Raw genomic sequence first — 115569 nt, forward strand, 5'->3', positions numbered from 1 at the left:
TTTATTATTTATAATTAATTATTAATAATTAGATAATTATTATTAATTAATTTATTACTTATAAATAATTATTAGTAATTATTAATAACTATTTTTAATTATTAATAATTATTAATAATTATTATTCTTAAGAAATAGATAATCGATATTATTATTAATTTATTATTTATAATTAATTATTAATAATTAGATAATTATTATTAATTAATTTATTACTTATAAATAATTATTAGTAATTATTAATAACTATTTTTAATTATTAATAATTATTAATAATTATTATTCTTAAGAAATAGATAATCGATATTATTATTAATTTATTATTTATAATTAATTATTAATAATTAGATAATTATTATTAATTAATTTATTACTTATAAATAATTATTAGTAATTATTAATAACTATTATTAATTATTAATAATTATTATTATTTATAATTATTTATTAATAATTTATTTATTATTTATTTTTAAGTAATATTTTGATATTAATTAATTAGATAATATAATTTTAATTTTAAATTATAATTTTTATTTCTCTTGTTCCAATTTAACCATCCAAACGCTATTTATCTTATTTATAGGAACAACTCAATTTTCATTCAAACGTAAAATTGGTTTAGTTTCTGGTTATATCTGAACTTGTGCCTATTTCTGGAACAAGTACTTTTTACTTATAACCGAACCAAACGCAGAGAGATTAACGTACCAGGGGTGCTTCTCTGTGATGCGGCGGAGCTCTTTCATGCACGGTGCCTCGCGGGGGTACACACTTGTGTTCAATATGTACTGCAAAATTAAATTTATTTATTTTTAAGTTGTACGAAAACAACAATATATAATTAAACAAACTCTTTGTTGAACTTGAAATTTCAAACAATAGTCGACACCAATTTAAATCTCCATTTAATCGGCAAATTCCTCTTCTCATAAACAGCAAATATTTTCCATTCTTTTCAAAAAAATATATATATATTTCGCACCATTTTTTTAATTTCCAAATTTAAATAAAAAACAGGTAGATTACTTCCTATTAACACAACGTATGAATTACCATTAATTTTTCTTTTTAAAAATATATGAAATTTAATGAAATATTCCATGAGTGTTAAAAATATGAAATAATTGTTGAATCCTGCGACATAACTTTACTAAAAAAAAAAAATCAAAACAAAAAAGAAAAGAGATGATGATGAATGTCACCGACCTTAAAGAGAGCGTGGCTTTTGAGGTGGGTTTTGTACTCGGTCGGCGACTCTTCTTCCCTCGTCGTCTCCGTCGCCGCGGCGGCGGCGGCGGCGGCGTCGTCCTTGTTCGCCATTTCCCTCTTCTTCTTCTTCTTCGCCCTTTTTTTTGATCTCTCCTCCTCCTCCTCCTTCCTCCTCCTCCTCTCTCTCTCTAATTTTCTTTTTTTTATATAATACAGGATAAATTTCAAATGGTTTTACACTTTCTCACTTTAATACCCTATGGTTTAAAAGCGTATCAAGTTAGTATCTTTTGATTTTATTTTTATCTTTTTTTGTTAATATTTCGTTAAATTATATACAAAAAAAACTTCAGATATCATATCTAGATTTATCAAATATTTATTTTAGTACCCTTTAATTTTAACTTTGTCACTAATTCAACAAAAAAATAAATAAAATTAATAATAAAAAAATAAAAAATTTATAGAATACTAAATTAATATACTCTACGCCATAGGGCGCTAAAATGAAAAATTATAAAAACATATAGTGGTACTTGAAGTCTTTTTAATAAGGGATAATTGCTTATATATCCCTCATGCGTTTGAATATATCCGATTTACCTTTATTTTTTTTTCTTTTTAAAATACCCCTCATATGTTCCACTGTTATTCCAAAATACCTCGCAGTTATCCCTTGTTAAACTAACTCGGGTTAAATATAGATTAAATATATACTAGAATTAAAACCTAATTAAAATACCTATTTTGCCCCTACCTTATTAAACTATTCCTTTAAGTTATCATCTCTTTTTCGCCTAACTTTGTCCCCGCCGGCCGCCGGCCGCCGCGAGCCCCAGCAGCTCACCACTACCGCCAACCTCGGCGCCGGCTCCTCTGCCCCCAAGAAGCCTCGCCTCATTCGCACAAAAAAAAGGCCCGCGAGTCGCAGCTCTCGTCGTTCTCCTCCTCCTCCTCCACCGCCTTCGACGGCGCCGGGAGCAAGAGTGCCGCAGCGATTCATGCATATCTGATGACTAATTCATTATAGCTAATTTCTCTGTCCCAAATCCCAAATTAATTAATGTACATCACCTTTCTCCTCCTCCTTCCCTCTTGTCGCCGCCCACCACTACTACCTCCCTCTCTCCCCCAACTACCCCTTGCCTCCGGGATGGCCCCGAGGGTGCTTCGACTCTGACATCCTCGTCACATTCGACATCGCTGTGGTTGGTGGGTTGACATTGTCTCTCTCACCGCCAGTAGCATCATCGTGCCTTCCACCCCGACACCATCGCCGTGGACGCCTTCTCCATTGCTGAGAAACCCGTTCTTCGTCTCTGCCTCAGTCGGGGACAGCGGCCCCAATCACCAATGTTGCCTCATGGGTCGCCACCCTCGGGGTTTGGCGTGGCGACGGTGGTCGAGATGGGTGCTGCCGGTGCCGGAGGAAGGGGACTAGGAGGGGTGCTGTAGGAGGGTTAATTGACAATTAACCAGGGAGAGTTAATTGGGAGAGTTAATTAGGGCGGAAGAGTTAATTATTTAAGATTAATTGGAATAAATTAATCTTCACATCTGCACAGATCTAAGTTTATTAATATTTTTAAATACATAACTCTTATATATTATTAATATATATTTATTATAATTTTAAATATATTTAATCTATATATAAAACTTATAATAATAATATATATAGTATATTAATTATTATATATTTATTATATAGCCGAATTTTTGATCCCGAATTTTTAATTGGTGAACATATAATACCCGTATAAATCACGTATTCGAATAACTGGCGAATCCGTTTTTTAGCCGTATTTTTCAACGAATTTAAAAATTAAAAGACGAATTTTTTCTGAATTATATCTGTACCGAATTTTTGCCGAATCCGAATTAACTAATTATGCCTCCAACCACTAAGGTTGGTTTAGCTGCAATCGATCTCATCCGTTCATCTGCTCGCTCCCGACGTGCTTAATTAATTAATTGATATTTGATGGGCAAATAAGAAAAATATTTACTATATGAAGGATATATAAGATAAGTTAGGTACGGTACAACGATATATTGGAATAGGCAAAATAATTTTTCAGAGATAACGGCAGCTAATTGACGGAACTTAACTCCAGAGGTATATTAGAAAGACTTGGAACATAAGAAAGATATTTTCAATATTAGCCTTCTAAGAGGGATAAATAAGAAAATCGAAACTTTTCAGAAATATATAGATAATTGTCCCTTTTTATAATATATAAATTATTATTATTAGCGTTCATACAAAGCGCATTAACATCGTGTGCTGGAGGTCGAGCGGTTACCAAGAGAACCGCTTTTCCGAGGCCTGCTTTGTCAGATAGTGGGGCTCCAAATTAGAAAAGATACAATTCAAATTTTTTTTACAGTTCAAAAGTTCCAAAAGTTTTTAACTTTTTTATGTTAAAAGGTTATTATTGGAGAGTTCCAGAATGGCACTTTGGTTGCCGAATGCTTACAAGAAGAAAATCAAAAATTACAATTCCAATATGTTATTTATATTTTATATAATTAAAACTGTAAAATTTATTAGAATTATAGATTATTTTAATTTAATTATTTGTAATTTGTTTGAGTTAGATGATTCGATGGCTCTTTGAATATAAAATTTAAGCTAATTGCTTATTTTTATAAATTTATAATTACTTAAATGGTGTAAAATATACTAAGGCATTCAAATTTTAAAATTAAAAATTCATTAATTTGTTCAGATCAAATAAGTGAAATGATCAAACGGTAAAATTAAATTTGTAAAGATTAGATAGTGGGATACAAAAGAGTGATAATTGAGATAAGTTCTTGACATATTAAGTAAGCAACGGCTTAAATTTTATACTAAAATAATTATTAAGTGGTTTAAACTAAATAAACTAAAAAATTGGATAAAATTTTTTTTTGAGAGAAAGATAACACGTTATCCACTTTATTCATTCAGATGGAAAATTTAGCTACATGGGTGAGATAGTACCGGCCTCGGAGGATGGCGAAAAAAAAAAAAAAAGGAAAAAAAAAACTACGGGTTACCCTTAACATTGTTCAACACTGGCTATCAGTACTGGTTACAGTTAAGTCGCTCCGCTGGGCTGAACTTCTCCCACAGGATTAATCTTGTAACTTCCGAGATTACGCGTTTGCTAAAATGTAGACCCAGCAATGGCTTGAACAGTTTTTCCAATCAGAGACCGACCGTCTCTAGAGCAAAAGACAATAGATTTGGTGGTTGGTATCTGAGACCTAAGTTCGAATCCTAGTTGATTCGCATTTCCAGCTAAGTTTACTTTCAAATAAAATAAACGAAGTGAGTAGCGCGCGTGCTATCTATCTCTAAAAAAAAAAAAAAAATGTTTTTTTTCAATCAGAGAGCGTACGCGTTTGTTGAAATGTTGCTGCTGATCACAAGGCTTATTATTTATTAATTCTCAGAAAATTAACTAACAAGAATAATTCTTTTGGGAATGCATTTTCGTTTATTATTCTAGTCAATCTTCTTAAATATCAGCATTAATTATTTTGAATTGAAACTGTAAACGGGCGATAACGTTTCAAATCAGAGCTTGCATTTACTCTTTCGACAAATTTTATCGCCACGTTAAACACCGGGGCCAAAGTAGAAATATGGTTTGATTTTTAGTAAATCTACACGGTATGTATGGTGAATTGGCGAGGATATCAATTCAATCCAATGGATTATTTCTAAGAATTTTTTTTGGTTTAAGCGCAGCTTATGAAATTTTCTGACTCTCGAGTACGTACACGATGAAAGACCTTATCTTTCTTTTGCTGACAAAGAAGAAAATTCGCACATTAAATAATATATTATCTTACAGATTTAAAGTCCAAATTTACAAAATTTTTACAAAGAAGAGTGCTAAATCTGGGGCGGAGGGATCACGTGCGAAGCGGGTGATGATGGATCAGGAGCCGTCGAAACCCCAGCGGTCGAATTGTGGTGTCTCGCGCCCAACCCTGCCCCTGCCCCTGCCCCTGCCCCAACGCCATCGTCGGCGGCGACGCGGCGGCACACGGGGCAGATCGGTCGTTTCGCGAGCCACGAGTCGACGCAGCGCGCGTGGAAGCTGTGGCGACACGCGGGGAGGAGCCGGCACGTGTCGCCCATCCGGAAGCTCTCCAGGCACACGGCGCAGTCCCCGGCGCCGTCCGATCTCCCCTTGACGTCGTCGTCGTCGTCGTCCTCCTCCGCCCCTCCTCCCGAGTCGACGTAGTAGTAGTAGTAGTAGCAGGGGAGCTTCTCTAAGTCGGCAGGGGACAAGCCCCTGGCGCCGACTACACTTACGCCGCCGACGCCGCCCATCGTCTCGAACCCTACTCCCGCCCTGCGAAACGGACGACCCACGAGGCACACGTGGACGGCCACCAGCGCCGCGATCCCCACCAGGAGGAGCGCCACGGAGAGCACGATCGCCATCACCATTATTCCCGGTATCCTCGCATTCGCGATTCCTCCCTCGAATTTTTTTCTTTTTAATCTTTTTTCCTTTTCTCTTTCATGGGAAAAATCGCATCTTCTCGAGGCCCCGATTAGGTGGAAACCCCTAACCCTATTACTTGGAGAGGGGGAGCGTGGAGTGAGTGAGCGTAGTTTGGGGGTGGAGAAGAAGCGGAGCGCGAAAGGGATGTGGGACAGTGGGAGCGAACCATTTTGTATCTCAAACATTTGCTTCTGTGCAATTTTTTTTTTTTTTTTTTTTTTTACAGTAGGAAGGTAAAAGGGCGAGATCCAACCGTTCATCTCCAAATGACATTTTTGTTAGGATTGAGTATATAGATAAAAAACATATTTTTATCCACTGGAAACGTCTCCAGCATATCGTTGGTATCTAAAATTTTATACTTAATAATATTTAATTATTTCATAATTTTAACTGTCAGATGCCTTTCAGATGCCTTCCACGCAAGTGAGTAACCGGCGAATTTGCTTTCCATCAGACGAAGCACGTAACAGTGATCGGGAATTGACTTTTTTGGACCACTGGCGGGGCCCACTCCATGGACTTTTAACTGCTTATATAGAATCTATAGTGATTTTGTTTTATTTATTTATTTATTTATTTTGTGTGTGGTTTTTCTACTCAGTTCATGTGGTTTATACTTTTTTACAAAATAAAAGAAGTCAACAGTAACGATCGGATAATTTCATTATTCGGCCCCTTCATGTAGTTAAAATTCTCCCTTGCATTTGGTTTCCTTTTTAAGAGCTCGTCCACAATAACAATATCTATATCTATATCTATACCTATACATTATTTCCCATAAAGTCTTGTCACGTGGCGATCCTTCCTTTATCCTTACCTTCTCTTCTCTTCTCTAATCAGAACCCGCATTCTTCATCTCCCCACCAAGGAATTACTAACGCATCATTAATTTTAATAATTATGATCTTAAACCCACACTCTTCATCTCCCCACCAAGAAGTTACTAACGCATCATTAATTTTAATAATTACGATGATTCACACAATTAGCACTACTAAAACCCCATCATCATCATCTCCTTATTCTCCGAAACCAAATACCACACTCCAACAATGTCCTATGTTACAAACCAACTCTTCTTTCTATTATTCTTATTATTATTCTCGAACGCGAGTACGAACCCGTCAACGCCATTCGGGTCGAGCCATGATTGTTCGGGCGCGTTGTTTGGGTTCAGCGAATGCTTAGAGTTTGTGGAGAGCGGGGCGAACGGGGCCGTATCGGGGTTGCTGCTCCGGGCTCGATCACATGCTTAGCCGGAGCGTTACGTGCCTCTGCGAGGCTATACGAGAAGGGGCGAGGCTAGACGTATCCATAAACGTCACCAAAGCTCTCGCTTTACCCTCACTTTGTGGGCTCTCCTACACGCTAATAGTCTCATGTTACAAAAGTAAGAGGTGTATTTTTTTTATGGTCCAATTTCATATATACAAATTACTTTTATAAGAAAAAAATAAGTAAAATAAGATTTCTTCGTACTATTTTTTTTCATTTTTTTTTGCACATAAGAATGGTTCATATTTTATAATTTTTTTAATTTTTTTTATCTTTTTGTTTTTAAATTGTATGTGTACTGAAATTAGGGTTTCGTGGATTGTAGTGCAACATCGCAGGGGAAAGCGAAGATAGATTTTGAGTCAATGAGAGGAAAGAAGTGGTAGGTTTGGAGAGATATGTAGGGAATCAACGTGGCTGTAACGAAAAAGGAGCTCGACGTTGATAATGGCGGCAAAGGTAATGTGGAGATGGGAATTCGTCTTCCCGATGTGGTAGTGCGATCAAGATGCGTATGGAGTAATAATTCTATTGCTGCTTCTTTCATTACTATTTTTTATAATTTATTTACTGAAATTATAAATTTTGTTACATTTGTACGTATATTTCTTTCATCTCTTTTATTTCTGTATATATTAATATATATTATTTTTATTTATTGATGTCTTATGGCAATTCAAAAAATTTAAAATTTTTACTTTGTGAATCTTCTGTCTTCTATAGCATCAGCCCGCCGCAATGCGCGGGTAACTTCACTAGTAAAGTATCAAACTGGAAGGATTTCCTCTCATGATTTAGGCCAGTCTTTTCCGGTCGCTAAAGTCGGTGATAAGATACAGAAAAGAGAAAGAGATTTTGAGTTCGAGTTCCAAATAAAGAGCAGCGGTACGAGTACGTCCAATGAAATACAAATGGGGTACCGGCTCGGCCCGAAATAGTTCTAAGCTTTCCCGAACCGCGTATTGGATTTCATATTCGAACACTCTCCTCGGGCCAGGCCGAGTAAACTTGAGCCGGACCGTCAACAAGAGTAGGCCCCAAAAAAGATCAGGTCTCTACTACACATGACTGACTATATATGAACTTGAGTTAATTTCATACAGCTCCCTATAAATACAGTAAATTACAAATATATCTCTACAAAGTTCAATTTTCATATATTATCTCTACGAAAGTACTAATATTTTCAATTATATTCCTTTACTGTTTATTTTGTAAGTGAAATGACTTTTTTGCCATCACAAATATGTCCCTCCAAAATTTTTAACTATTAATTGAAGAGAAATAAAAAGGTCAATTCATCTTATTAACTAACTAGGGTTAAGTATTTTACTTATGGTTAACTAAATTTTTTTAACGGATCTTAACGACAGGGACATAATTGAAAATATCAAATTTTTGCATGGACAACATATAAAAATTAAATTTATAGGAATATATTTGTAATTCACTATATTATAGGGTATGAAATTAGCCCTATGAACTTGGACACAACCCAGGAAACAGGGATGGAGCTATTAATAGACCAAGGGAGGCCATGATTTTTGAAAAATTAAATAAGAAGCATTTTAAGACTTTTTTAAAAAGTCTAATTATATAAGTATTCTATCCTTGTATTTTAACTAAATTGTTTATGTATTAGTAGGCTCATAATCATTCTTTCTTTCCCATAAAGCGTGATGATACTTATAAGATAAAGGTGTACGGATATCCCCGTAACTATAGACTAGTTCGAAAAAGATTATTAATTTTTTAATTGGCATGTCTTTAACTTCCAAATTTTTTTTAATTGATTTTTTATGGTTAGTTAAGTAACAAGTCTTTGTTTTTTTTTTTTTTTTAAAAAAAGGTAGCACGCTACCCGTATCGTTTATTTCATTTAGAAATAAACTTAGCTAAAAATGTGAAACAATTAGGATTCGAATTTGGGTCTCAGGTACCAACCACCAAGCCCTTCACCACTTACTCTAAGGACAGTCGGTATAACAAGTCTTTGTTAAACTATAAATTTGATGAAATCATCAAACAACTTAATTGGTAAAATATCTAATCTATTTCTATCGTTAAACAAAATATTTTCCTACATATATTGCATAAATAATTGTTAACAGTTAACAACATTCAAAGATATGTAGTTTGAGTTTTTTTTTTTTTTTTCCCCCTTTTACTAGAACTAGTGATCTTAAATACGACATAATATTTTTTACTATTTTTTCAGCCCCTTCGAATAGAAAACTCTAGCTTCATCACTGCTATGCAATGGAAATTTAATCATTTGGGCTTGAATCTAAATGGCTTTTTTTCAAAATTCGGATTTGATGGTGTCACGGTGGGAATAGTCTCGAAAAAAAAAAAAAAAAGTAGTTCCCATTTTCAAGTTTACAGGATTTGTGTCAGGGCTTGGCCCTAATTCATCAGGTAAAATAAATAAATAAGTAAAATGATACTCCTTATGTATATAGATGTAGAAAATACTGCAGCGACATATTGTTAAAAAAAGAAAATACTATATATAATTGATACAATCGTTGAGTGTGACGTGTTCATTAATTTAGAAGGATTGGAATGGGTGTAAGCAACTTGTATACGCATTTGATGGGTTGATAGTGGCCTTTAGACATCACAATAAGTATAAATTGCAATGTGTGGTGAGTGATTCATCCACAAATGACCACTCATGTCATGTCATTTTCACCATGTTTTTCTCATATTTGAGCCACTATTTTTGTCCAGGCCTATTTTCGCCATGTTTTCTTTGTCTATTTGGGCCACTATATTTGTCGAGTATAGAGCGTTCCTTTTCTTTAATCAAGTAACTGATTATGATAATATGATAACAAAGGAAAGGAGGACATATATGTTTCTCTTTTTTTAAAAAAAAAATAAAAAATCAAACAAAGAAATTAGTACCTAAGGCGGTTTCGAAATACTACAATGAAGGGAGCAGAGTGCGTACAAACAAGTTCTTGGCATTAGCCAGCATTTGAATTTTATTTTGTCAGTGTGCGTTCCAGATGAAAGCGTGACTTAAAATTAGATCAACAAACAGAGCATGCATGGTGCAACAGCTAATTGGGGCACTTACATTGATAGCAACCTTGTATACGCGTCCACTACATTTGCAAATCTAATGAGATCAGTGTAAAGGTCTAGAAAAGATAAAAAAGAGATTCTGGTGGATGTAAAATGATCCAGCTAGAAGCCCCTTTAAGGCTTCAACAACAGTTCAACAACTGTGTATTGGATCGTACCATTTAGCACTCTCGTGGTTGCTTGGGCCAAAATGCATGGGCTTGATTTGTTATTTTCATGGCACAGTTGTGTTGTACCAAACATAAAAAGGTACGATCACTCGTACGCAGAAACGTACAGAAGCTACTAATTAACGCCGCGAACTATTTACACTAAACGGATATAACTGAAATTTGAAAATTTTGAAGTTTATTATCTAATCTGGTAGGCTCCTATCTACTACATAAACCTCACTTGAAGTCGGAGGCGCAAGTCTCAAATTTAAGTAGAGCCCTTCAGAGGCATGTGCAGAAAACAATAATGCTATAAATCTCATCTAACTTGAAGACTATGTTATATAGAATTAATCGCGAACCGCACGATCGGATCGAATGTTTGTGGGTACAATAAAACAGAATATTAATCCTTATTAAACTCTCAGAAGAAATAGAAGCCGCTGCTTTTATAGCAGGAAGAGTTCAATTTAGAGTTGTGGGTGGAGATGGATCTACTTTGGGGGAGCCAACGGGTGATGGGAAAGTTGGAAGCAAACGCACAAGAGACAAGTCACGTCTTATTTTTCGCGAAAACGTTTTGAGTCACAATCTCCCCCACTCCACTCACCCCCTCTAAACCCACTCATCCATGCATGCACATTTTATCCCCCATGTATGGCCAATCCCCCCGCCCCATCCAATCCCTATGCTCCCCAGTAGCTAAAAGCACATCCCTCAAAGCCCAAAATAAGTAAATAAATAAATAAATAAATAAATAAATAAAACACCAGCATACGTGGCAAACTTTGTGTGAACAAGTCACAAGTGCTTGTTTCATAGACAACAAAAAAAAAGAAAGAAGATAATATGATAATATAAAACAGTGGCATCGGAAAAAAAAAAAAAAAAAGAGGAGAATTTGAATATTTGTTTCTGAATTAATCATCTACGTTGGTAGCTGAATGTTTGTTTCTTCTCTCCCGTTGTTAACTGCTCGTTTGTCGTGTTTATTCAGATCGATATCTTGAATATCGAGCAGGCCGTTAATTGTGAGAATTAAGGGAGCACTGTGTTTGATATTATCGTATCCAAATTGAAGTTTTAATTTGATGAAACAACAACAACAACAACAACAACAACAGTTGCAGGATAAGCGATAGATGGTCCAATAATTATCGGCCCAAACTGAAGGTAGTTAAAGAGGACAGATAGAAGAAGCAACAAATGAAGCACCATCATCATCATTTTCATGAACAGGAGAAGCAGGGATAGGGCTGAACGGGGAGCCGACGTCGTTGTCACTAATAAAAGGAGGGAATCCATCTATACGCTGTCGAGTGGGGCCGGTGCACGACAAAAGGCGTCTCCATATCCAATCGGACGGAGCAGGCGCCTTTGAATATCTTATGCACTCATGATGTTTAATGTCCTGAGTGCGCTTCGGACTCCATCTATTGGATTAGAACTTACGGTCTAGCTATTTACTGTTTGCTTCAAGGGAAATTCTAAACTAAAGATCAAGCTCAAGAAAATGAGTAGATTGAAGTATGTATTAATCTCTAATTAATGCCTTCGTCAAGTTTCACGTAATATTTTAATCTTGTAAATTGGATATTCGACATCCAAAATTTTAAATAGTGTATTTTTGTTATCTGTTAGAAATGAAAATGTTCAAGTTTCGGATTTCGATCGAGAAGTTTGAAGACAAACTTTTGATTAAAAGTTCATAGATACCATGTACAGCCAAAGCGTGAAGACATGCAGCAAGAACTTGGAAGAAAACAGAGTCGTTGGTCCAAATCCTAATTGCTGTTGTTGTTGTTGTTGTTGTTATTTTTATTTTTTAATTTTTTTGAAGTTTGCTGTAGATATTAGATATTAGTATTTCTTCATTCTCGCCCAGCATAGCCAATTCTAAGAAAAATCGGAAACCAGGCACAACCAGAAATTATTCTGTAACCAATTGGACCTCCCTTTATAATTAAGCTTAGCCAAAACCCCATAAATCCACTTTATGATCGACCTCCAAAAAATATATACGCTGAAGAATTACTCCATTAATTGATCAATTGCATGCAGAAAGAACATTTGAATTAGCAGAGATGAACGTTAATTAGTATGCCACGATTAGATTAGTGAAAGATCTAGAGAGAGCGAAAAAAAAAAAAAGAAAAAAAAAAAAAGAAAAGCGAAAAAGACCTGAAAAAAGAAATAATATGACTCAAAATAAATCTTTCAAAAGCAGAAAAGAAAAGAAGGATAGCGCACTTGCACAGCGATCTCAATCAATCAATCAATCATAAGAACTAGTGAAGTGTAATATCTCTAAACACACGCATGGGACAAAATCGTAACGCAAACAAGCAGTAAAAACACAATTCCACAAAGAGAATAACTAATCAGCAACGGAAACAAGCATTACTTCTCACAGTGCGATGACAGATAACACCAACAACACCAGACAGCATAGAGAGAGTTCCTTTACTCTAAAAACTCTTATTCCCACCATTCCTATATATATATATATATATATATTATAAATACCCAACTACATGGACAATTAAGTACACACGTAGCCATACTATTACTCATAAACACTTGGAAATTGACGAGTGACAGGTGACAGGATCAGTAGGGAAGAGGGAGAGGGAGTGGAAGAAGACGAAGAAGAAGAAGAAGAAAAGCGCAGCAAACCGAAGACGAAGAGGGGACGATTAATACGTTTAGATTTTGCATTTAGTTCCAATTTGCCTTATATAATTCGCGATTATTACCAAACCCACCAATCGAGCTGGGCCTCGTCCTCCTCCGCCGCCTGGTGGTGGTGGTTGTGGTCCTGTTGACCGTCGTGGTGGTGCTCCGCGGGGAACACGGTGTCGGCGTAGTAGCTGCAGCCCTCGTCGCTGACCCCATCGTCCTCTTCGGACTGGACCCCGCCGTCGACGGGGGCGATGCACGGGTAATCCTCTGGAAAGTAGGAATCGCCGCTGCTGTCGACGACCAGGCCGTGGTGGGCCCCCTCGCCATCCACCACCGCACTCCCACCAGTCCCAGAGCTCAGCCGGTCCTCGGCCTTGGGCGGCGCGTCCAGAGCCGCGACTGTCGCCGTGGAGGTTTGTTCAGTTAAATTCGATCCGGGCGCCTTCTCCTCCGGCTTCAGGCCCAGGGCGGCCGCCGCCTCCGCCTCCTTCGCCTGGAGCTTCTCGGTCAACGAGATCACCTGTTTGTTCTACAAGTCAATTTACTGGGCACAGTTAACTACCTATTATCTCACCGGGGAGGTGATGGGAACTAGCACCAATTTTTTTTTTGAAGGGGGGTCGCTCTCTCCTCCCAGAAAGAGGAGTGCAGTGGGAACAAATGCTAAATGTATTCTGACCTCTTCGTCCTTTTTTTTTTTATTTCTTCATTCACATAAAGAAATCAGGCCTAGTTTAGTCATTTTAAAAGGCGGCCGATGGAGACGCCAGGAGCGCCAGGAGCGGTCCCCGCAACAGAACCAATCAACTGTTGGAAAGTGGGATTTACTTTTTATGTGTTAACAGAATATTTATTTGAGATCAAGAGGAGGAATGAGTCATGGCAGCGGTGACATTAAGCAAGGTGGGTTGGTTTTTTTTTTTTTTTTTTTTTTTTTTTTTTTTTTTTTTTTTTTTTAGTTTTTTTTGTTTTGGGGAGGTTAGGTTACCGCCCAGAGAAGAGTAGCGAAAGTAAAAACAGAAGAAGCACGAGTAATAATACCTGGGCGCGGAGGTGGTGGTTGTCCTTGAGAAGGGAGTCGTGGTCAGCGAGAAGGGAGTCGTAGGAGGACTTGAGGCGGTCGAAGTCGCGCTCGAGCTGCTTCGTCTTCCAGCGGGCGCGGCGGTTCTGGAACCACACCGCAACCTGCCGCGGCTGTAGCCCCAGCTTCCGCGCCAGCTCGCTCTTCCGCTCCGGCTCCAGCTTGTTCTCCTCCTCAAAGCTCACCTCCAACAGGTGCACCTTAATTTCATTCATTCACAGCAATAACACTACCCTTTTATTGACACATTCGACAACAGTTTACTAATAATACGGCGGAACACGCGCGCGCGCGCGCGCACACACACACCCAAAAGCTGTAAACAGTGTTGAGCTTTCTCATCATCCCTATGAAAACTCGCGAAGACCTAATAGTCGATGGGTCACGAATTCCGAAGAGGATCTTATATGTTATATCTCATTAAAAAGCCCTCTCCACTTTTACTAGGACGATTATGATTCTCTCATCGATCACCTGTACCGCTCCTCTCACAGAGTCAACGCCCTTAGGTGATGATTAATTAATGACTAGTTTCGTGCTTCCGCCGCAGCCCTCAATAATATCTCTTGTACGAATTAATTAAAACTCCAATCATTACATCAAAAAGAAAAAAAGAAGAAAAATCGAAGAAAAAGGGTTTGGAGATGGGGAGGGGAGCTCTGTACCTGCTCGGGAGTGAGGCGGCGCTTCTTCTCCGGAAGCTGCTCGTCGTAGTACACTTCTTCCAGAAGGTCGTCCGGGGAGGTGAAGAAGGGCCGCTTGCTCCGCCCCCCTTCCTCTATTCCCAGCACCGATCTCGCCCCTTCATCACTCCCCCAGATAAAACACGCCCATCAATTTCATAGACATTAAAATCAAAGCCCTAGGTATGCACATGCGTGTATATATATATATATATATATATATTATATATATATACCATCCCGATGACACGATATATATATCTCATGTCGTCGAGAACACGAGGATTAAAAGATTGGTAGGTAGTTAAAACTAACCACCATATCTCAAAAGATGGCAATCTAGATAGGACACTAGTATAACGTACACAATCAAAGAGGATAAACTGGTAAATAGGTGAGTTAAAAACACCAGGTAAGAGTAGTAAAATTGGCCTGTAGTACCAAGTACGTTCCCGGTTTTTGAGTTATCATGCTTCTTGAAACACGAGAAATATCATATACACAGATTAAGAGAGAGAGAGAGAGAGAGAGAGAGAGAGAGAGAGAGANCCCTAGAGAGAGAAACCTCCCTCTCCAATCTCACCTTGTCGTACTGTAAACGTATCTATGTATATACACAACTTGCTTCGTGTGGATCGATCGAGGGTTGGGGCTTTTAGAAGAAGACGTGGACCTTGTGGCGGAAGAAGCTGGTGCTCCACAGGAGTCTCGTCGAGGTCTTCATCGGGAACAGAGAAAACCCCATCAACCCTAGCAGAACGGGGTTTGGGAAGATCTCAGCCCTCCAATCCCTCACCTCCGCCGCAGCCGAGGTGGTTTCCGGCGATCGCTCAGTCGCCGGCGCCGGAGATATTCGCCGGAGTCGGGACCTCCCGCGACCACGAGGAGGAGCTCGCTGTAAGAATCTCTCTCTCTCTCTCTCGGGGAGCGCTCTCACTTTCTCTCTCTACTTGGGTGGAGGTATTTTTATTTTTATTCTATTATTTTGATCGCGGAGGACTCTGAAGCTAAAGTTACAAGAAGCGGCGAGGATGGGCTTTTATAGGGGGGGAATGATAGGTGAAGTGACGAAATTGCCCTCTGTGTGGGCACGGGGTGGTTGGTTCTGGAACAGTGTAGGTGGGTTGCTCGTTAAAACCGGGGCCATACCGAGTTGTCTGGTAATTGCCCCGGATAGGGAATCCGGATTATCCAACGGATGGGAATCCACCCGATAAGAGAGATAGTGCTCCGTTTGCCACAAAATTACCGAGATTGCCCCTGCTTATCACTCAAATCTCACAATGCCCACGATGCCCTGCTGAGGAGATGCACTACATACAGTAAAAAAATATATTTTATTTATCTTTATATATGATAATAATATATCCTCCATTCAATTTATATATTTTTATTTTAAATATTTTTGACCTAATAACATTACGAAATCAAACAGCCGATTAACCAGGAGAACTAGATAACGAATCTAGAAAATATAATAAATTTAGTCGAATTAAATAAGAATAGAACAATCGTAGTGAAACTATATTTCAACAAACAGCAACATCTATTCGGTTAACATCGCTGCCGATCGTTCCTGACGCAAGTGATAAAAAGGTTCGTGGTTGATATTCGAGCTCCTAAATTTGAATTCTAAATTTATTGCTACAAAAGGAAAAAACTACTCGGCTATCATCAGTGTCTTTTACTGTATGCTAGCTGTCAACATTAATAGTACTGTAGCTTCACTAGTACATCTTAAAAAGATAGAAATATATACTTGTTTGTACGAAACTTTTTTTGGACAGCTTAGTGATGCAATAAAAAATAGATGATAAAAATTGGAGCTCTGTTCTAAGGGACCACACTTGTAGGTAGCAACTTTCTCCCATCTTAGCAAAGTTATCTATTTATTTGATCTTGGAGCGAAGTTATTAAGTGGTAAGATGCACAAAAAGTATTTAATTTCCAGTAATAAATAAAAGTGAAGGATATATGGGGACATGTATAGAATGTATGCGTATCAAAATTAAACCGAGTCTGGGCAATGCATTAACACGAGCATAAATATATATACCCAGCATATCTATAGCGTGGGAGAAAATGTCAAGAGCGTGCACTTCGGTAATTAATCGAAATTAATTCGTGGAACCACATATTTGCATTTCGTGTAACAGCTAATTTGGCCTATTGTCTTTTTCGCTGCAGTGATGTCACAAAAAATACCATGGGGCTGAATATTTTAGATGAAGGAGATGGATAGATGTGTTTTTATATTAGTGTTTAATCTTTGGAAGATTTATTTATATTCATAAGCTGATTTCGCAAGGATTTCTCAAAGGTCAATGCAACCATACACTGCAGAATTAAAAAGAACGTTTTTTCAGTATTTCTGAGTTTGTAAAAATAAACAGTTGTTTCACAGTGTATCAGCTTGTTTTATTTAATATTTTAGTCCTATTTAGGTCCACATCATCGATCCCTCTAATAATATTATACCGTCGAATATAAAATATCAAAATATTATTATCTAATAGCTTAATTTGTTAGAGATAGTAGTTGTTGTACAAAACATTAATTTGGCTTCAATACGAACCATACGAAATAATTATTCTTTCTTCAACAAATTTAAGTTGCCAAAGAATTATATTTTTATGCTTTTGTACTCAACAAGAGAGAGATTCGTTTCCTTTTATCGCATTTTATTCTCTTTCGCGTGTGTTCTATATATGGATCATATGGAAATGCTATAATCTCTTCTAAAGGTTGCACCGTTGACTTAATTGTTAGTTTTTGCTGCTGTTAGATTCAATGACTTGTACAGCATAAGTGCATGCATTTATTTGATTTTTTGATACTTCTCTTTCTCCCAGTGTCGTTGGGTACTTGGAAAAAAAAATGCATACATTAGTAATTAATTAGATAGCAATATTAATTAATTAAATGGGTCTTTTTGTCTTCTTTTTTTTTTTTTTCCTTTTTTCAATATCTGATATTTAGACTTTAGTTGGGTGGGTCCATTGAGCTGGTATTTATATTTGAATACATTTACAACTTCACTGTTGTGTGATTTAGGACACTATCTTTGAATATAAAATATTTGAATGTGCATAACATTAATATTAAATTATGATTAGCATGCGCGAAGTTGAGAGGATGTGCAAGGGACTAACTTCTAATTTCCAAACAAGATTTCTGAGGATCTAAAGCTGGATGCTTCTGCTTCCGCTTAACAAGATTTCTGATGATGAAAGCTTATGTTGAAATTTTGCAATTACTTCTGAGAAAGAAACACTTTCGACGTAAAAATGAAAACACATTTACTTGTAGCAAATTAAATATTGTTGAAGGGAGAGGAAAAGAAATATAAGAATAATTTTACCATTTAATCCCAATCAATCTGTCATTAATCTTTCACTGTAACTTAAGCGAGTCGGTAATACCGTAAGAAGACGCAATTAGCACGCGTGGCGACTGTTTGATTGTGACTTGACAAGTTAAAAATAAAAATACCAAATGTTTTTTATTTACTTTAAGAAGTGAAAGACATGCTGGAACACTAATAGTGGGTGGACACTAATGCTTCTACATTACATAACTTAGTTATGAGCTGATGATCATATTGGAGTGATGTAGAAAGATAAGTAAAATACTAACCATAGTTGCACGTAGATTATTATAATCAACAAGAATATTTAATATTCGTGGAATCTTTGTGATGTTATGAATGTGGACAAATATTTATGTATGTGGGGCTAATTTTTCGTAATTTTGGGATAGTTTTCAACTACCCCAAAAATATAAAACTCCTTTTCATTTGAAAAAAAAAAAGGGATGCAGGACTAAAAGATTCTTGAGGTTTCACTAATAAGCAAAATGATAGTATTTTTCTAGCTTGATATATATAAGACAAATAATCGATCATCTGTGAATTATTATTAACCCAATGTGAAGTTTAGTCGAATTGTTTAATTATCCGTTTTCTGATCTAATGCTTCTTTGGCTCTATTTCACTTCAGTTTTTGGTTACAATTGTTCTTGGTATTGCACATGTTTAATAAATGGCTTATTTTAATGCTTTTTAATTAGATAAATTATAATAAAGTGAAAAACCCTTATAGCTCAAGCAAAAAGCATTTAGAGTCATAAAATTTGGTGAAATTATAATAATTTAGCAAAATTTTTAGTTCAATTAACTAAAATAACCGTTCAAACTAAGCAGAAGAAATAAAATTTGACAAAGTAGCCAATGAAAAAGAGGGGGAAAAAAATATTAGATATCTATTTCAAAATAGTGTAGAGTTGAGGGTGTCTTCTTACATTTTACCATTTTCGTTGTGTGTATAACTCACAACTTATCTGAGTTTATGTTATCCGATCAACTTATCAGAACATGTGGATGATGTTGGGCTCAGTGTCTATGTCTAAGTAAATTTTGGTACGAAAATATCGGAAATTTTAATTTTTTTCTCTTCTGGCTAAAATGCGCCCCCTCGCTTCAGGTCAACTTAGCACATCGCTCTCTTTTATTTATACCCACGTGACGGTAATATTGGTTGAGATCTAACTTTATATATATATATATATATATATATATATNAATTCTAACGGAGCCGATCGTCGATTCGAAAGTCCGAACATCGAAAACAACTTGGAAGCACGGATGGCTCCATGCTTCCAGAAGCATACCAGCCGACTCTATATATATATATATATATATATATATATAGAGTCTGGCTACTATACTATCAATAGCATTAAGCGTTTGGCATTACCAAATTTTCTACCATTAGGCCTACCCTTTTGATTATTTCTACCCGTTAAATCATAGTATTCAACAAACCAATATATATTTAGAACTAGGCTATTATACTATTAATAACACCAAGTAATTGGTGCAATTAAGTTTTCGGCCCTTAGATGAAAAAAGGTGCGGTGAGGATGGTAGTGGTCTCATAGGGTTGAGTGGGTGGTTGGTTGAATAGTATGATTTAACGGGTGAAAATAATCAATGGAATAAATCTAAGAGCTGAAAACTTATGAGTATAAAGGAACCAATACTCATAAAAGTATAGTAGCCGGACTCATATATAGTAGGACTACTATACTCTATATATATATATATAGCAGGGCTACTGTGCTATTAGGAGCACAGCAGCCCTTGTGCTCCTAACTTTCTAACCACCCATCAAATTTGATGGGTGGTTAGAAAGTTAGGAGTACACGGGCTACTGTGCTCCTAATAGTATAGTAGCCCTACTCTCTCTCTCTCTCTCTCCTCTCTCTCTCTCTCTTTCTATATATATATATATATATAGAGTGAGGCTACTATGCTATCGGAAGCACGAAGCCTTCCGTGCTTCCAGCTCGTTTTTGATGTTGCGACTTTCGAATCATCGATCGACTCCGTTAAACTTGATCTAGAGTATTTAGAGTACCTAGAAAATAAATTTTATTATTTTTCGATATCATTTGCCTAGTGATCGAATGGGCTCAAAATCAACAAATTTCAATGGCCCTAGTGAGCCGTTTGCAAGTTTAACGGTGTAGAAATATCCAAATCACGTAAAATTTTGATAGAAAATTCTTTATACTATATAAAACAAGATCAATATCTTTGATTTAAAATTTTAATGTCATATTATTACATTTTGTAAGATTTTTATTTTCAGCCGTTGATTTTGAGCCCCTTCGTTCACTAGGCACATGATATCGTAAAATCATAAAATTTATTTTCTAAATACTTCAAATACTCTAGATCAAATTTAACGGAGCCGATCGACGATTCGAAAATCGCAACATCAAAAACGAGCTGAAAGTACGGAAGGCTCCGTGCTTTCGATAGCATAGTAGCCTCACTCTATATATATATATATATATATATATATAATTGAGCTCCTATGCTTTTAAAAGTACCAAATCATCGGTACTTGTAAATTTTCGGCCCTTGGATTAAGGGATGTGCGGTTATGATGATGTGGGTCCCCTAGGGTTGAGTGGGTAGTTGGTTGAATAGTATAATTTAACGGTTGAAAATGATCAAAGACGTAAATCTAACGATAAAAAACTTACAAGTACCAAGTGCTTGGTGCTTTTACAAGCACTCTATATATATATATATATATATATATATATATATAGAGAGAGAGAGAGAGAGAGAGAGAGAGAGAGAGAGAGAGAGAGAGAGTGTTCCGTATTTTTGAAAGTACGTAGGCCTTCATACTTGTAAGTTATTTTCGATAATAGGACATCCGATTCGACGATCGGCTCTGTTAGGCATAATCTATACTATTGGAATTATTTAGACATCAAATTTTATAATTTTTTGACATCATTTATCAAGCGATCACAGAGTCTCCAAAATGGCTATTTTAACGGCCAATGTGGCGCGTTTTTTATGTTCAACGGTGTAGAAATATCTAAATTATATAAAAATTTAATAAAAAATTTTACTTAACATTAAGAGTAAGAATAATACTTCCGATTTGAAATCTGAGTTTTTTATCACAGTTTTTTATGAGATTTTTATTTTTAGCCATTTATTTTGAGGTTATTCGTTCACTAGGTAAACGAAATCAAAAAATTATAAAATTTGGTTTATAGATAGTTCCAATAGCGTAGATCATGTCTAACGAAATCGATCGCTGAATCGGATGTCCCATCATTAAAAACAACCTACAAGCACGGAGGTCTCCGTACTTTCGAAAATATATACAGGAGTCTAGCACAATGGCTCTGCTATATATATATATAATAAGACTACTGCGCTATTAGGAGCACAACAGTCTTTGTGCTCCTAAGTNATAGAGAGAGAGAGAGAGAGAGAGAGAGAGAGAGAGAGAGAGAGAGAGAGTGTTCCGTATTTTCGAAAGTACGTATGCCTTCATACTTATAAGTTATTTTCGATAATAGGACATCCGATTCGACGATCGACTCCATTAGACATAATCTATGCTATTGAAATTATTTAGACATCAAATCTCATAATTTTTCGACATCATTTATCAAGCAATCACAGAGTCTCCAAAATGGCTATTTTAACGGCCGATGTGGCGCATTTTTTGTTCAACTGTGTAGAAATATCTAAATTATATAAAAATTTAATAAAAAATTTTACTTAACATCAAGAGTAAGAATAATACTTCCGATTTGAAATTTGAGTCCTTTATCACAGTTTTTTATGAGATTTTTATTTTTAGCCATTTATTTTGAGGTTATTCGTTCACTAGGTAAACGAAATCAAAAAATTATGAAATTTGGTTTATAGATAGTTCCAATAGCGTAATCATGTCTAACGAAATCGATCGCTGAATCGGATGTCCCATCATTAAAAACAACCTACAAGCACGGAGGTCTCCGTACTTTCGAAAATATATACAGGAGTCTAGCACAATGGCTCTGCTATATATATATATATAATAAGACTACTGTGCTATTAGGAGCACAACAGTCTTTGTGCTTCTAAGTTCATAACCATCCATCAATTTTAATGAGTAGTTGGAATTAATATCTCATTTCTCCATTTTTCTCTCAATTTCTTTTCTTTTTAAATTTCTTCTTAATTTTTCTTTTATTTCTCATCTTGACCATCCATTAAAATTGATAGATTTTTAAATCTCACGTTTTAAGGAACTATAAGATTTTACGGAAATTTTTAGTTTCTATTATGTTAAATTTTCATGATAAAATAAATTTAAGATTTTATAATTTCAACATCTCATTTTCACACATCTTAAACAAAATATTAGTAAACCATGCTGGCCTGCCACATATATAGTCCTTTCTCAAATAATAACCAAACCTTTTTTTCATTAAAATAATTAATTAATTAATTAATTAATTAATTAATTAATTATAATAATTAAGCATCACAAGTCCTAACCATCAATTGAGCGTTTGTACGCCACAATCTATGGGTCGATAAGTAATGAATAATTTCGATCTGATGAGTAGATGCTAAAAGACAAATAGAAAGATGCCTTTCATTATTATTATTATTATTATTATTATTATTATTATTTCCTTTTCTTATCTCCAATTTCACACAGTTGAAATATTTTTATTATTTTATAAAAATAGTATTCATATTTATAAGGAAGTATTTCAATGTATTTTGAAGAATATTTTAAACTAAACAAAACATTTTAAATATTATAATATTTTGTAAAATTAAAAGTAGGTTAAACTTTTGCAAGTCCATAATTCCTCATCAGAAAATAATAATAATAATAATAACAACAACAATACATGATCTCCGGTGCTACAAATTTTATATAATTTAATTCCACGCAGTAGCGACAAAAACAGAGGAAAGATGCAAATTCTACAACGATTTATCTTATTTTCTTTCAAAGAAATATATATATTGCAAGCATGAAAAGTTCGACTACGAATTGAAATTTTAGCTTATCTCTGCAACAGGTAATTTTGTTTATAACTTAAAAATTAGTATAATGGCTATATATATGTTTCTTTAACATTAACCTTATATACTGTTTTATCTCTCTCAAAAAAAAAAAAAAAACCTTATATACTGTAAATGTATTAGCATACATTATATATATAAAAGTCGTTAGTATTATTTTTTCAGTTTTTTCTATTCTTTCATATGCACGTGATATGAATCCAAAAATGACACATATATTTATCAACACATTAATAATATATAAAAATAATATTACAAAAATAATACATATATTTATCAACATATTAATAATATATGAAAATAATATTACGTGAGCACTCAAATCATTTGCTCTTGAATATTGCAATGCATTCGATGGGCCTCAATTAAATGTGATATGACTGATACTAAAAAGGGGGTCCATGTAGGAATAATTATAATTAATAAATATAATAAGAAAATTGCTATAAAATATGATATAATGCTCTATTCACATAGATGATATCACGGATTAAAAAAAAAAATCAAGGATTTTAGCACGAAAAAATTCTAACGATGGTGCCAATGTGGCAATGTTTTCAAACAATTTGGATGGGCTCAAATTACCCTGAATTTGGTAATATGTCGAGTTACATAATATGTAAAATTTCAACATGAATTCTTTTTTTTCTTTTTTAATAAAGATGGGTTCAAATTACAGTGAGCAAACTTTAATAAGGATAAAAAGTGCAACCTAGATCATGTTATCTTACCATTTTATGTGAAAAAAGGAATATAAAAAGGCAACTAGTTACGTGCATTAAACTCTAGTAAAGCTATTTATACTCCTCCTTTATCGCTAGAAATTTGCTTTAATGAAAGAGAGAGGGAAAGAGAGAATTGAAAGGGAAAAAAAGGCTTAGGAATCTCCCAACAGCGATTGTCAAAAGAAGAGTCCCTTGAATAAGAAGTAGAATGGTGTAAGCAATGTTTGTGATCATGGGATTATTCTGATCATATGTAGCCGAATAGAATCTCAAAATATAGTTACCACAGCGATTATGTCGCGTATTACGCAAAAAAGAAGATCGCATAAATGCATACTAATCTCAGCTAAGTCTTGTTAAGAATAAGTCCCCGCTACCCCGAATTTCCACGCATAAAGGAGCCCCCCGAGGTACCAAATGCCGCCTCTTCCGCGGCTTCTCCGTGTGTAGCTGTAGTTTGTGCCCTAGCACTCAATGGGTCTCGACATATAAAAGCTTATCGTCTTTTGGCTAAGATTCTAGAGCAGACCTACACGAAAAGTAAAGAACCAAATCTTTGCTATAATCAGAATCTACATGTATAGCTGAAATAAATTTGCGGAGCTAAATATCACAAGATCTGATTTGAAACTTCAGTTTTAGGTGTAAAAATAATTTTGCTTAATTTACTCGAATGGACTAATAAGTAGGTGTCGCTGTAGATTCCAACGAATTAAATTTGAATTTGAATTCGAGTACGTGCTGTTGTTAGCATATTTGATCTGTCGATATTTATTCGCACTCATTTACAATTATCCCAAAACAACGGCCAATAATATTGGTAAAGTTTCTTTTAATATTGACATAAATTCATTGTATTAAATTATTTCAGATTCAATAAATCTCATCTATTTCATATAAAAATGGCTAATACATTATCACTTTCTCAAGAGAATATGTTTCTATGACTTTTCCAAGCATAGTGCATGCACATGGTTATCTATGCCTTTGGACTTAATGGGGCCCCTCATAAAACCTATATTTTATTAGTTAAAAATTAACATTGGTAATTCCTATACAGGAGTAGGAATAGTTTGGTGATATCACATCAAATATAATTAAAAAATAGAAAGGCAAGACGGATGGTTAGCATAAGAGATTTGATAGTTGATATCAGAAGTTTCAAGGTTAAAAGTCTAACTGATTCATATTTTCAATAAAAGTTGTACCTAAAAAATAAAGTTCGATAATTTCGCATCTTCAACTAAATTTATTTTTAAGAAAATAAACGAAATAGATGATATATTATGTTTTGTTTTTAGAAAAAATAAAAAAAGAAAGCAACATAGTAAAAACTAGAAACTATTTTGCAAGCTTTTATAATTATTTCTTTGATTATTTAGACTTGGATCTAGCAACATGATTATAATAGCCCATCTCTTTTTCAGTGCTGTTTCCAGTGGTCTGACCAATATTATTGGAAAGGGGTTATTAAAATAAGAAACAAATAGATGAGAGCAATAAATTAGTGGAGTATCCCATGTTACTATATATTGGAAAAAAAGAGTTCATGGGTCTCCTCTCCCACCAACAAAGTGCAAATTAAGAGGAAAATGTTATACAAAATCTTATCCCGTAATTGTGCATCTCTCCATCTCTACACATAGAATCTAGGAAACTAAACTCTCTCTCTCTCTCTCTCTCTAAATTTGTAACTCTAATATAATATTATGTTAATTACCTTGCATTGAGGTGTGGCCCAACCACATAATTACAGGGAGAGAGAAAAGAAGAGATGTGTATATATACATATTTGACTTGCCTCTCTTCAAAAATGTCAAAAGCTTTAGCTTCTTATGCACACTTTTGTGCCATGGGGGATGATGATTATACAGTGTTTGTTATGTGTGTGTGTTGGGGTTTCATGAGAAAAAAAAAAAAAAAGAAAGAGAGAAAGAAAAGCCCACCAATGAGGAAGTGTCCAAAGTCAATTGTATTCAGTTGTTACACTATGTATATATATAAATATATATGCTCTCCCATTTCCTCATTTCCACATCCTACAGTTGCATCCACCTAAAAGATGGGGCTTTTTTTTTTTTTTAATAACTTTTATGTATGTCTGGGTTTTCTTTTTAATTAAAATACTATACTCTCACGGTTTAAATTTTTAAAAATAAACAGTTGTTTATTTACATAATATGAAAACTGAAATCATTATATTTCTTCGAGTTTACTGGCGTATGAAATAAAGAAAAGAAGTAACCTATGATTTATCAATCACCAAAAATGTACAAAGATGTGTATTATAAACTTCAAAACTAATGGCTTTTATTTGGTTCTTTTGGATACCTGCATCAGACCCTAATAAATCTATTGGCGCTAGACCAACTTAATTATTTCTCAACAAGTGGTTTTGTTTCTATGTCACTTGTGACCAACACAAATGAAATATGGTCTAATTAAAGAAAGGAAAAAGTAATTTGCCTTTAACTTTATTCTATCATCCATTTTCTCCTAGTAAAGTAAATGCGTCATCTTTACCATATTGCAAAGAAAATGTGAAAATGCTTCTTTGAGCTAAATCACCTTAATTCCCACGTATTCTAAAGGCCATAGTTATCACTTTACTATTTCCAAATGATGAAAAGTTCATTTTAAGATGGAAAATACTACGCCATACATTTTTAAGGTAATAACTCTTCAATGAATATATCAATAATGAAAATGGCAATAGAATACAAAGGCATATATATATCCTTTTCCTTGTGGTAAAAATGTACGGAGAACTCCTGAAATAATTAATAGCTAATAGCGAATATAGTCAATAAATTTCACAAAAGTTCTAATTTCACAAACTAGACTATTTTAGTTTTTTTTTTTTTTAAAAAAAAGCGCCAAATTAAAGAGTACGAATCAAAAATTAAATGATTAATTAAATTAAGGAAGCCATTCTAAAACGGCCTACAGTACAATTGGTCACCATACAATTTTACCTTTTGTTACCCCCTTCCTTTTGTTTTTTCTTCAAACTTTTTTATTTCTTAGCTACGAAGCTATAGTGGCTTCTTTTAAATGCAACAACCATTAACTGGAGCACCCTTTTTATTTCTTTTTCTCTTCTAACTTTTGAAAACAAAACAAAAGGCAGTAGTAGTGAGTGGTCGAGGGAATGGGGTTTTTAGTGAGCTTAAAAAAGCGTAGATACGGGTTATGGGAATAGGAAGAGCCAAAGTAAGCATAAGACGAGTAGGGTGCTTTTTAGATATGCAGTAGTGAGGCGATTAAAGTGACAGAGCATGAGGTAGTGCTCCTCCCTCTTTTCTTTCTTTCTTTCTTTCTTTTCTTTTTTTTTTTTTTTTTTTTCTCTCTTTTCTCCACTGCAACAGTACCTCCTCAAAGCTACTTCCATATGTTATGTTTTGCTATTTGTATATTAGAGAGATAGAAGCTTATGTTGAGGCTCTTTACACATCACCTCCATCTGAGTCGTATTGTGCTTGAACTCATCAAACTTTAGTTATTTTAATGTACTTATTTGATTTATGAATAATGCCTTTTAGTTTATCAATCAGTTATCGCATAAGCTCGCATGAGTTAAAATATGCAACATGTAAATCCAATCTTTGTCCTTTAGATACTGTAGTGACTACCGAGTTACTCTTAGTTATTTTCTTAGGACATGCCGTTTTCTTTGCTCAATCCGAACATCCTTTACCCCTGTCCATTCGGATGCTGATTGCAGGGAGAGATAAGATTTTACTCACTTAAGAATGTGACGTGTTTACTGGAGCTGATCCACTCCAGAGACTTAAGCCTACAAGTTTGGGCTCATTAGTCCATAAGTATTTGTCTACGTACCCTCAAAATTCCATGTATTTGTGGATTAACTATGAGAAACTAGGGTGCAGTCATATGATAAGAATTAAGACTAAGCAATTAAACAAATGTAGTAAGTCCGAGAGGTGCTAATCACATGATATAAAAATAGAACATTCATTAGAACAAGGCTGATGAAATTGCAACGTCCACTAACAAGAACATGGGGACGAGGAACGCGGCAGTTTTTCCCGAGCCGGTGCGCGCCATGGCGACGACGTCGGCGCCGGTGAGGATGAGCGGCGGTTTAAGGAGACTAGCGGCACGACGAGTTCAAACCTGGACCGCATGGACCGGGATTGCTCTGGTTTTAACATACATCAAAGTAGATTCGGACCGACCAATACAGCCCATTCGGCCCATGATTCCTGCTATTTTTGCCCAACGCACAACATCAGCCCAAATTATATTTCATCACATTCCTCACCGCACGCAGCGCATAACCTTGAGTTCTAAATACACCTCCCTGCAAATGCCTGCGGGGATAATGAGTGAAAATATTAGACAATTTTAATTCGACTTGATAACAGGCATCGACTGAAGTAGTCGATCCGGTTCGGGCCGTGTAACTCCAAACACATGATTTCTTGTGAGAATTTTGTCCTAAAAAATAATTCCCTTGATAATAAGAAACCGCAAAGTGTTACATTATGAAGTCTCATTGGACAAACTACTTAGCCGTTATGTCGAGGCTCATGGGCATAAAATTCCAGTCCATCAATTATCTATCACTAGCTAGGGCCAAGATTGCCATTGTCCAAGCCATCAAAGCTCTTCGATTTAGTTATACTTATCCCCGCTTATTATCCGAACCAAACGGGGGCCCGAACCAAATGGGGCCTTTTTAGAGTTTTGTCTGAGGTTAGACTGGAAGTTGTGACGGACAGATTCTTCAAAGTTACAAAATTCCGATTACATTCGTGTTTGAGGTTAAGACTATAGAAGGGTGGCACTTAATTCGTGTTTATCACATCCCACTACTGCCTCTCGAACACTGATTCAACTTTAGAATCCACTTGCTATCCAGCAAGGAAATTCTCAAGCTATTATAACACATAACCACCACAAGATAAGAAGTAAAAAACCATTCATGGCGATGCAAAGTGACCAAACATCGTGAGCTTAATCACTTCACAATTAAATTCGAACAATAGGGTAACACATGCATGCATGTAAATTGAAAAGCTCGAAAATTAGCCCATATACCCATATATAGATTGCGCATACGTGTAAGCAAGCATATATATGAATCAAAATGTAGATAAGAGTTAATTGATGCAGGTGAATCAAATACAAGTGCACACTTACAGCTATAAAAGAAAATCAGCATACTAGTAGTTTTTGGACATGAAGAATCAAGAAAAAAGGAGAACCTCATAACTTTTCGCTACAAATCACACTTTATCATAATTTGTCCCACAAATATGGAAAGAAATCAACTAGTATTGTACCATACTCAGTGCCCGATACAACCCAAGGTAGCAGGGTATTCTCACTTCAACACGTCAGTATGCAGTTTGTGTCGGTATCACTTATTCGGCAGATCATGATCTGCTCGCCAACCGCAAGCAAATCCATGCACACCTAAGTGAGAAGCAATCAAAGCAAACACATAATAATATACTTCTCTTTTAATGGCAATAATGCCGATACCAGCAGCATCTCACCCACCCAATTACCCCCTCCACATCTTCGCCCCTACTGTAAAGCCACCACAGCATATTCGAGAGCGAATTACCATCATCGAATCCACTCAACGCCCTAGTCTTCTCCATTGCGCTCTCCTTGTCATACACCCCTTCCATCGCATACACAAAGCCCTTCCACCCTTCCCCAACACCTTCCCTCGCCAAAGCCGGCAACGCCCACTTCACTAACTCCCTCACGAACGCGACGTCTTGGAACAGAACCTCAGTAATCGGCAACAACGGTAAGACCTGAATACCCAGCCTGCATTCCTTCCACTCGGGGGGAGCGAACCAGAGCCCGCTATCCCTCTTATTAGCCCACAATACTCCCACCACTCGATTCTCCCTACTAAAATCGTCCTCGTACATCCCTTCCCCCTCCCGCACATGCCACCACGTCTGTGCGGCGAGAATCTCGAAGGCAGCGAGTGTCGACCCGATGGACACGAGGTGGGTATCGCCGAAGCTCAATCCCAAAAGGGCGGCGGAGTAATACGCATTCACCGCCTCGCTCGTGCTCTCCTGATTCCGCCCGTCAGCAAACTCCGTCAATCCTCCCGCCCAAGAATGCAACTTCCAGAGATCAAAGCATCTCAATCTAGCATAACTGGCATCCTGCTTGCGGGACAAAGTCATGAAATCGGCGACCATCGAATAAGCATGAGACATATACTTCCTTCCCCACGACGGATCGAGCTTAGAAAGGACGGCAATTGCGTATATAAAGTAACCCAAGTGGTAATGGTGATCATTAAAGATCCCGAAACCAAAGTCCGCGCCGGAATCCACCGACCCCTGCTTGGTGACGAGCCCGCCCCATTTGTGATCATAGAGAAAAGCATTCCCGCCGAAGCTCCCATCCAGCCACGGAGTGACGGAGGCCTTCAAGAACTGCCGCACGGCCGGAATCACGTCGGGAAAGCCGACCTCTTCCGCGATCAAAGCCAGCCGGGCAGCGCGCGCGACCGCCTTCCCGTAAAAGTAGGACGAAGTGGTAGCGATGAGCGCGGAGCAGAGGCCGTCGGCGTCCTTGCAGAGAGCGGATGCGATCTCGGCGAAGCCATCCTCGCTGACGCCTTTCATCGAATGCCAAGTGGGCGACACGGGATCGGTCCTGAGCACCCAGGAATCGGCGACGACGCCGACGAGATCGCCGTCGATGCTTCTGTACTTGAAGTCCTCCAGCACGGTGACGCCGCAGGCGCGGTCGAGAAGGCGGAGGTGGAGCGGGTGCGCGAGGAGCAGCAGCTCGCCCCAGCCCTCCTTGGCCCAGTTGTACTCGACGCAGAAGGGGCGGGCGAGGGAGGCGGCGCCGGAGACCGGGTAGCAGGAGCTGAAGCGGTCGAGGACGGGCTCGTAGCTGGGGTCGGGCAAGAAGGCGAGGCGGACGACGCCGGAGAAGGCGGGGGCGGTGAGGAGGGAGACCCCGGAGGGGGCGAGGCGGAGCGGGGCGGAGGAGTAGCAGAGGAAGGTCTGGCCGCTGTTGAGCTCGAACCTGTGCTTGGTGAAGGAGGCGTTGGGGGCGACGGAGAGGAAGGCGTGGATGGTGGCGATGGAGAGGTCCGCGGGGGAGGAGCCGAGGGTGGAGACGGTGACGAAGGTTTGGTAGATGAAGGAAGGGGTGGCGAAGCGGGAGGGGAAGGAGAGGGAGAGGGAGGAGGAGGAGGATTTGATGAGGTAGGGATGGANGGAGACCCCGGAGGGGGCGAGGCGGAGCGGGGCGGAGGAGTAGCAGAGGAAGGTCTGGCCGCTGTTGAGCTCGAACCTGTGCTTGGTGAAGGAGGCGTGGTCGTCGAAGGAGGAGATGAGGTGGGATTTAGGGTTAGCGTCCGAGGCGGAGGGGGAGGAGACGGTAAGGTCGGGGACGAAGGTTTGGTAGATGAAGGAAGGGGTGGCGAAGCGGGAGGGGAAGGAGAGGGAGAGGGAGGAGGAGGAGGATTTGATGAGGTAGGGATGGATGTACTCGGGCTGGTCGCCATTTTTGAGGGCGAAGTTCTGGAAGAAGGAGTTGGTGGGGAGAGGGGAGGAGAGGAGTTGGGGGGAGAATAAGGGGGAGGGGTCGGGGAGAACGGTGGATTGGACCCCGGGGAAGAGGAATGGCTTATGACCATCGTGGCGGTGAGTCATTGTTGTGCTAGAAATACTCGCAGGAATTGGAGGAATCGAAGGTGGGGGCCGTGCAGAGGAAGAGGGTGTTTGGATTGGAATTTGGGTTTCGGTTTGTTGTTGTCTCCTCCTCCTCCTCCTGCTCCTGCTCCTGCTCCTCCTCCTCTTCTTCTCCTTTGCGATGGGGTTTTTGAATATTATATGCGCCTTGATACTGCTGAGTCTTTTCCCTAATTCCTTCAGCATTTTCTTTGTTTTTGGTATTTATTGCAATTTGATTGACGTAGGTAGGATTGGGTGTGGAGTGGGTGATGAGGTGGAAGTGGTTGGTTTGTTAGAAAGATTGTGTCGTCAGCCCTACTGTGTTTAGGGAGATTTTTTGAATTTGAGAGATGGGGTTTGGAACTTTGAAAGGGTGCAATTGATATGAGTAATTAATGCGACCGATAGAAGAGATGCTTGCTACAGGGAGTTGAAGCCTCACCGCGTGGACCGACTGGGTTCAGGTTTCGAAGTGAAGGCATGATGTCAGGAAGAACGTGGGTGGGGGAACGGAGGGAGAAATATGGGAATGAATGACCAGCGGGCATGTAGCACGTTAACGAGAGGAAATATAATAGAGAGGATAGAATATGAAATGAATGAAAACTAGTCTAGTTACCTACCTATCTAGGGACTAGGGGGTATCACAGTATAACAAGTTAATAACAGGAGTCTCACAGAAACAATTAAGGTATGCTTGATCTGTTGAACTTAGTATTGGTCTTTTGCTTGGCTTGTAAGGGAGAAGGAAGGATCAGATGAGAGGTCTCTTGCCTTGCAAATCAGCAGATGCAAGAAGCACACGCCCGGCGCGACTTAACATGCCATATTCCTTTCCCCTTAACTTAAACATGCCATATTCCTTTCCCGTTAATTCATCCTCCTCCATTTTGCCATAATCGTAAAGTTTGGAATAACCCATTCTTATCGAGCTAGATATTGTTCTGTGGCATACTGTTTATCATTTTTTGCCATCGTTCTTAGCTGTACATATTTACTCCACTTGCTGCCATCTTTGACCTTCAGAACGTGCAGAAAGTCTGTACGAACTACAAGGACATTGGATGAAGGACGTCATGTTCCATACATTTGTCATTTTTACTTTTTTTTTTTTTTTTGGTTCCCCTTTTGGAAAGAGGCTCATAGGCAACATTTTTTCAGCCTCGAAGAAAAACTTACAAGTGCATTAGATGGCGGCAAGTAATTTTGTCTTGAGCATCCGAATATCTCTGTCAGATAATTGTTTTTCTAGGAACGGCAATATTTCTGGGAGCAAAACAGCCAAGCTACTACTTGAAACTTGTATTTGGTCGGCTAGCATAAAGCATGCCAATCTCACAAAGGACATGATATTATAATGGGTAAAAATTAAGTATCTTATGCCTAACCGCTTTACATTTTTAATTAAATTCAATTCTAAAAAAAAAGAAAAAAAAAAGAAAAAGTAAACAAGGTGAATAATAGTACGCAACCTCTCTCTCCACAAAAAAATAGGGGGCGTATATATATTATATTATAATAGCATTATGATTCACCAAGCAGAACAGAGACATAGCATTTGTGTAGCTGTAATTGAACAGAGAAAACCGACCAAATTTTTACACGAGTATGTATCACGACCTATATCTTTCTTTCTTTTTTCTATTTTCTTTTTTTNTTTTTTTTTTTTTTTTTTTTTGTGTGGGAAAGACCAAGGATGAAGGATCTCAATGATAAAGGATCCAACGAAATTAGCAAAAATACTTACCTCGAGGCGATGGTAGTGATATTTGCCCCATCAGTTTGACCATAACTGGAGGTTTCAATCCCACATTGCACCTGCAGGCAATATTCTATCCACACATTGGTATTGTCAAGCACGTTAAAAATAAAAATAACATCGCAAATTAAAAATAAAAAAATTTAAAAAAAATCAATGAAAGAACAAGCTAGACAGAAATGAATAGATGGCAATGCGAAAGACTATAACAGCAATTGATAGCACAAAGGAAAAGTAATAATATAACACGCAGTGTATAAGAAACTAATAAGACAAACACACTGCCATGCATAAAGATTACCTCACGAAAGATCATTGGCAACTTGAAGGATTAAAATCCATCTCCCACATACCAAAACCCACCAAGAAAATTAAAAGCTTCCCGGCTATCACTGCAGTAGAAAAGAGTAGATAATTCTACTCCAGAATACTACCACGAAGAATTCACTCGACAAGATGCAAAACACAGCCAGTAGATGGTTGGCATTCAGGTGACAAAAGATATATCTTAAAATATTATACAACAGTAACATGTTAAGAAGTTGTACAGAAAAATGAAAGACTTGAGGTGACTATTATGTGAAAATAAATAAAAATCAGCGCCCTTGATAATACAAAGATGTGTTTCAGCAGCATACGTAACTGAATGATGACACATAATACTCAGAGATCAACAGAGAACATTACTCCAGAGAAGTGTGCTGCAAAGTTTCAAGTTCCAGTTGCAGTAAAAGACCTTTGAGAGCCACTCTTTCGAGATGATAATAGGACTGCAAATAAAATAAACTAGAGAAGAAACGCAGAAGTGTCATCACTAGCATAGCGGGGGAAAAAAGTGCAACTGAGTTCAACTTGGAAACATAAAAGATTAATAGTCCTCTCCCCTGCTGCGATATAAATTCAAAAACAAAACTAATTCACAAACAGCCTAAAAAAGAATCTAGAAAGGAACAGAAAATAACCTGACATTTAAATCCTTTTGGCTGCTAGGCCTGTCTCAACTTTCTTGATTTCGAATATCAGCATCCTCCACATTTTGAGAACAAACATCTCAGCTTCGTCGTCTAGTATAGATTGAAGCAACTCTAGCATCTTTGATGCCTGGACATGATCTTTGGTACAGGACACAATATAGTCTACCAATGTTGCTTCCTCCTCGCCAAGAAACTCAGTGATTTTTTTTGAAATCCAAGGTCTCATTCTCTCATGCAACTCAAGCTACAAGAAGAACAAAATACGTTAAAGAAGCCAACATAAATTAAAAGAATTACACAGGAAGCTGCACAAGTAAAATCATTTGCTGTGAGCGCTATAAGGTTGCAAAAACACCTTTAAAACTTCATATAAAGGATCAACACGAAAGCAAAAGGAGAAAATAACACAACTAGGCAAGAGAATGCAGTCTTACTTTGTCGTAAATTGCCCAGTTAATTTCATAGACAAATAGCTCCTCCTTAGTCTTTGGGATCATGTCAATCAACTGCTTCGCATCTAAAAGCTTCTTGTTTTCTGTTTTAGGTTTCTCTTCTCGATCTTTCTCCCGATCATACATCTTCTCATGCATCCTCTCCTTACCCTCATCATCATTCCTATCACGATCTCGGTGGCTCGATCTCTCACTAGATCGCCTACTTCTATCCTTTTCTATTTCATGTTTTTCTTCCTTTGGATTAGCAGAGGAGATGCGCTTGGCATACTCAGCGGCAGCAGCAATATTTGGCGGTGCCCCAGAAGCATTACTTTGGACAGCTTGTAATTCCTCAGTGGAGTAATCAATGGGTATGAGGGGTCTCATCTTTTTCTCCTCCACATCCTCATCGTCCTCTTGATGAAAAACAGAAGGAACATTTGTTCTTTTTCCTGAACCAATTAAACCAAATCCCAGCTTCTTAGTTGGACCATTGGTATTCTGCTTAAGGTCAGGAGCTTGGTCCGATTGCATGTTCAGTTCATCACCGTTACTGTTCCTATGGATTCCATCACCTGTTGATTGCCAATCCACATCATTAAAACTTAGACATTACAGATATAAATACACATTGGAGAATAAATACATGGCAAATGCAAATAAACTTACCAACATTAACATCTCCATTAGTGGAAACAACCTCACAATTCTGATCTGAAGCTACTTGCTTTCCTTCAGCATCTTCTCTTTCTTCGGGAATTATAGGGTTTTCGCACTCCATTTCCACTACCACAGAAGGCTTTAATTCAACTTCTTTTGGCTGCTCCTCAACTGCTCTTCTCTTAGCTTCAGCAATTTCTTCCTCCTCCCTTAATCTATCAGCCGCATCATCCTCTCTCTCACGCTGCCTCTTCCTTTTCTTATCCTCGAGAGTGCTGCTTCTCCGCCTTCTTTTCCTCGAGTCATCATCATCACTTTCATCCTCCTGCCTCAAGACCTCCCTCCGGCGCTCCCGCTCTTTGTCCTTCTCTCTCTCCCTCTCATGCTGCCGGTGATACTCTTTCTCTCTCTCTCTAGCTTCCCATTCCTTGAGACGTTCCCTATATAACCGCTCCGATTCTCTTTGTTTCTGTTCCCTCTCTCGCTCCCTTCTGACTCGCTCGCGCTCGCGGTCTCTCTCGTATCTCTCGAGTTCTCTCTCCTTTTCCCTTTTCTCACGTTCTTTTTCTCGCTCTTTACTCCTATCACTCCTATTCCTATCAGGTGAGCTTACTCCAGGCTTGTCACTTTCAGTTGCTGCCTTGTTTTCACTTGTGGTTTCTTCATCATTCTTCTCTTCGGCAGCATCTACATCAAAGGTGATTCCAATATTTAATATCAGCTACAGTAGGGTATCAAGTAAATTTTAATTATTGCTGGAATTGCACTTTAAAATGACAATGAGAAACTAATTTGACTTGGCTTTACCACTTTTCATTACATCGACTTCTGAATCGCCATCTCTTGATCTGGAAGCAAGTTCAGACTGTGACTTAGCTAAGCCATCAGCAGGTGGCGGTACTGGTGGTGGAGGCGGCAAGGGATTGGTCTTTAGTCTCTCCTCAATCATATCGCTAATCTTCTCTACAGCATCTCTGTCCGCCTCACGATCTTCATCAGTAACAACACCAAATTTCTGTGAGTCCTCTTGATTTTCTTTATCACTGGAATCTTCCGAATCCTTTTTGGCTTCCTCTGTGGCTGGCTTCAGCAACTCCTTTCTGCTACCAGATATACTTTCACTCTCTTTATCGCCACCTCCAGATTCGTTTTCTTTCATCTTTTCCTTTTCCCTTTCTGTCTTCTTTTCAACATATTTCTCAAGATACTCCCTGGTCGCTTGATTAATGTTTAACTGGTGATTCCAATTCAAATTAGATAAAAAGAAGCATTAATGATAATAATAATAAAAAAAAAAAAAAAGACAAGACACCAGAAGTTTGAAGACCATGTAATACAATACACGAAGAAAGATAAGCAAAAATAACTGCAATTAACTAGGAAATAAGCCTGTGTCGAGAAGTGTATCTATAATTTAAGGTACACGTTGCAGTGTCATAGTCATCACCACACTTCGCATCATCATCATCATCATCATATAAGCCCTTTTCCCCCAAAGTATGAGATTAGTACAAAAGCAATAAAGAAGTGTATATATAATTTAAGGCACATGTTGCAGTGTCATAGTCATCCCATACTTCGCATCATCATCATCATATAAGCCTTTTCTCCCCCCACAGTATGAGATTTAGTTACAAAAGACCTCAACCATAAAACAGCCCTAAGAGAGTCAATAGAATTTAGCAGGTGCTAAAAGGCATTTGCCACGGAAATTAAATAAGCAAGCTTGTAGTTTGATGAAACTATCAAAATTACATAAAACATGATCTACTCACTAATTGTTATAAATAACAAATGTAGTATCTTTAATTTACCAGCAAAAAACAAGCTCAAGAGGTTACAGATTGTGGAAAGATTCATATTTTTAAGAAAATAAAAGAAAATTCATCTAGTTCACATTATAATCAGACAGATGGGGGAAAAAAAAAGAGAGACTATTTGAAGGAAATAAAAAATTATTGTAGAAACACCCATAAATCTACAGATCTCTCAACAAATAGAATTAATTAGCAGACTATCTGCACTAGAGAAGTATAACTACTGGCAAATGAAACATCTGCGTAGCATCGAACCTGTACATGAAGGGAAAAAAACAATTACATAACTTACCACCAATTCTTGACCGTCAATGTTTAATTTACTGAGCAAGCGCAGTGCGCGAAGAATTCCTTCAGCAGATTCAAACTCACAAAACCCAAAGCCTTTAAGAGTGCCAGTACTAGGATCTTGAGCACGCTTCCAACTTTTCACTGGTCCACACAGCTTCAACCAAAAATACAACGCAAGGATTTGGTTAACAAGAACACTAAATAGAGAATACCATCATAGATATTGGGAGAAATGTGTCATTGATCCCTGAACCAACCTGATAATGTGCTGTGCCCCTGAACTTTTGACTTAAACTCTTTAGTCCTCGACAATAAAAAAATAAAATAAATTCCTTTTTTGTAAAATAACAATTTGACCCCTCTATATATCCTATAAAATGACTTGTTTTCTCAGTTAACTTAAAACAGGGTTGAAAAGGTCATTTCATATCAAAAGCAAACAGATATGAGCTTTTCTTTCTATGGCAAGATATGGAATTGCAATGTATAAGAAAGTTCAGGGAACAACTTGTTCAAGAGGACAGTCCAGGGACCAAGTTGCAATATTGGGATATTACAGGGAATATAATATGTTCTCATGTTTCCAGTACAAACAGAAACTCACTCGGAGAAGAGAAAGGAGAAACTCATTGTCTACTGAGGGAGAAATCTTGCCAACGTAAACTGTAGTCTGTGGCTTTTCAGCTGGAGCAACAATGGGGACAACAGGTCTGACTGAAGGGGTCACAATGGGTGGAACACCACGGATCCCTGGAACAGGAGGCCGTGGAAGCTGTGGAATCACGCCGACTGAAGGGATTGGGCGTGGGGGAAAACCTGGGCGCATCATAGCAGGGTATGGGCCGGGATAACGAGGCACTCCTGCATAAACACAAAAAAAAAAGCAATATCTATGCAAACATGTCAGACAGGATACATAAATTTATCAAACAGTGCTTACTCATCTTTAAAATGTATTGCTTTACATAGGATGCTCAACCAAAAAAGAAGAGAAATGATCAGACATTGTTACCACATAATACAAGAATACAAGAGATTCGCAGCACAGGCTAGGCAAATATCACCAGCTGAACGATTAACCTGAGGGCAGATGCATAAAAATAATATCTATTTCATGAAACTAGAGATGTGTAAAGTTCGTCTTACCTCTTCTATGTCCTTGAACACCACCTTCAGCAGTTACCCCAGATAAAAGTGGGTAGCAACAGATGCAGAGTTCACACCAGTGTAATGTACTACTCAATTTGGAAAGCACAATTAATGTACCTCTATATCTAGGTTTCTAATTGAAGAAAAATCAGCACGATGAAACAGAGGAGAATGAGAATTTAGGAAAAAAGAATGCGCAGTGGACAGCTTGATAAAGATATTATAATACCTTAGGAAATTTCGCAACAGGCACTCACATGCTAGTTTGATCCACTGTTGATGAATTAAGAATCCATTGGCCATGAGTGGAAATGTTCTTTGGTCTCAAAAAACTGGTACAAGCTAAAACGAGCAACTACAATAATTTACCCTTTCATTCTTTTTACATGTTAAACCTAGATAAATGCTCATTAAAAAGAATCCAAAAGCAGCACCATTTGTGTAAATGAAATGCAGTTAGATAAATTTAATCATACCAACATAGAGGGGAAGTGATCTTTTAACAACTGCAAGAATGGCGACTGCCGACGTTTCTCACCAATAACGACAACACAAAGCTGTAGCAGAAAATACCAGTTATCGATATCAAGAGCATCCCTTTCCAAGCAACAGCTTATGTTTTTCTTTTTCTTTTCTTTTTTTTTGCCAAAAACTCCTTTTCACCCATCAACCCATCCCCTCTACTTTCATAATCAACATATGCGTATCTCGACACAGAGCATGACAATACAAAACTTATCAGAGCACTTAATATACTGTCACTCAGTGTCTCCCATGCGCTTATTTCTATTAACAATAGAACACTTAGCATAATATATCGCCAATTTTCTAATTTAATTAATATTTCATGACATAAAAATCTAACACAAAGGTAAAACTCTTACTTTCATAATCAACGAATCAAAGCCAAATCATTATAGATAATAATCTAGCAAAAGAAAGGCCAGAGGATGAAACTGATCATAAAGGGAGAATAGTAGTTCAAGAAAACCCACCGGGTGGAGGGATCACCCCTGGCTGAGGAGGAACCGCCATATACCCATTCGGAACCTGCCCATAGTGCACCGGCGGTTGCCCAGGCGCAACCGCATACATCCCCACCGGGCGCACCGCCGCAACTCCCACACCACCCGCCGCGGCCCCCGGAGGCATCGCCGCCACCCCCGGAGGCTGGATGCTAGGGTTTGGGGCCATCGGGTAGCTAGGGTTCGGGACTGGGGAGTACTGGGGCACGTGCGGGGCTCCCAAGGGCCGGAACGACGGTGCGAAGGATGGAACGGCCGGGGGCGGCGGAGCCACGACGGGGTTAGGGTTAGGGTTTACGGGGTTGGGATTAGGGTTTTCGATGGGCGCGGAGGGGGCGGAGGAGGAAGGAGGGTTCTCGGAGTCGGATTTTTCGGGCTTGGAGTCTAGGGTTACGGGGGAGGAAGGGGCGACGATCGCCATTAGAGGAGCTCGGCAGAGGACGAAGAAGGGTTCGGAGGGGGGTTAATGGATGGGTCGAGAGAGATTGGGTTCCGGGGATCGCAGGAGCACGACACGCGATGCTTTAACTCGGGGGTTCTGTGGGATCTACAGAGACCTACAAGGTGACCCAACAAAGGGACCAGGGCTTTGTGTGGACCCGGATTTGCTTTTAAGGCACAAATAGGGTCGGTGGGTTTGTTCCTGGGCCTCGTAATAATATTGTTTCAGGCCTTGTCAGAGTTGATTGTTGCAATATTTAGGCCTATGGGCCTATTCTTCGGCCTTTTAAGGCCCATTAAACCTATTTGGATCCGTTGTTTCACGACGCCTAGTTACGGCTTTATGCGAAACGTATCCATTACTCTCTGTTTTTTTTGCTTTACTTATTATTATTATTTTTTTGGTTAATTGCAGCAATTGTCCTCAAACTTCATTCTATTTTTTATTTTGTTCCCCAACCGGTTTGCAAGTGCATCCGTTTGGGATTGGAGGGTCATCCAGTGGTACTAAGAAAAACAAATTCGGGACGAAAGCATATGTACCGTTGAATCCAAACTACAGTTCAAAAATATTTAAACTCAGTTATTATTATTAGGGTGTGAAGCCTTATATATTTTTACTCTAAATTATTTTTTATTTGATGTGGGACAATAACAATTAGTACGTTATATAAAAAGTATATTATAATCGATTCTAAGATATACGCAATCTGATACAAATTAAAAAAAACGACACACCGTGTCGACTATAATCTCTCCATATTTCTAAACAGAGTCCTGTATTTTCTGACCTAAAGCTGAAGTGACTATCTGCGAATTCGCGGTCACTTTTTTTTTTTTTGTTCAGCGAAAATTGAAATGGTGCAAATTTTTGGATTGTTGGGTCTTTTAATTGATCCGGATCCTTTTTCCATGTTAAAATGCTTTCGGGTAAGTAATAAATTGCTTTTCATCTGATGATAAGCTTCAATAAAATAAAACCAACAAATCTTCTAGATTGCTGGCTTTTTTCAACATCGAGTGCCAGAAAGAAAATGCACTCTTTCTTGCGCCATAAATTCTTGCGGAAGCAGCGACCACACGTAAGTACGTCACGCTATTTTTTTCTAAGCAAGTACCTGTGAATTAGTTATACTGGTTTAGTGTGGTACCCACGTGTGCTTATCTTGTTATTATTGGCACTCTAATGGGTGGTGACAACAAAGGCATAAAGGGCATTTATTTTACAAGCTATGTATCAACTACTCCAATTATGACAACTCTCCATTCTTATTCTCTCTCTATTGACACCACATAAATTTCATATCTCTAGCAACTTTATAGCTAGCTAGATAGTTGATTGTTAAGATTAAATCGTTGTTGATTCTCTACTGAATCATTAATTACTTTAAGAAAATATAATAAGACGGTTTCTAATAGTATGGAGGTGGTTGTTTAAGGAATACTTGAGTTCGATTCGTGCTCCTGAGTCGTCCCTTTATGACATATATATATATATATATATATATATATATATATATATATATATATATATATTCTTATGTATACAATTTGAAGGGCAAATTTAGGGACAAATGAATGCAAAAATATAAACTTTCTATGCATGGTTTCTACTCTGATGCAGTGCAAAATCATCGAGAAGATTATTATAATGAATTACAATTACACTAAAACTTAACATTTTGGCAGGCCAATTACTTTGACAAAGGGTCGCTTTGGGTTATCAGCATAACTTTTCCTCACAAAATGATACTTTACACTAGTTTAAACCGTTAAAAGCTTTTGTAGACTTAAAAGCTATATATGTATCAAGACGAATTTGTAAATTTTTGTGACGAATTTTATCGTAATGTCCAATGCCTTCTCGACTCAACAATGTTACTTTCCACGCACAACGGTTGGACCCGCGGTGTGCACCATGTGCTAAATGCCTAAATGGTGTGAAAGTGGGTGTACCAAATATTGCATTTATTATAAACGCTAGCCATGTAGGAACATTTGCTATGTTAATTTAGGTATTAGAATAAATTATTTTATAATAATTTATGTATTATAAACAATTTTGTTTATAATGACAATTTAGGAATTTGTTTTTATGCTTGTGGATATCAATATTTGGTGGTGTTCGTTATCTAAAATAATGTACTGAATAGAATATTCGCGCATCCACACATACCTCTACATGGTACTTCAACAAAGTAATACTACACCTAGACATTTATATATATAGCAAACCTAACACCAAACTCTTTTATCCCCTTTCCCATCAGGTTTGCTTCTCTCTTAATTTCTCTCTTCATCTGCATATTCTTGTATCTTTGATTTCTATGATTTTATGCTAATCAAACTATGCGTGTTAATCAAATTCACTAGGAATTTACGTACCAAATATGGTGGTGATGGGCCAACTCGAAAGATTCGTTGACGGACTCAAATCGAAGCTGAAGCTTTTGAAGGCGAAGAAGCCATACAACAAGATGGACAAGACGGAGAGCATGAGAGTCGAGATCAGAAGCAAGAGAGCTCAGAAGCTCATAGCGAAAAATCTTAAGCTCGTCGATTCGTTAGGCCAAAAGGGAGAACCATTTTGATTCATATGTATGCTTACGTACATGTGTAGGCAATCTATATATGGGCTAATTTTCGAGCTTTTCAATTTCCATATATGCATGTGTTAGCCTATTGTTCGAATTTAATTGTGAATTGAAGTGATTAAGCTCGCGATGTTTGGTAACTTTGCATCGCCATGAAAGGTTTTTTACTTCTTATCTTGTGGTGATTATGTGTTATAATAGCTTGAGAATTTCCTTGCTGGGTTGTAAGTTGATTCTAAAGTGGAATCATTGCTCGAGAGGCAGTGGGATGTGATAAACACGAATTAAGTACCACCCTTCTATTTCTTTTAATTCTTTTTTTCCTTTCTTTGTTTTTCTTTAAATAATAATAATAATAATAATTTGGATCTCATGGTACTTCTCAAGTAAGTTTTATTTGGGGGGAATTATTCATTATTGCATGTTGCGGATTATTACATCCAATAAGCAGACGATATTACTGATAAAGAGCTAGGAATATAGTTATATTAAAAAGAGAGTTCTTCGGATGAAGAACGTACTAATAAACTATTATTTTTTAAAAAATCTCATCCTCATAACCTTGGTGGACCAATCAAAATTCGTGGTAGCAATGTAATCGAAATTTAAATTGTAACTTTGAAGAATATGTCCGTCGCAACTTCTGGTCTAACCTCAAACAAAACTCTAAGAGTATATGCGCGCATGTGTAAATTTTGTCTTGCAAGATCTTAAGTCATTGAAAGCCACTCAGTTAACTTCTCTAGTCTTTTTATCATCTTAGTCAATTTGGTTTTTTACTCAATATTTTAAGTAGATTGAAAAAGGAGTATAACCATCAGACCCACTACTTCTAGGGTTGAAAAAATTTGGTCAATATTTTCAAACTTTTGTTTTCTAATTAAAGTCGTTGACAGACACTTAGCAACTAAAAGAGGAAGAAAATTTTGGAAGCAAGAGAAGGGAATGTAAATCGAAGAGCTTAGGTGGCGTGGACAATGGCAATCCTGGCTCTACTGATAGATAATTGATGGATTGGAATTATATGCCCATGAACTTTGACATAATGGCTAGTAATTTGGCCAATGAGACTTCATAATGTAAACACTTTGTGGTTTCTTATTATCAAAGGAAATCTTTTTTAAGCGAAAATTCGCACAAGAAATCATGTGTTTGGAGCTATACGGCCAGACGGAAAAAGACTAGTTGAGTCGATGCCTGTTACAAGTCAAATTAAAATTGCCTAATCTTTTAGCTCATTAGCCCTGCAGGCATTTGCGGGAAGGTGCATTTAGGACTCCTTGTTGAGCGCGCTGCGTGCGGTGAGAAATGTGATGAAAAATAATTTGGGCTGATGTTGTGTATTGGGCGGAATGGGCTGTATTGGTCGGTCCAAATCTACTTAGATGTAAAAGGTTAGAGGCTTATTACATGATACGGCCCTATAGGCCTAATATCGGATGCTTTGGACCCGCCGCCTCTACTTGACTCGACCCGAACCGATATTAAAAACCAAACACGCATTAGTTCACGACTCGAGGGGGTTGGTCACGCGGGCGAGCTCCGTTCTTATCCGCGCGGGGCCGAAACCCTCCCCCTCCGTCCCCTCGGCCACCACCACCTCTCCCCCTTCCCCGATCATCCTAGGGTTTCATCCTCCTTGAAGATGAACGCGCTCTTCGTCTCCAATCCCCCGAGCTCCTACTCCCCGCCATTTCACCGCCCGAGAACGTACCCGATGATCCCCCTCTTTCGCTTCGATTTGGCTTTGTTTTTGCTCTTTTTCTCGTTTTTAATTTGTTCGTACCAAGAATTATTGAATTTATTCGGTTTCGGTGCGGTGATTCTTGTTATAGGTATCAAAAGGAGGCGAGGAGGGTGTCTTTTGTGGGGTTTCGAAGCCCTAGATGCACGATGGACCTTTCAATAGGTGGCGGCGGCTATAATTATGGTGAGATTTCGATTTTTTCAAATTTTGTTTGCATAAGTAAGAAAATATCAAGTTATGGTTGATTCTTGTATTCTAGCAATGAGTAATTTGCCTTCTTTTAGTTTTTTTTTTTTTAATTTCTTGACTAGGGATTGAATGTGGCGAGTAATTGGTATTGTTTGTGGTGTATGTTAAACACGTTCGGATTTATATCTGTTTATCGATTATAGACATGGTTACATACATGATTAATTGTAGACATGATTAATTTGTTGACAAAGCATGCTATATAATTGGATGTGATACGTGTCTTACACTTCATGGAGCAGTATCAGATGCTTATTTAAGTACCTTATTTTTTTTAATGAAAAATGAATTTATTAGTTGCTTTAATACTTATATCTCTGGCCACTTTAACCCCCCACAATACTAATGCAAATGTCAAAAGACTATAGATTTTAAACTAGTATTTGTTCAAGATGGATATATTTACGAAGTTGAGATGAAGTACATTATATTTGTATACCAAGAGATGAAGTTATCATGTCAAAAAGTTGCAATCGTTTGTGAGATTGCAGGCATAGTTTCTGTTATAATTATATGGCTAAGTGTTATGAGAATGATTTGTGTTCTTGAGACCCCTTTGTTTTCTATTTTTCTTCCCTCTGTTGTAATTCTGTGAGAATGAGTTGCTTAATTTCTAGTATTTGTTTGCTGTATATTTTTCTGTTCAATTATATTGTATCATGATATTAAAAATTCTCTGTAGAGAATGCTCCAAAATTTTCACGAATGAATGTTTGGGATCCTTACAAGCGGCTTGGTGTTACCCGTGATGCTTCTGAGGAGGAAATCCGAGGGGCACGGAATTTTCTTCTAGAACAGTATGCAGCGCACGAGGCAAGTATGGAATCTATTGAAGCTGCGTATGAGAAGATACTTATGAAGAGCTTCAGGGAGCGGAAAAAATCCAAAATCAATCTTAAAAGCAGATTGAAAAAGAAAGTTGAGGAATCGCCATCATGGGTGCAGACATTGCTCAGCTATTTTGAGATACCGCCAGCGGATGTTGCTTTAAGACGGTTGTTCCTTTTCGCTTTCATGGGAGGATGGAGTATAATCAATTCTGCTGAGACTGGACCTGCTTTTCAAGTATGCTTTAATTTTCCACTTGTGCCTTTTGGACATTAGGGAACAGTTTTTACTTGCTCAGAGGATACACGTCTAATGCTTTTTTACTTGCAACTATTTGATCTATAATAACCGGAAATAAATATTACAAGGAGCAAGCCTGCTGGTAAAAAGATATGATAAATGCTTAATTTGTCTCTTTTTCGAAATTAGTAGCTTTCAACTACGTTTGTTGTGCTTTCTCTGACTGCTTAAACATGTTTTCAAAGAGTGAATATTTAATATTTTGCTGGTCTATGAGTTTTAAGAGTCAACTTGCTAGTTATAATATCATTTGTTGTATTTTATTTTCGCAAACTACTTTTTCCATATATTATCAACACTATATATATATATATATATAGAGAGAGAGAGAGAGAGAGAGAGAGAGAGAGAGACTCCTATAATATTTATAGTACCGGGACTCCGTTACTATAGTCTTGTTTTCAATTTTAGGGTGTTCAAATCAACGATCCATACCGTTAAAATTAATCTAGGATATTTGAAGTTTTAGGAATAAAAGTTTATATTTTTTTGATATAATTTACTTTATGATTAAATTATTTTAAAATTATCAATTTTCAGTGGCTACTATGACGAGTTTGTAGTTTAACGATATGGAAGAATCGGAATTTATTTAAATTTTGATAAAAATATTTTAAACTATCTAAATCAAGGTCAGCATCTTTGATTTTGAATTCAAAAGTCCTATCCTTAAATTTTAAAGATTGTTTAATTTTCATCATTCATTTTGATATGATTTACTTACTAAGTAAATGATGTCGAAAAAAATTAAAAATTTATTCTTAAGAACTTCATATACCCTATATCACATTTAACGGTGTGGATCGTTGATTTGAACACCCTAAGATCGAAGACTCTATAGTACCGAAGCTATATATATATATATATATATATATATATATATATATATAGGCTACTACACTATCTATAGTACCGGAGCTCCGGTACTATCGTCTTCCGGTACTATATCTATAGTAGTCTCATATATATATATATATATATATATATATATATAGAATTAGACTACTACACTATCTATAGTACCGGAACTCCGGTACTATCGTCTTGTTTTCGATCTTAGGGTGTTCAAATTAACGATCCACACTGTTAAATATAATCTAGAGTATATGAAGTTTTTAGAAATAAAATTTTAATTTTTTCGACATCTTTTACTTAGTAAATAAATTATATTAAAATGGACGGTGGAAATTGAATAATCTTTAAAATTTGAGTATAGAAATTTTAAATTCAATATCAAGAATGTTAACCTTAATCTAGATAGTTTAAAGTATTTTCTATCAAAATTTGAAGAAATTTAAATTCTTCTACACCATTAAACTCCAAACTCGCCACAGTAGCCATTGAAAATTGACAATTTTGAAATGGTTTGATCATAAAATAAACTATGTCAAAAAAATATAAAATTTTATTTTTAAAAACTATAAATATCCTAGATCAGTTTTAACGGTGTGGATCATTGATTTGAACACCCTAAGATCGAAAATAAGACTATAGTACCCGACTCCCGGTACCATATATNGATCCATATCGTTAAACATTATCTAGAGCATTTAAAACTTCTAAAAATCAAATTTTATAATTTTTCGATATCATTTACCTTACGATCTATATATATATATATATATATATATATATATATATATATATATATATCACAGTATGATAGGTTATGTTTGGTGCTAAAGGATTTGTTACTGTCCAATAACTTGGAAATCTCATTTTAGTACAGAGCGTGTGCGTTTCTAGTTTCACATAAACTTAGTTATTTTGCCTGAGAATATTATCAAGTCTTCTTACCTGAATAACTGGTTCAGTTTCAGATAATAGTTCAAGTATTAAATGATGATTACAATTGACAGATTGTAGGTTTCATATGTATCACAAATTGCAGTGTCTTGTACTTGAGATTTATTTTCAATGATCATGAAGGCTATTTTTGCAGGTTGCTCTTTCACTCTTGTCATGTATCTACTTCCTTAACGACAAGATGAAGAATGTTGTCAGAGCATCATTAACTGGGTAAGCAAGAATAGTAAATAGCAGGACTACTGAATTGCTTAGTTATGTCTAGTTGTTAATATATTGCTATCTGATTTTACAGATTCGGCGCACTTGTTGTCGGCTGGATTGTTGGTTCAATACTTGTTCCGGTGGTTCCAACAGCTATTTTGCCGCCAACTTGGACTCTTGAGCTCCTTACCTCTTTGGTATCTTATGTTTTCTTATTCTTGGCCTGCACATTTCTCAAGTAATCTCTGTTAGTTTCCTCTAACTCGATTTACGAATTTTTGAGTAGTTCTGTTGTATTCAGTTGCCACCATTAGTAGTGCCATAGTCAACAAATTAGTAGTAATGCAGCCTACTATCGCATTGTGGGATGATTATTTGAGCTACTTAACTGAATGAAATTCAGCTTTTGCCTCTTTAAATCCGTTAGTCGATTCGCCTACTTCCTTATGCTGTCAACTGCTGCTCACACTATTAGGCAATTATTCCTCACATGCAATTTTGCTCTTGTTTACTTAAGGGGAAAACAAAATGTGATTCACTCCTTTGTATGATTACTTGCAATGCCACTGTACAAGTACTTGCATAGTTTGTTGCAATGTCCCCAGCACTATATATAAAGCCATTACAACAACATATACATAAAATTTAGAGATTCAATGCCCAAGTACTAGATGCCAGCAAAGAACCAGCGGACGCCATTACCAACCATAACTGCAAATTAATGAAGATATATATATATATATATATATATATATATATATATATATATATAAAATAAGAAATCCCAGTACCCATTGACAGAGCAATAACTAGAATCTTTGGCTCTTTAAGTGAAACGTAGTTTGCTATTACATATGATGGAGCTGCACACAGATTCCATGTTCATCGCAATATCGTACCACACGACTGAACTCTCAATCTTATTAACCTCATCAGGAAAGCACTGATGAAATCACAAGGTCAATGACTTAAAACAGAACATCCAACACAAGATGAAGGAACCTGCCGAACTGAGATGATCAGGCAGCAATTTCCTCTTTCTTTGCTCCGCAGAAGGACGCCAGTGTGTCTTTCACTTTCTTTCCTTCCTCGGAGAAGCGGAATTTGATGTACTCATTGTAGTCGCAAGGCTTGTAAAGCAGGGGGTGCTCGTCGTCAACCAGCTCTTCTGGGACCTGGACGACGCAACCATCCTTTGGCCGCGAACTGAAAAGAGCAGAGTATCTTTTCTTTTCACCGGTGATCCTCACGCGATGACGGCATGGTGGCAACCTCCCGTTTGTCCGGACCTTCAAACAAGATCAACAATCTTGTTGTAGCCGATTGGTTAAAAGTAAAACTGAAGTAACCCTTGGGAAAACGGCGAGGTTCTTACTGCAAATGCTTCGCCGGTCATGACGACGAACGAGTCCGGGGAGGGCTCTACGGCAATCCAGCTTCCGTCCTCAGCCTGCACTTCGAGTCCTCCCACTTCGTGCTGGGCAATTATGGTGATCATGTTGGGGTCTACGTGAGATTGCATTGCGATCTTGGTTTCCCGATCCAGTGGTACCCCGTACTCGGAAAGCCGAACCGCATACTCCAGAGATTCTATGTGAGACTGGAAGTACTTTTCAAGACCCAGACTCTCCAGGATCATCCTCTCGACCATCTGTTCCAACTCCTGCATGCGCTTAGCATACGTCCACACTATGTTGCTGCCCAGTTTAATTAGCAAGTCAATTTAATACTTGTGCGGCCAATTAGATCTCCAGAGCCACAAGGAAAAAATGCTCCTACTAAACCACCCAATTAGTTTTCCAAATCTAATCTAACAATAATCAAGGCCCCAAAAAAGAAAAAAAAAAGAAAAAAAAAAAAAACTAGGAATTACTTGTTCGGGGGCGTACCAGAAGCTAGGGTTTCCTTGGGGCCAGAGGAGTCGCGCGAACTTGTCGACGCTGTGGAGGTCGGGGGCGTCGGCGACGCGGAGGCTCTCGTAGGCCATGCCGGGGATGTTGCCGATGTAGCCGAGGAAGGGGTGGTCGGAGGCGTTGCGGGTCTTCGCCCCGAGCGGGAGCGCGAAGAGCTCCGGAGCAGCCCGGGCCATGAGCGGCCCCTTAAGATCCGCGCCCACTCCGCCGTACACCGCCTCGAAGCACCCGAGGCGCCGCAGCGCCGCCGCAGCCTCGGACCGGGCCGCGGCCCACTCGGGCGAGCTAGGCCGGGCCAGCTCCAGGCCCCGGAAGTCGATCCTCGGGACCTGCGCCTCCTGGGAGTCGGAGGGCCTCCCCATCGTAGTTTCTGCAAGGTCGTTGCCGACCTCTCTGATTAAAGAGATAGGGAGAGAGAGTGCGATTATGGAGTAAACTATTGCGCCATAACAACGCCAGGGCGGTGGGAGCAGGTGAGACTAAAAAAATACTAAAATCTGCTCACACCTTGTTACCGACCGACCGACCGCCACTTTAATTAGTTAGGCGTAATTAGTTAAGAATTTGATGATTGATACTCAAATTCTTCAATGAAAAGTCTAATTATTTTATAGTTTTAATTAAATTTATTTAGAAAAAAAATTAATGAAGCGGATAACTTGTCAATCCATCTTTCATCGTCAAACCCCCAAAAAAAATTCGTATGTCGCAGCCGCCGCCGCCGCCACTTCGGGCGGCGCCNAGCCGCCGCCGCTTCGGGCGGCGCTAGCGGCTGGGGGAGGGAGGGGGAGGGAAAATCTTAGATCAAGAGCATAATTTTTAAATTTATTATATATTTATATAAAACACATAAAATTACAGAAGCCGGACTACTATACAATGTTATTACATAGAACAGGTCGCACAAGCATGAGAATCGACAGCTTCAGCGATGATCAAAGCAAACAGAACAAAACGAGAAAACTAAATTGCGATTGAAAAGTACGACGGGCAACCGCAACAACACCTGCTAAATCGAGATAATCATGCCCTAGTTTCCTCTTTTGCGACTCCGCAAAAGGCCTTCATGCTCTTCTCTTCCTTCGTAGTGGCCACATATCGCAAGTACTCGTTATAGTTGCAAGGCCTGTATTGTTGCGGATGCGCTTCATCTATCAGCTCTTCTGCAGGATGTACCACGACCCCGTCCTTGGGTCGCGAACTAAACAGAGCAGAGTACCTCTTACCGCTCTCGTTACTAGTTATTTTCACGCGATGGCGGCACGGTTCCAACCTTCCATTTGTTAGGACCTAGCATGCATGCAGAACGATCGATTATGAACGTCGATGAGACATTATTATCTGAATTACGACACATTTTGAATTGATGAGTGATAGAACTTACTCCAAATGCTTCACCGGTCACGACCGTGAATGCGTCCAGCGAAGGCTCCACTGTGATCCAGTCTCCGTCTTTGCTCAGAACTTCGAGTCCTCCTACTTGGTGTTGGCAAATAACGGTTACCATGTTCGGGTCCACATGAGAACGCATTGCGAGTTTGTTTTCCTGATCGGACGGTATCCCGTACTCAGTAAGTCGGAGACCGTATTCCAGCGATTCTACTTGCCGTACAAAGTACTTCTCCAGGCCCATGCTCTCGAGGATCATCTTCTCGACCATTTGCTCCAGCTCTCGCATGTGCTTACCGACCGTCCAAGCCGCATTGCTAGCCAATGAGAAAAGAAAAAGATTGAATATAGTCGCGGTATATTGTAACATATATGCATACCAAGAGCTTATTTTCGAGGGGCGAAGCATTGGTACCAGAAGTTGGGATTTCCTCCGGGCCAAAGAAGGCGGGCGAACTTCTCGACGCTCTCTAGGTTGTGCGCGTCGACCACACGGAGGCTCTCGTATTGGTAGGGGAATACATTCGGGAGCGAATTCCCAATGTAGCCGAGAAAGGGCTTGTCGGAAGTGTTCTGGAGCTTCTCCTGCAGACCGAGCTCGAAGAGGTCCAGTACGGGCCGGCCGAAGAGCATCCCCTTGAGCTCCGGGGCGGTCACGCCGTAGACGGCATCGAAACACCCGTAAGTTTGTAAAGCCGCGATCACGTGAGACCGTGCGGAGTCCCAGCGAGGCGACCCGGCCTGGCTCAGATCCAAACCTTCGAATCTGATCTTCGGAATCTGGAGCTGATCATTCTTCTGATCCTCAAAGCCCATCTCTTCTCTTCTTTTGCTCTAAAACAGAGTTTAATCTTTGACTCACTCTAGCAGTTGTAAGTAGTGCTAAAACTAAAGTATTGCACCTGTCATATTTATAGGGTTGTTAAAGTATTGCAGCTGTCATATTTAGAGGGTTGTTATTAGCTGTTCATGGTCCTTATCGCTCAAAAGATTCCATTCATATGATGCGGAATTTGAGGAAATAACAATGACATAAGCCGTAAACAAATATTTATTTGATTAATTACAACTTTAATCATATGGGTTTGTGTTACAAGTCAACTACAACATTATTCCTTTTGTTGTTTGTTTTGGTTTAATTTGTCGTTTTCTAGAACAGCATCTTATGGTTTGAATAACTTTGCATCAGGTAAATTATATAACACCAAAATTGATCATAAATGACGAACACAAAATACGCTGACCCTTTTTTTAAAAAAACAAAAAATTTTGTCCGTGTCCGTAGGAATGAGCATGGACTTATTACTTTGAATAAGAAACGTATCGAATTTTTTGTTTGAAAATACTACCGGGTGTATAGATAAATTAAAAAAATAAAAAATATATATACCGCATGAACTCGTATCTCCATTCATTTTAAACACTAAAATTAAACCCACATACCAAACTCATTTTAAATAGAACAATTCAAGCTCAAAATCAATCCCCGTGAGCTCACAAGTTATAATTCTACTTAATTTGAGCTTCATTTGGTGCAAAATAAAATTTGTGAACATTTGATGGTGAACTACTTCGTACGAAAATGGTCTGTTTGAATGATTGAACATTTTATTTGGGATCTTGAAGTAATTGGTAGATGAGAATTATTTGATGCAAGGAAGCATTTTGATTAGTGAAAAAAAAACAAAGAACAATCTACTTCATTTTTTAGAAAAAAGAATAAGGTAGTTGCATGAACAAATCATTGAGTCACTGACTGTCCCTAGCACAAGATGCGAACGACTAGCTAGCTAGATGGTTGAAACTCTAGGTCATAAATTCGAAGTCTAATTATTTTATATTTTTATTAATATTTATTTTTTTAAAAAAATAAATGAAACAGATAACATATTATCATTCTTGCAGGAAGAAAAGAAAATCTGGGTTGTGGATTTTCAAAATTCAGTACCAGCGAGTACCGAATTTCCAACACCTAACTTGAAGTGTTGCTCATTTAAGCGAATCGGTTCGGGCGAATGTGTAAACTTCGTGCCGGGCGGGTCGGATCAACCGGAGAAATAGTAGCTCCGAACTCGACTCAAATTTTCTTAGAATTTTATTTTGAGAACCTGACCAGATCCGATAAGTATTTATTAGAGATGGATTATATTTACTGTAAATATCTGATCAAATTCGCTCGATGAATGATAACCATATTTAATGAATTTATCTTCATCCAATTTTCTTTCAAATTATCATAGTCAAATTGAAAGCGTGAACGTGCATTTATTGAAGGGGAGGAAGTTAAAGAGAAGTAGCAGAGTTTCTTCTAAAATTAGCACATTAATTGCAGCTGTCCACTGCCATGCAGCCACGTGGTAAACCAAAAACACCCAAACCAACAAGGCCCCAGTGGACCAATAGGGAAAGAGTTGGCATTAAGAAAAGCTCTTTTTATAGAATTGATTCAATTCTTGAAATTGCTACTTTGGCAAAATTTTTTAGTGCATGAGACCAACCACTTCGTGATCAAGAAGAGGCATTAATTGGGCTCTGATGTGGCCTCCACTTCACTTTTTTTTTAAAAAAAAAATATATAAACTCATTAATGTTACCTGCACCGGATGTATCAATTAGTAGAACCCACCCAATATTTTATGTTCAATTATTAAGGAAAAAAAAAGATTTTATCTAATACAAAGAATCTATAATGTCTGAAGGATCTATTTGAACAAGTCATAATTAAGTTTTTTAAAAAAACCTGTTACCAAATTAGGTATCAAACAATCTCAAATTTATGTTTCATACTATCCCACGTACCTACTATACTAGATGCATATACAAATATGTATCCAGTAAATTGAATTTTAAAGATTAAATTATGATTTTCAGACATTAATAGTGCATTTTTAGATTTGTGGTACACGCTGTAAAACTACAACAGGTGCATGCAATAATATCCTCCTTTGATAGTGGGTGGTTTATTAGCTTTAAAAGCTCAATTAATTAGCTAAGTTAAGCATATATAGAGAGAGAGAGAGAGAGAGAGAGAGAGAGACCTGCTTATAAATTTTACACATTACACGCTCTACGTTCCTCTTCACGTTGACACCACTGCCACCTTATACAGAGCTCCTCTCAATATCCATCATCTCCTACAAATGGCACTGCTACCGCCGCTGTCGTATCGCCACGCACTTGCGACAGCCCTTTTTCAGGGCCTGGTGGCGGCAGCTGCGGCGGCGGTGGCGGTGGCAGCGGCTCTGCCACCGCACAGCAGCATACCGGCCTCGCTCGAAGTTCCCGACAGATCGAGAAATGCGATTCCGAGCAAGTACTTCAACTACGTGCGCCCGAGGAGAGAAAAGCTCGTGTCGATCGCGACAGCGCTGGGACTCGCCGCTCTTCTCTTGCTGCTGGTTTTGCTGCTCGTGTGTCTCTTCATTGCCATCCGACGCCCGCGATTTGCTCCGGTATCGGGCAGCTTCGATGGCAGGGCGGTGAAGCGCTCGTGTGAGATGGGATCCTTATATCATGCTTAGTTTGATTAATCTGTATGCATGGATGGTTCATGGAGAGAGAATTTCAATTATATTTGGAGTGTGGGTCAATTAGTTTTTTTTTTTTTCTTTCTTTTTCGAAAAATAAATTAGGTGTCTTTTCTCTTTGTTGGTGTAGTACGTAGTTGCATGCATCATGCATGCGTGGTGCGATGATTGATGTAAATCCTCGTATTTACGTACGTGTTTTATATATAGTAGTAGTATAAGCTCTATTGTCTTAATTTTTGCTTATTTCTTCGATTTCTTTTGTGTTTCTTTCTTTTTGGATGGGAATTAAGTGTAGATGTTGATCATTAACTTGGTCTAAACGAAACATGCTCGGTAGAATTCAAAAAAAAAAAACAAAAAACAAAAAAACGCGAACAGTGAGAAATGTGTTTGATTGTACTGTGTCACTGAATTTAAAACTTTTGCTTATGACCTGATTCCATTTGAATTGACGTATTTATGTTGGTTACGGAAAACCAAAATTCGCAAATTATTAATTTTTTTTATCTACATGCCAAGTGAAGATAAAATGAGAATTAAAACGCTTCAGAAGATGTGATTGGTATTTCAATCTAACAAGACTGTTCGGTTAAAAGAACCATCTTTATCAAAATTAGATTAAATTTGTTAAATCTAATTAAATTTAGTAACAATTAAATCAGTTTGGTTTGTAAGAAAAGGAATATCCTTATAGTGTGACAGTTAAATATCGCTATCACCGTGTACATATATGAGATAGCACATGGATAGCACATGGGGTTCATATGCAAGTTTGATCCAGTTGCTAAATGTGGGTTACATTTTTAGCATGGAGAAGTTGAACTTCAATGAATACGAAAAAATGAATTCAAAAAACCATGTATCTTTTTATCATCAATTAGTTAACCACAATGTCCTTCAAATTTGCGATTATTCTCACTGACCATTAAGATTGCGTAGTAAAGCCACCAAATAATTGCAAACATACAAAACATCATCACATTTGATTGTGAAATTGTACGAGTTTTCCACGAGTAGCAGGTTACAGTTCACATGGGCTGAAAGATTTGGAAAATACACCTTGTAATTTTGACAGACACCCTGGAAGTAATTGCATGACCACCCTTTTCCCCGTTGCGTCAGAAACGTCAACAAAAACAGTAAGTCGAAGTATTTACGTTTTTCATCCATTTCGTTCTTCATATTTTCAACCCCATATCAGCAGCTGTCAGGTGTTAGAAGTTTCAACACACACCTGCAGCCTAGGACAGGAATTTATCGAATTAGATGCACAAATCTCCAAGCTAGCGGAAACGTTGATACAGCATTCGGAGATCGCGGCAGTGAATGCACGTCCACGGAACCAACGGAGGGTCTAGACAGCAGGAATGCACCCATTGCGACTGGCAAATATGGCAGCTTACTAGAAGATCCTCAGGCTCGCGATTGTGGCATTCATAACAAACAGAATCTGCAGACTTCGGAAATTCCACATAAAAAACTTTTAGTTAGCCATGTCACATACAATAAGATCTGTATAAAAGATGCGTTATTTGGACACTGTAAGGAGGAAAATATGAAAATAAATGTAGCTTACCCAGGTTCTGAAATTGTCGTTTTCTTTCCCAGCTAGCATGAATATATCAATGTTTGAAGAACTACAAGGAATGGTCTGTGAATAAATCTTTTGATCCAGAGAACCAGCCTCATCCATCTTACTAATTTTATTGAAAGTGGCTTTGCAAAGAGGGCATGTTGAGATCTTACCTCTAGAAGCCTGAAATATTCGGTATTAAATTTTAAGGCAACATGTTCAAAAAATATGGCAGGGGAAATAACAGGATTGTAAATGTAAAGAAACTTAACTATACAATTGTTGATCAATCCACATATTACGAGAGAGATTTTACTTGCTTAATCTAAGAGAAACGACAATCATTTAAATGTGAGGTTTTCTTGGTGAAGTGGAGAAAGTGAATAGAAAAAAGAAAGAAAAATGGAAGAACTTGCATAGGCCAATCTGGATCGAGGAAAAAGTTGTATAAAGTATAAACTAACTAGTGCAAAAATTGCAAAGTTAAATACAATGATAGATTACATACCAAGCAATCGGCCCATCCTAGAATGCAAGAGTAACAGAATCGGTGCCCACAGGCTAAGACACCCCTTGTCGAAGAGTAATCTGTCCAGCATATAACACATGAGAGCTCTGCTTGTCTTTGCATGATAGCTGATTCATCTAGTTCACCTCCTTCTTCGCTTGCACCATCATTATCCACTACGAAGTCACAAGAACTACTTTCCCCACTATGTTTACAGTGATCATTCTGTAAATTTGTTTCATGTGGGGATGATGCATCAAATACCAAACTCTTTGAACTCTCTGAGTCACCCCATATAGGGCTCTTTCTCAGAAATCTCTTCTCAACCTGTTCAATTACTTGTGTCCCCCTTTCCTCATTATCAGACTTTGTTGCCAAATTTACTGGTTGAGATGACGATGAAGATGTACTTCTCGACGTGTGTAAATTAACAGATTTAGGATATACTATTTCAAGTTCATCAGAGCTTACTATCAGAGAATGCTTATTATGGTCATCTATGGTCTTCTTCATCAGGCGACGGCTTCTCCTAGCTGATTCTCCACCAGCATCATTCCGAACGACATTTGACAAATTCCTCTTCTTCCCTGATGAACATAAAGAAGACCCCCCTGGCCACTCGCACAGCTAGAAAATAACGTTGATTAGATCGAAACAGAAATTTTATTCAGGGCTAAAAAGCATTTTGTACAATAAATTCAACATGAGCAATTCACTTTTCATGATATAACCTGTAAAATAAAAAGACCTTGCAACACCAATGTTAGTGCATAGGAAGATGTACATATGTGCATTTCACTCATCTAGAAAATGCGGATTAAAAACTACATGACAAAGGGACACATCGGCAAACTATTATGTTGACATTCTGAGGTTAAACCCTAGCGTTTACAATGATGACTATTTTGATAGCATAAAAATCCATTTATGGCCTTTAGCATACAAATCTAATGAACAGGACCGGCTTGATCAGGCAATAACAGAATTGCTTGAGGGGCGACCGCACACATTATCATCCCTTCAGTAGCACAAGGGCCTGAGCTGAGCCTGGACAGAGTATGCAGTGCTTAAAATTTGTTTCGACAAGCATTCTCCAACAACAGGCTCTGAGTACCCTGACAGATATAGAGTTCAAGTGAAATCTAATGAAGTACATGCCTACATGGTGTAACAAGTGCCATTTACATGGAGAATTTCTGTCAATATACATAAATTATTGATTTACATTGTGCGAAATCGCTCATTGACAGCTCAACTACAAATACAAGGCAAAAAAAGGAAATATTTAGATAGCATTAGGTCATGAACCACATATATGCTACTTTGTATTTGTAGACAGGTGACAATCTTTAATTTAAGTAAACCCCCACAAAGAAAGTACAAATAATAGAATGTTTTTTGTGTGCTCTGTACAACATAACCAATGATGCTTTCACTTCAGAACTACAAATATCACTGTAGTTGAGTATACATCACGCAAAATCACATGCTATTATGATTGTTCTTGCCTATGTTATGAGTTGTCACTTGCAGAAAAGAAAATGTGCTCGAAAAAGTTTTTATCACAATTTAAACATAATACAGCATGATTTCAAGCCATGCACAAATACAAGCAGAGCATGCCTGCGTAAACAACAATGAGAAATAGGAGCTATTAATCTTACTTCTTTTAATAAATGGGAATCAGACCATTTCAAACACCCATTTTCAGGCCTTGTTGCATCAACTTTGCCCTCTTTTAAGCAATCTGGAGAACTAGAAAAAGCAGGAAAGGCATCCCACTCTCTGTTTACAATGCATCTTTTCTTTTGATGAGTGTCCGGAAAAATAGGCAGCTCCCATGATATTGGTCCTGCTTCCTTCCCGCTGTGAACAAGAAGAAAAAAAGGAATTTCAAACATGTAAAGAACCATATTTCTGTATATAGAACTTTTAAGTTGACCATCATTAAAACATTCCATACCATGCATGCAACATTTCTCCCTGTGTAATTCAAATTTTGAAATACAAATCCATACATCATATAGTTCAGCCAAGTAATTTCTTTGCGGCTAATTCTTATTATCATCCTAGTAATCTCTTTGCACCATGAGTTCAATAAAGTTTACGCAATCAATAAAATGAAATGTAAATGCACCAGAAAGCAATTCTGCATGAAGTTTTTGTTCTTGTTTAGTTGAATCGATCGAAGACAATTACCTCTTCTTGGCATAAGGACCCTCTGAAATCCGCTTCCCTTCTTTCAAGCAATCCTCAAGCCAACGGTGACTTACTATATGAGCTCCGATTCTCCTTGCTATGTTATACTTCTTTCCTTCAAATTGCCAACACACCTATGCACGCATAAAAAGAGCCTCTATTACAATTCATTCCAACATACAGGTTCTCAATCAAATGATGAAATCAGCAATTAAAATATGTCATCTAATCGCACTTCAAGGACATTAATCAAACGTACTAGATGTGTCGTAGATCTCGACATGGCCCCAACGTAATTAGCACCGACTTGCGCTATAAGCTTGATGAGCTTAAACCTCTCAGTGCCATGATAACCGCTTACTGTGGCAATGACAGATTCCATTCCTCGAACTGGACAAATCGCACTATCTATAAAAGACACAATTTTAATTGGGAAACACAATGAGAAACATCATATCTATGCTCAAAAAAGTCGATTAAAAAACTGAAAGAAAAAAAACACAGAAGCATCAGGCACATTTCGAATTCACAATTTAAAATGCAAAATGCTGCTAATTGAGCTAAAATTATTGCATCGGGTTCAAAAGGACAACAAAAATAAGCGCTACATCAAACAAAGCACACGATCTCTACTCAAATTTGCAAAGAGAACGAGAAAAGACGAGAGGAGAAAACTCGATTTGGGGGAAACGGAGAAGATGAGAGGGAAACAAAACCTTTGGATCGGTGAGGAGAATCGTCGTCTTCGAGATCGTCGGGTTCCATTGTGCTACACGTTCGCCCTTTTCCTCCTAGGGTTAGGGTTTCGCAGAGGAAGAGCGTTCGAAGCGGAGGGAACAAGGAAACAACGCGTGAGCATGAGCGAGGGAACGAAATATGCTTGGAATTCAAATTCTTCGAATTGTTTCGCTGTTTCGAGCTCGGAATTCAAAAAGGCTTGGACGCATTCTGACCCGGGCCATGAATCATCGACCCAATATTTGTAGAGATGGCCCACTTTAACGTATAACATTTATCAAACTATGCTAATTACTGTAGCACATTGGATTATCTTATCTTATCTTAATTTTCTTTTAAATACAAAATAGTCATAAGATAATATTCATTAATTTGACCATTACAAACAACAATTAAGAAAAACTGAAACCGCGTGAACCCCGCCCAAAAAAAAAAGGAATAGAGTACTTAATCTCGGTTGCATTTAGAAATGTCAAATTCATTATGCTCGTAGCCCAAGTTTGTCCAATAACAATCAGTTTATAGTTGACAACTAATCCATATATATATATATATATATATATATAGAGAGAGAGAGAGAGAGAGAGAGAGAGAGTGAGGCTACTATGCTATCGGAAGTACGGAGCCTTCCGTGCTTCCAGCTCGTTTTCGATGTTGCGACTTTCGAATCGTGCTCCGTTAAACTTGATCTAAAGTATTTGGAGTACCTAGAAAATAAATTTTATTATTTTTCGATATTATTTACCTAGTGATCGAATGTGCTTAAAATCAACAAATTTCAATAATCGTAGTGTGCCGTTTGCAAGTTTAACGGTGTAGAAATATCCAAATCACGTGAAATTTTGATAGAAAATTTTTTATACTATATAAAACAAGATCAATATTTTTGATTTAAATTTTAATGTCATATTATTACATTTTATAAGATTTTTATTTTTAGCCGTTGATTTTGAGCCCCTTCGTTTACTAGGCAAATGATATCGTAAAATCATCAAATTTATTTTCTAGGTACTTCAAACATTCTAGATCAAGTTTAACGTTGCCGATCGACGATTCGAAAGTCGCAACATCAAAAACGAGCTAGAAGCACGAAAGGCACCGTGCTTCCGATAGTATAGTAGCCTCACACTCTCTCTCTCTCTCTCTCTCTCTCTCTCTCTCTCTCTCTATATATATATATATATATAAATAAAAGAAAGCACCACATGGCATCTTTATAAAAAGTCAACGGTCAAACGTATTATTCCAAGTCATCATGTCCAAATGAGTTGTTTCCGGGCAACCACACAGCGAATAACTAAGCAGCTCCTTACGCTCGCTCTCCTTATCAGAAAAAAAAGATGTTAACACATCAATCTAAGTATAGAAATTAAAGGGGAAATCAAAATGTATGCAACAAAACCACTTTCCATATTCAAAGCTTTTCCCGAAACTGCATTTCAGCCACCTCTGGAAGGTCCCAGTTCCGGGTACCTGGTGCGCAAAGACGAAGGATCCGACGGCGGTGGCTCTGCTTGTTGCTGGGGACTTTGTGAGGGAACGAGGGTGAGGGATCTGCCTTTCCCTCAGAATAGGATCCTCACTGTCCAATACGACGAGGAACATGCGCGGGAGAACACAACTTATAGCGCGGTCGTGTTCTTCATCCCTGTACTTGACAAGCCCTTGTCTTCGAATCACTACTACGTCGTCAGCGGAAAAGGGAAGGATAAAGGGTACGTAAATTTATGTACCGATTTTACTTTCAAATTTAACAATTTAGTCCTAAACTTCAGTTAGACGTTTAATTTCGGAGTTTTAACTATTTTGCATGATTATTAAGTCTTTGCGATAGTGTGACAAATCCTAGAAAAATGTCATGCTAGTGAATATTAATCGAATTGAGGTTAAATTTAAATAATTGAATTTGTAACTGAATCCATGTATGTATTAATTATCGGATGTTTCATTTGTGTTTGTGATGTTGTTCTCCCAGGAAAATTTATACGTGCTCTAAAGAGGAGGACATGAGCACATGCTGCTTTTGCCGATGCATAAATGACGTGAAGCCGAGTCCCTTTGATCACAGAAACATCTACCAACAAATGGAGATCGTGCCGAAGAAGGGGGAGTTCACCGCAAAGTCCACAGCTCCCGATGGTTTTGCGCCACGGCTGTTCAGGAGGAAGTATTGGCGAGTTTACGCGATGCAACCGGAGAACTACCGCTTAAGCGACGCGCTCGGGCTCAACATAGCCCTCAGGTTGCGTCCGCTCAATCTCGACTTCCCGATCATGGTAGAAGACACCCCGAAGTCAACCATCGGGAAGTGGTATTGCCCCTTCTTCTTCGTCAAGGAAAATCGGAGCTTCAAGGAGCAAATGAGCAATGCCATGTTCTACGAGATTTCTCTGGAGCAAATTTGGGAGCAAATATATGCCAAGGGGAATTTCTACGGCGACTGCGCAAATGTTGTCGAGGTGAATACTAGCGTGCAGAGCAAAAGAGTTACTGTAAATGGTGAAGCTGCAGTTGAAGTAGCAGATGTTGATGGTTTCGTGTGGTTTGCAAATGATGTTTCCAGGAGAGAGAGTTTTGGGCTTAGTTTAGCTGTGTGGAATAGGATGAGATTGGAGCAGAGTAGGGAAGGGTGGGTTGATGCTGGTGAAGAGAGGGTGGAGAGGGTGGAGGAATTTGGAGGGGGATTAAATGGGTGGAAGAGGTTTGGGTGCTATGTGTTTGTGGAGAGGTATGTGTTCAAGAGAATGGATGGGAGCTTCGCTTTCACCTTTGATTTTGTGCACAACAGGAAAGTTAGGACCAAATGGGAGTGAGGATCATTCTAAATCTACTTTGTATATATTTGATACCATTAAGTCTGTTTTCAGGGCTCTGATGTTATATATTTGTGTGTTTTATGATGAAACCATAGTGGTTATAGTAAAGTTGGTCTTTCTTGTACCAATTATTTCTACTTGTATAATGAATTTTTGATAGATTAGCACTAGTGCTCTGTTAATTTAGTGGCTAATTCGGTATTTAATAGTACGCAACTTAATTGGGGAGAAAATGCCAATATATACATTGAGTTGGAGTTTTGAATAGACCGAGTGGGCCTTGTGTGTCTCCTCTTTTAGTTTTAAGATGGTTAGCAAAGTGCAAAAAATCAAGTTGGATCTCAAAGCGCACTCAGATACCAATTAAATGACCCTAGCTAGCTAGATTACCTTCTTTTTCATTTTCTATTTCTTTTTTCCGTTACAAATTGTATTGAAATGGGGTGAAAAGTGCTTACCTTGAGTTTGGAAGTTTAGCCTTTGCATTTGGGGTCATGCCCAATCTGGACTTCGAATTTAATGTTTTTTTGACAGACAGCTAATTAATAAATTTTTGGAACGATAAATGGTGTGCGAAGCGCTATAGTCGAGCTTTCATGATATTTATACTAATGTGCCTCAAAAGTCACTGAGAACCCGCAAGTGCCTACCCGAGGTGGAGAAAGATTCTGTAAGAGGTGACAGCAACAAATATAGAACTCAATGTAATACGTAATCTTAAAAAAAAAAAATTCTAACATCAATGTGGAGAGTAGACATGACAAAATTTGGTGGCGATAGAATTCAAAGAGGTAATTTATAGTCAATTCTATATCCACCATGACGAAAAGCTATAGAGATTTAGAGTATCATTGGAAGTACGAACTTTTTTTTGGGTTGTACTTAAGAAAAGATTCCCTACCGCGGACAATCTATCCAATAAAGGTTGGATGGAGAACTATTTTGGTGTGCTTTGTGGATTTTCTTTTAAGACGGTTGATCACATCTTCACATATTGTATTTTCAATAGATATTTTATGGTGATAGTTGGCGAAGGGGATATGAAATGGACCCTCGACGAAGATGTTGGTAAAGTTTGGAAAAGGGCGACTTCTGGAGATTGTAATAGGGAAATGGCAATGAGAATATATTTGCTTGTAGCTTGCTAGTGAGTTATATGGACATAAAAAAAAAACTATATAATTTTCAGAAGGATCAACAATGAGTCGTTGGCAGTGGTCAATAGGGTCAAATCGCTGGCAAAGTAATGGAAGAAATTTGCGTGGACAGTCTTAGCTTGATTGGTTACATTCTAACAGGGTTTTGTTGAGAGTGCCCACTGTGTTCTTTTTTTTTGTCTATTCTTGTTGGGACATTTTATTTTTCATGATCATTGCCTCACTTCTACAGCTCAATTTATATTTGCTATGAATAAAGCAGATAGCAAATCTACTTTTCTCTCAAATATATATATATATATATATATATAGAGAGAGAGAGAGAGAGAGAGAGAGAGAGAGAGAGAGAGAGAGAGTTGAGCTATAAAACTCTCAAAAGCACCAATGGATGGAAAGATATAGAGTTGAGATAATGGTAGTAGGTGGGGGTTGGTGGTGGTAGATAATGATAGGTGGAATAGTGTTAGATTCAATGACTATTTGTAATCAAAGAGTAAATTTAAAGGCTAGAAACTTAGAAGCACCGAGAGATTGTATTCTCATAAAAGTATATCTGACTCAATTATATATAATATATATATATATATAGATATAATATATATATATAGTTGAGTTAGAATACTCTCAAAAGCACAAAAAGGTTGATGCTTTTAAGTTTTAAGCCATTGGGTAGAGAGATTGTAGGATTGGATGATGGTGGTAGGCAGTGATAGGCTGGAATAGTATTTAATCAAAAGTTATTATGATCAAGGAGTAGATCCAAAAGGTAGAATCAAAAGCACCAAGGGGATGGTTCTTTAAGAGTATTCTAGCTCATTATAACATTATATTATATATATATATATATATAATATATATATATATATATATATATATATATATATATATATATATATATATAATTGATCTAAAATACTTTTAGAAGTATTACCCACTCGGTGCTTTTAAATTTCTAGCACTTGGATCTACTCCTTGATTACCAATAACTATTTGATCAAATATTATTCCATCTATCACTACCTACCACCATCATCTCAATCTTCTATTTCTCCATCCAAGAGTTAAAAACTCAAAAACACCAATCTTTTGGTGTTTTTGAGAGTATCCTAGCTCAACTATATATATATGTATATACACACAGTACGGAGGCCTCCGTGCTTGTAAGTTGTTTTCGAAGATAAAACATCCAATTCAACGATCGGCTCCGTTAGGCATAATCTATGCTATTGGAACTATCTAAAAATTAAATTTTATAATTTTTCGACTTCATTTACCAAGCGATCACAAGTAGAGATGTCAACGGGTCGGATTCGGGGCGGATTTTTAAAAACCCGAACCCGAACCCCACTCCAAAACTGAGACCCGAACGCAACGGATTTTAAAAATCCCTATCCAAATCCGAACCCGACCAAAAATCCGAAACCCGAACCCAAATCCGAACCCGAAAATTTGAATCTGAAACATTTTTTTTTTTTCAATATTTCAAAATATATTATATTAAATCTAAATTTTTAAAATACAAATTCAAATATAACATCAATTTTTTATATATATTATATATAATACAAAATAAATTCAGTTTCGGGTCGAGTTCGAGTTCGGGTCGGGTACAATCAAAATCCATATCCGAATCCATATCCGTCGGATTTTTATTTTTTATATCCATATTCTAATCCATATCCATATCCATCGGATATATCCGTTTCATTTGAGTTCGGATTCGGATAAAATTTCGAGTATCCATTTCCATTGACATCCCTAATCACAGGGTCTCAAAAATGACTATTTTAACGGCCGATGTGGCACATTTTTAAATTCAACAGTGTATAAGTATCCAAATTAAGTGAAATTTTAATAGAAAATTCTACTTAACATTAAGAGTAAGAACAATACTTCCGATTTGAAATTTGAATTATTTATCGTTGTTTTTTATGAGATTTTTATTTTCAACCGTTCATTTTGAGGCCACTCATTCACTAGGCAAACGAAGTTAAAAAATTCTGAAATTTGATTTCTAGATAGTTCTAATAGCGTAGATCATGTGTAACGAAACCGATTGCCGAATTAAACGTCCCATCATCGAAAACAATTTATAATTACGGAGACCTCCCTACTTTCGAAATTATAGGAGCTCTCTCTCTTTCTCTCTCTCTCTCTCTCTCTATATATATATATATATGTATATAATATTTTAGAGAAAGGTAGCTGTTTTATTTATGCTATTTTAGATTTATTTTTAGAAATAAATCTAAAAATAAATAACTTACAATCGGATAACTATACATTATTAGGAAATAATGTATAGTTAAAAAATTATGAAATTTGGTTTCTAGATAGTTCTAATAGCGTAGATCATGTCTAATAAAACCGATTGCCGAATTGGACGTCCCATCATCGAAAATAACTTACAATTACGAAGGCCTCTGTACTTTCAAAATTATAGAAACCTAGCTCTATATATATAGGCTGGAATACTATTAATAGTAAAATGCTCTTTTTGCTATCAAGTTTTTAATCCTTGGATTAAAAATTGTAGGATCAGAATGATATTAGTCTGTTAGAGTTGAGTGGTCCCCCTAGGGTTGAGTGGTTCCCATTAGATTATAGTATTTAATTCAATTGTTAGAAATAATTAAAAAAGTTGATCCAAAGGTTAAAAAACTGGTAGCAACAATAANTTAGAGAAAGATAGCTGTTATATTTATGCTATTTTAGATTTATTTTTAGAAATAAATTTAATGAGTTGAAACTTGAAACGAACAGCAAACTAAATGCTGCATCAAAACAAAGCACACGATCTCTGCTCAAATTTGCAAAAAGTACGAGAAAAGACGGGATGAGAAAACTCGATATGGGGGAAACGGAAAAAACAAAACCTTTGGGTCGGTGAGGAGAATAGTCATCTTCGAGATCGTCGGGTACCATTGTGCTACACGTTCGACCTTTTCCTCCTAGGGTTAGGGTTTCGCAGAGGAAGAGCGTTCGAAGCGGAGGGAACAAGGAAACAACGCGTGAGGATGAGCGAGGGAACGAAATATGCTTGGGATTCAAATTCTTCGAAATGTTTCGTTGTTTCGAGCTCGGAATTCAAAAAGGCTTGGACCCATGCCGACCCGGCCCATTAAGCATCGACCCAATATTTGTAGAGATGGGCCACTTTAACGTATAACATTTTTCAACTATGCTAATTACTATAGCACTTTGGATTATCTTATCTTATCTAAATTTTCTTTTAAATACAAAATAGTCATGAGATAATATCCATTAATTTGACCATTATAAACAACAATTAAGAAAAACTGAAACCACCAACTGCCCTTAGCACAAGTGGCAAAAACTTAGTAGTTGGTATCTGATGTCTCAAATTCGAATTCTAGTTAATTCACATTTCTAACATGCTATTATCTCTCTCAAAAAAAAAAAAAAAAAAAAAANAATTGAGGAACAGTAATAGAGATCATAATATAGAGCCCCAGATGATCAAGTTCTTGCCTAGGTATACTTAGTAATCACACAAGCAAATCAGAAGAAGGAGCTGCCCACAAATCCAGTGTTTAAGCAGATGATCAAGGGAGGGAATATTGAAGGATATGCAAAGAGAGATCTACACACACATACACAGAGAAAGAGAGAACAAAAAAAAAAAAAAAAAAAAAAAAAGAAAGAAAGAAAAACTGAAACCGGGGCGTTAATTTGACCCGAATGAGTGGAATAGTAAAGCTGAAACCGCCGGGTTAATTTGACCCGAATGAGTGGAATAGTGGAATAGAGTACTTAATCTCGGTTGCATTTAGAAATGTCAAATTTGTTTTGCTTGTAGGCATTGTTTATGAAAAATCAACGGACAAACGTTTGGCTCAGAGTCATCTTATCCAAATGAGAAATCTCCGGGAAATCACACATACGCTTGCTCTCCTTTTGCGTATAAATAATTAAAAGATGTCAGCACATCTACGTAATCTAAGTAAAATTAGAAATTAGAGGGGAAATCGATATGTATACAACAAAACCACTTTCGGTACTCAAAGCTTCTCCCGGAACTGCGTCGCAGCCACCTCCGGAAGGCCCCAGTTCCGGGTACCTGGTGCGCGAAGACGAAGAATCCGATGGCGGTGACTCTGCCCGTTGCTGGGGACTTTGTGAGGGAACGAGGGTGAGGGATCTCCCTTTCCCTCAGAATAGGATCCTCACTGTCCGATACGACGACGAACAAGGGCTGGACAGCGCAACTCATAGCGTCGTGTTCTTCATCCCTGTACTTGACAAGCCCTTGTCTTCGAATCACTACTACGTCGTCGTCGGAAAAGGGAAGGATAAAGGGTACGTAAATTGTATGCATAATCATCTTTTATTGTGTTACTAGTGTAGTACTTCGTACTCCGTACTCCGTACAATGCGACGGATCGATATTATTGAAATAATTATCTTTTACATCATTATTGATTATCGATAATAGTTTGAAAAAATAAATTTGAAATATATATAGTCATCAAATAAATAGAAAATGATACTCTATATATGAAATAAAATATATTAATTTAAATAGTCTGAAAGAAAGACGATCAATAATTTGATAGGAACTCTATAGAGATCAATAGCGTCGAAAATTAGATCAATCAAAGATGAAATTAATATAAAATGTTGCAAAATCCTACCAATTTGAAGTGATTTTGAACGGTGGGTGAGATTTAGCAAAAATTCTTAAGCTATTCGTAGAGAGAGAGAAAGTGGTGGTGGATAAATATTACTAACAATTCAACAAAGATAAAATAATTATATTCTCTAGAACAACTTTACAAATATTCGTGGTAGTTATGAAGAAAAATGAAGAGTTATATAGATGAGGAAGATGAAAGGACATGAGGGAGAGAAAAAAAAATGTGTGGTGTCTCCTTCGTAAATGCTCGTGGTGGCTATAGAAAAAAATAGAGAGTGACTATAAAAACGAATGGAGAGTTACATAGAAGGAAGAGGAAGGGGCACGTGAGTTAAAAAAAAGGGATGGTATCTAAATGAGAAAAAAAATAAAGAAAAAACTTTAGAAGGAAATCATGTCACGTCAGTAAAGTTATTAGAAAATAATGTATAGTTAATAGATTAATAGATATTATGTACCGATTTTACTTTCAAATTTAACAATTTAGTTGATTTCGGAGTTTTAACTATTTTGCATGATTATTAAGTCTTTGCGATAGTGTGACAAATCCTAGAAAATGTCATGCTAGTGAATATTAATCGAATTGAGGTTAAATTTGAATAATTGAATTTGTAACGGAACTCATGTATGTATTAATTATCGGATGTTTCGTTTATGTTTGTGATGTTGTTCTCTCAGGAAAATTCATACGTGCTCTAAAGAGGAGGACATGAGCACATGCTGTTTTTGCCAATGCATAAATGACGTGAAGCCGAGTCCCTTTGATCATAGAAACATCTACCAACAAATGGAAATCGTGCCGAAGAAGGGGAAGTTCACTGCAAAGTCCGTAGCTTCCGACGGTTTTCCGCCGCGGCTATTCAGGAAGAAGTATTGGCAAGTTTACGCGACGAAACCGGAGAACTACTGCTTAAGCGACGCGCTCGGGCTCGACATAGCCCTCCGGTCGCGTCCGCTAAATCTCGACTTCCCGATCATGGTAGAAGACACCCCGAAGTCAGCCATCGGGAAGTGGTATTGCCCCTTCTTTTTCGTCAAGGAAAATCGGAGCTTCAAGGAGCAAATGAGCAATGCCATGTTCTACGAGATTTCTCTGGAGCAATTTTGGGAGCAAATATATGCCAAGGGGAATTTCCACGGCGACTGCGCAAATGTTGTTGAGGTGAATAGTAGCGTGCAGAGCAAAAGAGTTACTGTAAATGGTGAAGCTGCAGTTGAAGCAGCAGATGTTGATGGTTTCGTGTCGTTTGAGAATGTTGTTTCCAGGAGAAAGAGTATTGGGCTGAGTTTAGCTGTGTGGAATAGGATGAGATTGGAGCAGAGTAGAGAAGGATGGGTTGATGCTGGTGAAGAGAAGGTGGAGAGAGTGGAGGAATTTGGAGGGGGATTAAATGGGTGGAAGAGGTTTGGGTGCTATGTGTTTGTGGAGAGGTATGTGTTCAAGAGAATGGATGGGAGCTTAGCTTTCACCTTTGATTTTGTGCACAACAGGAAAGTTAGGACCAAATGGGAGTGAGGATCATTCTAAATCTACTTTGTATATGTTTGAAACCATTAAGTTTGTTTTCAGGGTTCTCATGTTATGTATTTGTCAGTTAGTTAGTGAAACTATAGTGGGTTTGTAAAGTTGGTTGTTTCATGTACCAATTATTTCTACTTATATAATAAATGTTTGATAAATAAGCATTACTGTCCTGTTAATTTAGTGGCTAATTTGGTATTCATTAGTATGCAACTTCTTAGGGAGAAAATACCAATATACATTGAGTTGGAGTTTTGAATAGAACGATAGATGGTGTGGGAAGCACCACAGTCGAGCTTCTACCACATTTATACCAATGTGTCTCAAAAGTGCTGAGAATCAACGAGTGCCTATCCGAGATGGAGAAAGATTCTGCAAGAGGTAACAACAACATATATAGAATTCAGTGCAAGAATATATGATCTTAAAAATTTGATTTCTAACATCAATGTGGAAAATAAACATGATGAATTTTGGTGGCGATGGAGTGCAAAGGAATAATTCATAGTCAAATCTATATCCACATGTGGAACGATGGAGGGAGAAGAGATGCACAACTCAAAAAGCTATGAGATTGAGAGTATCATTGGAAGTACGAATTTTTTTTTGGATAGTACTTAAGAAAGTGTCCCCTACAGCTTGGCAATCTATCCAAGAAAGATTGGATGGGAAACCATTTGTTTGTGCTTTGTGGATTCTCTTTGAAGACGGTTGATCACATTTTCACATATATTTTCAATAGATACTTTGTGGTGATGGTTGGTGAAGGAGATATGGAATGGACCTTTAGTAAAGATGTTGGTAAAATTTGGAAAAAGATATAGTATTAAAATTTTCAATCAAACATATTGATCTTACTGTAAATAGTATAAAGAATTTTGGGAAAACTTCAAAAACCCTCCCTGTGGTTTCATGCATTCTCACTTTCATACCCTGTGGTTTAAAACGTATCAATTTGCCCCCCTGTGGTTTCATTTTTCTCTTTTTGTTATCAATTTTATTATTTTTTTTTTAAATCAGTGACAAAATTAAAATTAAAGGATACTAAAAAGAATATTCGATAAACATAGATGGTTATCTGAAGTTTTTTGTATATAATTTAACGAAATATTAACGAAAAAGCTTCTAAAAAGATAAAAACGAAACCACAGGGGGGCAAATTGATACGTTTTAAACCACAGGGTACTAAAGTGAGAATGCATGAAACCACAGGGGGGGTTTTTGAAGTTTTCCCAAGAATTTTCTATCAAAATTTATTTGATTTGAATATTTTTATACCGTTAAACTTGTAAACGGTATACATCAATCATTAAAAATTATTTATTTTGAACTCTTTCGATCGCTAAGAAAATGAGACCGAAAATTACAAAAATTATTTTCTAAATAGTTCAAATACGCTAGATGAAGTTTAACGGAACTGATCGTCGATTCGAAAACTCTATCATCGAAAACGAATTAGAACCATGGAGATCTCCGTGCTCCTAATAGCACACAAGACCTACTCCTCGTGTGTGTGTGTGTGTGTGTGTGTGTGTGTGTATATATAGAGAGAGAGAGAGAGAGAGAGTATGTTGATGTTATATTTATGCTATTTTAGATTTTTTTTTCAGAAATAAATTTATCGCGTTGAAACGAACAGCAAACTAAATGCTGCATCAAAACAAAGCACACGATCTCTGCTTAAATTTGCAAAAAGTACGAGAAAAGACGTGATGAGAAAACTCGATATGGAGGAAACGGAAAAAACAAAACCTTTGGATCGGTGAGGAGAATCGTCGTCTTCGAGATCGTCAGGTTGCATTGTGCTACACGTTCGACCTTTTCCTCCTAGGGTTAGGGTTTCGCGGACGAAGAGCGTTCGAAGCGGAGGGAACAAGGAAACAACGCGCGAGTATGAGCGAGGGAACGAAATATGCTTGGGATTCAAATTCCGCGAAAAACATATGAGCGAGGGAACGAAATATGCTTGGGATTCAAATTCGGAGAAATGTTTTTGAGCTCGGAAGTCAAAAAGGCTCGGACCCAATCTTGACCCGGCCCATTAAATGCCGGCCTATTTTTGTAAAGATGGGCCTCTTTAATGTATAACATTTTTAAATAATTACTATAGCACTTTGGATTATCTCATCTTATCTCATCTTATCTTAACTTTCTTTTAAATACAAAATAGTCATAAGATAATATCCATTAATTTGACCATTATAAACAACAATTAAGAAAAACTGAAACCGCGTTAACCCCCCCAGAAAAAAAAAATGGAATAGAGTAGTATTTAGAAATGTCAAATTCATTATGCTTGTAGCCTAAGTTTGTCCAATATATATATTCATAAATATGTATATAATTCTATATATATATATATATATATAAATTATTGGAAGCATTGTTCGCAATTGAACTATATGATCCGACGTGGCGCACCTTACAAAATAAGTTTCAATGTGCCACGTGGCATATATAATATATATATATCATAACAAACTATTTTAATTAATATTATCAATATTTAAGTAATTAGAGGAATTCATAACCACTATTTATTTAAAATTGTATATAAAATATTAAAGTAATTAGAGGGAATCATAACCAACTATTTTAATTAATTTATTATCAAATATTTAAGTAATTAGAGAAAATCATAACCATACATACCAAATAATATATAACTATTTTAATTAAATATTTACAATATTTAATATATTAAAGAAATCATAACCATACATACCAATTATTTTAATATTGTAAAATTTGATCTTCTTTTTTATATATATTTTTTAATATATATAATAGCTTTACTTATTTTTATAATATAAAATAAAAAGTAATAAAATTTTTTCCTTAACTGCACAATAGTTATTTTTTCTTAACTCAGTCAACAGTTATTTTTTTTTTTAACTGAACAAACAGTTATTTTTTTTTTCCCTTTCTTTCTTGATTGAGGCCTATTCAACTTTTATAATTCTCTCTCTATTTTCTTTGGGTTTAGGTCTAACATCTCTCGCGTTTACTTTTATCCCATTGCAGATGATGGCGAGCGGGGCGCGTCAAAGTAGAAGAGGCGGAGGCGGCGTGAAAATCGCATGTATTTGTTTAATTTTATTTAATTTTTTGGATTATATATATATATTATCAAAACTATTTAATTAAATTATTATACAAATAATTAAATAATTAAAGAAATCATAACCATACACACCAAATTATTTTGATATTGTAAAATTTGGTCTTCTTCTTTATAATATCTTTTTATATATATACTTTACTTATTTAAATATTAAAATAATAAAAGTAATAATTATTTTTTTTCTTAACTGCACAATAGTTATTTTTTTCTTATTTTGTTTCCCTTCTTTCTTTGATTGGGGCTATTCAACTTTTATAGTTAAGTTATAAATTTTTTATCTTAAAATTATAATTATTAATTTATTTAACAGAGAAAATCCATATTTTCTCAATGTATTATCCATTATGAAGGTGGACGGCAAGACTTATTTTCCATATTTATTCACAATCTTTCTACAAAAGTAAGTTTAATTTTTCATCTTTATGCACATATCTTTCTACAAAATGTAATTTATTTCAAAATTCAAAAATAATTAGTTTTAATGATTTGGTCTGTTTGTAAGTATATAGTATCTTCTTCTTTTTTTTAGTTTTGGACTTCGTCATAGTATTGAAATTTTGGAGCGCATTAATATTTGCCCCTATGCAAGAAATGCTCAATAATTACTTTTGGGAGGTATGTTTGATATTTAATTTTAAATTTTGATTGATTTGTTGAAAATAATGAATATACATACATGACTAATTTATTTACAATAATAATTATTTTTTTAGTTTAAAAGAATCATAATATGTATCAATGCTTCACAAGTTCTAAAAATTTACTTTCAATTTAGTCACTTTATCCTTCAAATAATAACTTTACAGGAATTAGTCATTAAAATTTGAAATAAAATTAATTTTCTTCGCCATTTCAATATTATGTATAAAAAAATATATAATAATAATTATGTAAATTTTAATTGTTTGAACTTTTTACTTTTTCATTTTAAAATCTTTTCATTTTAAATTATTTACTTACAATCTATTAGTATATCATGATAGTATTTATTTTAATTTGATTCAATAATTTTTCTAATAAAAGCTTAATATGTAAAAATTAATATATATTATATAAAAATTGTAATAAAAATATATTAGAAAAACTTAATATGTAAAAATTAATATATATTATATAAAAAATGTAATTAAAAGATAAATTTAAAATCCGTGCATTGCACGGGTTAGTTACTAATATATATATATATAAAAGAAAGTAACACATGGCATCTTTATGAAAAGTCAACGGTCAAACGTATTATGCCAAGTCATCATATCCAAATGAGTTGTTTCCGGGCAATCACACAGCGAATAACTAACTTAGCAGCTCCTTATCAGTATAAAAAGATGTTAACACATCTATGTAAGTATAGAATTAAAGGGGAAATAAAAATGTATGCAACAAAACCACTTTCCATATTCAAAGCTTTTCCTGAAACTGCGTTTCAGCCACCTCCGGAAGGTCCCAGTTCCGGGTACCTGGTGCACAAAGACGAAGTATCCGATGGCGGTGACTCTGCTTGTTGCTGGGGACTTTGTGAGGGAACGAGGGTGAGGGATCTCCCTTTCCCTCAGAATAGGATCCTCACCGTCCGATACTCCGAGCAACAAGGAGAGAACAGCTCACATTATAGCGCCGTCGTCTTCTTCATCCCTGTTCTTGACAAGCCCTTGTCCTCAAATCACTACTACGTCGTCGTCGGAAAAGGGAAGGATAAAGGGTACGTAATTTGCATGTATAATCAACATCTCTCATTGTGTAATAACGTACCAACGTAGATATTCAATTTTTAGACATTTAATTTTGGAGTTTAGCTATTTTGCATGCATGATGTAGAACGCAGCGAAAGTATTCGTTCGTATCTTTTGCAGGAATGATTCACGTTATAACGCCCGGATCGTCGAGATTGATTCACGTGTCCTTTGATCGTCCTTGTTTAGATCTTCTCACGTTCCGAATTCGCGATGGATCGAACTACAAATGAGCACGATCACAAATCCACCATTCAAGTTTCTCTTAGAATAATAGGTCAATGGAGGATGTGGTTTCTCTCTATTATTTTCTTATTCTCTCTCTTTTTCCGTTCGTTCGTTTTATGTGGGATCGCCCGTCTATTTATAAGGAATTCCAAAGTCCTAATAGCGTTAGAGATAAGGTCAAATCGGTTATTATTTATTATCCTAATATAATTAGATTTATCTCTAATTAGTTTTTCAATTTAAAAGCGAGATTAATCCTAATCCAATTAGATAACATAATATCCGTCGGATCGAACCCGTTTATAGGCGTACCCGATTCGATTTAACCGAGTGCCAACACATGATTATTAAGTCCCTGCGATAGTGTGACAAATCCCAGAAAAATGTCATGCGAGTGAATATTAATTACCAGAACAACTTTTTGTTAATTGAATAGCCAAAAGGTCTAAATACTGGTACTAGATAATCAAATTGAGGTTAAATTAATTTGAACAATTGAATAACTATTGGATGTTTCATTTATGTTTGTGATGTTGTATGCTCAGGAAAATTTATACGTGCTCTAAAGAGGAGGACATGAGCACATGGTGCTTCTGCCAATGCATAAATGACGTGAAGCCGAGCCCCTTTGATCACAGAAACATCTACCAACAAATGGAGATCGTGCCGAAGAAGGGGAAGTTCACCGCGAAGTCCGCAGCTCCCGACGGTTTTGCGCCGTGGCTGTTCAGGAAGAAGTATTGGCGAGTTTACGCGGCGCAACCAGAGAACTACAGCTTAAGTGATGCGCTCGGGCTCGACATAGCCCTCCGGTCGCGTCCACTCAAGCTCGACTTCCCGATCACGGTAGAAGACACCCCGAAGTCAGCCATCGGGAAGTGGTATTGCCCCTTCTTTTTCGTCAAGGAAAATCGGAGCTTCAAGGAGCAAATGAGCAATGCCATGTTCTACGAGATTTCTCTGGAGCAAATTTGGGAGCAAATATATGCCAAGGGGAATTTCTACGGCGACTGCGCAAATGTTGTTGAGGTGAATACTAGCGTGCAGAGCAAAAGAGTTACTGTAAATGGTGAAGTTGCAGTTGAAGCAGCAGATGTTGATGGTTTCGTGTGGTTTGCAAATGTTGTTTCCAGGAGAGAGAGTTTTGGGCTTAGTTTAGCTGTGTGGAATAGGATGAGATTGGAGCAGAGTAGGGAAGGATGGGTTGATGCTGGTGAAGAGAGGGTGGAGAGGGTGGAGGAATTTGGAGGGGGATTAAATGGGTGGAAGAGGTTTGGGTGCTATGTGTTTGTGGAGAGGTATGTGTTCAAGAGAATGGATGGGATCTTAGCTTTCACATTTGATTTTTTGCACAACAGGAAAGTTAGGACCAAATGGGAGTGAGGATCATTCTAAATCTATTTTGTATATGTTTGAAACCATTAAGTTTGTTTTCAGGGTTCTGATGTTATGTATTTGTCAGTTAGTTGGTGAAACTATAGTGGGTCTGTAAAGTTGGTTCTTTATTGTATCAATTATTTCTATTTGTATAATGAATGTTTGATAAATTAGCATTATTGTCCTGTTAATTTAGTGGCTAATTTGGTATTCATTAGTATGCAACTTCTTAGGGAGAAAATAAACATTGACTTGGAGTCTTGAATAGTCCGAGTGGGCCTTGTGTGTCTCCTTGAGATACCAATTGGACCTCAAAGCTCACTTCAGATACCAATTAAATGATCCTAGTCAGCTAGATTAACTTTTTTTTCATTTTCTGTTTCCTTTTTCCTTTACCAATTGTATTGAAATGGGGTGCAAAGTAAATACTTACCAATTGGGAGATTTCTCTAGAGTATGGGACCTATCACCACACAATGCTTATTTGTCCAACATGGCAATGACTTGGATTTGTTTAACCGCTAACTATCAATAAATGTGATCTTAATCAATAAGCAATGGCATTTCAAATACAAGCTGAACAATGATTTTATAGCGCAAAAAGAAGAAGAAGAAAAAAAAAAAAACACTAGCATTTTTGGTACATAATATACTACTCATCGTGTACATATATATATATGCAGATAATTAAGTCCAAGCACTCCTCTTTTATGTGACTAGTCATCAAGCAAAAGGTGATTTTGAAACCTAATAATAATTAAGCTTCGTAAACACCCACATAAGGCGAAACCACGGAGCCCAACCAAAGTGACCCATTCCTCTCTTCCACTTCACTTATGGAGGTCATTATCCCTCCATCAAGCACCTCGAGAACCCGACCCTCTTGACTCAGTCTCAGCGCGATCGGATGGTCCAGCATGGGCTCGAAATTGGCCACTCGTTTCTGTAGACCGTTTAGCTGAATCTTTTCTTGGCCGAGGGCCACCCAATACTCGCCTTTGGAGTTTCTCTTGATATTATCCGGGTAGCCCGGTAACTCTGCAAATGTCTCAAATGTTCCAGTTCTGGGACCGCGGAGCCAGTATTTTAGGATTCTGCAGGGCGAGGTCATGGCCACGAGGAGGTGAGTGTTGTCATGGCTAACCACGAGCCCGTTCGGAAAAGTGAGGCCATTCTCTAGCACCGTAACTCGCTTCGTCGCGGGGTCGTACCTCATTAACCGTCCCGAGGCATCGCCGGAGAGCACGAGCATCATATACTCCCTGTGATTATCATTTGCTTGATCGGAACAATAAGAACGTGCGATGAAAATTTGTAACATTTGTAAATTATATGGGTTGAGATTGTTTTGTCCTAGTTATATTTTTCACGACAACAAGAAAGTGCGAGGTTAGGAGGCTCCCACGCATCTATTTCAATCATATCTGAGTCTGGGAATAGGACATATGTCACTTAAATTGCTAATAAATGCTATTCAATTCACAAAGAATTACCTCTGTAAATTTGGAAAAATTTTAGAATACAACGGATATATTGGTGGTGTGTCGTAACAAACCAATCAAATATATCTTTTCAGAGATATATGTTCCATCATGATTATAAAAAAATATTTTTATTATACTTTTGTCTGAAAAGAAGAAATGTAATTAACTTGTTATTAATGACATGGTGCAAGTGTGACAGTGTAGTATTCCTCGTAAATTTGACACCGGTATATACATAAACCATGCATTTATTTTTATTTATCGTTTCACACGAATTTTATAGCATATTTGGGTAAATAATACGATAAGAGATTACTTCATCAAAAAAAAAAAAAATGGTGTAAAAAGATTCAATTATATATTTTTTAAAAAAACTAGTCAATACAGATTTAATTGAGGGATAAAAGATTATTCATGTGATGAATCGAGGGCTTATCCATATATCGGTCACTCTCACTTATTTTCTCTGAACGCAGTTAATGCAGTTGCTCTGCTTCTCTATACATAAGCACCCCCACCCCAAAAAAAAAAGAAAAAAAAAAGAGAAAAAAAAAAAAGCATGTTCAAAGATTATATTGGCTTTTAAGGTTCTGTGTGATAATTGGTTCAATACGCGTGGTACCATCCGGTCCATTTTGGTAACCTAGTAACTCCAAACTCGGTGCATATGTATGTACACACCCCGATCGAGTTACGTGATTTTTTTTTTATGCTTATGATCAAGAATGCGCCAAATTGATTCATCAAATACAGTTTTAATATACCTCGTAATACACTCCTACAACATTGCACATATTATATCACTGTATCACATGGCGGAAGCATTAAATTTGGTTACTTATACTATTTTCATTTAGTTTGATGACATAAATTTCTTTTATATATTTTTCTGAAACTAACAATTTTAGAAAAAAAAAAAAAAAGGTCACCTTCTTTGGAAGTGAATGCTGCTATCCGTGAAATACACCATCCCGGTGTCTTGGTCAATATCCACTCCATTCGTGAAGTTAAACGGCACACCGTCGGCCACCGCGGCCACCAACGTCATAGGGCCTCCCTCTGGCCCGACCGTTAGCAGTCCCAGGTACGCGTCTGCGATGTAGAGATCACCCGTCGCCTTGTGGAACTGTAATCCTAGCGGTCTCCCGCACTTGCTCTCCATCATCTCATTATTATACACACCACACTCTTCATCCCTGTTGTAATATCTTATTCAGTATATTTATTTTACTTGTTATATATATATATATATATATATATATATATATATATATAAGAAAAAGATAGCTTGGCTATATGAAAAACAAAAGTCAGCGTATAAACACAGAAACTGAGCGTGTAGAAGACCGAAGCTTTTCCCACCATCTCGCCAAGCACTTACGTAAAACATACAATAGTTCGTTGATATGATATATGCTACAATGTATATTCTTTAAACTATATTTTTTAATATAATAAATCAACTTGCAGGTGGAATGAACTCCAGAGTACTATTATTGGTACAAAATAGATAACTTGTTCCGACATGTAAACAGAATCTAGGGCATTACCTATGGTTCGAGTTGAAAGCAAACTCGACCCAGCCAAGGTCGCCACCCTTCCACTTGAGGACCCTCCCGTTCGAGACCCCGGTGTAAGGCCCGCCGCCCGACGGGTCGAACGCGAGGCTCTCCGGCCCGGCGCCGATGGTCAGGGACAGCATCTCGAGACTCCTCAGATTTTCAATGGCCCTGATTTCGTAACATGTCGTGAAGAGAGGGAGAATAGCTAGAAGAATAGTGAGGAGAACATAGTTGGTGAGATCGAAGTGGTTTATCATCTCCATTGCATTGGTAACCAATAAGGCAAGTATACTTTGCGAGTTTGACTCGAGAGAACACTACTTACAGGTGCTTTAAATAGATGTCCATAAACTATGAATTGAACCAAAAGAAAAGGTTAAACAATAGTTGAATCTTTGCTATTTTTGATTATTTATGCACAAAAATGGGGTGGGTGGGGGAAGTGATGGGATTCTATTGGTTGGGCATTTAATTAGGGAAGATCGATCGAGTCAGAAGCCTTGAATATGATAGTGGTTTCCTGAATTTTCTTGTCGCTTGGTTTCCTTTTCTCACAAATCGAAACGCAAAAAATAAATTTTAAAAAAATACTTAATACAAGAGAAAAAAAGATAATAAAAAAGCACAATAAGATTTACGTGATTCGACCAACGACATGCGTCCACAAACGAAAACGAAGTAAATATTTTATTAATATCAAAGATAGAATACAAAAAATGAATCTTTCAAAAATAAAAACTTCGAAAAATTAAATATATATATGACGCGCACATGTACAGAGCATCTCCAATGAAACACGTCCTTACAATGGGATCGGATCTAAGAGCAACAATAGAAATCACCTTAGCCGTACGGACTATCCAGCAACTTAGACTTAATTAGTCCATGCCTTCTAATTAGTCGCACCGGCCTCATTAATATATCCTTTTATATATATATATATATATATATATNTCGAAAACGGTTCAGGAGCGCGGAGGCCTCCGTGCTCCTGAGAGCACAGCAGCCCTGCTCTATATATATATATATATATATATATATATGGCTTCAAATTAGAATCTAATTAGAGACGAGGCTTTATTAGTTTTGCCGTAACATATAATACATAATTTCTAAATACAAGTCTAATTCTAATTGAATTAGAATTTGAATTAGAATTTGAATTAGAATTAGACTCATACTTTGATAGTAAAATAAAAAAAATTTTAAAATAAATAATTAATTTAAAATAATTCATTGTTTAGATACTTCTTGAACATTTTTACTGTAGGGTGACAAAAGTACGTCGATGTTTCGGGAGAAAGTTATGAGCCCACGTGATCAATTAATTCAGAAATTTTGACTTCTAAAATGAAGAAGAAGATGAAGAAGAGATTCTTATGATGTTGGTACTGTTGGAACCAAAATTATGAAAGTAAAAGGCTGAAGTGCTGTTAATTATATGAATGTTATAATAATTTAACGTGAGCATTAATGATTAATTAGCAATATTATACACGGGCCGGTACTTAGAATGTTTCTCAAATTATGGTCGAAATTTAGAAAGATGGCCCTACATCAAATGCTGCGAGAGCTTGCATTAATTGAAGGCTAGTACTCGATCGATAGGGAGCGCAAAGCGGTCAATTTCAGTATGAATGTTTCTACATTTGATTGTGTTAGATATGACTCGAAATTTACTATCGATTCAGGTTCGGATTTACGACTCGTCGACAGCTTCGCGGTGCGACTAATTTAGAAAAGAAAATTATGGAGGAAAATGAATGTCTGTAGTGGGGTGCGGGGGGCGGAGCCCCCCGCGGTACGGATCGGATCCGAAACCTGTTATGAGTTTTTCTTTTCGTTTTTTATCCTAGAGGCGTGTGATCGTGGTTGGTTGTAACCTGAAGAACATTGTATTCCCTTTTCGTTCCATAGTGAAGTCCTCTCCTCCCTCGCCCGTGGTTTTTTCCTGCAAAAGAATTTTTCATGTAAATCTGTGTCTCTTTATTTTTCTGCTTGTGGTTTGATTGTTTTTGTGTTCGTCATTTCGTTTCTGTTTATGCATTTGTCGTAACAGATTGTTTAGAGAAGTTGGTTAATATTTGATGTTTTTAATGAACAATGAGATTTGAATTCAAATCTTACCTTGCATATAAATAAGTGTGTTTGTGATCATGATATATATATATAAAATAAAAACTTAATTATGGGATGTCTTGGAAATCTGAACTGAAATTGAAAGCATTACTTGTGAAAATTAAGATACTAAATTAATATCATATATTCTATAAGAAAAAGTAATATATTTTTATTCGGAAGCAAATTAGCAAAATATACAGTAGCTAGAATTAATCTCTAGGCATAAAATAAAAAGGACATCTTTTTAACCTGATGGTATATTCTCTAGTTAGCCCTTCAGCGTTAAGTTGAACACTATTCAGTACACATGAGATCTCGTTGAGAAGCTCCTCAGAACCGCGCTTAGGCACAACGCTAACAAATTTCATGCGACGAGTTTATTTAATTATGCAGGTGTTAATTAGTACTGTGATTACTCATCAACACTTGCCAACTCCCCTCAAGCCCCACAAGGCATGATTGGAGACCGAATCGTAATGCCCGATCTCGTGGAAAATGCTCCTGCAACACGCAGTGCATTAATGCACCTCGCATAACCTGCAAATTTTGATCTGTAACACGTCAATGTCGATCGACCTTCATGCACAGTATACAAAATTGAACGTATCGTATATATTGCATTCCACATATGTATAGTAGTGGCTCGACCCATTAATGCCCATGCCAACAAAACCTAACAAGGTGTCGATCCCTTTTAATTTCTAACAACTTGATTAATTAATTTGCATTATTATCGTATAAAATACTCCAATTTGCATGCATTTATATATGCCTACAAAAAGTGTCTTTGCAGTAATAAAGATTGCTATATATTAACTTCTTATCTTTTGAATCACCACTACTAAATAGTAAATCCTCTATATCCAAGGAATAAAAAATAGATAGTAAATATTATTTTTCTACTACCAATAATATTTAAGTTTTTCTCTTTTGCATACTATCATTAATAATTAATGAATAATAATTAATGAAAATGATTCAAAAGTCTAAGTTGATCAAGGTGTAATAAAACACTGAAGTACTATTTCAACCAATTCTCCTAATAGATTGCGAAGGGTAAGCCCTACACTATAATTATTAAGTAAGGATAATGTCCAAGTTGATCAAGGTGTAATAAATCAGTGGGGTTCTCTTTCAACCAATTCTCCTAATAGGTTGTGAAGGGTAACAAGCCCTGCGCTTCTTTTAATTATTCTAATATTACTTTTGTAACTAATTTTAAATTATTAATTAGGCAAAGGGCTTTTATTCAAAGTGCAAGTAGAGGGAGTAATATGCTCCATGAACTCAGTTAAAGCATTTGCGTTGTTGTGAATTGTGATGCTAATGCATTTTTTTTTTCTTTTTTTGTCATAGTTAATTACTAATAGTATGTGGCCAATTATTTTACAGAAAAATGTCCATGTGTAATTGTGAAAAAAAAAAAAAAACTTCGCGGGCTTATAAAGGGCTTGCCCACAAAATGAGAGCTAGGCCCATCCGCGTCAGTTACAAACACAAATGGGCTAGGCCTACGGGCCAAATTTCTCACTATATCGCTTTCCGATAAATATAATTTACAATAAAAAATAGTATCCGTGTGCAAAGAAATTATAAATTATAAAATAATTTTAGTAAATTAATAATAGAGAAATTTGTAATGTTATATACTTATATATATGTAGATTAGAATACTATCAATAGCATCAAGTTATTAGTGTTATTAATTTTTTAACTCTTGAATTGAGAAATATACGGTTAGGATAATTAAGACCCTTTAGGGTTGAGTGGGTAGTTGGTTGAATAGTATAATTTAACGGATAAAAATAATTAAAGGGTTAAATTTAACAGTGAAAAATTTGATAGTATCAAATTCTTGATGTTATTGATAGTATCCCTGCCGAACTATATATATATATATATATCTATAGAGTCCGGCTACTATGCTATTAATAGCACGAAGCACTTGGTGCTACCAAGTTTTCCGCCGTTAGATCTACCCTTTAGATCATTTTCACCCGTTAGATCATACTATTCAACCAACCACCCACTCAACCCTAGGGGGCCCACATCATCCTAACCACACATCTCTTAATCCAATGGCCAAAAACTTGGTAGCACCAACNAGAGAGAGAGAGAGAGAGAGAGAGGTGTTTTGACACACATTTTAATGAATCCAACGGGGGGTTTGTCGATACGGGTTCGTTTCCTGTTGGTATCGAAAACCCGTTAAGAAAATTGGGGGTACACTATAGCTGTCTCTGAATCGGCAATAACATTTTCTCTCTTTTTTTTTCTGTTTACAAACACCTCTTCGACACTTCGTTCGATCGTAGTATCAAAATTCCCCCTCTTTACGAAGAGAAACTCACGAGAACGGAAAAAAAAAAATAGTCGCCGATCCCCAATTCTCACTTCATTCGCGATTCTTTCGATTCGGGGAGATAATTAGGTACATCTCTCCCTCTCTCGCGAATGATAATTTTTTTCTTTATTTTTTTTATTATGATTTACTTTTTTATTCTGCTTTTAAGGTAAATTTCCCCACATTTCATGGTTGGTTTTTGCATTTTTTTTCTTAATTTAAGAAAATTCATGACCTCTTTGTGTAATTATTGTATTGTGGTCTCTTAATTTTATACCTTGGTTATTCGCTGGATTCGCCACCTTGTAATTAGCTAGATATTTGAGTTCAGCTGTAGTTGCATTTACCAATATATTCAACCAAATTTGTTGTTCTAATTTACCGTTTCGATGGTGAGTTCATTTTGTGCGCTGTGTGTTTTTGCGCATTCGTTGATCATTGTTCGGTGGTGTATTACTTTAGATTGTATGAACCTTCATGTAGGTGTATGAAAAGTTTATAGGAATTCGATTTAACGAGTCCTTCGTGTAGGTGATGATGGAAAAATCATGAAATTAAGGCTGTTTTTTTAACAGATTACTGAGGAACTTGCCGAGCCCCTCGTATGTAATTCGGTTGTTGCTTTGATATCTACAGCAGCACTGTAGTTTGAAAATCATGTGTATTTGGATAAACAGATTGTTATCTTCGAATGAAAAATTACTATACTGTTTTGTTTATTGATCTCTGCCAGCTGAGCTGGTGTAGCGATTTCAGTCGGAATGGAGGATCAATTCTTTCACTGTAATAAGCTTTGACTTGTTATGTTTGCTTTCTTTTTTTTTGGTTTTGTAAAGCAGTAGTAATGGATGATCATGTAAGGAAAAAGTCCCTTATATTCTTAAGATAGCCAAAGGCTCTTCATTCGTCTGTGGGGATGGAAAAGAAAAGAGCTACTGAAGAAAATGAATCAGGATTTGCTCCTCCTTCAAGATCGGTGGACAAGTTTGGTTTTATAAAGCAAGATAATTGGGGAAATTCTGCAGAGGGCTTGACGAGAAGCAGATCTACAAATGACCGTGAAAGGTACAGATTATACCGTACTAATCTTTTGATTCTCTTCACAGGTTTTGTTTGATTGTAGCAACTGCTTAATATTTTTATTCTTCAGGAGAATTTAATATACTTCAACGATAATAGATGTGAAGTATGCATATCTGAGTTTAGATAATAAACATAGGAAGAGCGAGATTTCACATAAGATGGTTACATATAAGATTTCACTGACCAATCTAGATTTGAACACTATAACGCTTGACTCTGACTGTGCATTTAGAAGTTTCTATTAAAAATTTTTTGGGAGATACTCATCAACAATATGATTTGTCACTGTAAATGTCATATTTCGATCATTGACAAATCATATTGTTGAGTGCATGACATTCCGGTTGTAAAAAAGTGATTTGTACACTCGTTTTAGCTTTCTTAGTAGTCAGTATTTTCTTTGAACTTCTTTCAGGGAGGAGAGGAGGATTAAAAAATGGAGGAAGATGATAGGTGTTGGTGGAAGCGACTGGAAGCAATATGTTAGGAGAAAACCTCATGTCGTTAAGAGACGTATAAGGAAAGGAATTCCTGATTGTTTGAGGGGTCTCGTCTGGCAATTAATTTCTGGAAGTCGAGACCTCCTGCTGTTGAACCCTGGAGTTTATGAGGTACTCTTGCCTGTCCTTTTTTTTCCTCGGCTAAACATTGACTTTTTCTTCCATAAAATATCTTAGTTAAAGCTTACAGAAAATTATTTTTATGTAGTGAATCGTAGCAATATGTCGAACTAGAGGTTTTATTGTTGCATCTTTAGTTTGATTTTTAATTTTGTGCACTAGTAAGATATACTTCTTGTAGAATGTTGTCGGTGTCACCAATCGTTTCTGGTTAACCACTTATGGGTTATTCAAGTTTAGTCTGAAGTTAGTAAGTAACTTTGTTCTTCTGAATTTACTTTTTTCTGGAAACAATCTATTCCTACATGCTAAACATGTGGACACAATTGTGTTAATGGGCTTGAAAGAAACAGATCCACAGAATCGGCGGGGGGGTGCCGGCGTTGGTTTTTGGGGGAAGAGGGCGGGGGGGGGGGAGAGGAATCTAAACAAGAGACTCAAATTCTGAGTAAAATCAAGCAAGATGAGTTACATTTTGTCTGGACTCATATTTTATTGCCTTGCCTGTATGGGTTCCGTTGTGTTTAAACCAATCTGTGATTAGCATTACCTTTTTAGTTTGTTAACAGTCTACTAATTTTCTGCTGCAGCGACTTGTGATATATGAGACATCGCCATCAGAACTGGATATCATTCGTGACATATCTCGGACTTTCCCTTCACATGTTTTCTTTCAACAGAGACATGGGCCTGGACAGAGATCCTTGTACAATGTTCTAAAGGCATACTCTGTCTATGACAGGGATGTTGGATATGTTCAGGTTTGAGTCTAAATACTAAAGAAAAAAAAAGATTTGGAAATTTGTAACTGACATAATTGAATAGTTAGCTCTTGGATATCTATAATGCAGCTGTTTTTGATTGCAGGGTATGGGATTTTTAGCAGGTCTGTTACTTCTTTACATGAGTGAAGAGGATGCTTTTTGGCTAGTAGTTGCTTTATTGAAGGGGGCTGTTCATGCACCAATGGAAGGGTTGTATCTGGTAATTAAAAATATTTAAAAAATTCTTGTTTTTAAATAAATACGTACCTTCATTTTGATGTTGAGATGACATTTTTGTTTAATTATTTTTCATTGCTTCTTGGTTCATCATTGTTTGTGGGAAGAGGCCGTGTAGTTGCCCATGAGTATATATTCATCTCTACTTGTAATGCTTCAGCATCTTGGACTAGCACTTATGTTTGTACTTGTGGAACAGGTAGGTCTGCCACTTGTACAGCAATACCTATTTCAGTTTGAGCAATTAGTGAATGAGTACATGCCAAAGTTGGGGCAACATTTTTCTGAAGAAAAGATAAACCCAAGCATGTACGCAAGCCAATGGTTCATAACTGTATTTTCATATTCATTTCTGTTTCCTTTGGTTCTTCGCATTTGGGATGTTTTCCTGTATGAGGTTAGTATCGTCATGCTTCATATATTAAACACAATAAGGTCATCCAAGTCATTATTTCCAATTATTGTGCAACCCAGAACCACCTAAGAATTTATAAAATCGATCTCGTGACACTAAACTCACATTGAAAATAATTTGCATGAAAGCTTGTCTTTTTCTCTTGAAGTGAGAATTTCTTACTATATTAATTTGACTAGGAATATTGCTCTCTATGTAAATTCTTGCATGTTTTCCTACAAGGTGACTTACATTGTCACTCTCAAATTTTAAAATATCTTTTATGCAGGGTATGAAAGTTGTCTTTCAAGTTGGGTTGGCTTTATTGAGATTTTGCCATGATGATTTGGTGAGCTTTCTGTTGTTTCTGATTGCTATGATCTGATTGTAGAACTTAATTTACTTCAAGCCGGTCTTGAACAACAGGTAAAGTTACCCTTTGAGAGACTTATACATGCTTTGCGAAACTTTCCCGAAGATGCGACAAATCCAGATACACTATTGCCGCTTGCGCTCTCTTTTAAGGTGAAGATCAAAATTCATATCCACTTTTTGATCAACAAATGAAACTGAGTCACACTTGTTGTTTTTCCTTCTTTTTTTTTTAAAAAAAAATACACATAGGTTTTGAAACACTTGGAGGAAACTGAACTAGAATATCAGAGGAGAAACGAGGGATCTGTAACCTGCGGAGTCTCATGTGGCAATCGGCTGCTTTCAATTAAATCAAAGACACTAAGCAGGACTCGAACGGCTGCTTGTGTCTTTCAGAATGAATCTTCGAGCTAAGCCCTATGGCAGTAAGTAAAATGTTATTAAGATAAAGGTGCTATATCCTATACAAATCCTTATGTACAGCAGATACAATTATTTTCTCTCTGATTTGTTTGTTGATTGTTTTCGTTCTCAAAATATGGCTTTCATTGAGCAAGTAATGCTGCTTGTATAATATTATGTGCAGTGATTTGTTGTTGAATTTCGACTGTAAACTTAACCGTCTTCGTGGCTGATTTATTCGGCATATGTATTTCATGTAAATCACCAATAATACACTGAAAGGTGTCTCTTCGGATGATTCGTTGCTATTGTGATTTATTTGCATAGCCAATATGAGGGATGTAGATTGATTTGGATTTTAGCCCATGATATAATTTCAGGTATCACTTTTAGACCCTCTTCTTGCCAGGTCTTTTCTCCTTGATGCCGGCGGCCGCTGCTACTGTTTGGAGATGCTTAAGGCTTCTGCTCTGCAGGAAAACATTTCTATGGCTTTGCTTGGTAGAGGGTGGCAAAACTATTCTCAAAGAGCCAATGTAATATATTAAGGCGAAATATGTGAGGATTACTGAAATGATGAAGGCTTCTTGTAATTTGTTTTGTTAAATGAAATGCCTACAGATTATTGATTTTCAAAGAATAAGTTGGAGGAAATTGTAATTTGCTTTTTCAGTTTATTTTTTTATTGAGAAATTTACTTAATTCATTGAATACTCTTCATATAAACTCTATTTCGTTATTATTTTTTAACCCTTTTTTTTCTTTTAACTTGCTTAAGCCCCTCTGTTCACTCCTGTTCTTTTTAAGGCTAAACTCTTAAATAAATATTATAAATTAAAGAAAAAAAATGCACTGAGACCTGCGGAACTATAAGTCATATTGAAATAGCCCCTTAATTATAACTCTTTTTATCAAGTCCTCTTAAGAATGTAAGCATTCGTAATGAATTAAGTATTTTTAATTGAATAAATAAAAAATTACATCAAATCATGATAATTTTATGTAAATTTTGGCCTTTAAATCAAAACTAATGGTTTTTATTTTTTTTAGTGGGCAAAATTAGAATAATTAGCAGGTGATAGTTAATCCATGCATTAAATTTAATAAGAATAAATAAATTACTAAAAGTTAAAAGGAACATCAATGAGAAAAACTAAATTTAAAATAGGCCATTTCAAAATAGCATTAAGTTGAGGAGTTTTCCGTACATTTTAACCAAAATTAAATTAATGAATCAAATGATTTAAGTTCGGATTCGTGCTTATTTACTCTTTTTTTTTAGAGAGAGAGAGAGAGAGAGAGAGAGAGNAATAAATTACTAAAAGTTAAAAGGAACATCAATGAGAAAAACTAAATTTAAAATAGGCCATTTCAAAATAGCATTAAGTTGAGGAGTTTTCCGTACATATTTACAAATTTAAGTGTCAAGGAACTCGATCGACGACGACCCAACAAAACCCTAGCCTCGACCTCGGCCTAAAAGGTACTCTCTCTCTCTCCCCCTAATCAAATCGTAATCGATCGAGCGAATCCCATCAGAGATCTAAGAGTCTTCTACCTCTGGGGGACATTTTGTGTTGTTTGCTTCGATTCCGCTTCCCCTTCTTATATTGTTTCAATCTGATTATCTGTTCCTGATGAGTGGACCCAAAATTTGTTGTGAGGCACTCGATTACGATTTGCAACGTGAAAGATCATGCACGTAGTATAACTTGTTCTTTTTAAACTTTTAGATTGTAGGGATCAAGCAATTGTGGTTGAGATTTTGATATTAGTACATATAGTAGTTCTGCTATTTTGTCAATTAAGCTTACATGAAGGGGAAGTTTGAGCAGCGAATTGATGGATTATGAACTTTATCAATCTGATTGGGAGGTTTATTAACTCATTTCTGTCGTTAAGTAACTATATCATATAATTAAGAAATTTTGATGAGCCCTACCTTGTCGTGTGTGCTCATTGAAATGCATGAATTGGAAGTTGCAATGGACAATCAGAGCAACGACCTCAAGGTGGTAGAGTGTTAGGGCAAACCACAAAATGTAAAGTAGAATTGCTACTCCATGAAGTGCTTCCCAGTTACGTTCGATCCTTATGTTGCTTAATCTCTATGGAGACATATTGTAAAGAAGCTGATAAAATGAGATGCGATATTCTTTTTTCTTCAAATGCTAAAATTTCATGTCGCGTCCTACAATAATATTATTAGCTTATTTATTTCAAATTATTCTGTTGAAGTAAGGAAATCAAGCTCAAAATCAGTCGTTTGATTGTTGTTTAATATCTGTCGATATGACCCAGTCCATTTATTTGCATGTTCTTGACAAATATACTTCTGTTCCTTTAGTTGTTTTCTAATGCTATAATTATTACCATAATCAGGTACCTAGCAGGAAAAGTTGCTATGTCAGCCTTCCGAGCTTTCTGGAACAGTCCTGTGGGGCCAAAAACAACTCATTTTTGGGGACCTGTTGCTAACTGGGGCTTCGTCGTTGCTGTTTGTCCTAACTTCACTTGTTGATTTGTCAGATGCTTTTTAGACTTAAAGACAAAATGCTATCTATTGTGGCAACAGTTGATTGTATTGAATTTTTTTTTTTTCCATATTAAATTTTAGCTTCTACTTTTATGCCTTTATCAGCTTACCTGATGTTATCTCTGTTAATCGTGATAGCTGCAAAATAGCTGAAAATGAATTAGCTGTTATGGTTCCTCTTACTACCATTTTCTATTATTCTGCTTTATAAAGATCACAAGGAGAAATTGATGATTTGTTCGTATTTTCTAAGTCATTTTCCTTTGAAACGTTTCAATTCTGTGAAGTTATACTTTTTCCTGCATGTGCTTAATTAGGGATACCCTGTGAGGTGTATCTGCGCATTGATTAGTGGAATGCAGTTGTCAGCAGGATGATTTAATTTATCTGTTTACGTGCTGTTAGAGAATCTCATTCTCAGTGCTTTACCAGGATTCTTTGAATCTTTATATTTTCTAGTTCCTTTCATTCTTCACATACTTGGCAGAGATAGAACTTGGGGTGATTTGAGATGTGATGAGATAGAATTCCAGTTGCCTGGGAGAAGTGTCTGCAGGCACGCGTGCAAATTTATGCTTGTGGTCTTTCTATGTTCTGGTCATTCTGGTGTCCTACTACTAAGATGATAATTTGCTGTGTACTATTCATGATCATTCTAGTGCTTGAATAAGTTTGATTGGGAAATTAATGGAGATATTTTCAAGCTACAATTTATGTTATGTATTTCTGCCATCACACTTCATTTGTCTAAATAAGTGAACTTTGACAGGTTAGGTAGCATTTTAAAAATCATTCAAATGGTATAGTATTGATTAGTAAGTCATAACGTTCTATTTGCAGCTTGGATGGTTCTATTTCTGGGTGCAAAAGATAATAATTTGGGTCTTAATGGAAAATCTTTAAGATTTATTGCCTCTTTTCTGCGAGCTGTTTCAAAGTTATAATTAGTTAGGGTCTTTGACTGAGGAAAAGGGACAGTTTTGCATTTGTAAACCCATAATTCTGTGAATTTTTCATTTGGGTAGGCTTTAACATGGATTGTAATCTTTGTCTTGTGATTGTCAATGTTCCTTTTGACCTTGCTCTAATCTATTTGATACCCTTCTTCGTGTTTGAGTATTGTTATGGATGCAGTTATATGACTTGCGATTGCTTTTTCAGGGTTTGGTAGATATGAACAAACCCCCTGAGATGATATCTGGCAACATGACTGCAGGTAGAGACACTTGAAAATGAAAATTGTGGTTTATTTAATTCTCACAAGACAAATATTAATCTTCAACATTTTCTTGTGCTGCAGCCATGTGTGTTTATTCAGGACTCTTTATGCGGTTTGCATGGATGGTAAAGCCTCGAAACTACCTGCTTTTAGCATGCCATGCCTCCAATGAATCAGTTCAGCTCTATCAGTTATCTCGCTGGGCAAGGGCCCAAGGGTAAGTATCTCAGCACTGAAGTCTCCTTTGGGAAATTCTTAATACTTTAGAGATGATAATTTAGCCCAAGATGCGATGATAGACTTAGCTGGTTCATTGAACCTATTTGTCTGCTAATAATTTTAGCCCTATTAATATCACTACCTACAGGGGTATGGATTCATCTTAGATCATAACCCTGATGCATCATATCCACATTGCTTGTAGTAGACTCTCATTTTATGGCCCTAGTCTCTTTCTGTCATAAGATCTATACTTAATAAGCATCGTATTAGTTGCTCCATTCAAATATTGGTTCAAATACTGGACCGGCTAACATCATTTTTCCACTTGATGCTTACTTCTGCAAAGTTGGAAGTGTTATTCTTTTGTGCTCAATAGAATCATGTTGCTGGCATTATAATAGCTGAACTTCTTGATGTGCTGAATTTCTTAGTGTTTGGTTCACTGGAAAATTATGTGATAACCTGTTTGGAAAATTATGTGATAACCTGTTTTTATGCATACGTGCCCTCGTGTAGGGACTAGGGAACAAGTGTAATTTTACTTGTTATTGACATTGAGAATGGAATTCCTATTTAAACTATGATAACAGATGTGCATATTCTTTCTTGTATTGTTGAAGCTTTGTAGTCTGGAAGTACATTAGTTTCTTCTGTGCTTTTGCCAATTTATTATGCAATTTGTGATGCGCATAATATTGACAGATTCCTGGACAAGAAAGAGCCTGAGGTGCAGCAATAGATTCTGAAAGTGGGTTTTATCTTTGGTTTATTCAATAAAGAGGTGATGTTACTGACGCTTTATTTTGTTTAGATTGCAATTTGAATTGTTTATACTATTTTTATCAAAGATCTTGCGCTGGTTCTCCTCCTAAATCTATCTAAACTGTGTTGCGAATTTGTTGCTTCGTGGATTTGCGATTATCTGTTGGTATCCAAGAAGGGATTGATTTTTATTTTTATTTTTTTTAAATAATTGGAACGACTATAGGAATAGTGTCAGTAGTAAAATACTCCGTTTGGGCTTGTGTGAGAAAATTAGGTCCTATTGTATGCAATGTTAGCTGTGCACTATGTTATAGGATGCACATCTTACATTTCATAATTCTAGAATTTAATAGATCCTTTTGATTATTATTATTTTTTTGTATAAGAAAATTTGTATGATAAATGAGTAAATCCTAGTCATAGAGAACGCTGGGTGTAAATCTAACGCCTTTAGCGTACAGGCGGCATTGCTCATTTCTTTAATGTCGAGTTGTCGACTCTTGCTTACAACTCTTCATCAAACGTAAGAAAGAAACAATCTAGCGGGTTGTTTCTTTGCATGCCGATCCTACTGCATTGCATGTCTAATTGCTCGCGAAGCTAATTTCATTATTTGAATTGATGCATTGGAAACTGTAAGAAAAGATCTATCAATATATAGCAGGTAAGGGCCTAATCAATTTTCAAACCGACAATATATATTTCCTTCTACAATGGATAGAAGAGGGGTACAATTTCTCAATACGGTTACTAGTTAAATGCATCCAAATTTATAGAATTTTTTACTTATATTCAATCAAACAAAAATTTATAACTGGGATTCATTATATTTTTAACTATCTTAGATATGTTGAATTATACTGGATCAAACAACCTTCAAGAGTAGCAGGGTCGTCATCATCATTCTAGAAGAACCAGAGGTTGCAGAGAACAACAATCCTCGGTGTCGCTTCATATTTTTATTATTATTATTATTATTATTTTTTCCATTTCAACATAAATTACAATTTATAGAGGATTAGGTGACACGGGGGTGGAGTGGGACTTAATTATGTTTCTAATTGCTACTTAGCTTGTAAGGCATCTCGAAAAGATCATTTGCAGAAAAGACAACGAAGTGGGTAAAATTTACGTTTTATTTTTTTGACCGGAGAAATCCTTGGACGTTCGAGTTTCAACAACGTGAGTGCATACGATTTGTCTAAGAAACAAAATAATAACAATAAAAAAATGAGGCACTAAGTATTTTTTTAAATAAATATTAATAAATTATTATTAATATTAAAGAGTGACACAGCATTTATGTTTTACAACTTCATGCGTAGAAAATTTGGCCGGAGCAGATTTTTTTTAATGCACGAGGTTGGACTGAGAAAAGAAAAGCTGTCAAAAATCAGAGCGGATTATCAGTATCGATCGCGAATTTACGTTTCCAGGTGGGAATCGGTGATTACAACAACATAATAAAACACACTATACTATTATTATTATTTAATACCAAGAACAAGAACCAGTACCAATACCGACAAAATAAATAGCCACTGTATTGTAGCTTCCGCCTAACATCCTACGTATTTATTATTCAAAACAAAAAATTATACAAAATTAAGATTAAATAAAATAAAATTTTTACGTCGTATGACGTATCCCGTGTCTTCCACGGGGCTAATTGCAAATTAAGTCCAGCTCTAAATTTCAACGGATGCCACTCTTTCTGGGCCCACAAGATTTCTTCTCAATCTGCGCCAACTGAGCCGCCAGCCTTAGCAGTCCTGACCTCTTATGGATAGGCATGCATGCAGGCAGTGACGAAGTCAAAAATTAAGGTTCGAAGAGATCGAGATAATAATCTATTGCTAGAGCGTCAGTAATGATAATGTGCTTGTTAAGGTACCGTTTAGTTCGGGTATAAGTAAGAACTAGTTATTACAGAGATAGGTATAAGTATGGGAATAAAAAAATAGTGTTTGGATGAAAATTAGGTTATTTCCGAAGATAAGAAAAATAACGTTTGGATAGATAATATGGAATAAGAAAAATATTAGGTAATTTTATATAGAAAATGGAGGTATTGGTGGGGATAATTATAACCGGTTATTATAGATAACTGAGAACTACTGTTCTCAGATAAAAAATTAGCATTTGGGTATATAAGGGGATAAGGGCCTATCCTATCCCCTTACCAAACACTGCCTTAAAGAATAGCAAGATTATAAGAACTTACGAAAAACGGCCTGAAGAGTTCGAAAAAAGATTAGGATACAAATTTTATTAAGAAAAAAATTAATTTGACCCCATTTAAAACTAAAATTTATAATATGTTAATTTTTACTATAAAGAATTTATATATAATTTTTAAAAGTTGAGGGATATCATTGAACCTCTTTATGGCTCCGTTCTTACTGCATGCCGACTATATAACGCCTTTCTTACACCGCCTTGATTTTTTTTTTTTTTTTGGTGGCGGGAGTGTCCGCGTTTCTAGTTTCTACTGTATCGTCGCGCCAATATATAATACACATTCTATTCAAAGTAACTGAAGTGTGTGACCATCTATCTAATTCTCGCCAGTTTAAGGACACTTGTTGAATGCACCTGCTATAATACTAGTAGGATAAAGCTCTTTGTCTTATCAAAATATTCTGATCATTAAGAGTTCACATTGTTAATCTAGATAGTTAAATTTAATGTAGAAAATTTTAAATGCCTAAAAAACTAAATTTGGTGATTTTTCAATGTTATTTATATGATGATGGAAAGACGTAAGGTTCGACATATTTTTGTGGTATTTAACTTATTTACTCGATTAACAGTGTAAAACAATTCAAACAAATTATTTTTCAATGAAAATTATTTTCACCGTGTTCCGATCTTTTATTGAAAAACTTTAATCTCCATTGTCATAACATTATTGGTTTGTAATTGTTCATTTTGTGATTTTTGATATGATGAATAATATTTAAAAAAAAATTAAAAAATTCAATTCATGAACACATTATATGCTCTAGGTTATGTTTGACGGTGCAATTTACTAATTCAAAATTTTTATCTCTAGAGCGTAAGGCCCATGTGGTATTGAGACTCATTCGATACTAATAATTAAAAAAGACAGAGTCGGAAGAAAATTGTGTAAAGTTATATTTATTTGCTTTTTAGTCGAACGCGAAAGATATATCGTAATGGACTTATTGTGATACGCAGAATATTATATTACATATGAACACAAATAAAATATTTTTTTATTGTACTTTTTCGCTACTGTATGTAATATAATTTTCTCGTTATTCCAGACGGAACCTTAAGGTATCGTTTGGTTCGGGGATAAGCAAAAAGAGGGTATTCCGGGGATAGGTATAAATTGAGGTATAAGCGAGGATTAGATCAATTTTGCGTTTGGATGAAAATTGAGTTATTACTGGGAATAAGAAAAATAGCGTTTGGTTAGGTAAGATGGGATAAGAATTAAAGTTGGTAGTTAAAAATAAAAAATAATGATATTATCTTTTTCTTTATATTAGAATTTAAACTTTTATATTTTATATTTATATTTTAAAATTTAAAATATAAACTTTTAATTTAAAAATTAAAATTAAAATTTTAAATTTTAAAATCTCAAATTTATAATTTTAAAAAATTAATTTTTTAAAGTTTGAACATTAAATTTAAGATGAAATTTTAATTTAAAAAATAACATATCAAATTCTAAATATAAAAGAAATTAAAATATCAAAATTTTAAATTTTAAATTAATAATTTAAAATTTAAATTTTTAATTTGTAATTTAAAATTATAAATTTTAATTTTTGAATTTATAATTTAAATTTTTATATAATTAAAAATTCTCTCTCTTCTCTTTCATGGGTGGAACAGTAGGTGATCCTAAAAATATTTTTTTAATTTAAAAATTAAAATTAAAATTTTAAAATTAATTTAAAATAAAATTAAATTTTAAATTTTAAATTTTTTTTAATTTTAATTTCAAACTTTAAAATTTAAAATTTAAGATCAAATAAATTTAAAATATAAATATCAAATTTATATTAAAAAATATAAATTAATATTAAAATTTAAAATTTAAAACTATAAACTTGAATTTTGAAATTACCAATTATAAATTTTTAAAACTAAATTAAAATTAAAATTTTTTAATTTTAATTTTAAAAAAATTAGGGTGGGAACAACTTGTTCCCACCCCTATTCCACCTAAGGTGGGAACTAGCTATTCCCACCCTAACGGGTTATCCTAGATAACCCGTTAAGGGTGGGAATAGCTAGTTCCCACCCTTAAAAATAGTGTTTGGGGAACAAGGCGGGGATAACCCCTTATCCCCACCCTTGTTCCCCAACCAAACTAGCCTAATTGGATATGAGATGAATTGGTGTGGTTTTCTGCGCCTAGAACACTCTATAGATTAACATCAAACAATGAGCGAAAAAATGCATATGAGTAAAGCATACCTGCTGGTTATTGTAAGGCCTCAATTTTTGACCGGAAGGACCCCAAAGGCATTTTGCCGTTCCATATCTTGGATAGATAGAGGGTTGAGCTTTTTTTTTTTTTTTTTTTTTTTTTTTTTTTTCATATTATCAAACATTGAACAATGAAAATTTGTCCTATTAATATATAGGATAATAATAGTTAGATTTCACGTACCTTGTCACTACCGCCATTATTTCAATCCTCAATTAATTTAATAATAATAATAATAATAATAATAATAATAGCTAGATTCCACATATTTGGTCACTAACGTCATTATTTCAACCCTAAATTAATTAATAACAAAAAATAAAGATGCTATATATAGGCACCTCAAAATGTATTTTAAAATATTTTTAGCCAATAAATTTTATATATCTGGTACTTGTGTATGATTTAGTTATTTAAAATTTTGGATATAAAACTAGGACGCTATTAATATTTTTTAGGTTACTAAGCCCATAGAATTATTATTTTCTTTTAAAAAAGAACTTGATTACATCATACATATATAATTTTGGAAATAACATAAACACATTTACAGAGAAAAAGGAAAAACATCAATATCTCCAAAACTAGATAAAAGGTGTAAGTACTGAACCAAATAAAGAAAAAACATCAATATCTCCGAACATAAGCAAGAAAAAAAAGAAGATATAATGAGAATGAGTGCTCTTTAAATCTGAACCAAATAAATTAAGCTTATAACAATAAAAGAGTCATGGTATAAAATAAAATATGATAGATAAAAATAATCATTTAGTTTGTCTTGACTCGAAGGGACCAACATTCTGTGCTGTGGAGAGAGGCCAAATTGAACCGAGTTATATTCGAAATGGCGTGAGTTTTGATTGGATCGAGTTATATTTGAAGTGGTGTGAGACTGACTAAATTAAGTCACAATCGAAACCTATAGACATTGTATCTGTACGCTTTAAATGAATATATTGTATTTATCTAATAATTCGAGCTTTTGGGATTAAAAATTCGTGTCCCTCGAATATATCAGAACGTCTCTATATATTTTCAAATCTGCCAAGCGTGCGACCCCAGTATGAAAAATACTCATGAAGTTTGTGAAACCTAATTGCAGATAGAAGTTCCGAATAGTACAAGAGCGTAGCAATAACGACTAACGAGACAAATGAGCTAGATAATTGTGGGAAACAACGTGAAGAACAATATAAAAGACCACAACAAAGAAAATTACACAACAAAAAAGAATAAAAGTCCGTGCATGTTGGTTGAATTTGGCTGAACAGCCAGCAAAGATCCGGCCAAGGGCCAGAGAAAACGGTGTTGGTTGAGAAAATTAGAGAGAGAAAGAGAGGAAAAGAGTCTTAAGACTTTAATTTTACCAAGTGAAAACTTTGCCGGCTTGTATATGTGTAAGAGTATAAATCTTACATCCCTACAAAGAATCTAGAGTGCATATTTTACACGCATACCATAAGGCATGTAAATAATATCGCACATTTATAATATTTTAATTCAGTAAAAATTATATTTTTTTTGGACGGTTGAGACGGATACGGCTTGTCATGCAACACATCAATCTAGGTAATAAAATTTTTACACCAACTAAACAATGACTTTATGCTTCCAACTGTAAAAGAACTCCTCCATAAATAAATGTCGCTCAAGCTGAAAGGAGAAGGTAAAATTAATAAGCCATGCAGATACGTAATATAAATGCATAGCATATGCAAGAACTCCTTTTAGTCCCAACCTAAAAGAGAGCACCCCAAACTAAGTTTCTATGGCTCTTCCTCACGTGATCGCCTCCCTGCTGCTGCCTTTCCTACTTGTTCTTCTTGGCCTCCTACTGCTCCCTCTTCTATTCCTCACAAGAAGAAAGGGCTGTAGCACATCACTAAAACTTCCCCCGGCCCCTCCCAAGCTCCCAGTAATCGGCAACCTCCACCAGCTTGGAATACTACCCCACCGCTCCCTCTCTCGGCACTCGCAGCGATACGGCCCCCTCATGTACCTAAAACTTGGCTGCAGGCCGACCGTCGTGGTGTCCTCTGCCGACATGGCCCGGGAGATCCTAAAGACGCACGATCTGGAGTCCTGCAGCCGACCGTCCCTCACCTCGTATACGAAGCTCTCCTACGGTGGCTCGGACATCGGCCTCGCGGCGTATGGAGAGCAGTGGAGAGAGCTCCGAAGGATTTGCATCATCGAACTTTTCAGTGCCAAGAAGGTCGCCTCGTTTCGATCCATTCGAGAAGAAGAGGTGGAAAGAACTATGAGCTCGATATCCTCTTATTCAAGCAGTTCTCTCCCTGTCGATTTGAGCAAAGAATTGATAGCGCTTACGAGCACTATCACTTGTAGAATGGCCTTCGGAAGGAGCTACCATGATGTTGGAAGCAGGTTTCAGGCGATTCTGAACGAAACACAGGCCATGCTCGCGGGCTTTTTCATCGCGGACTACTTGCCTATCATCGGATGGGCCGATTGGCTCACAGGGATGAGAGCGAGGCTCGAGAAGAACTTTATCGATCTTGATCGGTTCTACCAGCGAGTCATTGACGAGCATCTCGATACAGTGCAGCAGCAACGTGGCTCTAGCGAAGACTTTGTGCATATATTACTGCGCATGCAGAAGGACGAGAATAGTCTAACCACAGACCAGATCAAAGCAGTCCTTATGGTAAGTAAAATTTCCGATGCTGAATCGCATAAAACGTTGTCCTATATTAATTCTACACAATTTTATTCTGTTTTGCAGGATGTTTTCATTGGTGGGAGCGATACGTCCTCAGCCACCGTGGAGTGGGCGATGACGGAGCTAATGAGGAACCCGCAAACGGTGAAAAAAGCTCAAGAAGAAGTAAGAAGCCTCGTCGGGAGGAAAGGAAAGGTAGAGGAGAGCGATATCGACCAACTACGCTACCTCAAGTGCGTTGTGAAGGAGACCATGCGGTTGCATCCGGTGGCTCCCATGCTGATCCCAAGAACAACGTTGCAGCATTTCACAATCGACGGCTATGATGTCCCGCCCAATACGATGATATACATCAATGCTTGGGCGATCGGAAGGGACGGAAGTTACTGGGAATGGCCGGAGGCGTTCAAGCCGGAGAGGTTCATGAACAGCGCGGATCTCGAGTTCGCAGGGAAGGACTACAATTTGATTCCATTTGGGGAGGGTCGCAGGATCTGCCCAGGGAAGAACCTCGGGATAAAAACGGTGGAGATCATGCTCGCCAACCTTCTTTACTCCTTCGACTGGGAACTTCCAACGGGTATGACGGAGGAGGACATCAACATGGATGAGGCGCCGGGCATCGCTGTGCACAAAAGACACGCTCTCCGCCTTCTCGCCACTAGATATATATAGCGGCATCTATAGCTAAAATTTATACATATGTACACCCCCGTGCATCTTTATATCATCTCTCGACGATCTACGTACCTATATATATCTATTATGTGTCTTACTAGCTATCTAAGTTATGTGTACAATATGCAAATCATGTACGTACTTATACCTCACAACTTCTCAGGTAGAATCACATATTCTACGTACGTTATTATGTTAAGACAATTTGCCGCAGCAGTATTTCAGAAAAATCTGAAAGCCGATCTGGCCTGACCTACGTACGTACTCCCTTTCATCGAGGAAGTATTTGGCTGTTGATACTTCCGATTGAATATTACTATACTAATTTAATAAAAATTCATTCAATTATATAGGATTTATATAAACTGTTGGGAGCATTTAAACATGAGGCCGTTGTTTTAATGCATTCATCTAGGATTTACTGGCTCAAATAAAAAAGACGGGGCGAGCCGGAGCACGACCACGGACCGGCTTGGTCCGTTACACTAGGCAGTGTTGGGCCGCTGTCATTGAGCCCGTTGGCCCGAGGCTCGGCACGTCAAGAACTGGCACGGCCTAAGCCCCAGGTCCTTTGCCTTGGACCTTCGGGAATGAGTTCCTGTTCCTCCCTAGAAGCTACATCTCCTTTGAATGGGTTGGTCCATATTGGATCAAAACATCGCAAATCACTTTTTTTAAAAAAAAAGAATTAAACATATAATTTGTTTAAAAAATATTTTTTTGTAATTATTTTTCAAAATTTTATATTTTCTTTTCTTACGTATATTACCAAACTACTTTTTTCTCGCCAATTTTTATTTTAGTGCTAATAAATTTATTATTTTAGAAAATCTGATAATAATTCTTTTAAGAGACGTTGGTTAAGTAGTACAAAAATATAAAACAACTATTCATGGCAGACTCATTGATAATTTCTATGAAATTATTATTTTATTATTTTATATATTTTATTATTTTTAATATCAAAATAAGTTGAATATATCTCTTTTATTTTTAATCAGTATTTTATAGTGTAGGGGATAAAAAAAAAAAAAGTTTAAGCGGTGCAAAAAAATTAGTATAATATAGAAAGTGAAATACAGTATAGTGTAATTAAATCTTACAAAAAAATAATTATGGCACATTGTATGTGATAATTACGAAAAAAAGAAAATCATGGCGCACAGCTCATGCACGGCACTAGTAGGAAACTCCAATTTTGAGTCTTAGTCCTTGTTTGGATGCATAGTTAAAAAATTTTATAAAATTTTTATTGTATAGTTTTGATCTAAATGAAATACGAAATTTTGTGACTATACAAAAATTTCAAAACTTCATATTTAAGCTGTTTGGATACATATCATATTAATTTCGTGGGTGTGATATTTCTTTTCTGGGGCCCACTAGATTTCACCCGGGGTGTACTAGTTTCAAGTTTCAACTCGCGTCCTCATTTTTCCATCCACAACGTAGCAATTACTATCTTTTATATTCAGCGAATGAGAGCAACTGCATCAGAGGAGTCAGATACGTATAAAACTGTCCCTGATTTGATATACTGTACCAATATTCTTAAAATATAGGTAGGAAAAAAAGTATATGTTCTTCCCATTTAATTTGGGATCCGATACGGACCTGAGTATTTAAATTATTAATATATTCATCGAATCTGTTTGAACATATTTGGATAGTAAATATCTGTCTACTATCCGCTTAAAATTAGGTACGGATCGAATACAGATCAGGTCCAGATCAACTATACGTACCCGCATGCATATTTTTTATAGACTATTAAATAGCTTATGCACAAATCATAAATTTTTTACTATCGAAAACTCATGTTCTAATGAGTTGCACCCAGTCAAAGAGATCGAAGAGGCAATGAGAGCGGCTAGGGTTTGATTTTTTTTTTACTCCTTTTCTTAATTCCAGCAATAAATATGGATTCCAATTTAGAGAGAAAAATTCAAACAGTAAACAACGGTTAGAATTTAAAAAAATAAGGAGAAAAAAAATAAAAAAATAGTAAATATAGTGGCTAGGTTTCACTAAGATGAAAATACACAGAAATCTTTAATCTATAAATCCTATTAAAATTGATTCCTCAACTTTATATTTTTTTTATTAACTATTGGGTGTTTTATTTCTCCAAGTCGGAGATGGGTATAATGTATCCAAATCCATGCGAAATTTTTATGATTTTTTTTATCTATATATTATTTATTTTTTATTGGGTCCAGTTCGATCCGGGTAGGATATGGAATATCGAGATATTTTGATCATACTTGGATGGAAACCTCTTTTCGATTAATACCTATCTTATACAAAGTTGAACAGGTATGGATTGTACATTCGTTGTACAACAAACATGCATTACTTTTTAAGCATAACAAAACATGAATAATTTAGGCGTCATCTAATATCTTGATAATTTTTCTTGAGATAAAAGTAGCATTCTATCCGCTTCATTTATTGAACAAATGAATTAGACTGCATAGGTGAGGCAACAGCAAGCCTCTAACAAGGCGGGCAAAAAAAAAAGGATAATTGCTTAAATATTCTTCAAAATTTTAAAAATATCTTATTAATCTCTACTTTTTTTTTTCTTTTCAATATACACCTCATATGTTCCTTAGTTATTCTAAAATATTCCTACAATTATCACCCGCTAAATTAATTTGGGTTAACGTGAGTTAAATATCTACTAGAATTTTTTAAAAAAATTAAAATGCCTCTTTTGCCCTTAACACAAGGGCAAATAAGAAATATTGGTGATGATAAAAAAATATATTTGAAAAGACTAAAAATTAAAATATTTTTTGTGCCCCAACTTAAAGCAAATAAGAAAAGTCGGTGATGGTAGAAGGGTATATTTGAAAGGGCAAAATAGTAATTTTATACAGATAGTAGCCGAGATTAACTCTGGAGGTATATTTAAAATAGGTTGGAACGTAAAAAAAATATTTTCAATATTAACTTTTTAAGAAGAGTAAATTATAAAGTTGGAAACTTTTCAGTGTTATATAAACAATTGCCAAATCCATGCGAAATTTTTATTAACTATTGGGTGTTTTATTTCTCCAAGTCGGAGATGGGTATAATGTATCCAAATCCATGCGAAATTTTTATGATTTTTTTTATCTATATATTATTTATTTTTTATTGGGTCCAGTTCGATCCGGGTAGGATATGGAATATCGAGATATTTTGATCATACTTGGATGGAAACCTCTTTTCGATTAATACCTATCTTATACAAAGTTGAACAGGTATGGATTGTACATTCGTTGTACAACAAACATGCATTACTTTTTAAGCATAACAAAACATGAATAATTTAGGCGTCATCTAATATCTTGATAATTTTTCTTGAGATAAAAGTAGCATTCTATCCGCTTCATTTATTGAACAAATGAATTAGACTGCATAGGTGAGGCAACAGCAAGCCTCTAACAAGGCGGGCAAAAAAAAAAGGATAATTGCTTAAATATTCTTCAAAATTTTAAAAATATCTTATTAATCTCTACTTTTTTTTTTCTTTTCAATATACACCTCATATGTTCCTTAGTTATTCTAAAATATTCCTACAATTATCACCCGCTAAATTAATTTGGGTTAACGTGAGTTAAATATCTACNCCCCCCCCCAAAAAAAAGAACAGAGAGGGAGAGGGGGGAGAGAGAGAAAGAATTTGCTGCTAGCTTGCTATTGCTATAATGCTATGTTGATGAGCTTAGCTAAAAATGTGAATTAACTAAAATTTGAATTTGGAGCCTCGAGAACCAACCGCTAATTCTTTTGTCACTTGCGTCAGGAACGATCGGTGCAATCAACTTTTATTAATACATTAAACTATAGCATATAAGTACAAATAATAAATCAAATCATGTAGCTTTTATGAGTGGGGCACAGAGCTACAATGTATAGAGTATGGAGAAAAAAAATTTATAAACATAATCTCCAAACAATTTTATTTGAGAATTAGTAGGATGGGCGCTACGTGGCAACTGGCAGCCACCAATCGAGCGGCCAGCCCAGGTAAAATAGTTGAAGAGAATTTTTTTTTTTTTTGAGAATTAGGTAGCAAGCTATCTGCTTCATTCATTAAGTAATATAAATTAGGCGTACAACATGGAAGCAGCTAGGGCCTCCTAACCAAGCGAGGAAAACGAGTACAAAGCAAAAGAAAACAAACCAAACCAAGAAAAACAAGTCTATAAAACAACAAAAGTAAAAGATTGGAAACGAAGGAAAAACAAGTAAACATGAGTATAGGAGGAAGGAATTGAACGAGGGTTATAATGCGGTTTCAAAGAACTTCGGTCCAATCAGTGCTCAGAGTCACGACGCGTTCGAGATATTTTAAAATAGTTGAAGAGAATCTTCGTGCCAGTTGAAGGGGTTTCCATGATATTTTAAATGTTTGGGTTATCTTGATGTCTACACATGAGTTTTTTTATGTGGGTCGCAGTGTCCGCCATGTAATAATCATATTTTTATTTTTCGCCAAAATATCTTGTCCTAGTAACATACCTCGTAATGTCTTAGTCAAAATTATTAAGGTGTGCCACACCCATGTGGCAAGTTAAAGACAAGTCTCCTATCGCTGCCACCTTAATTCATTGCAATTCTCCATTAATATACATAACCAAAAATAAGAAAAATGCTATAGACATCTCAGAATATATATATATTGTAAAATAATTCCATCAATGAGTAAATCTTGAACTTTTCACCATCTCTTATATACACAAATCTAATTTATTAATAGCAAACAATTAAGCATTATCATATGAGGTCATGAGCTGAGCTTATTTGGGTCTGTGTAGAGTGTGGTGTTGTCTAATAATTAGGGTTTGAATGGCAGAACAGTATTACGTCAAAATCGTTTTTTGTAGGAAAATTAAAAATTTCATATTAAAGATTTTACTTTGAGAGCGAAAAATATGATTTTAACTGTACTGCTGCAGTACGTATCTAGATAACTTGTTGCGGCTAAAAGTTCTCCATGATTTATGTGGCTGAAGTTGAAGTAGAATTAAGTCAAACACGTCGGGGGAAGCAGATGCCATAAATACATAGCAGATGCATTAGCTCTTTTACTTCACAACTGAAACACCCCAAATTAAGTTTCTAATGGCTCTTCCTGACCTGATTGCCTCCCTGCAGCCTTTCCTTCTTGTTCTCCTACTCCTCCTTGTTTTACTCATCGCAAGAAGAAACAAGACCAGTCCATCACTAAAACTTCCCCCGGGCCCTCCCACGCTCCCATTAATCGGCAACCTCCACCAGTTAGGGAGTGTCCCCCACCGCTCCCTCTCTCGGCTCTCGCAGCGATACGGCCCCCTCATGCGCCTAAAACTCGGCAGCAGGCCGACCATCGTGGTCTCCTCTGCCAACATGGCCCAGGAGATCCTAAAGACGCACGATCTGGAGTCCTGCAGCCGACCATCCCTGACCTCGTATACAAAGCTCTCCTACGCTTCCGCGGACATCGCCTTCGCGGCGTACGGAGAGTACTGGAGAGAGCTCCGAAGAATTTTCATCATTGAACTTCTCAGTGCCAAGAAGGTTGCCTCCTTTCGATCCATTAGAGAAGAAGAGGTGGAAAGAACTATGAGCTCGATATCCTCTTATTCTAGCAGTTCTCTCCCCGTCGATTTGAGCAAAGAACTGATCGCGCTCACGAGCACAATCACTTGTCGCATGGCTTTCGGAAGGAGCTACTGTGACATCGGCAGCAGGTTTCAGATGATTCTGAACGAAGCGCAAGCCATGCTCGGGGGATTTTTCATCGCGGACTACTTTCCTATCATTGGATGGGCCGACTGGCTCACAGGGATGCGAGCGAGGCTCGAGAAGAACTTTACGGATCTTGATCGGTTCTACCAACAAGTCATCGACGAGCATCTCAATACAGGGCAGCAGCAGCAGCAGCAGCAGCAGCAGTGTGACTCTGGTGAAGACTTCGTGCATATATTACTGCGCATGCAAAAGGAGGAGAAGAGTCTAACTGCAGACAAGATCAAAGCAGCCCTTATGGTAACTAAAATTTCTGATGCTGAATCGCATAAAACATTTTTCTTTTGAAAGAAATTCATTTATTAAGAACAATAAATTTAGCAAAAACACTGTGTAGAGCTAACAGTTTCTATTCATATCTTAGGGTACCTACGGATTACCCGTTGATTTGCGGAATGGACACTAATTAATATTTTTACTAAAAGATGTTTATAAAATAGAAAGGTTTACATATTTTGGACGATCCACGGATACCAGCACGTCTTTTTTAAATAAAATTAGTGAATATTTGTTTATTTTATTTATCTCTCGAATTCTAATCTTAATTTTTCTTGGTATTATTTTAAAACTCTATATTATCTACCGCATATTGTGATAATTTAAATAACAATTATTATTATTATATATATATATATATAGACTGTACGTACTATTAATAATATTTGGACTTTTTTACTATTGAGTTTTTAGCCGTTAGATGAAAAATTATAGGGTTAGGATGATAATGATTTTCTAGGGTTTAGTGATGGTAGCCCTAGAGTTGAATAGGTTGTTGGTTGAATAGTATAATCTAAAGTATGGAATTGATTAAAGTGTAGATTTAACGGTTAAAAAATTAATAGCAAAAAAGCAAAGTATAAGAATAAAAAAAACACATCTCAGTGAGTAATTCACATATCTATCTGTCTGCAGGTATGGATAAGAATGCTGCCTATCTAAAAATTCAGGAATAAATTTTATTTATACCTAAATGAACCGTGGATATAATAATCAGCCCATAAATCATGCAACAGTATAGTCATGCTATTATACACAAGTTCACTATTTTCTGCAGGATGTTTTCATTGGTGGGAGCGATACGTCGTCAGCCACTGTGGTATGGTCGATGACGGAGCTAATGAGGCACCCACAAGCGATGAAAAAAGTTCAAGAAGAAGTAAGAAGCGTCGTCCGGGGAAAAGAAAAGGTAAAGGAGAGCGACATCGACAAACTACGCTACCTCAAGTGCGTTGTGAAGGAGACCTTGCGGTTGCACCCGGTGGCTCCCTTGCTGATCCCTAGAGAAACGTTGCAGCATTTCAAAATCGACGGCTATGACGTCCCGCCCAATACAATGATATACATCAATGCTTGGGCGATTGGAAGGGACGGGAGTTACTGGGAATCGCCGGAGGCATTCAAGCCAGAGAGGTTCACGCATAGTTTGGATCTCGAGTTCGCGGGAAAGGACTTCAATTTGATACCATTTGGGGAAGGTCGCAGGATCTGCCCCGGGAAGAACCTCGGGATAAAAACGGTGGAGATCATGCTCGCCAACCTTCTTTACTCCTTCGACTGGGAACTTCCAACGGGAATGACGAGGGAGGATATCAACATGGATGAGGCGCCGGGTGTTGCTGTGCACAAAAGACATGCTCTCCGCCTTCTCGCCACTAGATATAGCAGCATCAATAGCTAAAATATATACATAAATACACCACTGTGCATCTATGTATCATCTCTCGACAATCTACCTATATTTATTATGTATTTTACTAGCTATCTTATGTGTACAATTTGCAAATCATATGCTTATACCTCACAACTTCTCAGGAGTACAAAAATTAATTTATCAATATTTAAGAATTGGGTATAATCACATATTCTACGTTATTATGTTAAGACAATTAATTTGCCACAGCAGTGTTTTAGAAAAATTTGAAAGCCGATCTGGCCTGACCTATGCACCACTTTCATGGAGGAAGTATTTGGCTGTTGATACTTCCGATTGAATAAAGATTTATTCAATTATATAGGATTTAAAATGTTTGGAGCATTTAAACGTGAGGTCGTTGTTTTAACGCATTCATCTAGGATTTACTCGCTCAAATAAAAAAGGACGGGGCGAGGTGGAGCACGACCACGGACCGACTTGGTCCGTTAGACTAGGCAGTGTTGGGCCGCTGTCGTTGAGCCCGTCGGCCCGATGCTCGGCACGGCACATGCTTCCTGGGCCCTAAGGCCTCTGCCTTTGGACCTTAAGGTATGAGTTCCGAAGCTAGCATTAAATTATGGGATAGGCTAAAATACATACAAATTAAAATTTTAGCGGTCAAATTTTTTTTAAAATTATGATGGTACTAAAATAAAAAAATAAAAAATAAAAAATAAAAAAATTTAGAATTGAGAGAGCACTTAGTACCAAGAACTTTTAAAAAAAATAGATTAATCAATATACTTTTAAAATTAAATAAAAATATATCTTTTAAATTTTTATATGTAAAGAAATATTATACAAATTATGAAAAGTCTGAAAGCGGGCGTGGCCCCCCTCAACCCCCATATAGCTCCGCCTCTAAGTTCCTCCCTAGAAGCTCTCATTCAAAAGTCTGCCAATAAAGACCTTGGGAAGAATGGGTTGGTCCATATTGGATCAACGCATCGTATAATTTTTAAATTTATATTTTAAAAAAATTTAAGAGACCGGTCCAGAGCACGGCCTGGTTCGACAATCCAAACCAAAGGTCTGTAGTGACAGAGGCTTGGAAGATCCAACCCTCCACGGCTCAGCCAGGATTTCAAAGCCGAACCCAATTCCTAGCCTGTTTTGGTATGAATAATATGAGTCGTGTTGCTTGACACGACCCATATTACACTCCTATATTTATATCACATATTTTTACCTCTTTCTTCTTTATCTATTCTTTTTCATCATTACGGTTGACATATTCTACTTCTCTCATTCTACTTCTCACAAGGAATGAAATAATTAAATTAAGGTAAAAATTTTAGTTACTCTCTGAAATTATTGTAACCATGTTTTACATAAAATCATGAGTGAATTTGTTGAAAATCATAAATTGGAGTCATAGATAAATTTGTAGGAAGCAGGTATTTTGGGGTGGGAAGTGATATGAGAGTAAGGTTAATGTAGAAGAAAAGATGTAACTTCAGTCTATACTATAAAAATATAATCGATAGACAAATAATGTGCACTTGATATTTTGTTCTATCCGTTTCGTTTATTTTTTTTAATAATAAATTTAGCTGGAAATATGAATCAATTAGAATTCGAACTTGAGATTTCAGATACTAACCACCAAGCCCTTTATCACTTGCGCTAGGAACAGTAGATTTTATTCTGCTAAATTGGAAGTGTTATTCTTTTGTGCTCGATAGAATCATGTCGCTGGCATTATAATAGCAGATCTTGTGGATGTGTCGAATTTCTTAGTGTTTGGTTCAGTGGAAAATTATGTGATAACCTGTTTCTTGCATATATGTCCTCATGTGTAGGTAATAATTGTTATTTTATTTGATGTTGACATTGATATTGGAGCTGGAGCTCCTATTTAAACTATAATAACAGATGCGCATATTCTTTCTTGTATTGCTTAAGCTCTGTAGTCTGGAAGTACAGTAGTTTCTTCGGTGCTTTCGCGAATTTATTATGCAATTATGATGCACATAATATTGACAGATACCTGGACAAGAAAAAAGAGCCTGAGGTGCAACAATAGATTCTGAAAGCAGGTTGTATCTTCGGCTTATTCAATAAGAGGTGATGCAACTGAAGCTTTATGTTGTTCACATTGCAATTCGAATTGTTTGTACTCTTCTTTTCAAAGATCATGCAACTTCACTGGTGTTCTCCTCCTAAATCAATTTAAACTGTGTTGCGAATTTGTTGCTTTGTGGATTTGCGATTTTCTGTTGGTATCCAAGAAGGGTTTGATTCTTTATTTTTTAAATAAATGTTTTAAATAATTGGAATGACTATATGAATAGTGTCAGTAGTAAAATAACCGATTTTCGTTTGGGCTTGTGTGTGAAAGTCTAGGTCCTAATTTATGCCACGGGCTAGAAGATCAAAGATTGTGCTGGAAGAATTTGTAGAAAAAATGTACGTGCACTCTGTTATAGGATGCACATCTTCTATCTTTTTATTCTAGAGTTTAATCAATCCTTTTGAATTCTTAGTATAAAAAAAATTGTAGTATAAGTGAGTAAATCCTAGTCGTGGAGAAAGTGGGGCGTAAATCTAATACCTTTAGCATGCAGGTAGCATTACTCATTTCTTTAATATTGACTCTTACTAAAGTTGTAATTTTACAATTCATCCAACATAAGAAAGAAACAATCTAGTGGGTTGTTTCTTTGCATGCAGTTCCTACCGCATGTCTAATTGCTCGTGAAGCTAATTTTATTATTTGAATTGATGTATTGGAAACTGTAAGAAAAGATCTATATCAATATATAGAAGGTAAAATTACATCCAAATTAGCTGCAAGTTTAGTTGCAATAATTGTAACAAGTAATTTCAAATAAGAAATAAAGATATATAGCAGCCTAATCAATTTTCAAACTAAACAAATATAGTTTCGTCTATGACGGATATAATCTCTTCAATATATATATATATATATATATATATATATATATATATATATATATATGTGTGTGTGTGTGTGTGTGTGTGTGTGTAGGGGGATACAATTTCTCAATACAGTTACTAGTTAAATGCATCCAAATTTATAGAATTTTTTACTATATTCAATTAAACAAAAATTTATAACTGGGACTCTTATATTTTTAACTATCTTAGATATTTTGAATTAAACCGAATCAAACAACCTTCAAGCGTAGCAGGGTCGTCATCATCATTCTAGAAGAACCAAAGATTGCGGAGAACAACAATCCTCGGTGTCGTACGTTTCATATTTTTATTTTTATTTTTTTTTTAGAGATAGATACCACGTTACCCGCTTCGTTTATTTCATTTAGAAATAAATTTAGCTTGAAATGTGAATGAACTAGGATTCGAACTTGGGTCTCGGATACCAACCACCAAGCCCTTTGCCACTTGCTTCTAGGGACAGTCGGTGTTTCATATTTTTATTGTTCTCAGTTTTTGTTAGTTTTTTTTAGGGAAAACTTCAAAAACTCCCCCTGTGGTTTCGTAGTTTCTCACTTTGCCCCCATGTGGTTTAAAGTGTATCAATTTGTCATCATCTGGTTTCGTTTTTATCTTTTCGGTAGCTTTTTCGTTAATATTTCGTTAAATTATATACAAAAAACTTCAGATATTCATCTAGATTTATCAAATATTCACTTTAGTACCCTTTAATTTTAACTTTATTACTGATTTAAGGAAAAAAAATAATGAAATTGATAAGAAAAAGAGAAAAACAAAACCACAGGGGGGCAAATTGATACATTTTAAACCACAGGAGGGCAAAGTGAGAAACTACGAAACCACAGAGAGGGTTCTTTGAAGTTTTCCCTTTTTTTTATTTGAACATAAATTACAGTTTATATATATAGGATTAGGTGACACTGGGGGGAGGGACTTAATTATGCTTCCAGTTGCTACTTAGCTTGTTAATTAGGCATGTTGAAAACATCGATCTCTTTGCAGAAATGACGGAGAAGTAGGTGAGATTTACGTTTTATTTATTTGGCCGGAGAAATCCTTGGACGTTCGAGTTTAAACTTTAAACAATGTGAGTGCATACGATTTGTCCAATAAATACAAAATAACAACAATAGAAAATAGGCCCTAATTTGAATATTCCTAGGGACGTCTCTATCCATCGTACGTGCTAAAATATATAGAAGCAATTTATGCTAGACGCATTAGTAAGCCGTATTGGGCGTCAGCAGTCGCCCAACGGCATTAAGGCTTAATTTGGTATTGAGATGAATCTAACGCTATTAGATAGAATAGAGTTGAGAAAAAACATATATATAGGGATATGCTACTGCGTTCTCCGATAGGACTGCAGAAAATATATCATAACCTACTAACTGCAATATACGGAACATAATATTACGTACGGAAACAAACATGGTATTTTTTCATCGTCGTTTCTCACTGCACGTAATGCAATGCCCCCGCAATCCCAAACGAAACCTAAGTAAATTGGAGTTAAAACAACCGAATAGGGTAATTACATGCACTTTTGGTCCTCAATCTCTGGGGCGTGTGATATTTTAGTTTTCGAATTTTAATATGCTGTAATTTCTGATTCGAACCATAAGGTGCATTACACTTTAATTTTAGAACTTTAATTAATTACAATTTATACTCGAACTATATAAGTAATGTGAAGCTTTAGTTCTCGAACTTTTTGGATTATTATAATCAGGTTCCACAGCCTAATTTTTTGAATAAATATTGATGAATTAATAATATCGAAATGGTATAGTATTTTAATTACTATTGCTTCATCAAGAAGTATATTACTACAATTCAGAAAGTTCGAGAACTAAAATCTTACATATTTCATAGATTGAATAAAAAATTATGGCTAATTAAGATTGAAGATTAAAGTGTCATGTACCTTATAGTTTGATTTAAAAATTATAACTAATTAAAATTTAAAAACTAAAGTGTGTCAAGCGTCTTATAGTTTTAGCTAAAAAACTTGAGAACTAAAATATTATGTTCGTCATTATTTGAGGACCAAAAGTTTTATTTACATAGAAGCTCAATTTTATATATATAGGATAAGGCTATTATACTCTTATGAGTATAGATTTTTTTGTACTCATAAATTTTTCGGCCATTAGATAAAATAATATGCAGTGAGGATGATAGTAGTTCTCTAGGGTTGAACGGCCAGTTGGTTGAATAGTATGATAAAAAAAATGTGTTTAACGGCAAAAAATTTTTGAGTATAAAGAGATTTATACTCATAAGAATACAGTAGCCGAACTCTCTCTCTCTCTCTCTATATATATATATATTAATTTTTTTGTTTAAAATTTAACCACTTTAATGCACATAATAATAATAATAATAATAATAATAATAATAATAATATCTTTGCGGTAATCCCAATGGGAGCCTCCAGAGTCTTAGAATTAGGTTGATATGGGAGAGAGATTTCCTTTTTTTTTTATGCACAGAAATTTCACGCATACACTAGCGGATGGACTGGAGTAGATTTTTCTAATGCACGAGGTTGGACTGGACTGGAGTAGATTTTTCTAATGCACGAGGTTGGACCGAGAAAACCTGTCAAAAATCACGCGGATTACCACTCGATCTCTAGTGCGCATTTACGTTTCCAACTCGGAATCCGTGATTACAACAGCACAATAATTTACTACATATTATTATCAGCCTCTAGTGCGCACTTTATAGCAGGAATTGAATCAGTACTAAAGATATAACAGCATAATATTTAACCACTAGATTAGGCCTTCTGCCTAAACATGGTACGTAATTATTATTATTCAAAGCAAAAGTATACAAAACAAATAAAATAAAACAAAAATTTTGTCACATAAGGATAGCTCATCTCATTATGCACGGGGCTAATAATAGAAAACTCCAAATCTGAATTTTTGAGTAGGGGTGCCGTTTTTTCTGGGCCCACAAGATTAATTTCTTCTCAATCTGCACCAACTCGTGTCGTCTCCTTATCGCCAACGTTAGCCATCTTCTGCATTAATTGCTGAGTAAAAAGTTTGACTTCTTATGGATGGACATGCAGGTACGGAGACGGAACTCCACGTCGACTAACATCCATCTTACACCGCCTTGAACAGGTTTTTGTTTTTGTGCTCATTACGTATCACAATCACCTCTACAAGTCTTATGCGTTCGTGTCGGACATGCATATATCCGATATAAATACTCTTAGAACACTCGTTTAATATCGATTCATAATATATACAATTAAAATATATATATATATATATATATATATATATTTATTTATTTATTTATTTTATTTTTTTTTGCATATACAATATACGTTAATAAAATATTTTAGTTTTTTTATCAATATATACAATTTTTTTGACAATATAAATAAATTATGTATGATGGAAATTTTTTTTCTTAAAATATATGAACTATTAATGAAAATTTTACTAACTTTCATTTATATGAAAAATATAATAATATTTTATCAAAATTAATATTTTATATATAATAAAAATATATTATTATATTAATAATATTGTATTTTATTAGCGGTGTTTATGTCGTGTCCGTATTTTAATTTTTTAAAAGTTTCCAACTCAAGGTGTCCGAATCGTGTTGTATTTCGTATTCTGTGTCAGTGTCCGTGACGTCTAAATTTTCGTTTAAATTTCACTATTTTTTTTCTTTTTTTTTTTGTTTTGGTGGCTGGAGTGTCCGCATGCGCACTGATCATCATTCCAGTTTCTGCTGTATTCCGATAATACAACATCTTTTATATTTGAAGTTGCCGAAGTGTGTGACCGTTTTTCTCATTCTCGCTGCTATCGTACCAATGGGTTTAAGCTGTTTGTCTCATCAAAATGTTTTCAGGGATTAAGAGTTCAAATTAACGATCGATATAGTTAAAGTTAATATAAAAAATTTAAATGCCTGAAAAGTAAATTTGTGGTTTTGAAAGTTTTTTATATCCTGATGGAAAGATGTTGGGTTTGATTTTTTATTATTTTTTATTCTAATAAGTTATTTGCTCAGTTAACTAACGGTGTAAAACAATTCTAATATATTATTTTGTGATAGAATATTTTTTTTTTCACCATTTCTATTTTGTTTGACAATCCCGATCTTTAATTGAAAAGCTTTAATCTCCATTTACATAACATTATTTGTTAGCAATTGTTCATTTTGTGGTCTTCAAAAGATAAGAATTTTTTTTAAAAAAAAATCACACAATTCAATTCCTGAACACTTTATTTGTTTTAGGTCATGCTTGACGGTCTGATTACTAATTCAAAATTTTTATCTTTAAAAATGGCGTAGGGGCCATTTGGAACTGAGGCTTGTCCAGTACTAACCAGAAAGATAGAGTTGGAAGAAAATCACTTAAGGATATATTTTTTTATTTTTCAATGAGAAGGTAAAAAATATATTGTAATCGATTTTTTATGATACTGATATTTCATATAAAAGTAAATAAAATATATTTTTATCGTTCTTTTATAATATAATTTTTTTGTAATTTCAAATGTCGAGACAAATTGGTGTGGTTTTTCTGGGCCTAGAAGACCAAATTAAATAACAAAGGAGGAACGGAGAAACGGATAAGAGGAAAACATGCTGGCTAATTATTGTGGCGCCTCAATTCTTGACTAGACTAGAAGGGACCCCAAAAGCATTTGCCCTTTCATTTTTTGGATAGATAGAAATGGTGGGCTGAGCTTTTAATTTCTTTTCATATTATCAAACAATTGAGCTATAAAAATTTGTCCTATTATAACAGGATAATAATAGCTATAAAAATTTGTCCTATTATAATAGGATAATGATAGCTAGATTCCACTTATCTTTTCACCACCGCCTTCAAATGCGAGAAATTCTACACTGTCACGCTTACATAACGTCATCAATAATAAATCAATCATATTTTTTCTTTTTAAACAA

At 36.2% G+C, this 115569-nt stretch overlaps 16 protein-coding genes across 19 annotated transcripts in view; 8 read left to right on the forward strand and 8 right to left on the reverse strand.

Moving 5' to 3' along the window:
* LOC109704927 (caffeoyl-CoA O-methyltransferase 5-like) overlaps positions 1–1343 on the reverse strand; it is a 3317-nt gene extending 1974 nt beyond the window's left edge. Inside the window, exons 1-2 of the mRNA XM_020225695.1 lie at positions 1210–1343; positions 712–791 (exon numbers count right to left, since the gene is read on the reverse strand). Of these exons, the coding sequence (XP_020081284.1) occupies positions 712–791; positions 1210–1323 (194 nt within the window). The 5' untranslated portion in view covers positions 1324–1343. The remainder of the gene's footprint in view (positions 1–711; positions 792–1209) is intronic.
* On the reverse strand, positions 5102–5665 carry LOC109728145 (E3 ubiquitin-protein ligase ATL23-like). The gene has a single exon (XM_020258493.1). The coding sequence runs from the start codon at positions 5663–5665 to the stop codon at positions 5102–5104; it is 564 nt and encodes a 187-aa protein (XP_020114082.1).
* LOC109706473 (homeobox-leucine zipper protein HOX16-like) lies at positions 12591–14842 on the reverse strand (the record flags this gene model as incomplete). The annotated part of the gene is made up of 3 exons (XM_020227301.1): positions 12591–13448; positions 13970–14209; positions 14675–14842. Coding segments are annotated over 3 exons (858 nt in total), but the record flags the coding sequence as incomplete, so codon positions are not given.
* On the reverse strand, positions 28990–40140 carry LOC109728152. The gene is made up of 12 exons (XM_020258504.1): positions 39595–40140; positions 38055–38311; positions 37452–37604; positions 36150–36576; positions 35352–36029; positions 34683–35257; positions 34247–34492; positions 33962–34044; positions 33263–33333; positions 32471–32564; positions 31063–31618; positions 28990–30792 (listed from the first exon to the last, which is right to left on the reverse strand). Exons 1-12 carry the CDS (start codon positions 40043–40045, stop codon positions 29311–29313), a joined length of 5073 nt encoding a protein of 1690 aa, XP_020114093.1. The 5' UTR covers positions 40046–40140; the 3' UTR covers positions 28990–29310.
* Positions 42456–48219, forward strand: LOC109728157 (protein CHAPERONE-LIKE PROTEIN OF POR1, chloroplastic). The gene is made up of 6 exons (XM_020258508.1): positions 42456–42633; positions 44087–44369; positions 44495–44589; positions 45338–45720; positions 47726–47802; positions 47885–48219. Exons 1-6 carry the CDS (start codon positions 42456–42458, stop codon positions 48033–48035), a joined length of 1167 nt encoding a protein of 388 aa, XP_020114097.1. The 3' UTR covers positions 48036–48219.
* On the reverse strand, positions 48588–50210 carry LOC109704624 (probable 2-oxoglutarate-dependent dioxygenase AOP1). The gene is made up of 3 exons (XM_020225388.1): positions 49683–50210; positions 49169–49490; positions 48588–49082 (listed from the first exon to the last, which is right to left on the reverse strand). Exons 1-3 carry the CDS (start codon positions 50066–50068, stop codon positions 48813–48815), a joined length of 978 nt encoding a protein of 325 aa, XP_020080977.1. The 5' UTR covers positions 50069–50210; the 3' UTR covers positions 48588–48812.
* On the reverse strand, positions 50520–52129 carry LOC109726143 (probable 2-oxoglutarate-dependent dioxygenase AOP1). Its single transcript, XM_020255588.1, has 3 exons — positions 51511–52129; positions 51091–51412; positions 50520–50996 (listed from the first exon to the last, which is right to left on the reverse strand). Exons 1-3 carry the CDS (start codon positions 51909–51911, stop codon positions 50730–50732), a joined length of 990 nt encoding a protein of 329 aa, XP_020111177.1. The 5' UTR covers positions 51912–52129; the 3' UTR covers positions 50520–50729.
* Positions 55615–59785, reverse strand: LOC109706644. The gene is made up of 7 exons (XM_020227584.1): positions 59622–59785; positions 59165–59313; positions 58906–59039; positions 58371–58572; positions 56707–57333; positions 56202–56381; positions 55615–56082 (listed from the first exon to the last, which is right to left on the reverse strand). Exons 1-7 carry the CDS (start codon positions 59668–59670, stop codon positions 55909–55911), a joined length of 1515 nt encoding a protein of 504 aa, XP_020083173.1. The 5' UTR covers positions 59671–59785; the 3' UTR covers positions 55615–55908.
* Positions 60976–62527, forward strand: LOC109706615. The gene is made up of 2 exons (XM_020227559.1): positions 60976–61358; positions 61619–62527. Exons 1-2 carry the CDS (start codon positions 61030–61032, stop codon positions 62454–62456), a joined length of 1167 nt encoding a protein of 388 aa, XP_020083148.1. The 5' UTR covers positions 60976–61029; the 3' UTR covers positions 62457–62527.
* Positions 67474–69953, forward strand: LOC109723602. The gene is made up of 2 exons (XM_020252042.1): positions 67474–67936; positions 68952–69953. Exons 1-2 carry the CDS (start codon positions 67611–67613, stop codon positions 69787–69789), a joined length of 1164 nt encoding a protein of 387 aa, XP_020107631.1. The 5' UTR covers positions 67474–67610; the 3' UTR covers positions 69790–69953.
* On the forward strand, positions 74285–76381 carry LOC109706624. The gene is made up of 2 exons (XM_020227569.1): positions 74285–74618; positions 75423–76381. The coding sequence occupies exons 1-2, from the start codon at positions 74290–74292 to the stop codon at positions 76258–76260; spliced, it is 1167 nt and encodes a 388-aa protein (XP_020083158.1). The 5' UTR covers positions 74285–74289; the 3' UTR covers positions 76261–76381.
* On the reverse strand, positions 76941–79587 carry LOC109706736 (protein STRICTOSIDINE SYNTHASE-LIKE 10-like). Its single transcript, XM_020227710.1, has 3 exons — positions 79289–79587; positions 78668–78934; positions 76941–77516 (listed from the first exon to the last, which is right to left on the reverse strand). The coding sequence occupies exons 1-3, from the start codon at positions 79561–79563 to the stop codon at positions 77012–77014; spliced, it is 1047 nt and encodes a 348-aa protein (XP_020083299.1). The 5' UTR covers positions 79564–79587; the 3' UTR covers positions 76941–77011.
* Positions 83674–88312, forward strand: LOC109706784 (EVI5-like protein). 2 transcript variants are annotated; one of them, XM_020227768.1, is made up of 10 exons: positions 83674–83852; positions 84602–84830; positions 85264–85459; positions 86059–86229; positions 86336–86452; positions 86669–86866; positions 87153–87212; positions 87290–87388; positions 87488–87663; positions 88050–88312. In XM_020227768.1, the coding sequence occupies exons 2-9, from the start codon at positions 84682–84684 to the stop codon at positions 87650–87652; spliced, it is 1155 nt and encodes a 384-aa protein (XP_020083357.1). In that variant the 5' UTR covers positions 83674–83852; positions 84602–84681; the 3' UTR covers positions 87653–87663; positions 88050–88312. The 2 variants fall into 2 exon arrangements, with proteins under 2 accessions (XP_020083357.1, XP_020083356.1); XM_020227767.1 differs by having other exon boundaries at positions 84605–84830.
* On the forward strand, positions 89044–93465 carry LOC109723131 (mitochondrial pyruvate carrier 1). Of its 3 annotated transcripts, XM_020251368.1 has the most exons (6): positions 89316–89338; positions 90023–90137; positions 91338–91392; positions 91477–91612; positions 92320–92398; positions 93228–93465. In XM_020251368.1, coding segments are annotated over exons 1-5 (345 nt in total). In that variant the 5' UTR covers positions 89316–89336; the 3' UTR covers positions 92357–92398; positions 93228–93465. The 3 variants fall into 3 exon arrangements, with proteins under 3 accessions (XP_020106965.1, XP_020106957.1, XP_020106948.1); XM_020251376.1 differs by lacking the exons at positions 89316–89338; positions 93228–93465 and adding an exon at positions 89044–89123 and having other exon boundaries at positions 92320–92584; XM_020251359.1 differs by lacking the exon at positions 93228–93465 and having other exon boundaries at positions 92320–92584.
* LOC109726605 (cytochrome P450 71A1-like) lies at positions 98576–100419 on the forward strand. The gene is made up of 2 exons (XM_020256313.1): positions 98576–99521; positions 99600–100419. The coding sequence occupies exons 1-2, from the start codon at positions 98622–98624 to the stop codon at positions 100209–100211; spliced, it is 1512 nt and encodes a 503-aa protein (XP_020111902.1). The 5' UTR covers positions 98576–98621; the 3' UTR covers positions 100212–100419.
* Positions 105254–107847, forward strand: LOC109706772 (cytochrome P450 71A1-like). Its single transcript, XM_020227749.1, has 2 exons — positions 105254–106235; positions 107050–107847. The coding sequence occupies exons 1-2, from the start codon at positions 105330–105332 to the stop codon at positions 107671–107673; spliced, it is 1530 nt and encodes a 509-aa protein (XP_020083338.1). The 5' UTR covers positions 105254–105329; the 3' UTR covers positions 107674–107847.

This window comes from Ananas comosus, linkage group 2 (assembly GCF_001540865.1).
Source record: "Ananas comosus cultivar F153 linkage group 2, ASM154086v1, whole genome shotgun sequence".
Classification (NCBI taxonomy): Eukaryota; Viridiplantae; Streptophyta; class Magnoliopsida; order Poales; family Bromeliaceae; genus Ananas; species Ananas comosus.

Bases quoted from the DNA above. Each gene is read 5' to 3' on its own strand.
- LOC109723602 (XM_020252042.1), top strand. From the start codon at position 67,611: ATGTATACAACAAAACCACTTTCGGTACTCAAAGCTTCTCCCGGAACT. The intron at 67,937-68,951 runs GTACGTAAATTG...TTGTTCTCTCAG, and splicing joins GGAAAAGGGAAGGATAAAGG to GAAAATTCATACGTGCTCTA.
- LOC109704624 (XM_020225388.1), bottom strand. From the start codon at position 50,068: ATGGGGAGGCCCTCCGACTCCCAGGAGGCGCAGGTCCCGAGGATCGAC. The intron at 49,491-49,682 runs GTACGCCCCCGA...TAAACTGGGCAG, and splicing joins CAAGGAAACCCTAGCTTCTG to CAACATAGTGTGGACGTATG. The intron at 49,083-49,168 runs GTAAGAACCTCG...TCTTGTTTGAAG, and splicing joins TGACCGGCGAAGCATTTGCA to GTCCGGACAAACGGGAGGTT.
- LOC109706644 (XM_020227584.1), bottom strand. From the start codon at position 59,670: ATGGAACCCGACGATCTCGAAGACGACGATTCTCCTCACCGATCCAAA. The intron at 57,334-58,370 runs GTAAGATTAATA...GTTATTTTCTAG, and splicing joins ATTCCCATTTATTAAAAGAA to CTGTGCGAGTGGCCAGGGGG. The intron at 56,382-56,706 runs GTATGTAATCTA...CGAATATTTCAG, and splicing joins TAGGATGGGCCGATTGCTTG to GCTTCTAGAGGTAAGATCTC.
- LOC109706772 (XM_020227749.1), top strand. From the start codon at position 105,330: ATGGCTCTTCCTGACCTGATTGCCTCCCTGCAGCCTTTCCTTCTTGTT. The intron at 106,236-107,049 runs GTAACTAAAATT...TATTTTCTGCAG, and splicing joins AGATCAAAGCAGCCCTTATG to GATGTTTTCATTGGTGGGAG.
- LOC109706624 (XM_020227569.1), top strand. From the start codon at position 74,290: ATGTATGCAACAAAACCACTTTCCATATTCAAAGCTTTTCCTGAAACT. The intron at 74,619-75,422 runs GTACGTAATTTG...TTGTATGCTCAG, and splicing joins GGAAAAGGGAAGGATAAAGG to GAAAATTTATACGTGCTCTA.
- LOC109726143 (XM_020255588.1), bottom strand. From the start codon at position 51,911: ATGGGCTTTGAGGATCAGAAGAATGATCAGCTCCAGATTCCGAAGATC. The intron at 51,413-51,510 runs GTACCAATGCTT...CTCATTGGCTAG, and splicing joins GGAGGAAATCCCAACTTCTG to CAATGCGGCTTGGACGGTCG. The intron at 50,997-51,090 runs GTAAGTTCTATC...CATGCATGCTAG, and splicing joins TGACCGGTGAAGCATTTGGA to GTCCTAACAAATGGAAGGTT.
- LOC109723131 (XM_020251368.1), top strand. The intron at 90,138-91,337 runs GTTTGTCCTAAC...TTGCTTTTTCAG, and splicing joins ACTGGGGCTTCGTCGTTGCT to GGTTTGGTAGATATGAACAA. The intron at 91,393-91,476 runs GTAGAGACACTT...CTTGTGCTGCAG, and splicing joins ATCTGGCAACATGACTGCAG to CCATGTGTGTTTATTCAGGA.
- LOC109728157 (XM_020258508.1), top strand. From the start codon at position 42,456: ATGGTGGTGATGGGCCAACTCGAAAGATTCGTTGACGGACTCAAATCG. The intron at 44,370-44,494 runs GTACCCGATGAT...TTCTTGTTATAG, and splicing joins CCATTTCACCGCCCGAGAAC to GTATCAAAAGGAGGCGAGGA. The intron at 45,721-47,725 runs GTATGCTTTAAT...CTATTTTTGCAG, and splicing joins AGACTGGACCTGCTTTTCAA to GTTGCTCTTTCACTCTTGTC.
- LOC109706736 (XM_020227710.1), bottom strand. From the start codon at position 79,563: ATGGAGATGATAAACCACTTCGATCTCACCAACTATGTTCTCCTCACT. The intron at 78,935-79,288 runs GTAATGCCCTAG...ATATTACAACAG, and splicing joins GCTTTCAACTCGAACCATAG to GGATGAAGAGTGTGGTGTGT. The intron at 77,517-78,667 runs GTGACCTTTTTT...TGATAATCACAG, and splicing joins AGCATTCACTTCCAAAGAAG to GGAGTATATGATGCTCGTGC.
- LOC109706784 (XM_020227768.1), top strand. From the start codon at position 84,682: ATGGAAAAGAAAAGAGCTACTGAAGAAAATGAATCAGGATTTGCTCCT. The intron at 85,460-86,058 runs GTACTCTTGCCT...TTTCTGCTGCAG, and splicing joins TGAACCCTGGAGTTTATGAG to CGACTTGTGATATATGAGAC. The intron at 86,453-86,668 runs GTAATTAAAAAT...CTTGTGGAACAG, and splicing joins CAATGGAAGGGTTGTATCTG to GTAGGTCTGCCACTTGTACA.
- LOC109728152 (XM_020258504.1), bottom strand. From the start codon at position 40,045: ATGGCGATCGTCGCCCCTTCCTCCCCCGTAACCCTAGACTCCAAGCCC. The intron at 38,312-39,594 runs GTGGGTTTTCTT...GTGTTTATGCAG, and splicing joins AGGGGTGATCCCTCCACCCG to GAGTGCCTCGTTATCCCGGC. The intron at 35,258-35,351 runs GTAAGTTTATTT...GGCAATCAACAG, and splicing joins TAATGGAGATGTTAATGTTG to GTGATGGAATCCATAGGAAC.
- LOC109726605 (XM_020256313.1), top strand. From the start codon at position 98,622: ATGGCTCTTCCTCACGTGATCGCCTCCCTGCTGCTGCCTTTCCTACTT. The intron at 99,522-99,599 runs GTAAGTAAAATT...TCTGTTTTGCAG, and splicing joins AGATCAAAGCAGTCCTTATG to GATGTTTTCATTGGTGGGAG.
- LOC109706615 (XM_020227559.1), top strand. From the start codon at position 61,030: ATGTATGCAACAAAACCACTTTCCATATTCAAAGCTTTTCCCGAAACT. The intron at 61,359-61,618 runs GTACGTAAATTT...TTGTTCTCCCAG, and splicing joins GGAAAAGGGAAGGATAAAGG to GAAAATTTATACGTGCTCTA.
- LOC109728145 (XM_020258493.1), bottom strand. From the start codon at position 5,665: ATGGTGATGGCGATCGTGCTCTCCGTGGCGCTCCTCCTGGTGGGGATC.